The sequence below is a fragment of the Xiphophorus maculatus genome, chromosome 13 (genome assembly GCF_002775205.1).
Source record: "Xiphophorus maculatus strain JP 163 A chromosome 13, X_maculatus-5.0-male, whole genome shotgun sequence".
Taxonomy (NCBI): Eukaryota; Metazoa; Chordata; class Actinopteri; order Cyprinodontiformes; family Poeciliidae; genus Xiphophorus; species Xiphophorus maculatus.
In genome coordinates, this window is record NC_036455.1 from 23,417,377 (window position 1) to 23,530,690 (window position 113,314).

Consider the following 113,314-nt stretch of genomic DNA (forward strand, 5'->3'; position numbering starts at 1 on the left):
TAGATCTGATTAAAAGTGTGCCTCCATGAGAGTTTGACTCACACAGAAAGTACACACTGGAGATTGACGCGAGGCGATGAGATGGTTGCGAGCCAAGAAGAGACGCTGACCAGTGTGGACGCCTCGCTGCTGCCAGCACCTCACAGCTTGGGCAGCAAGGACAGATGAATGGTAAGCAGAAACAGATAAGCCATGCGAGCCGCTGAAGACGGACAAAGACAGGTGGTGTGCAGAGGCTTGAAGAGCAGAGCGAGTCACGGTGAACAGTGAGATGGGAAGGGGAAACAAAGTGCGGGAGCAGAGTTAGGTGAAGGTGGAGGGCTTTTTCTGGGATTCAAAAGACGGATGAGTGGGAAACAAGAGAGGTGGAGTGATGGATGCAGGCAGGAGACCAGCAGCTTATTGCCAACATCTCCATGCATCCTTCCAGACATCACACTGCGCCGCCATCTGCCTCCCAACCACACACACACACACACAGAAATACACAGGCACCGAGCACACACACACACACGCCCACACACACACACACAGAGGGAGGACATATGTGAAATCATTAGTGTCTCATGACACTGAATAAATATCCAGGGATGAGAACTGTCTTTAAAGAAATCACCTGCAGGGAAAATGTGATTGGATAAGATCGCGACCTCACTGCAACGTAATTTGCATGTCATCTAAATGGGATCTGACCTCGATGCTGAGAGGGGGTCAAAAGGCCTCCGATTAGGTTGAACGGGACGACTCGCGCTCTGATTGGCTGAAAGAAGCAGTAACAACAACTGCAGGTGAAGCTCCGCTTTCCCCTGTGAGCTGCAGGACTGCCCTCTACTGGCGGCCGGTCAGAAGTTCACAAACTCCAATCACATGCAGTTCTTTTTGGACTTTTATGAATGCTTCTTTTTTCAACGTGGGCTGATATTACAAAATCCATCTCAAGCGGTTTTTGTAAGCAAAAGTTTACATTTTGAAATCCACAGTGTCAAAATTACCCATACAGGCTCAAATATACACAAAGAAATTCACTATTTGGATATGTGTCGATTCAGAAGCTGCATAACAAGCTTTTGACTTGATTCTGATGTCTTATCAGCATTATTAGTCATTTAAATCATTTGATCTCCAGGCACAGATGTTGCCTTTTAAAGGCTGTACATCCCTCAACAGCGTTTCAGTTTGAGGCCCAATGTTTTCAAGGTTCAACCATCCAGATGTTGACTTGGGATGCTTCTTTTTTCTAATTCCAACAGCGATACAACCCCACAGCATAATGCTGCCACCACTGTTACTGACAGTTGTTAGGTTTCTCAAATCCTCTAAACATACGTCTTTAAATGGCCAAACAGCTCAGTCTTTTTCAAATCTTAGAAAAACTTTCTGCAGAAACCATTTAGCTTGTTCATGTTGGAAGCTGGAGATTGCAATCAAGAGCGAAGGCTTAAGTTCTGGGATTCGTGCTGCTTTGTTTGCCGTTTCTAACCTCACTTCTCAGTGGACAGTGATAAAACTTCCAAGTTCATGTCTAGAGATTCAGTGGCGCCTGGGTAATTCCTCAACATCCTCGTCAATTTCCTTTCATACGAAGTTTGGGTCAGATGGTTGAAGTCTTGGATGCCACTGAGTGAACAGGACAATGACCCCAAACACATCTAAATTTGTTGTGAAAAAGATAAAGCAGATCAATATACCTGTCAAACTACTGCACATCTACCTTTTGTTTTAGTGGAAGACACAATGGCACCGGAACATCACGGATTAGTGTTATAACAAAATATTACATTAAGATGAGATCTCCAGCATAAACCCCATTTTGTCAACCGGAGCACATCAAAAGTCGGTTTAGACCCAGATAACAGGTGTTTTTCAAAACGCCAACATTGGAAACGGCAGCAAAATCTTCTGGGACAGCCACAAACGAAATGAAAGTAAAATGAATGGACTGTGGTTAAAAATCAGTCATGAAAGATGATCAATTTAAATGACCTCTACCAATCCTGTCAAATAATAAGCCCCAATTATGCCAGAGGAAAGATTTCACTATAGATATAATGGGGCTGAATGCAAATATTTGAAGATATAGCTGCTGACAGAAGCGTTGCACCTAATTGCAAAAACTGTAGATTAAATTCTGGAGTCTTTTTAAAAATATTTTCACTGGAAATGCATCATCCAAAACACTGACAGATGTACGTTGATCAATCTACCTGTACCTCTAAACAGCTATTGATTCTTAAACATTTTGAACCCATTGGAATAAGAGAAATCTACAGGGCGCTGCGGTGGTGTAGGGGCAGAGCAGGCGACCCATTTACAGAGGACGTGGTCCTTGAAATGGGCATCATAACTTCAGACTCCTGGCCCGATGACCTTTGTCTTATGTTGTCCCCCTTCTTTCACAACCCGCTTTCCTGTCAAATAAAGGCCATTAGTCTTTATTAAACCTTTTTAAAAAAATAAATCCACAATAATTCTAACCTTGTACAGTCAATTCCTGCTTCTAAAAAGTGAATTGATGATATGCTTTATCACTGCACCATGAGCTACGAATGTTTAAAATAATTCAAATTAGCGATGAAAATTTGGGCCAATATCGATATCTGATATCAATATTGCTGTTAAGGTCAATAACTGATGCATATACTTCACTAACCTTTCTACACATTGAAAAAAAACAAAAAACGACCACACCGCTGACTTCATACTGATTTGTTGCTTCAGTTAAATGTCCCACAGTCCTTTGCTGCATCACAATCACATGACCAAACAAACACCATATGACCGATCTCCTCGCCTCCTCCTCCAGAAACAAACAGGACGGAAATAAATAAATAAATACTTTCTATTTCTATTAACATCGGCTCAAATGTATTTATCGAAATGAGGCCGATATGCTAAAAAATGACCAATACCGATATTGGCGCCAATATTTTTTGCATCCCTACTATAAAATGAATGAGATTCCCAGCAACAACGAGCGAAGTTAAAATTCAGACCAGCCTTGTTCCTCATCAAAAACACATAAATCATGTAAAGATACACAAACCTCCGACTGGTTGTTGTCTTTTTTAATCACATTAGAGCTGAAGAATAAAAATAAAAACATAGGATGAGAGGGCAGCACACAGATATTTTTAGTTAACCACATACAGAGTTTTATTTATACATATATTTATATAATAATCATCATCTCTCCCACTTGTACAGCCTCTGATTGTAACACAGAAATAAACCCACATTCCCTGGGCAAAAGAAAATAAACAGAAAGGTCATCCGTCATCACCTACAGTAGAAAAACCTTCAGGGCCATCTGCTTTTATACATGAGTGAGGCATCAGTATTCATTACAAAAATAGGATTATAGTTGATAGAGAAGCAGTGAAGTTTGCTTAACTGAGCGAGGGAGTGACTTGAAATGACCACTCACCCAGACAATAAAGACAACCCTCCAAACCAGGAGCCTATCAGATTCGTCCATGAGTGTTTGTACAGCAGTCCAGCTCATTCAAGGAGTCAGTATCGGCGGGAACGAGTTAGAGTTTAAATTAATCAACTAAACCGCTAGAAAAGAGAACAGAAGAAAACCTCAGTAGGAAAGTGGCTGGGATTAGTGGAGTGGAGAAAGACGGACTAGTTTAGAAAAAGTGCTGTTCAAAGACTGGGGAAAAAAAAAAGGAAAGGCAAAATTAAATAAAAAGGGGATTTGAAATTACTGAAGTTAATCATTTTATTTGGAAAAAAGTGCAAAGCAGCTCTGAGGTCCCCTGTCCTGCAGCTGCTGTTGGTGAGAAAAAACAAACTAAAGTTTAAGATGAAGAGGGGATGATTGAAATGAAGTGTTATTGCTGAGGATATTTTTTATTTGGTGTTAACATGTGAGAAGATGAATGAGGGGGATGAAGAGCAGAGTTATTGTTGGGGGTAGTAGGGCTGCTGCTGGGGGGGCTGCTGTGGGTAGCCAGGGTAGGGCTGTCCTGCAGGGGGCGCTCCGGGGAATCCGCCCTGCCCCGGGGCGGCCTGGTAGGGCATGTAGGGCATGTTGTACTGGCCATAAGCGTAGGGGTTGTAGCCCATGGGCATCTGGTAGAATCTGCAGCGACAAAACACAAGACAAGGTGAGATGTGTTTGAGAAACATCAACAATAATTCAGAACCAAAATATGTTTAAAATGAAGAAAAGTCATCAATAGCACCTGAAACATGCGTTTCATTACATCTTTTTTCTTAACATTATTAAAAAAATTGCTGGAAATGAAGTTTATTACTTCTAAGAGTTGAGAATATTGTTAAAGGTGATGCATTATGCTTTCTTGAACAGGTTAGGGTAGGTCTATGGGCTATAAAAAACAAGAACACAAAAACATGTTCATCACATTTCTGCAAAAAAAAAAAAAAGTTAGATAATGAAGTTTTAGTCTGCCCATTTTGAGCTCTTCTAAGAATGAGCAGCTCAACGTTTACGCTCGCACATGAAAATAGCTGCAAACAGATGCACGTTTATACAACCATACATTTTTGAAAAGCAGAAGTGGAGCCTCCTGCACAAACAACAAGAATGCAGCAAGTGGTTTCTGAATGGTGAGTCAACAACAAAACACAATGGCTGCTTTATGAGCACCAAAACCAGCTGACCACTTCTGCTCGAATCCCATTTGGGTTGCTAAGTAACAGGTTGCTAGGTAACAATGCAGATTTTTGAAATGGCAAATTTTTCACACACCAAAAAGCATTAACTTATTGCCAGAAACAGGTGGATAGTGTTTTTAAGGGCTTTGCCTGTTTTTAACAGAAGTTGAGACCCAACTGGAAGTAAAAAAAAAATGTAACAAAATGTATTTAGCATAACAGGCTCCCTTTAAAATAAGTAAACTCCAACATCTGGTTCAATTTTCCAGCTAATTTTGATTATTTCCATGTTGGAAATAAAAAAAACTCACCCTTGGTAGCCTTGGTAAGTGGGATAAGGTGGTCCTTGTGCCTGTGAGGGAGGTGCCGCAGGTGGAGGGTTACTGGTAGGAGGCCCAGTGGGTGTTGGGGCAGCTGCGGAGGCTGCCTGAGGAGTGAAGCTGGGTGGAGGTGGCCTAGAGGGAGGCTGAGGTTTTTGCTGGGGCTGCTGCTGGACTTGCTGAGGTTGCTGGGCCTAAAGTAAGAAACAAACAGAGGAATTAGAACGTCAGGGCGAGGATACGTCAAAGATGGATTTAGCTGTTATTAGCTTGTGATTGCTTACAAAGACGGTTCTGGGAGCAGGGGTCGGACCCGGGGCGAGAGCTGGGGCTGCCGGGGTGGACTGGTAGGCGGGGACGTTGAAGGATGGAGCACTGGGCTCTCGGGCGATGCTCTGCTGCAACTCCCTGAAACAGGAAGTAAAGCGTTACAAGCCTCTGGTGGGACGTCTCCAACAAGGCTCTTACTGAGTTGGGCCGTCATAAACAAAACATGTAAAAACGCCATAATTCTCCACCATATTTAGACAATTATGAAAATAGAAAGTTTAGCATGAGAGTTATCTCTACATCAGGAAGAAAGGATGGATATAACTTGTAGAGAATGTCTGGAAATATAAACTTTTTCTAAATTCACTACAGACGTTTTCCACACTTATCAAGACCTAGAAAATAGTTCCAGGATTAGGCCTGTTGAAATAAGTAATAGATCAATTAATCAATTAACTGCATGATAAAGTCAAACAAGCTCAATAATTTCCATTCACAGGATTTAAAATTTTTCTTTCCTTCTCTCCTTCTACCAAAAACTGGATGACAAAAGTCTTCAGTCTGGTGAATTTGGTCTCTTTATTTGAAGCCCAACTGTTTTATTTAGAGACTTCATAGTTAATTTTATTCGTTTTTTCAGCTGTGCTGTTTATTTATTTTGGACCTTCATTAGAATTAAAAAAGAATTGTTTTTTGGGCACGTGTTATTATACCATTACTATTATGTTACTTGAAAACAGGTTGAAAACAACAATATTATCGTTTATTTCAATAACCTCTGGGACAATTTCATTTATGAAATATTTGTTACAATAACAGGTAACAAATATCGTCATCCAGTGCATTTCACAGAAGACAAAGTCTCTCACTTTGTCAAAATTAAGATGGTTTTTGCTTCAAGTTAAAAAGTACAAATCTGACAGCCAGAATACAAGGAGCTTCGTGTTCCTGTTCACGCTCTGCTTTCTCTGCCAGCAGTCATGAAATGCTCCAGTGAGTACGTACTTGAGCAGCTCATCGCGCTCTGTCTTGCGAGCGAAAACGATGTCGCTGCATTTGTTCTGGAACTTGAGCAGGATTTCTGTCAAGTCGTTGTAGAACTGAGGAGAGACAAAGAAGGAGACAAAAATAAACGACCTGGTTTGAAGAGAATGAGAAATAATGGGCAAAGTTTCTGACACGACGAGCGTCGCTACAGTCGGCGTGTGCAGATGCTGCAGAGCGGGCACCTTGGTGCCTTCGCGCAGGTTGTTGCAGATCTCGACGTAGCTGTCGTGTGCGGAAGCCAGTTTCTTCAGGACCTCCTCCCTCTGGTTGGCCTCGTTGTTGGACTGCTTCAGGCTGCTGAACTCCTGGTGGGACGTCTGGGGAAAGCAGCCAGATACAATCAGAACCATCAATCTGGAGGTGAGCACCTCTCACCACAGCTATTTATACAGATCCCTGCAGATTATACTGCCGGAAACATTTTTAAAGTTTCTGCACCTGTTCTTTAAAATGCTTACATGTATTTTTTTTGTTTGTTTTACGGATTCCAGCAGGAAAATAAGCTTTTTAAACTGTTAGTTTTAGCAACAGAGAACAATGCAGACATGTGGCAAGGAAGCAAAAGCAACATCAACCTGATTGTACAGCTGCAACTAGCAATTATTTTAGTAATCAGTTAATCTATTGCTTATTTTGACAATTGGATGAAAAAAATGGACACATTCTGCAGATTTTTACACAATATTAGAAATACCTAAAAACTGAAAAATAAATTCAATTTCTTTTTGAAATAAGAAAAACATTTTACTGTCTAAAATGCAATACCATATGCATTACTTTATTGTAAGCTTGATTGTTTGTTGCAAAGGATACATGAAAAGCCAAAAAAAAAGCTTCCAACATCAACTGGTAAAAATCTCAGGCTTTTCTGCTCGACTTGTCGGTGCAGCGGAGGGCTGATATGCTGATACGTTTGTTGATTAACCAATTAATAACTGGAAAGCAAAAGAGGATTACAAGGTGGGTTTTTTGTTGGTTTTTTTTGCTCAGTTTGAACCAGTTACAACTTGAGTTTTTGGTAGCTTTTAATTTAATCTTAAAGCAATAATGCATGTATTTTTCTTTACATTTTTGGCTTAATTACTGCTGTGGATATGTTGTTCTCTCAGAAAATGGCCTCTTTTTTTGAGTTCGTGTACTCCAGCTAATCGATTACTAAATTAGTTGACGATTATTTAAATAATCGATTGATCCGATTAATCGCTTCAGCCCTATTAGAGCGTACCTGAACTTGCCCCAGCAGCTCTTCCTGCTTGGAGAGGCTGGCCGACACTTTGTGGTTGTAGCTCCCATACGACTGGTCGAGCTGGGAGAGCGACAGCTGCTCCTCGTTTATGGCTCCGTCCTGGGCGAGCGCCTTCAGGAAGGCGGTCGACATATCAAAGGTCACGGCTTTGATTTCCCCCTCCAGCGTCTCCCTCTCTTTTTTCACCTCGTCCAGCTGGGCCAGCAGGGAGCGCAGCACGTTCACAACCTGCAGGGGGAGACGGACAGGAAGACATTTTTATCAATCCAACCACCCAGCTCTATCAGGACGACTGCAGACCGCAGCACATCAACACCTTGTCTTTCCCCCCCTAAGAAGGCAACATTGTAGCTGGAGAGATGTGCACTTCTTCCCTTTGCTCTTTCTCAGTTCTGCTTGCTAAGTTGTTTAAGCTCCCCAGCGACACACAATGCCAAGTCAGCAAACAATATGAAAAATGGGTCGGAAAAGGCCATAAAGCACACAATGTCCTCGGGGTTTACGCAGAATCTGCCTGACAGTCCTTAAAAACTAACCAGAATTCTAAAAACGAAAGTTTAGCATCATGTGTAAAGAGGACAGACAGACCTCGCTGCCCTGTAGAGTCCTGGTGGGGTTGGCCGAGGGGATGGCGGCGTTGAGCTCGTTCTCGGGTTTACACAGCAGGGCGATCATGTCGCACTGGGCGTTGTAGCGGTCCCTTACCACCTGGTCGGCCTGCACTGCCTTGTCCAGGACGTTGCGGAAGTTGGTGCCCTCTGGGAGATGGGAGAGAGTTGGGGAAGGAAAAGGAGACAAGAGAAGAGAAGCACGAGTGAATAAGAGGTCACAAAGACAAGAAGAGAAGTTTGGAGAGCGTTGAGCGAAGGTGATGGAGGCGAACCTGCACGAAGCGGCTTGTACAGATCTCCAGACGGGGTTCTGTTCCAGCGCTGGTTGAACTTGCTTCTCAGCTCGTTGTCTGTTGTCTCCTCATCGTCCAGCATTTTCAAAGACTGAAACATAAAAGCAGAGTTTACCATCATAAAAATAAAAAAAATAAATATAACATTCCTCCATATACAGTATCTTGCTAAAACATTTCAAGGTTCCTGCAGGTTTTACCAACTTAAATGTAAGACTTTCAAGGAAGTGAAGTAAATTAAAGACAGAAATGTTTGAAGTTTAATCTGCCCACTTTATTCCTGACCTGTCTGCTGCAATCATTCATTTTTATAAAGCTCATGTTCTCTAATGTTCTCCAACAAACCTCTGAAGCCTTTGCATTTATACTGGTACACTGGTGGAATATTAGCTACCCATGTTTTTCACAAGGTAAAGCACTAGAGCTCTGAATATGAATGCAAATCAAAACTTCCCAGATTTAATTTGCAGAAAGTTTTAAAAACCATCCATTCCTTTTCAACCACTTTATAATTGTGCACTACTTTGTATTGATCTATTGCATAAAATCAGAAAAAAATACACTGATTTTGTGGTTGTAACCTGATGTAATGTAATGTTTTTCCCAAGGCAGTGCAGTCCCAACTGCTTTTGAAGGAAACTTGTTTCTTGCAAATTGATTGAAATTTGCTTGAGCAATTTATAATAGAAATTTAAATTTCTGAGACTCTCAAAGATGCAAAGTAATATCTTTAGCATTAAAATTTGTAAAAGTTGTGTGTTACTTTCTTTGTGTAAATATTCAATTATTTGCAGAATGGCATTTGTCTGTTAAAAAAGCTACAGATTTCTCATATACAAATCTAAAAACATTTTTAAAAATTATTGTATTTTTAATTTATACTCCTTGTACTTTAAAACCCATTAAGGGAATTTTTTTTTTTTTTTTTTTGCTTGTACTTTTCAACTTCAACTGAATGTGTTTTATGTTTTCCTCCCATCTGTTTAATTGTTTGTGAGCAAGATGTTAAAAACACGCTGGCTGGAGATGATAAGACTGATAGTCCTTGGCCCAGAGATCAGTGGATTAAATTCTGTGATGATTCTAATCTGGGATTCACGCCATTCGGAATGATTCTGAGTTTTTGGTATTAATTTGCTTTTCTGGTAGCCTTGGCAGAGACCGGCAGCACTGATGCCGTCCAAGCCAGCTATTAAAGAGAATTACATTCACACGGTGCTTTCAAGAAAGCAAAGCCATATGGCAAACATGCTGTCTGAAGCCTGCAGTTCTAAAAGTCTCTTTACTTTCAGAAACAGATCTGGGACTTGAATGAAAGGTTAGACGAGTGCCGTGAAACTGGCTGAGTGTTTTCCACCGACCTCGTCCAGGATCTCTCTGTTGCGAGTCAGCAGCTCAGGCAGGTCTCTGATGAGCTTCTCGATGTTCTGCAGTCCTCCTTGCCCCACGATTGATCTGGACTTCTCAGCGATGGATTGTGGGATAGAGTCTCCAGACAGATCCTCCAGGGCAGCAGGCAGGTTCAGAGAGGCCAACACCCTGACAGAGTTAAAGACGATCTGTTACCACAGGTTTTTAGTTATTCATTTTTTAAGTTGAAGGCCACAAAGACGTTGTATTTTGTTATAACATTTTTAAAACACACTTTTGTGCATTTTTTCTTTTAATTTATCTACTCAATAATAAACTCTTTTTTTTTTTTTTACAATCTTATTAAGATCAATAAAATAGTCACTATTTTGTAGAAAACAGATCAGTACAAAATATAAAAAAGATACTGCAAGATTGCATTAGCAGCAGGGCCGGTCCAAACCATTTTGGGGCCCTAAGGAGATTTTAATTTGGGGCCCCCAGTAGCAAAATAGTAACATACCTGCTATTATTAGTGCCAATTGTAATTAGCTTACATCATACTGGTGGTCTTATGGCTTTTGTTTTTAGGAGTAGCAAACAAGCAAAGATGCTCTATTTGTATTGTGAAATTCACAGATGTATTTAAATGTTGCATATTAATTTTGCTATGTGACAGTAACATCTGCTGACAAACATTGAATTTACAGCAAACAACTTAGCAAGTTTAATATCTTTTGTTTTAAAAACCTGGAACAAGGTGTATAAAATATGCCATACATGCAATCTGTCACTGCAAAATAAAATCAAACAATGCTCTTCTGGGCCCCTTGATGGTGTTGGGTCTCTAAGCAGCTCCTTAACTCCCATATACCTTGGGCCGGCTCTCAGGTTAAGACAACTTCACAGTTTAAATGTTTTTGGGGGATTGATTGTTTTCTCATTTGGACTGGGTGATTTGCTTTTTAGTAAAACCGGAGTGAATAATTTCGGTTCTAATTGCTCCAAAATGAATATGAAGGCAAAAACTTAGTTAGTAAATGGGAATATAGTTTCTGCACAAATTTTTTAGGAGGATATAAGGTATATGTAAACATCAAAAATCTATGCTTGCAGGCTAGTTTTTCTCAATTCTTGAATTGAGTTCAAGAGGCCGTAAAAAGTTCTCCAGAGGGCCACAAATGGCCCCAAGGCCGTACATTGGACACCTCCTGGTTTAGAGCTTCTAAGAAACATCTCAGAGAAGTGAACTAATAAACAAAAAAGCTTTTATCCGCAGCGCAACAGTACCTACTGGCCCATTAGGGCGTGAATTATTAATATGCTTACAAACAGTGGCGCGTGATGCTCTGCACAAGTGAATGCAGAACATCTTAGGGAAACAACCTTCATCGTACCCGTTGCAGAGATTGGTGGCCTCCCTCATCATTCCCACCAGTCTGTTCACAGTGTCGGCCTTCCTCTGACCGTAGATGCCCATGGACTGCTGAACGGCCATGGGAACCATCTTCTCAAATAGATCTGACGAGAAAAGACAAACAGGTTTAGGCAAATATATAGTTAAACACATTGCAAAAAAGATTTTAAAATAGTCCACATGCACGTTTTACAGCTATTCAATATGTTGAACTGGAAAGGCAGCAAAGTTATACAGAAATAAGTGCTTCTAGCAGATAAATCTCTAATTGTGACATTTTAACACTTATATAACAGAAGTAAAACCATAAATAAAGGGAAACGTAGTGAGAAACCGAAAAGATGCCACAATAAACACATTTTACAGAAAGTAGCCAACTAGTTTCTGTGAAATCTGATTATTCTTGAACCTTTGGTCAATCCACATTGGGGGTAGTCACAAACTTGTAACCTCTGTGAACTGTGAGGAGTAATATGGGAAAGCAAAGACAGCAGAAAGTCTGCAGGTGAACAGAGCAGAAACACAAATTGGTGAATATACTGAATTATCAGCCAATCTGGTGCAGGCAACTGAGGATGGAGGATGGTGCACAACTACTTTGCTTATATTCAAAGCAATAAATGGATTTAGACGGCAACACGGAGCTGAGCCAGATGGAGGGAAAATCCTAAACATGTTGTGCAGGTTTCTTTCAGTTAAATGCTGAAGGTTGTATCTCTAACACTTTTTGGTTTTGCAATCCCAGCTCAGTGATTTTAAGGCATCACACAGAACCAGTGATCTCTTCATTATTATGAAGGAAGAAAATAATGTCTAAAGTTCTAAGTTTGGTTTCAAACTCATGTTCTTTATTATTAAATATTTATAGATCCAGTTGTGAAGATGTCTACTGAAATTATGAAGCGGTTTCTACATTTCGTCCCTTCCTAAAAAAATTGCCCAACTTTTTTTTTTTTTTGCCTAAAACATCTTTTGGGAAGAAAAATTTGGTGATTTTCTAAAAAGGACTCAGGGCCATTATTTTAGAAAGGTGACAATATAAATTAGGACTGACACAATGAATTGGTGTCAATTAATTAATCCCAATTAATTGGGATTAATTGATTATTGAAATAGTAAAAGTCGATTAATCATTAACTAGAGTATACAGACTCAAAAAAGATCAGTTGTTGAAAAAACAACAGGGTCAGAGAAGAAATTAAGCCAAAACTATACAAAGGAGATGTACATTTTGAATTTAAGATAACAAAAACCTTAATCTTTAATTATGATCAACACAAAAGTCCTCAAGGAGCATAGCTTAAGCTTCACCTGGTTCAAATTCATCAAGCACCTTTTGCTATTCAATTATTAATCGGTAATGCAAAAAAGAAAAAAAGAAAGATTAGTCCTACACACAACTGATGTTAAATCAAGCAGAAAAGGATGATCTCAGATGAATCCGTTGCTACAAATAATCATGTGTTCTCTAAAGGAAACTTGTTATTACATTGTAAACAATAAAATGTTTATTTTCTTAATTATTTTCATTTTTTATGTATTCCTAGTATTGTATAAAAAGATTTAAATGAAAAATCTACAGAATGCACCAATGTTTTCATCCGATTAATCGACTGATTGTCTTGAGTAATCGCTAACTAAAATAATCGTTATTCCCCCAATACGGATACATAATCATACCTGTGAATTTCTGGCTGAGTGGAGGTGTGATAGCAGTAGCTTTGACCAGCGCCGCCTTGCCGATGTGCTCCAGGTCTTTGACTTCGGGAACGCGGTCATGGTAGATGAAGTCGTTGTCTTTCTTGGCCGCAGTGAGCGCTCGGTTGATCTTATCAGTCAAGTCCTTCACGCTCACGTATTCATCGTAGCGAGATGCGACGGTCTTCACCAGCTCTGCTGCGTGCTACAGGGTTAGACAATTTGATTCATAAATATAAAGTTAAATTTGTTTCTCATATTTTCTTCAATGCTTAACTGCTTACACCATACTGACAAAAGCAAGCTTTGGGAAATTTTGTTTACCTGCAGACGAGCAATTTCCTCCCCAAAACGCTTCTTCTGCTTGGCAAGGATGCTCTGATGCAGCTCGGCGTTGGCCTGCATGATGCAGTGCTTGGCTGCCAGCACAGGCAGCACTTCCTGAAAATAAAAATACTGACCAGGGAGAGGCAACCACAGAGCAGCACGCAGGCACACAAACATGAATATGCACACACACGTGCGTGACAGCAAGGCCAACCAAAAGGAGAGAAACCCACACCAGCAAGGTCAAATCACAATTGGCATCATGACAGCCAAATCACAAGTAGGCACGAGCAGCGAGGGGCGTGCAAACATGGCAGAGCACGACACAAGCACACGGACATACAGACAACAAGAGCCGCCACCAACACGAGGGATGCAGGAGAAAAGAAAAAAAAAAAAGAAAGACAACGGGAGAGAGAAACAGAAGAGGCCATGAGTGTTTAACCTTTCAGCAGAAGCTGCTACACCTCACAGAAACACCCAACAACTCTTCATGTTTGTGTGTTACTGAGACTTTCAGCCACAACACAGACAACACAGTCTGGGTATGGCTTTACAGACTAGCTTCTAGTAATAAAACTCAGGACAGAGAGAGGAGGATTTCATCTTCACTTAAAAAACTATTACAAACAGAAACACCATAATCTATTTTTGGCATAAAAAAAATGAGAAGAAAATGTATTTATCATCCATCCATCCATTTTCTGTACACCCTCGTCCCTAGAGGGGTTGAGAGGGGTGCTGGTGCAGCTTTCATACTAAGAATTTCATCAAGGCCCATGTCTAGTTCTAATAAAAATTAATTCTCTAAACATCTTCCAGTAGAAACTAGAGCTCACAAAGTTAAAGACGACCAACTTTCTGACAATAAATACGCCATTAAAATATGACACGCAATTAAAATGCATCATTTTGTGCCACTAGTTAATTTAATTAGTTACTCTATTTAAGTAGAATAATACAGATTGGTATGTAGATATACATAACAATCTGTGATTAAAACTGACTATTTTTAAAATATTAAGCAACTTTTTTCATTTCAATTCACTTGACCTTCAAAATAAAAGCTTTCAGCATGAAGCTTTGCATATTCTTTTTAAGCTGCTCGTGATTTGATGGTGAGAAATCAGAAAGAAAACAGCTCAGCTTTGGTTTAGTTAAAACCGACCAATAACAGTGAAAATAGGATGAAAAAGGACCAATGAGACCAGAGAGTCTAGAACAGTCCCGCAACCCGTCTCACATGTACAAGAACAATCTGACACACAAAACCCATCACACACAGTCCAACGTCTGCATGTCTTCATCAGCAGTCTAATGGTTACACTGTGACTCTGGTCGATCTGGCAGCTTACCTTTGGAAGGTTGTCTTTGTATTGACACTGCTTGAAGGCTTCGCCGTAAAAATCTGCGGCCTGATTGGCCAGCTTTGCAATCACAGCATCTTTCATCCGGTCTGTTGGGCAAGCAAAACATTTTACAGTCAAAGAAAAAAAACAGACATTAGGATTCTAGGGAGGAGCTGCACTTAAAAGCAAAAATATATATATATAGTAGAGCTGAAACAATCAGATTAATTGATTAAGATAATTTTCAACTAGTTTAGTAATCGAACAATCGCTACCTGGAGTAAAAAAAGACTAACATATGCCATATAGGAGCAGTAATTAAGCCAAGATTTAAGATGGATAAAAAAACCTCTCTCCATAAACATGTTCTACCAGGAACTTCTCAAATTTTAACTTCACCTGGTTCACATGTAAATTTTAAAAGTATTTAATTAACTGCAGGTGAAGCCTTTGCAACAAATGAACTCCCATATCTAAAGGAATACCTTTGCTTTTCTTATTGTATTTCAGGCAACAAAATGTTTATTTTCTCATTTCACAAAGGAACTGATTAATTTGTTGTTGGGGGTTTTTGCCAAATTTTATGCATTTACAAAGACCTGCAGAATGTGCCAATTACTTTTTAATCCAATTACTCAATAAACTGCGAGAATAATCAATAGAATACTCGATTACTTAAATAATTGCTTTTGATCAGCCATATTGTAAAATGGCTACAATTCTCTGCCCGTCTAAACTAATACATGCATTGTCTCACCACAGAGCAAGAACTCATTTACGAGTAAAACGTGAACTCGGCAGATGACATATCTATTTTTAAAAAGAGGGCTGAATTCCTGGTGTAACGTAAAAAAACCTTTATATAAACTCTGCAGACAGAATCGGGGCAGAAGCTGTGTGCAGCCTGGATCAAAACAGCCCCCGTCATCCTTAGAAATTAATCAAGACAATAAAAATGCAGAGCTTTGTAATTACAGAATTGCAAAGTTTGCTGTACTTGGTAAAAAAATAAATAAATAAATAAAATGAGTGCAAGTTATTTTGTGATGCACATTTAACACAAGTTAAAATGTGCTGGGACATCTAAAAACATAAAGGAAGAAAAATAATAAATGAACAGCAGTAGGAAAGCAGTGCGGTGTCAGTCCTGGCCTTCAGTACCTGAAGTGGCTTTGAGGAAGAAAACCTCCTGGGCTTGGGCCAGCATGATGGTGCTCAGAGTTCCTACGGTCTCAGGACAGATGTCCATGGTCGGCTCTCTGCTCAGCGCAGACAGCACTGTGTCCTTGATGTGACTAAACGCTCCACTGGCCAACTGGATGAACACATCGAGATCAAGTTCAGATTTTAAAATTACAACTATCAGTTCAAGCTACTCATTTCAGGATGAGTATAGCAACTAGAAATCAGATGCCGATTGCTGTCAGTACATTTTCAGCTTGATCCAACACATCTCGCGTCAAATCTAGTCAAAAACTTAAAAATCCAATCCTTCTCCTCCCATTAGTGAATGCATCTTCCATAAATGTCACTGGGTGGCAACACTCCTGCTTTTACAGAGGGAGGTAGAGTCAAAGACTCAAACAACAAGAGTCTTATTTGAAGTTTTTTCAGTAAAATGGTGAAACATGGCTGTGAGAATGAGAGAGACTTTTTAACCTGAATCAAGAGGATGAATTTCTTCAGCGCTGAGCGTTTCATCTTACAGTAGTGAGCTATTCATTTAACTGAGGTGTGTTGGAGAAGGTCTGCATCAAAATGTTTCAGGACATATTAGCTTTTGGAAACCCCTGACTAAGGTAAATTAGTAGGACTGTGTAGAACTGCATGCAGGAGGGAAAAAGCAGCCATTTGAGTCAGATGTGTTGGACTGGGGACAGATCTAGAAGTTGCAGGCTGTGGCCTCGGGGACTGGAGTTTGACACTCCTGCTGCAGGGAATACACACCAAAACTGTTTTAATCACTCTAAGCGTTAACACCAAACCAAAAGTTTAAAACGTCAAGTTCATAGTTAGTCTTTGTTTTAAAATAAAAATGGTGGCACATGGTGTGTGACATTACATCTGCTCCTAAATATTTATTGTTAACTCAAGGAAGGAATGCAAAATAATATTCTTAAAAGCTGTTCTTGTATCTTTGTACCTTGCGGTTCCTAAAGCAAAGCTGGCATCAACAGTAAAGCTACATTATTTTGGAGTGGAATAATAATTGGCAAATATTTTCCAAGTGTTATGAACTTGCTTCGTTTTTTTTTTTTTTGCCAATGCAATATTTAGCCAGTTGGACAGAGTCTCGTGGCAGCAGATGCTCACATCACAAATAAATGGCACTGCCCAAAATACTGAAGGTCACAGTAATGAAATCACAGATGAAAAAGAGAAGAAAGAAGAAAACAGGCAGATATCACAACTGAAATCACCACTGAAACATTTGCAGTTATCACCAACGTAAGATTTTCAAATATTATGCAATCTTTGTGAACAGCTCAAAGCTTTTCAAAGATTTTTTGTAAAAATCAGCCATTAAATTGCAATCAGTGCATCTCCAAGTTTCCAACTTCTGGGACAAATAGAAAGACCACCCACTGACAAGGTGCGACTCCCTGCAGCAGTAACTTACCTGGACGACCTTTGGTGAAACTAAACAAAAATAAAAAACAGCTGTTGCCAAAATAAGTGAAGTTGTAGAAAGCTATCTCTGATCTTTATAATTTATTTATATTTTTTTTCCAGAACAAAATTAATGAAATCCTCCTCAGTTAAAGAAAAAAATGAGTTGCCTTACCAAATGGGATTTTATTGATCGCCGGACATCTTTGATGATTTCTTTTAAAAACTAATATAGCTGATTGAACCCACAGTATCCACGTTATAATAAATAACTCAGGGTTGATTAACTCCAGTCCTCACGAGTTTGGGCCCTGGCATGTTTTAGATGTTTCCCTGGTCCAACACCCCTGAATCATATGAACGGTTCTTTAGCACTCTCTGAGAACCTGGTGAAGTGCTGAGAAGGTAATTCAGCCGTACGAATCATCTGCATTGCAGCAGGGATAAAAATAAGGATGCTGGTTCTTGTGGGCTGGAGTTAGCCACTGCTGAAAAACTATGAAAGTTGTGCAACATCAGCAGTTCTGCTGTTGTGTTTCTTTATGGGTTAAAACCTCTGTCTCCTGAGGCTGGGTTATGAAAAGATTCAACAATATTTCTTTACTCTAATATATTTAAGTATGAGCTTCCAAAAATGTGAAATTACATACAAAAAACAAATACTACTACACAGATCTAAACACACCTGATAGTATTTAGCGGCAGCTTTGAGACACTCGTCGTTGTCAATGTTCTGCTCTGTGGCGATCTGACTGGCCAGAGCTGCACAGTTGAACAACACGCATGTCTTCTCATAACCCAGACTGGCCAGTGCTGCAAAACAAACAACTGTTACAGCAAAATCATCTCTTTACTTAAACGTATTACATTTATTTTCCGTAACCTTTTATTTGATGTCAAAAATCATTAACTTGCTTATTTGACACAACAAAGATTTGTGTGGAGTGGAACAGTGTCAAAGCCTTGATAAATATTTAGAAAGTGTCTCTGCCAAAACATTTGAAGCCCATAATTAGGTCATTAGCAGGACTCTGTTGAGCTTGATTGCTTGCTGAGGAGGAAACTCGGTCTTTGAGCCCTTAAGGATTGGATTTTGACACCACTCTGTGGGCCAAAGTTCACTGAAAAGATTCATGACACAGTCATGAACTAATCTTTAATAATTCCCCAACAGGAACAAAAGGTTCAAATGATGAGAAAGTTGGGACATCAGAGATAAACAATGTTTAAAACAAAAGATTTAATGCATTATATGCAGGTTTCTTAAGAACACAAACTACTCAGATAAAGTGCAAGACATCTTTGCTTATTGTTAGGCTAACTATGACATCTGATTTAGAGGACAAAGTCAGTGCTGTAAAGCTTTGTTTCTCACAGCATGAAAGAAGCAAAAGGGGTAACGAAATACAGAAAACCAAGTGCCACAAGGGCTGAAACTGAACGCTAATGGACTGCCTGTTATTTTCTCGACACAATTATGTTTATTGCAGCATTACTCACAGAGCTTGACGGAGCCACCGAACAGAGATCCTTTATCAAAGGCATCCTTCCATGTAAAGGTTAGGCAGAGCTGCAGAAACAAAAGCATGCTTTGTTTTCAAGTTCCTTTCCATTTAATGAAGCGCTCAATCCAGAGTCATATGCGCTGCTCAATCAATTACCTGGTTTTCACAGAAGGGAAACTTGGGCTCAATAGAACACAGTTGATCGTAGTATCTGCGGACAAAAAGAGAAAGCAGAATCAAGACAATGCTCGGTTTCACACTGTGTTTTACCAAAAAACAAGTCTCTACATTGTTCAAAAATAAATAAGCTGTAACTTATAAAACAGCCATGGGCTGATATGTGAGCATCAGGTTTTGTGACTGATAGATGTGACGTAACAGTGGAGTGGTTTGAGGAACTGCTGCAGTTAGGAATCTGACAATGACTCAGGGAAAAATGACAAAGGAAAAGCTTTTGACCTCAGTACATCTATGAGGTGATGTCAACAGTCTATTTTTAACTTTGAGATAAAGACAGTCAGGGAATCCCCTATCACTGGGCCACCAACCCTTCTTTTCTTAAAGAGCTAGCTTTCTATTGAGATCCCACACACAGTGCGTTTCCAGCACAAACACACACGGAGTGAGCTGTGCGTTCACACAGGAAAACTGAGACGAGGCGTGCCTTGTGGCGGAACTAAAGGGAGAGAGAGAGGGGGGGGGAAATGTCCCAGCAAACACTGGTCACCAGAGTAACACTAAGCCGTCTGTGAAAAGACCCGTCGCTGTGACTACGAACGCTGAGGACCGAGGAGCGACAACAGGAACAGCCGATTCGTCGCAGACATGTTAGTCTCAAGAGAACTGCTCATATAAGCATATATTTACAAAAAACAAATGTAATTTAGACAAAAGTAACACTTAAATAAAAAAAAAACTTTATTTAGTTACTGTTCTAAGTTATTTTGACATAGTCAGTTTGCCCTGGATTGGCTCTGAACTGTGATTTTCTTTTCTTTATTCACAAATGGGGATAATCTTGTAATTCTTATATTTTATATGGATTAAAGTAGTACCTCTGTCAACTACCTGAGGTACATTTTTAATATGGTATAGTTTAATAAGTTTTTCATTAAAAAAAATAAAAAATTGTCAGACCATGAAGTAAACAGGAAGTCTGTGTTAATCAGGAAAAGCTCAATCTGTGCATCTATGATTCTACCTCTTAATCCAATTCATAGAAAAACATCAGTGAAGTTGTTTCTGATTTAAAAAATAAAATTCAGAGCCAAGATATTGGGCACAAATGTCCATCTTTAATTTAACCTGACTGAAATGGATCTAAAGTCTTGGCCACAATGTCAAATCATAGATAGTGTGACAGAAGTCATGTGACCAAAAGGTGAGTAATTGCTCTGCACTGCTTCCTGTTTGGGGCCTCCCAGATGTTAACTATAAATGATGGTGAGAAAAATTATGGTTCCAAAAAATAATAATTAAAAAAAAAAATGTTGGTGGTAAAACAGTAGTACATTTGTCTAGAGTAAAATAAAATGATCACAAAGTGAAAAACTGAAAGACAATTTGAAATGTAAATACCAACATATTGATACAGCCTGGGCTTTATGTTCAGACTGTGAGTCACAACAATGGCTAAAATAAAAAGGGCAAAGTTTCTTTGTATTATAGAGGTCTGTTAATATTTAGAAAAGGTTTTCTGACATGAGCAGAGCATCCAGTCACTAATATGAGGCGTCAGTCATTGGGAAAAAAAGGTCTGCTACGCTAACTAACAGAGCAGCTAATAAAAATCTGGCTGCAAACATGGAGAGGACAGAGAAACCTTGTTAAAGCCCAGGTGAAGCTTCTGTACTGTAAATTTCCTTTATGCAAAGAGGCTGGAATGGGGACATTTTGTTAGCCATATCTGGTTGATAAGACAGTGAAGGGACTTTCTTTTTGCTGCTTCAAATCCACAGTCAGACAGCAACACATCTCTCAGTATTGCTTTAGATGAATTTTTATGGCTAGGTTTTCCACTGACTTACTAAAGATTATTTTGTATTACATATTTTAATATTTTTCCTAATTTTTCCCCCCCACAAATATTTATAGTCTTCTTGCACATCTAATGTAACATTATTTTTACAGCACTATTTTATTGTTATTTTGCTCTTGTTTAATTAAATGTAAATGCTAGTTTTCTTTCTTTGTTCCTCTTTTCCTCCTTTATTATTTCCTAGCTGTGGCACTTTTATCATAATATAAGAATCTATGGTTCAAGGTATTTCTACCTTGTGTCCCATCATCGTTAGGAGAACTGTATTTCCAGAGTCCTTCAAAGCAACATTTTTTCTGTTGACTAAATATTTCTTTACGTTTATATGTATTTAGTTTTTCCTTTAATGTTTACCATTTTTATATCTCATTGTCTGTTTATTTTTTATAAAATAGTGACCTGTTTTTAATCTTACAGAAAACATTTTGTGTATGAAAAGATCTGTATAAGTTTCAATGAGTGAATGTCAAATTTCTGTCCCCACGTTTCAACTTGAATGGCATTTTCTTGGTTTGTTTGTTGTGGGGTTTGTTTTTTTTTACAATTTATTTTTTTACTAGTTAAATCTTAATGTTTCCATTGTAATGTTGACAGTAAAACATTACTACTGTAAGAGTAAACTGTTTTCCTTTTAATAATTCATTGACCGCCTGGCTGTTGATGTTGACCAGGAATGACTAAGCTTAATAATGAAGGCTGAGGTTTGTATAATGCTTACACTCACTGTATGTTTATTTTGATTTATGTTGTTATTTCGGAGCATTGTGTTATAGCTTATGTGTTTTGTGTTTCATGTGGGAGAAGCAGTTCAACTGAAATGAGCTGTATATGACTTATTTTAACAGAGCATCTGGAACAACGAACACCTGAAATGACACGGATAATTAAACTTGTTAAAAGTCAACTAGCTTAATTAACCGATATATATTTACTAATCAGTCAGCCACGTTTTACCAGTGTCAATAAATCTGCAGTTGTGGCTTTTTAGCTGCCCTGTTAGCAGCTAAAAGCTAACCTCTGGGTGCGGCAACTGAGCCAATTCAAGAAGCCAATAGCTAAATTATGTGTCCATTCATTTTGACTTTTATCGTAGTTAATTTTTCTGTTTCTACGTGGGTTTTTACCTCAGTAGGATTTCCAGGGAGCTCTCGTGTTTGTCGAGCGGCCTTCCCAGCGCGCTCTTGCGGAGCTTGTTCAACTCCTCCACGGCTCGAAGGTACTCTGACTGCTCGTCCCCCGCTGGATACGAGGCTGTAACAAACTTCGACAGCGGCTTCACCAGATCAACCTCGGAGGACTTCTTCAGCGGGACTGAAATAAACGTTGCCATTTCGGCCCGTGGACGCTTTAAACGAGAAAAGAAACAGGCACCGAGATCTTGAGCGAGGAACACAAACAACGGCCACCGACCCACTTCCTGGATTCTGACAGAGAACGTCAATTACGTCATGGACAACGGCGAGACCTACTGCGCAGACTCAGTAACGTTTTACTAACGCCTGTTTCAGCACACACACAGGAAAGGTACAATAGGACTGTAAATATACTATAAATTTGGTATTTCATATGTCAGTGTAAAATATTTGCTTATTTTTTAAAGTAAAAAATAACTAAAAGAGGACAATGGGTGTATAAAATGACGAATTAAGACAAATGGCCTAAATCCAATATTTAAAGAAAGAAAAAAAGAAATAAAGTAATTAAATGCATTTTTTTTAAAAAGAAATAGTCAGTGTTGTTCTCATTCCAGCCACTGACTCATTTATTTATATTTTAGTTATTTTAGGTTTATGTCTATAGAAATGACATGAACAAGTTCTACTATTCTAACTACCAAAGTGTTTTAAAATAAAATAAAACGGGCAACAAATACACAGAGCACTCATGTTGTATTACTGGCACTATCGTTATGTAATTGGGTGTTTTTCAGTCAAGCATAACAATAGAATGGCTTCTTAAAAACGGGTCTTATCGTAGCTAAGCAACAGGATGGTGACCCTAAAATTACAGTCAAAGCTACAATGCAATGGTTCTGATTGAAGCTAAAACATGTTATAGGGGTCTAGTCAAAGTCCTGTGTAAAATTCCATTGAGAATCTTTGGAATGGTTTGAAAATTTATGTTAATGGGCATTTTCCACCTAATCTCAACAAGCATAAGCTATTATACAAACAAGAATGAACTAAAATATTAGAGTGGATTTGGAAAACTGGTGTAGACAGAACTTGTAGCTTTAAACAAAAAGCTTCTAGAAAGTATTTGGGGTCTGAACTCAAATTCACTACACATTTTTTGTTTTTTTTATTGTAGAAATTGTTCAAAACAGTACATCAAAGTCCTTCCTTTTCTACTTCATAGTTGCTTCCTTTGCAACTTCACGAGTTGCACCACTTACCATCATATTAAAGACCGTGAAGTTCATGGTTGCAATGTTGAAAAATCTCGTTGATACTGTAAAAAAGCCTCTCATGTCATTCCAATTCATGTATTGGAACCTATTCCAGATTATCTGATATCCAAATGCAATTAAGTGTTTACATTATCTGCTAGGGGGGTTCTTAATCTATGCTTTAAATTTATTTGACAGAGTCTGCCACTTGCTCAGTGACAAACTGGGCACATATATTTGTTGTATTTTTTTCCTAATGTTCATTCAGTGGGTGAAACATAATTACATAAAACAGTAATCTTAGATACTATGAGAAAAGAGAGCAGTCATCCTGAGTGCCAATCTATGAATGAGTTTTTTTTAACATCAGATAAAACTCAGCTTAAAGAGTATGCTCTTCATGTCATTTTCTTCTTGAATAAATATGCAGAACACAGGAGAAAGTTATGAAATTATTTATTCCCAGCACATGTGGTTGTGTACATCTCCAGCATATGATACTGTGCACATGAGAAGCATCAGGTTAACAGTGGTCACCTCTTTCCGGCTCGTGCTCACACAGATAGGCCTTTAGCAGACTTAAACTTTTTTCGTTTTTTATTTTTACATCCACTCTATTCTTATAAACGCTAGAGTTGATGAACACAGGTTTCTCTGTTGTAGCACTCGCATCCGCGCAAACGCCTCAAGAGCTACAGTCCTGGCTCTGGTGCATGTCGAGACACAAACAGCTGCTTTCATAGCCTTGAGAGTTTTATTTGTCGAACTCCTTCTGATCTAGTAAGAAAAGGATGTTGGGGGTGTAGGACTAATGACTACACATCGAGCTAGAAGTTTGTGAATTTCTTCAGTGCAGGCTTGGTCTCTAACGTATGGAAAAAGTAACGGGGGAGAAAAGTTCGGGGGATACACTCACTGACAAATTTATCTGTCTCCCAAATATCCACATGCTCTTTACTAAGTAGCAAGCTAAACACGACTTCTTTTACCAGCAGAAGAAAAAAAAAAAAACAACCAAACAAACAAACGTTTGACATAAACAAGATGATACACATGCACACAAATTCTGACACCTTGACAATGTAAACCTCTTCAAAAATGCCAAAACGGAACAACTTGAACCAAAGCAGAGGCCTCAAGCGTCGTGAGGTTTCCTGTCGCTCTTTGATAAGGCCACTCAGAACGCGACCTGTACGTTCTGCGCTAGGCTACGACACAAAGTTTCCAAGAATGATGTGGCGTTTTGGTGCATTACCACTGCATACAGGAGCATCCCAATTATTTAGAATACCATGGAAAACCTCATTGGTTATTAATTAAATTCAAAAAGTGAAACACATAAATTAAACAGAGGGAGGTCTTTAAAGCATTTATTGCTGTTAATTTTGATGGGCTAACGAAACCAGAGAATTCAAATCCTCAACATTATAATACAATAAAAGACCAAGTAAATAAAAAAAAACAAAACTTTAATGCAGAAGTGTAATGTTATGGCCATTTTATGGTCCACGCAACCATTTATTTGAGACCCTCATCAGGTCATTGGTAAAGAAGCTGGCTGTTCACAGACTGCTGTATCCAACTGTATTAATGGAAAGTTGGGTGGAAGGAAAAAATATGGTACAGGCTCATAGAATCACCACACAGATATACTCAGGATATGAAGCACAATGGTCCAATTCCTCGTGTTAAACCACTCGAAAGCTAGAGACAATGGCAGAAACAGGAGTGTTGCTCAATGGTCCAATGTCCTCCATCCATATTGAAAACTAAATTTAGCATTTAATTTTAAAAAAAGGTCCCAAAATGATCCTAAGGGATCTTAAGGAAGAGTGGAGAGGCACATAAACTAAGCTGCTTGAGGTTCTTTGGGAAGTTTGCAGTCTGATCATTTGGGGCAAACTCACCTGACCTTAACCCCACCACAACCTTTTTTCCTCCTTCCACTAAACTTTCCATTAATATGCCTGGATACAGCCCTTTGTACAGACTCCTTGAGGTTGATAACTTTCTGCTGCATAACCATCAAACTAGCACCTTCTACAACCTGATTCTAAAGGCCTTTACATTTCTTAATGATAATAAAAAAATTAACTTTTTTGATCTCATGTAATAAGCCAGTTTTTGGAAAAACAACATTTTTGGTTTTCACGGATCATCAAAACGAACAAACTTGAAACAAATCACTCCGTGTGTAATGATCTAGTTGAGCTTCACTTTTTCAATTAAGTTACTTAAAACAATTTGGTGATTTCTAATTTATTGAGATGCCACCGTATGCCTCACCTGCTGCATAATGTTTACAGTAAAAATGGATCTGGAATCAAGGCTTCGGCACCCGGTACAAAATTTGCAGTATTTAGTCCCCCTCCCCCAACTTTTAAACCAGCTTTAGTGCTTTAAATTTGCACAAATTCAAGACCCACTGCGGTTTATTCCCTCTCAGATCACACCAGTCAGTCAGTTTCCCGTTTGGTCCACTATAAAGTATGTTTCGTTTAAATAGGCACTAATGCTCCACTGGATAGCATCGTCGAGGGGTTTTATCAACTAATTTCCAAAGTCCTCTCGCCATAATTCTGTAAACCAGTGTTTTAATAAAGCAGAGAAGTCAAATAATGATGCGTATGTACGCCGTGTATATACTTGAATTAAAAAAAAACACAAAAAAAGCCAAGCTAATGAGCTGTTATGGCACCAGAAAGAGAGTAAATTCATTAAGAGCAACAGAAAGAGCCGACTCATAATTAGGCATCAACTAAAAAAAACCCAGTAAAAGCGCAGGCCATACTGGACACACGTTAGCTGAGCGAGACGCAATGTCGACAGAGATATGGCTGTAAGTTTAAATCACATAGTGAGACAATGTGATAAGGACTGATAATGTCATTTTAAAATAGCAAAAAAACAACAAAAAAAGCCAAAAATGAGAGCATTTCCACTCATTTACCCTGAATATTTGCTCAGCCAATTAGAGAAAGTTAATTAAGACATCCCCGTCAAAGAATGTTAAGTAAGCAGAGTAAGCAGAGTTTGTTGTTCAAGCAACTTGGTATGGATTGCATGCTGTTCAGCAGTACAGTTTCATCAAATACTGGCCTAACGCTGGTTGTTTTAGGAAGGGCAACAAGCAATAAGGTGACTTTTTCTTCCTGTCTCTTGCATGCCAGAGCACCATCCACCCCTCTAACTTGGAGCCTCCAACCTCCACACAGAAACCATAAAAAAAAAGACAAAAAAAACAATTAAAATTAAATCAAAATACATTGAACAATGTCAACTACCCCCTGATCCCAAATCCTCCCCGATCTCTTCTTCTAACCGATCTCCTTCATCTTAATAATGTTTTCAATATGAAACAGTGGACACACCCATGTCAGATTCTAACATTTACATGGCTTCGGCGCAGTCACTCTGCTTTCCATCGAGCGATCGCTAAACAGAGACGGGGAGGATGCAGAGCGACAGAAGGAGGCTTCTGCTCCAAAGCAGAGGGTGGAGTATTAGTGACGCCATCTGTGCTCCTCACTACTTCAAGATTAGATGAAGTCCTTCGCCCAACTCATCTGGAAAGAGAACAGTAGAGAGGAAAGGGACAGTAAATCCTAAAATACGGAGAATATGGATCATTACCAGCACTTCCTTCATTTTGGAATCATGTGCTTACCTTTGACAGTGCTGATCAAAAAACAGCTCTCGTCAGACAAGTTGTAAACCATCTAAGAGAACAAATGAGGATAAATGTTGAATTTTGTTCAATATATCTGCCAAGATTCTCAAAATATGATTTCCTGGTGTTGTAGAAGTAACATCAGAGTCAATCTGGTAATGCAAAAACAGTAGAGTATAAATAAGATTCAAATCAGAGAGATTTGTTGTTCAAAAAGCAGCAGCGTTTATTTCTCTCTTCAGTTTACACATTCAAATCAGCACAACATGAACCTAGCTTAAGAAAATCTGTCATTTGTGAAATATTTAATATTTAACATACATAATTAAATGTATGTCATTTAAGTTTATATTTAATTTTTTTTTAATCTGTAATCCTCACAGTAAAATAATCCTTCAGCTGTTTTAGTTTACAGGCGAAGTGAAGCATTCAGGCAAAAACTGTCTCAGTTTTATAGTCAAATCTTTCTCTGGGTAACAAAAAAGAAACGTAAATTTTTTTGTTGTAAGAAAATTTGTAATTCATTGTCTACATCACCTAATCCAATCAATTCCTGCTCTACTGCAGCTCACTTTAACGTTGATGTCAGGTTTGGGCAAAACTGGACAAAATCCAACTTTTTTCATCCATCTTTAATTAGTTTAGTCACAGTTAATCATTTACAACCCATGAATATCTCCTCCTTTTCTTTGTAGAGAATTTCCTGTTTTTTAAAAAAAAAATAAAATCACTTTCAGTTTCAACATGTTTACTTCTACTTTATGTTTCTCCTTTGCAATCATCACTACAGACTCGTTTGCCTTTTCAGACTTCCACGCTGGTAAAACAATTCCTTCCGGTAGAAAGCTGAAGGTACATTTTTGAAACATACTTTTTAAATAGTCAACTTGATTAGGAGATTGTGCCAATGATGAGATTATAAGTGGAACTGCGTCAACTGCTCTTTACATGGGAAACAAAAACAGATTAGAGGGATATAGATGAGTATTTTGAGGCTGGGAATGATGTTGCACCTGAGTTGAGCGCATTCCTGTTGCAAGTTAAAAGATGGATAAAATGCAGCGCAACAGATTTCCAAACAACAGATTCTCTTGACTCAGTGACTTCAGGTGATTTGACATGTCTTGATAGGTTTTCATTATGGTGCACGAGATTGTATTTAGAGGTATTGGCATAAAAGGGAACAATTTTCATATTTTTAATGGGAAACACTGATTAAAAAAAAGAATGCATCATTTTCTCATTTGTGAACAAGGGATGTGAATATTTTTGCAAAAATAGTTCACAACCTGATCAGTGAAACAGATGTAGTTTTCCACTATAATTAAATTGCCTGTTTTTAGATGATGATGTGGTTAAAGGGAGTGGTGTGTGCATGCCGATACCTGGTCGCTTAGTAGGATGTGTATGCCTGTCGGACCCTGCCTGTACACCTGGTGGATCCTTCCCAAAGGAATGTCGCACACGGATGCAATCTTACGGATGAGTTCTGCAGCTGTGAGCTCCTCTAAGTACAGAGCATGGTATACTAACGGGACACAGAACAGTGATGGTGTTAAAGACTTGTGCAAACACGTTTCAGTACTCCACTAGTATCAAGGAACCTTTTGTTCACCATGTAAACTAGCAGAGCTCCGGTGTTCTCCATTTTCTATTGTGCAGTGTCTCTCCAGCAGGGGGCTCCCTTGTGGAGACTCCTGACAGACATACACCGTCATTCTGGGACGCACTGACCTGCAACAAGAGGGGACAGTTTACTCACACAGCCACATAGACAGGCTCTCGCTCAGTGTTTTTCTTCTTACACCAGACACTTTTCGCACCTGGATTTGAGAGCATTGAAGAGTCTGATCCCATCTGCCGGCCCACAAATCTGGACCAGGTCGTCCCGGGTTAACTTCAATAAATCAGAACCTGTGACAGGACAAAGTAAGAGACTTGTTGAGGTCTTGCTCCAATGGTTCTAGTGGCTCTAATATTTACACGGCAGGGCATCTGATTACAGAAATAAAACTTATAAGACTTTTATTCTGGATCCTTTAGGTGGAAACTCAAATAATATGTACACTCTTAAAGTGAAATTCAAGAACTGTAACAATTTGAAGGTATGTTTTCAAACTTTTCCAGCACCACACCTCGTCTTTTTTTAGTTCATTTGTGTTGTTTTATTTTTATTTCCAGTTTCAATTCACCCTTATATCATCAGTTACTATTATTAATGTCTTGTGATAGTATTCTGCATTTTACAGCAGGAACAAGGCAAACTAAAATCTAACAACATTTTATATTTAGAAATGTTTCTCTCACACACACCGTGAACACCTGACTGGTCCGACTACAAAACACTAATTTCACAAAAAAAATTCACCCAATTTCAATAACTAACATATAAAATATAAGCCAACTTTTATTTCAATCAAATAGCTCAATGTTGTTTTCTTGAGTCAAGTCCTGGTGGACTGGAAATACCTCCAAAACATGACCAAGGAGCCCATCGCCAAAAACTTCTAATCCACCAAATCTAATGTGTATGAGGGGTGCTGTGGTGGTGCAGTGGTTAAGCACAATCCACATACGCGGCCGTCGCAGGTTCGAATCCCAGCCTGGTGACCTTTGCTGGATGTCTTCCCCCTTCTCTCACTATCCACTTTCCGGTCAATTCACAATCAAATAAAGGCCACTAGAACCAACAAAAGATTAAAAAAAAATGTGTACCTACCTGAGAAATGAGAGAAGAGTCTAGTGTAGGAACTGAAGCGGTTCTTCAACAGCCACTTCTGAGCATCCTGTATGGAGGCAGCAGGGCTCAGCTGCTGCACAGACGAGACAACGACTTCAGTCGCGACAACATTGAGTTCAACTTTCTGTCAAAGCAATCATAATGCCAAATTTATTCATCAACATTTGACTAAATAAAGCAATAATAATCTGACCACTTGCATTATCCTTTATGCTCATAACCCATAAAAATCAAATTAATTGTCAGAATAATCAATAGAATAATTGATTGCTAAAATAATGGTTAGTTTTAGGACTAATTGTGACCAAATCAGCCAGGACAGGCCCCAGCTCATCCACTTGGAGCAGAAACACAACTAGATACTAACCTCTGAGTTGACTTGGCCACCAGTATCTGCTTGGTGATTGGGTGAGGACGAGTCACTGGAAAACAAAAAAGTAATTAAAAGATCAACATGAAGGACTTTTCAATGCGACCATGAAAATGAATGAATTCACTAAATAATAAACTAAAGTACCTGTCCAGCACAGAAGAGGTTGTGTAGGTGGAAAGTGGGGTGGAGGTGAAGGAGGGGGTAGCTGCCTGGCTGGTGCTGGTGTAGGCGGCGTCTGGCCACGGGGAGCACTGAGCAGAGACACACACGTGTTAATACTGCAGTGATTACACACTAATAACAGTAATAAAATAAGTGAAACTATAAGTACATCTAAGAAAAGTGTGTGGAAAAGTAAGTGTATATACTGGGAATTTAGCTTTGCACCATCCCCACTCCTCCGAATTACAAACAAGTAGCATTGCACTATCCCAATCACACCAGTTGAATGTTTACTGGTTTGAAATGGAGACAGAGAATAGGTAGCAGGACGAGGAAGGAGCGGGAGTGGAGAGCAGGGTGCTTACACTGCCTCTCTTGGCCAAGGAGTCGCCACAATCAGCGGGAAGTGTCCGCTTGCTGGACTTTTTCAGCTCATGGTCACCCGAATCTTCTATGATGGGTTCAAGCCTCGTCTGCATTCAGACACACAGCAGAGGTTAGCCAGCCTGTGACTCACACCAACACACACAGACAGATCGGGGACTTCTCACTTATTACCAAAAGAAAAGTCCAAAAAACCCTAAAAGATTTTTGGCTCCATATTCTTAGGTTTCCTACACATTATTCATGTAAAAACTCCAGACTTTTCTTCAAAGTTGTGAGTTCTTTATGCCCAGGTTAAAATAGAAAATTTTATGGAAGGAAGGACAAGCAAGAAAGGAAAGAAACGAGGAAGAAAAAGAAACAAAGAGAGGAAGGACTGAAGGAAAGACAAGAAAGGAAGGAAACTAGGATACAAGCAAGTGAGAAAAAGGATAAGCAAGAATGGAAGGAGACTGAAGAGAAAAAAATTTCGGAAGAAATTTAGCCGGGGCCTGCCAAGGCGCGGCCGTGGAGTTCGGGCCCGGCATCGTCGCGCCACAAATCGGCGTCGACGCCAAAGAACGCCGCGACGTAAGCAGTGGCACGCGGAGAACCGCAAGAACGTTAAGCGAGGCGGACGTGCACCGTTCGGTACGATTTAAAATGTTGTCAAGGCTTTTATTTTGGAAGTTTTGTTAAACTTCATTTCAAAGGGCCAAACTAATCCCATGCGTAATAGTCCTTGGGTTAAAATAGTTATATAATGCTCAAAACACAAGTAGCTGATGTAAAAAATATTCAAGGCTTTTATTTTGAAATTTTCAGTATGCTTCATTTCAAAGGGCCAAACTAATACCACGTGTAACAGTGCTTTGGATGAAAAAGTCAAATAAAGCCAAAAAGAGCAATTACGTCATGTAAAATTATTCAAGGCTTTTATTTTGAAATTTTCAGAATGCTTCATTTCAAAGGGCCAAACTAATACCACGTGTAACAGTGCTTTGGATGAAAAAGTCAAATAAAGCCAAAAAGAGCAATTACCTGATGTAAAAATATTCAAGGCTTTTATTTTGAAATTATTATTATGCTCCATTTTAAAGTTCCAAACTAATCCCATGTGTAACAGTGCTTTGGATGAAAAAGTCATATAAAGCCAAAAACAGCAATTACCTGATGTAAAAATATTCAAGGCTTTTATTTTGAAATTATTATTATGCTCCATTTTAAAGTTCCAAACTAATCCCATGTGTAACAGTGCTTTGGATGAAAAAGTCATATAAAGCCAAAAACAGCAATTACCTGATGTAAAAATATTCAAGGCTTTTATTTTGAAATTATTATTATTCTCCATTTTAAAGTTCCAAAGTAATCCCATGTGTAACAGTGCTTTGGATGAAAACGTCAAATAAAGCCAAAAACAGCAATTACCTGATGTAAAACTATTCAAGGCTTTTATTTTGAAATTATTATTCTCCATTTTAAAGTTCCAAACTAATCCCATGTGTAACATTGCTTTGGATGAAAAAGTCATATACGGCCAAAAAAAGCAATTACCTGATGTAAAATTATTCAAGGCTTTTATTTTGAAATTATTATTATTCTCCATTTTAAAGTTCCAAAGTAATCCCATGTGTAACAGTGCTTTGGATGAAAACGTCAAATAAAGCCAAAAACAGCAATTACCTGATGTAAAAATATTCAAGGCTTTTATTTTGAAATTATTATTATGCTCCATTTTAAAGTTCCAAACTAATCCCATGTGTAACAGTTACTGAGTTAAATCAGTTATATACAGCCCATAGCAGCAGTAGTTCTAAAGGCCAGTTCTCAGTCCTGATCTGTTTCAACTGAGGATAGATAGAACTACAGTGATGCGTATTCGTAGTCCTAACCAGCAGCCAATAGCCTCTTGAGTTCCGTTGCTATGGCAAATAATGGTCTCAGCAGGTGTGAGCTCTGAGCTGTGAGCTCTCAAACACACAAGTGTGTTTGAGCAAACACACTTTACTGAAAAAAAGCATTGGAAACAAATCCTTCTTGTTCGGGAACCGTAATACATATTCGAAAAGCGTTTTAAGCGTATGACAGTTCAATGTGTCTTCTGCGATAGTCCCGAGATTCATATCTGTACCTCACTCAGAGCATTTACAGTGATGAGAGAAAGAAATGTTGTGCCCATATCTGATCCGAGGTCGGCTGTCACTCTAATATGAGCAAAAATGAGAAACTTTGGGTCGCTTAGAGGCAAATTGTGGACAAACCATAACTGGTATCGACGAGCCGTCTTCACTTTCGAAGAGATCACAGACGTATCTACAAAATGAAATTTGAATGGCATTTCTAGGTGAATTTGTGACGACACAGCAAATCCTCAAAAATAGGGTATTTCTAGGATTTTTCCCATTGAGTTATAATGGGGTTTTTTTCGTAGTTTTTTGCGAATTATGTCGCCACGTTTACCCCAAATCCCACCAGAAGTAATAGCTCCAATGGCGTGAATTTTCTGCACGATTTGATACCTCATTTGTAGGTGTGCACCCAGCGGTACGAGCCGCATTAACGGTTACGGAAGAAAAATAAAGTTCTATAATAATAATAATAACTAGAAAATTTCGGAAGAAATTTAGCCGGGGCCTGCCAAGGCGCGCCCGTGGGGTTTTGGGCCCGGCGTCGTCACGCCACAAATCGGCGTCGACGCCAAAGAACGCCGCGACGTGATCAGTGGCACGCGGAGAACCGCAAGAACGTTAAGCGAGGCGGACGTGCACCATTCGGTACGATTTAAAATTTTCTCAAGGCTTTTATTTTGGAAGTTTTGTTAAACTTCATTTCAAAGGGCCAAACTAATCCCATGCGTAATAGTCCTTGGGTTAAAATAGTTATATAATGCTGAAAACAGCAATTACATGATGTAAAAATATTCAAGGCTTTTATTTTGAAATTATTATTATGCTCCATTTCAAAGTTCCAAACTAATCCCATGTGTAACAGTGCTTTGGATGAAAAAGTCATATACGGCCAAAAAGAGCAATTACATGATGTAAAAATATTCAAGGCTTTTATTTTGAAATTTTCAGTATGCTTCATTTCAGAGGGCCAAACTATTCCATTGTGTAACAGTGCTTTGGATAAAAATGTCACATAAAGCCAAAAACCGCAATTACATGATGTAAAAATATTCAAGGCTTTTATTTTGAAATTATTATTATGCTCCATTTTAAAGTTCCGAACGAATCCCATGTGTAACAGTGCTTTGGATGAAAAAGTCATACAAAGCCAAAAAGAGCAATGACCTGATGTAAAAATATTCAAGGTTTTTATTTTGAAATTATTATTATGCTTAATTTTAAAGTTCCGAACTAATCACATGTGTAACAGTGCTTTGGATGAAAAAGTCATACAAAGACAAAAACAGCAATTGCATGATGTAAAAATATTCAAGGCTTTTATTTTGAAATTATTATTATGCTCCATTTTAAAGTTCCGAACTAATACCACGTGTAACATTGCTTTGGATGAAAAAGTCACATAAAGCCAAAAACAGCAATTACCTGATGTAACAACATTCAAGGCTTTTATTTTGAAATTATTATTATGCTCCATTTTAAAGTTCCGAACTAATCCCATGTGTAACATTGCTTTGGATGAAAAAGTCATATACGGCCAAAAAGAGCAATTACTTCATGTAAAATATTCAAGGCTTTTATTTTGAAATTTTCAGTATGCTTCATTTTAAAGTTCTGAACTAATACCACGTGTAAGAGTGCTTTGGATGAAAAAGTCAAATAAAGCCAAAAAGAGCAATTACGTCATGTAAAAATATTCAAGGCTTTTATTTTGAAATTTTTGTTAAGCTTCATTTTAAAGGGCCAAACTAATACCACGTGTAACAGTGCTTTGGATGAAAAAGTCACATAAAGCCAAAAACAGCAATTACCTGATGTAAAAATATTCAAGGCTTTTATTTTGAAATTATTATTATGCTCCATTTTAAAGTTCCGAACTAATCCCATGTGTAACATTGCTTCGGATGAAAAAGTCATATACGGCCAAAAAAAGCAATTACCTGATGTAAAAATATTCAAGGCTTTTATTTTGAAATTATTATTATTCTCCATTTTAAAGTTCCAAAGTAATCCCATGTGTAACAGTGCTTTGGATGAAAACGTCAAATAAAGCCAAAAACAGCAATTACCTGATGTAAAACTATTCAAGGCTTTTATTTTGAAATTATTATTATGCTCCATTTTAAAGTTCCAAACTAATCCCATGTGTAACAGTTACTGAGTTAAATCAGTTATATACAGCCCATAGCAGCAGTAGTTCTAAAGGCCAGTTCTCAGTCCTGATCTGTTTCAACTGAGGATAGATAGAACTACAGTGATGCGTATTCGTAGTCCAAATCAGCAGCCAATAGCCTCTTGAGTTCCGTTGCTATGGCAAATAATGGTCTCAGCAGGTGTGAGCTCTGAGCTGTGAGCTCTCAAACACACAAGTGTGTTTGAGCAAACACACTTTACTGAAAAAAAGCATTGGAAACAAATCCTTCTTGTTCGGGAACCGTAATACATATTCGAAAAGCGTTTCGAGCGTATGACAGTTCAATGTGTCTTCTGCGATAGTCCCGAGATTCATATCTGTACCTCACTCAGAGCATTTACAGCGATGAGAGAAAGAAATGTTGTGCCCAGATATGAACCGAGATGGGCTGTCACTGTAATTTCAGCAAAAATGAGAAAGTTTGGGTCGCTTAGAGGCAAATTGTGGACAAACCGTAACTGGTATCGACGAGCCGTCTTCACTTTCGAAGAGATCACAGACGTATCTACAAAATGAAATTTGAATGGCATTTCTAGGTGAATTTGTGACGACACAGCAAATCCTCAAAAATAGGGTATTTCTAGGATTTTTCCCATTGAGTTATAATGGGGTTTTTTTCGTAGTTTTTTGCGAATTATGTCGCCACGTTAAGCCCAAATCCCACCAGAAGTAATAGCTCCAATGGCGTGAATTTTCTGCACGTTTTGATACCTCATTTGTAGGTGTGCACCCAGCGGTATGAGCCGCATTAACGGTTACGGAAGAAAAATAAAGAATAACTAGAAAATTTCGGAAGAAATTTAGCCGGGGCCTGCCAAGGCGCGCCCGTGGGGTTCGGGCCCGGCGTCGTCGCGCCACAAATCGGCGTCGACGCCAAAGAACGCCGCGACGTCACCAGTGGCACGCGGAGAACCGCAAGAACGTTAAGCGAGGCGGACGTGCACCTTTCGGTACGATTTAAAATGTTGTCAAGGCTTTTATTTTGGAAGTTTCAGTATGCTTCATTTCAAAGGGCCAAACTAATCCCATGCGTAATAGTCCTTGGGTTAAAATAGTTATATAATGCTCAAAACACAAGTAGCTGATGTAAAAGTATTCAAGGCTTTTATTTTGAAATTTTCAGTATGCTTCATTTCAAAGGGCCAAACTAATACCACGTGTAACAGTGCTTTGGATGAAAAAGTCAAATAAAGCCAAAAAGAGCAATTACGTCATGTAAAATTATTCAAGGCTTTTATTTTGAAATTTTCAGAATGCTTCATTTCAAAGGGCCAAACTAATACCACGTGTAACAGTGCTTTGGATGAAAAAGTCAAATAAAGCCAAAAAGAGCAATTACCTGATGTAAAAATATTCAAGGCTTTTATTTTGAAATTATTATTATGCTCCATTTTAAAGTTCCAAACTAATCCCATGTGTAACAGTGCTTTGGATGAAAAAGTCATATAAAGCCAAAAACAGCAATTACCTGATGTAAAAATATTCAAGGCTTTTATTTTGAAATTATTATTATGCTCCATTTTAAAGTTCCAAACTAATCCCATGTGTAACAGTGCTTTGGATGAAAAAGTCATATAAAGCCAAAAACAGCAATTACCTGATGTAAAAATATTCAAGGCTTTTATTTTGAAATTATTATTATTCTCCATTTTAAAGTTCCAAAGTAATCCCATGTGTAACAGTGCTTTGGATGAAAACGTCAAATAAAGCCAAAAACAGCAATTACCTGATGTAAAACTATTCAAGGCTTTTATTTTGAAATTATTATTCTCCATTTTAAAGTTCCAAACTAATCCCATGTGTAACATTGCTTTGGATGAAAAAGTCATATACGGCCAAAAAAAGCAATTACCTGATGTAAAAATATTCAAGGCTTTTATTTTGAAATTATTATTATTCTCCATTTTAAAGTTCCAAAGTAATCCCATGTGTAACAGTGCTTTGGATGAAAACGTCAAATAAAGCCAAAAACAGCAATTACCTGATGTAAAAATATTCAAGGCTTTTATTTTGAAATTATTATTATGCTCCATTTTAAAGTTCCAAACTAATCCCATGTGTAACAGTTACTGAGTTAAATCAGTTATATACAGCCCATAGCAGCAGTAGTTCTAAAGGCCAGTTCTCAGTCCTGATCTGTTTCAACTGAGGATAGATAGAACTACAGTGATGCGTATTCGTAGTCCTAACCAGCAGCCAATAGCCTCTTGAGTTCCGTTGCTATGGCAAATAATGGTCTCAGCAGGTGTGAGCTCTGAGCTGTGAGCTCTCAAACACACAAGTGTGTTTGAGCAAACACACTTTACTGAAAAAAAGCATTGGAAACAAATCCTTCTTGTTCGGGAACCGTAATACATATTCGAAAAGCGTTTCGAGCGTATGACAGTTCAATGTGTCTTCTGCGATAGTCCCGAGATTCATATCTGTACCTCACTCAGAGCATTTACAGCGATGAGAGAAAGAAATGTTGTGCCCAGATATGAACCGAGATGGGCTGTCACTGTAATTTCAGCAAAAATGAGAAAGTTTGGGTCGCTTAGAGGCAAATTGTGGACAAACCGTAACTGGTATCGATGAGCCGTCTTCACTTTCGAAGAGATCACAGACGTATCTACAAAATGAAATTTGAATGGCATTTCTAGGTGAATTTGTGACGACACAGCAAATCCTCAAAAATAGGGTATTTCTAGGATTTTTCCCATTGAGTTATAATGGGGTTTTTTTCGTAGTTTTTTGCGAATTATGTCGCCACGTTAAGCCCAAATCCCACCAGAAGTAATAGCTCCAATGGCGTGAATTTTCTGCACGTTTTGATACCTCATTTGTAGGTGTGCACCCAGCGGTATGAGCCGCATTAACGGTTACGGAAGAAAAATAAAGTTCTATAATAATAATAATAATAATAATATTAAAGAGACGCTTCTCTCCGACAATAGTAATAGGTTCCTGCCATTGCTTTGCATGGCAGGCCCCAATACTTAAAGAGACGCTTCTCTCCGACAATAGTAATAGGTTCCTGCCATTGCTTTGCATGGCAGGCCCCAATAATATTAAAGAGACGCTTCTCTCCGACAATAGTAATAGGTTCCTGCCATTGCTTTGCATGGCAGGCCCCAACAATAATAAAGAAACTTTTCTTGGGAGAATAGCAATAGGTTCCTGCCATTGCTTTGCATGGCAGGCCCCAATTATTATTATTCTCCATTTTAAAGTTCCAAAGTAATCCCATGTGTAACAGTGCTTTGGATGAAAACGTCAAATAAAGCCAAAAACAGCAATTACCTGATGTAAAACTATTCAAGGCTTTTATTTTGAAATTATTATTATGCTCCATTTTAAAGTTCCAAACTAATCCCATGTGTAACAGTTACTGAGTTAAATCAGTTATATACAGCCCATAGCAACAGTACTTCTAAAGGCCAGTTCTCAGTCCTGATCTGTTTCAACTGAGGATAGATAGAACTACAGCGATGCGTATTCGTAGTCCAAATCAGCAGCCAATAGCCTCTTGAGTTCCGTTGCTATGGCAAATAATGGTCTCAGCAGGTGTGAGCTCTGAGCTGTGAGCTCTCAAACACACAAGTGTGTTTGAGCAAACACACTTTACTGAAAAAAAGCATTGGAAACAAATCCTTCTTGTTCGGGAACCGTAATACATATTCGAAAAGCGTTTCGAGCGTATGACAGTTCAATGTGTCTTCTGCGATAGTCCCGAGATTCATATCTGTACCTCACTCAGAGCATTTACAGTGATGAGAGAAAGAAATGTTGTGCCCAGATCTGAAATTCTATTCAAATACATGGGAGAGAGCCTCAGACAGCCTCAGAAAATCCTGTCGCATGACTTTGCTCTGAAGCACCGTGACAGAAAACCGTACGGTCTAGATAAATTTCGAAAACATTTTACCGGAGCAGACAGGCGTATCAATGTCAGGACCGATTTTGATACTAATCGTGCGATATTTGTGGGCGTGATGGCGATTTCAAAAATGATTTGGGCTGAAAAAGTTGTCTTGATCTCTCACTCTAATCAGCGAGAGAAGCACTCTAACTTTAGGAAAAATGAGAAACTTTGGGTCGCTTAGAGGCAAATTGTGGACAAACCGTAACTGTTATCGACGAGCCGTCTTCACTTTCGAAGAGATCACAGACGTATCTACAAAATGAAATTTGAATGGCATTTCTACGTGAATTAGTGACGACACAGAAAATCCTCAAAAATAGGGTATTTCCAGGATTTTTCCCATTGACTTATAATGGGGTTTTTTTCGTAGTTTTTTGCGAATTATGTCGCCACGTTAAGCCCAAATCCCACCAAAAGTAATAGCAACAATGGCGTGAATTTTCTGCACGTTTTGATACCTCATTTGTAGGTGTGCACCCAGCGGTATGAGCCGCATTAACGGTTACGGAAGAAAAATAAAGAACTATAATAATAAAGAGACGCTTGTTGGGTGTAGAGTAATAGGTTCCTGCCATTGCTTTGCATGGCAGGCCCCAATAAAGAAGTTTATAAGATACAAAAGGATATTAGGAAGAAAGGAAGGAGGAGCAAAGGGGGAGAGTCAAAGAGAGGGAAAAAGAAAGACAGGTGGACAAGGGATGACCAAAAAAAGAAGGGAATGAAGGAAAGCAAAGAAGACAACACAGAGGACAAAGGCATGAGGAAGGAAGGAAATCATTTATGGCATAGGGAATAGAGTGAAAATATAAATATTTTGCTACATTTTATCCTCCATTCTTGTCCAGACTTGGTAATACTAAAATTTACTACAACTGTGCTTTGAAGGTTTTAGCAATCTACAGTCCCAACTTGTTGCTGATGGTGTGTATTTACATTTTTGTTTCTTGTCTGAAACATGCGTATCAATTTCTAACAAAAAAGTTAAAAAAGCAACACGTCAAATACAAATGACAAGTCGTCGTGTTTCTGTCTGATGAATCTGTACTGAGAGACTTTGGAAGCCAATCACACGAGTCCATTTCGACTCCCGTTGCATTACAGCGGTGCAGAGCCAGCAAGCAGTTTGCTGTTTTAGAAATAAGTAAAATATTAAATATTTCTACTGATGTTGGACTCTGTTAAGTCATGTGATTTTCTTCCCCCCTCCTTCTCTCATGTCACATCTGTAAAGCTACATTATTTGTCTCTTATTTAGTGGATTATTAAGATAATCTGTAGAAAATAATCAGTGATCTGCAGATGTCCTGCTTGTTGCTCAGTTCACCGTTCACTCTGCGATGCAACTAGGTGTTTATTTAAACATGAAGCAGGTAACTGCTAAGATTTAAGGGTAAATCTTTTTTATTGAGATTATCCTTAGTGTCCCAGTGTGTTTGTGTAGGTTTATAACTCAGGCTGTTGTTTCTATAGTAAAAGTTGTGAATAACAAGAGGCGGTGCACCACAGCTTTACTTCAGAAAGCCGTTTTTGCGTCATTGCAAACCGTCTTCAAACGCAAATAACACACTGCTTTCTTTTAGAGGCAGGAAGTGGTTTTCGCAACTATAGCAGCAGCCTAAACATTATATATATAAGAAGAGGCCGCTGACCCGCTGCTCAGGAAAAACTGCAGTGTTATTCTTTGAAGTATCACCAGTGGATTGAAGCTTTATGCAGCAACAGGTCAAGATGGGGTTGTTGTCACTAACCGTAGCAACTTTAAAGGTTTGTTTTAATCTATTATTTTAAGAAGCCAGTTTTCCTAATCCAATGCAGCTGGATTAAGCATGTGAGCCAAGATAATTAATAAGCTTAAGAATCAAACTGTGCTTCAATTTGTTAGTCTGGTGGATTATTAATGAAATATCAATCAGGAAGGGTAGAAGTGAATGCTCTGTATAAAGATAACATCGCTTCGCTCTGTGTTTCCTCCCTGGCGCTTTTACCAAAGAGGTTTTAACAACACCTTTGTTACCAGAGACAAACAGTGATGTAATGATATGAATCCTCAGTGACTCTCTGGAGTAAAATCCAGGCTCTTAAAAGGACAGAACAAAACGAATGGCAGTTCTGCCCATTAACACATAATTGGTTCAGATTATTGCTAGGAGTGATTCTGCTGGAGTTAATGCAGTGGAAAAAGCTCTGGTACCATCAATAAACTGTGTTGTAAACTACATTGCTACATTTCCTTTGTGTAAAAGCAAAAATAAGCCTTTAAAGGAAATCATTCTAACCTCTGATAGGATAGTGGTATCATAGGAGGGTTGGTACTTCTCCTTCTCCTGAGGGGTGCGCTTCTCCATCTTCTCCCTGTCAGTCTTCTGCTTACGGTCCGCCCCCTTTGGCTGAACATTAAGAAGACAAGGAGAAACATTGATATAAAAAAGCAACTAAATGTATCTCTTTACCACAGGGGTGCTCAATACGTCGATCGCAGAAGGTTTTCAGTCGATCTCGGCAGTAAGAGACAAACTGAACGCCGCCAAGAGGCTGAAACCAGCGAGTCCTCTTCTGATGCGCTTATCAAAATATTCAAAGATCCAAAACGCTTGTAACTTTATTGAAGAATAAAAAAAATAAATCAACAAAACGTGTTCAAATTAATTATTGTTTCAACAAGGTGTTGCGCAATTCAGTGCGATATGGTTCAATTAACAAAAAAAAAGAAGGCGACTCAAAGACCGACTGACTAGCAGAGCAGGAGTTTAAATTAGTCAATCAACCACCGCTGTGTTCATGAGAGGCTTATTAATAATCGAGAAATAAAAATCAAGCCTGAAAACTTGATATCGTAACGGACTGAATGTTATGTTTTTAATATAATCTCTGCTCGTCTTGAGGGACGCAGCCGGTTGCCACGGCAACGGGTGTGCTTACACGACAAAGAGAGAGAGAGAGTAAAAAGTTACGAGTGGTTTTGAGTTGATCACCTGTTCGGGTTATTTTACCTTTGTTTACCTTTGCTGTGGCGCATTACAGCCGCTGTAGTTTCTGAACATTCAATAAACGACAAACTTGGACTTTAATATTTCTGCTATAACTGACATATATTTGCATATAAAATAAGTCAATAGAGTTTCATTTACAATTTTTATATCTTTTTGTTAAGAGGTAGATCTCAAGACAGCTGGTGATAGAAAAAGTAGATCTTGGTCTCAAAACGTTTGGGCACCCCTGCTTTACCATGGGTAAAGGGGCACTTTACGGAGTGTGTACCTTAAAAACTTTAATCTGACAGGAAGCAGAGTGGAGGTGCTCTGTGTACTCTCCACCGTCTCCCTGGGTAAACGTGTCGATCTGGATCCTAAACGGGACGCCCTTCTCGCCGCCATGCTTCCTGGGAGTGAACTCCGTGCTGATGCAGTGCACCTGCAGACACAACCAAGGCGACATCATCAAGAGACGCCGTTTGATGTGGAAATTCAGCAGTACAGGTGGCAGCAGGCGAAAGGAGAGCGAGTGTGGTTAGAGAATGCGAGGATGTTTTTTTTTTTTGTTACCTGAACGAAAACAGACGTTCTTTTGTTCATGTCCCACAGAAACTCTGCAGCATTGAGCTGGGAGGGGTGAGTCTTGGGCTCAACAATGCCCACTGACATGGGAATATCTGTTTCAGACAGAGATATTTGAGCTGCACGTCACACACAAACGGGACGGTAGAGAGTAAACATTTCTCTGCAGGCTTCTTTACCGATGTCAAGAAGACGGTCCCCAGGACGATTCCACTTCCAGCCCTCCAGCTGCTGGTGCTCCGTGTACTGCAGCCGCCGGTCATGAAACACTACCCGTACTGTGCTCTACAGACACACACACCCCCACACACACACACATACACATGTTAGATATGTAGATATGAAGAGCACAAGATGTAAGAAGCAGATGTTTCTCCTCTAGCTGCAGCGGCTCTCTCACCTTCACCATCTTGTTGTTGAGCTCTGGCAACTCCCCTGCTTTCCTGTTGTCCAACATGCGGATCTCATAAGATTGGCCTGAACAGAAAAAAGGAGAGAAACCTGATGCGTGTGCTTCAAAGATAAAAAAATAAAAAAATAAATAGCATCCTGGTTTTGGAATAATCCTGGTTTTGTAACAATCTTATACATACTATATATATGTACATGTATATGTACATTTCTTCCATACAGTTCCCAGCAGCGATAAAAACACTTAATAATTCATGAAACTTTTTATTTATCCAGCAATGCGCTGCAACGTAATAAAATGAAGAAATCACTCAGGTTTAACAATGAGATGGAAAAGAGGCAACACGAGAAACGCAACATGAGAAAAACTTACATGGCCGAATTTACAAACAAATTTACATTCCAAATAAGACTCCTTCCTGCACTCCTAGGTAAACGATCAGCTGAATAATGGCTGCCATTAAATTCGTTGTTTACATCATTCATCATATAAAAAACACCCTGATGAAGTGATTATGAAGCTACATGCAGTTTATTTTTGCTGTATGTGACACATGTTGTTTGTGTTATCAGTCTATATTACAAAAACAATAAACTGGCCATTAATGTACAGATAAATATTTTCTAATTATTTAAATGGGGGAAATTTTCATTAAATTCAATTAACCCGATTCTGGTCAAGTTAGAAGTTTTTGTTTCTTAACGCATAAAACAATCTAAAAGCAAAATTTTAAAAATGCTTATAAAATGCATATTGAATACAAAAGGATTTCTTAAAATAAATATAACGTTTATTGTAATTTCCCTTCTCCACACTTGAAAGTGTTTAATGCCCGAGCGTCATGATGTGTCACTCATGATGAATCACCTGCAACATGCAGACTTACAACTTCTCTACCTTTGAAAACAACAAATGTCACCAAATGTACTACAGACAATGAGAGCCTGCACAGTGCTTAAATATTTAGCTGACATTTATTACAGCAGGTCACCATTGCTATCTGTTTATCAAATGCAACAATAAACTAGGATGAAGCTAGTCATACATCCTGAATGTTTTGGGCATATCCTTCCCTCCAGACACCTGACTCGGGTGGGTGGGTAGGTACTTTATTTATCCTGAGGGAAATCCCATGTAACCAAGTAGCTCCTAACAAGCCTCTGGTGCTAAAGCAGAGAAACATCTAAAACATGAAGGACTGTGCTTCTGAGGACCAGAACTGAACATTACTAACTTAGAGTAACCAGTCAACCCTACAGTCACATTTTTAAACTGTGGGAGAAAGCCAGAGTACCTGGAGAGAATCCACTAATGCATGAGGAGAGCCATAAAAGTCCATGCAGAAAAACACCAGGTTGGGAGTTGATCCTAGCGCCTTCTTGCTGCAAGGCTACAGTGCTTCCCCTGTGCTGCCCCATTTATTATCCAGTGCATAAATTTTTATATGCGACCGTTCATGCTAAATGTCCAGAACTCTCCATTTTACAAAAACAGTTTTCTCCTCTGTCGGAATTAATTCAAGTGCTGAATTTTGCGTGTAAGAACTACAGGCAATATGCATAAAATTTACAGATATTAAAAAGTCTATGTAGCTCAATGTTGCACCATATTCTTAGCTGCAATCATACTGACAGCAAACAAACAGCGAAGTAGGTCTTTACATTTTGACTGTCATGCCCAAATCTCCTATAGTTTGTTAAAACTCAAAAAAAAGAAGAAGAAGAAAAAAAAAAGAGTTTAACATTACGATGGAAGAACAGAAAGTAAAAGGAAAATTGGGTGTAATTTCTATCAATGCAGCTGTCTTGATATTCAACAGTTTATCACAGTTGCATGTTTTCTTAAAATTGAGCAACATTACTTGGAGTTTAAGTAGTTTAAGTGAATTAAATATCCTGTTACCTTGGTTTAGGTATGTGAGTGTCTCGTCGTGCAGCTTGACAGCAGGCGAGGTGGCGGCGCACAGCACATACTGGAATGGGGGATTTTTGGTCTTGCTTTCAGGTGGAAGGTTGGAGTCCTCCTGCTTAAAGATGGGCAGAGCCAGCACATCGCTGAAAGACAGAGACAGATGAATCAGGAAGGCGGCAGGATGCAGAAAAGATCAAACAAAATGACATCTGGAGAGCTGAAGCACAGCTTAATAAAATCCAATATAAAGCTCAACTCAAGTCTTAATGCTGCAGAGTTTTTATCTCCTCTCTAGTGTTTATCTTTATTGCCTCATAAGCGCTATAATATTTGGAAAGCATAAACGATTTCTGCCTCAATTTGTCAAAACTGGATTCTCTTGATTCTTATCTCAAATACATTTGCCACACATAAAACTCCAAGATTAAATTATTAAACAAATCTGCCTATTTTAGGGGTGATAAAGGCGCTTCATTGATCAAACTGGTCTCTTATTATAGATGCATGAGGCTTCAGCATGACACATGATTAGAAACACCCGCAGACCGCTCAAGATGCTGACGTATTATTTCTCACACTTCCCAGCTAATCCAGACAGTCGACCTGTCCTCAGTTAACCCAGACAAACACTAATATTAGCTGAATCGAGCGTGTGTGTGTGTGTGTGTGTGTGGATCTGTGTCCAAATCAGGAAAAATACAGAAAAATTAACTCCATCACTGCAAAGCATTCCATGTATAGGAATGTTTCACAGAGTCATGAGCGAAGCAGGAATGCCTAAACTTTCTGTTTCCTTGGTGTAAATATATGGCAGACCGTTCTATTGTAACCCTACTGAGCCGTCCAAACCGCCACCCTTTGACCTATACTGGCCACCTGAAACCTGAAGAGTGGCTTCCACTGAAACATTTTGTACCCACCAGCTGCTGACTTCCAACCCAGCCCGGGTATCACACATAGCGCACTCTCTATTTTCACTAATTCACTTTGATGCATGCCATGAATTCAGCACTGGTGAACTCGCTCGCCCTCAGGGGCGACTGGCACCCACACCAACGTCACACACAGATAAACAGGCAGGAGGAGGAGGAGGAGGAGAGGGGCGTCTGATAAACACACGCTCATCCCTGGAGGTCTTGCCCCCTGAACGCAGAAATATCAACACCTCCCAGTGACCTCAGAGCATAGTGAAAACCCAGTAAAGGAACAGGTGCTTCACCGCAATACCACTTGCAACTTCTGGAGAGTTTAAAATAAAAATAAAATTAAAAAAAAACATGGGAAAAATGCATGGATTGACTGTAAATGCTGACTTTGCCGCGCAATGTTTCCGCAGACAGGATTCACTCCAGCACACGTGTTAATCATTTCAGGTTGACACTAAGAAGACAAACCTGGCTGCACAAATTAACCAGGATTTCAACAAAGTGACCGAAGTTTGTGTGATGATGCTGCAGCCAGAGGAACTTTAGTTTGTGATTTGATTGTAATAAGTAAGTAGTAATTTCCGTCCCCCTTGTGTTGCTGAACAGTCAGTCAGCTGGCTGAAAGAAGGATACAAAAACTATCCCCAAATCCTCTACCCCGCCAAATTTGCTTAAAAATATTTCTGGTTGAGAACAACAACAAAACAGAAAATACAGAGAAACTAAAGCAGTATCACCTGCATCAGAGGTCTGCACCTCTCAACAGGTACTATCCTGCAACTTAGATAAATCTCTGCTCAAACACACCTAAATCAGATGAATGGCTCATTACCGGGGCTCTGCAGAACTTGTTGTGTGCTGAAGAGGAAAATCAGCCCCTGCACTCCCTGTGCTGGAGCAGAGATGAGTCTAAACGTAGCAGGACAGTGACTCAACAACTGGAGCTGGAGATGCTACAGTGTATTAAGGCAGCTGTTTTTAAAGCTACTGTTTGCTAAACTAATGGCATTAGCAAATGCTAATAAAACATTTTATACCTGGCTAATAGTTAGAAGTAACACCAGTGACCGTTTTACTAATCGGAAAATTGGAAGAAATAGAAAGGTTTGATGAACAGCTGGAGATTGTTGACAAAATGTTCCTTTTTTTTTTTTTTTTACATAAAACAATCAGAAAAGAAAAGTTTGTAGTTAAGAGAAGATCAACTCGGTGAACTCGACAATGTTCTGTAATTCTGGTTTGTCACATCAGTTTGTTATTAATTTCAAATCAATCCAATTTCTTAAAGTGTGTGCAAAACATCAAAAAAAGTAAATTATTTATGTAAATGAGATCATGCATCCGATATATTCATGAATTACTGTGAAAATTTAGCAGGTTAATTTTCTGCAAACTACAGAAAATTGTTCATTTAGCTTCCAAAGTTTTTTAAGTCAAGTTTCTGTACTGAATATTAATGCCCGTCCAACATTTTATTCTCAAGAAATACTTATATTCTTATTCTGAACCATAATGGCTAAACATTACAAAAGAAACTATAACTTCTTCCTCCCTCCAAGCATTAATCATTACTCCACGGATCGATAAATAGGTAAAGTTCACAATAAGCACCTCCCTTATTTACACAAACTTGTGCACAGCATGTTCCATACCGTCACATGCGGGCCCAGAAACATTTAAACAGAGTGAGGCCGCTGGCTCAGACCCAGAGAAAACCCTTTGCTTTCCACATACCATCAGAAACAAAGCTACTACCGTCTCCCCACGCACTTCCTAGTTGAAACTAAGTCTGTATATGTTGTAGCAACAAGCCCATTGTGCGTGGGGGAACAGGATCAGCTGATCCGACGTGTTTACCGCCCCCTCTTCACAACATGAAACGGGATCTTTTCCGTCTACGGTTTTGTGAATTTGTGTAATCTAATGTTTGACCTCGATCGTGGCACCCCGCAGTGACTGCTGTGCTGCAGTTCTCAAAACAAAGAGAAACCATTACACCCAATGCAACAGGGAACAACAACACCTCCCCAGCCAAACATCTTTATCGGTTCACCATCCAGACAGTGTGTGTGCGCATATGTGTGTTTTTGTCCTGCATGTCTCTAACCTCATGCTGTAAGCTCCAGCCCCGAGCTCCTGTCCGATGCCAGACAGGCTAGCATCGAAGTCATGCACCAGCCCCGACTCGATGGTGGCATCGTCCATCTTCAGCACCCAGGCCATGGACCCCAGCTCCTTGTCCTCGGCTTCTACCCGGAGGGCCGCCAGCTTGATTCAGGTAAAGGCTCGGCTAGCGAGCGAGAGAGAGGGCTCTGCAGCTTGTGAGAGACACCCGTCGGAGCAAAGTTCTGCTGCTAAGCCCGTTAGCTGCTCATCGGCAGGCTGGGAAGGCGAACAGGTAGTTTTGCCCGGAGACTGAATTCACCACCATAATTATGTTTGGCTTATTGAAGCTGTTTTCCCTCCAAACTAGTGGCAAACTGCCCCAGAGAAAGAATAAGTCAGAACCCCATCAGCTAGCAAACAGTCGTGACGAAAGATGCGGACTGATCGTCAGCATGCTAACGTTAGCTAGCTTTACAGAGCCATCTTTAATAAAGCCTGAGCTAACCCAGCAGTCTCGTCGTCGCTTCGTCGGATGTTTCCCCAACAGCCTGGCGAGCGCCCGTTCAGCAGAATGCAACAAGCTGAGAAACTGTATTGCAAGAGTCCAAAAGCCGCATCCCACGCAGCGTCCGCACAGCTGTTGCTACCTGGCTACCAAGCTAACTAGCATCAACTTCATTTGCTTTGAATCAGCTGCTCGGTGACCTAAACCCAGCGCTCTTCTAGCACGCTCTGTACCGTTCCGGCCAGGTCCTCTCTTCTCATAGCGGTTGGGAAATCACCGCTCGGGCTTCCCGTCTTTCGGACGTAGTCCTTTAACCATCGAAAATGTACCGTTTGATACAAAAACAGACATCAACATGGCTCCCTCGACGTTCAGACTGACTCTAGCTTCTTGCTGGGTCGCCACCGCCAGCCTCAGGAACGATACCAGGACGAAAACCACCCAATCACAAGCCGTCTTCTGTGCCCACTGCAGACGCATTAGCCAATCAGAGGCTTCCCAGCTTCCGTCATTGTGTTTCACTAGCAATGGGAATTCCGAATATTTTCAAGAGATCCGAACGATTTGGATCATTTTATAAACAAGAGTTGGCTGTTTTGCTGTTACGGAACTATTTATTATAGTCAGTCCAGGTTTTGGTATTACTTGTATGAGTGATTTTCACACACAAATATATAAAACAATATCTCACATTTGATGTGTAATATTCACCGTCTCACACGCTGCACCCACTCTCCCCATGAAAAATAATCGGTCTGTGTTTGTTTTATCTGCCATTACAACTTTTAGTTTTTCTTTCATTTTTTGACAAGGTGTTACGATTCGTCTTTGCATCAAAGTTCATGCTTGAAATTCGCTGGGTCAGTGATTCTAGCCAGTTCATAAAGTATGCACAAGTAGAATTACGATTCATCTCTGCGTCACCTATAAACATGCATCAAGATTTTAAACATCGTTTAAATGAAGAAACAAATGCAACGAATCCCAAACTGTGCAAGAATCAATGTCGCATTCAAGCAGAATGTACACGTATGTTCGGAACCGTATAAAATACACACCGACTCTCAGTTCACATAAGTGAACCGATCACTTGAATCGGTTCCTTCTCGACTAACGCACACCACCGTGTGTTTAGCTCTCAAGAGAAACTGTATATTTACAAAGTAATAACTGTCAACAAAATATGAGCAGTGCAGACTCGGCTCGGTACCGTGCGTAGCTGCTGCTGTCTCCATGTCTCTGCACCGGAGCCCGGAAGTTTTCGGTGTAGGACTGCCAGAACAACATTTGTGCGTCCCAACAGCTGCTGTCGCCCCGGTGCGATTCAGTTCTGCAGTAAATCAACGCGATTCAGCCCTCGGCACCACGAAGATCCAAACGAAACCGAAGCGCTTCATTTTCATGTCAGTAAGAGGAGAAGTGGGGGGGAAAACACGACGTCTCTGCCACAGACTTCTAGTGTTTATCTCTGTTTGCTTTTCTCCGCTCCGCCTGGTTAGTGATTATCAGCCGGAGCCTGACTGTGTCGCAAGTGTTGCGGGGTGTAAAGGTTTTTTTTTTTTTCCAAGCAGGCTGTAGGCGCTATTTTGGACCGAGGGGCCCGACCCGCCTCACCCCTTAATTAGCGTCTCTTCTTAGGAGATCCAGCAGAAGTGATTTATATCGAGAACCCAAATCCTTCAATTCAATAAACAAGTGATAATTGAACACAAATGAATCAATATTTTAATTAGTAGAAATACATAATTAATTGAAGGTGTAAAATCATATGTTAAAAGCGTCGGAAATTATTTATTAGGTAATATAAGTAAGAGCGCTAACTAACTGAGCTATAAATAAGGTGATTGGTCTGGAAATAAACTGCTGTGCTGATTTACCAATCAGGTGTTAGGTTCTATGCAAGGTGCCAAATAGTGACATTTAAATCGTTACATAATGGAAAATAGTACAAGAGAACATAAAAAATGAAACTGATAGGCCTTAAAGTTGTGTTAATCTAAATATTAAATGGTTTTACAAAAATGTTTCTGAAATACTTATACATCTTAACTTATTTTAAATATTTCTTAATCTATCAATTATCAAAGCGTAAAAACACACTGTAAACAAGGCAACAAAGGCATTTTTTTCTTGTAGATATCTGATGCTTTTTTTGTACTGAAACCTAAAATTAGGGATAAAGCAAAGTTTCTTTAACAATAAATAAACAGACTTTATAAAGTAAATGTTCAAAAATGGAAAAGTAAAGCTTTTGCTGATGCAGCACATCTTTAGTAAGAAAGAATAAGAGGCTGTTTGATTCATAAAAAAAAGCTGGGATATGTGGACTGCATTTTATGTCTATTTCTGTATTTTTAATAAAATAAATGCATCAAATAATTTTGATTACATTAAAAAAAATCAACAAGTACATAAAGGTGGAAATACTATCTTAGTTAATTTGTAGTTAAATTATAAACCAGTAAAGTTGTGGGTTAAGCTCATTGGTGCAGTCAGTGTCTTAGAAATGTTTTCATTTTCAAACTTTTTTACTTCTTATGCAACCACAAGCTTGAATGTATTTTACTGGAATTTTATGATGCACAAAGCTGTGCATAATTGTGGAGTGAAAGGAGTGTTATTTCCTTCTGAGGACAATTACTACACAGATTTGAAGAACATTAGTTCACCAACAGCATCATTAAAACAAAGCAACACATGAGAAATTAGAAAGTCGCTGGTTTTAATGACAAAATGTGAAAGACATAATGGGTGGGAATACTTTTGAGAGTCATAATGATTGATTTGAGGGATGCGTTCACTGACTTGGCCGTTTGGAAGCAGCTCCCTGGGAGTCCAGCAGATTTACGGGTCAGACCCGAGTCTGGTGCTCTCTTCAGCGGCTCCTAAATATACAGCCCAGAGAACGAACCAGATGCATACCTGAAATTCAGTACCACCTACTCAAATAGCCATATTGCAGGAGGATTAAATGTTATCTTTTACATGATACCTGGACAAGGCTACTTCATATTTAACGGCTGCATGTTGTCCACATTTCCTTCTGCCTTGCACAGCTTTCAGCAGGATTTGCTGCTCTCTTTGTTTTCTACACAGGAGTAAATTAAAGCCAGGTTATTGTTCTCCATCAACTATAATCACATGAACCTCGCTGGTTATTCTGTTCACAATCAAAGTGATTCATTTGAGAAAGTCTAGGTCCATTCCTGACATAATATTGAAATCTTTAATTCAATAATATGTATTTGAGCAGTCACATAATAAATTAACAATACTATTCAAAAAGAAACTTCTCTCCTCCTTTTTGTTCTTTTCTTTTCATATTTTTGCAAACTAATTGCTAATGGCTATTAAATATATAACAGTCCAACATCCAGTTTACCATTGTGTATCAAAAGCGGGAAAATGTGATTTAACTTTAATTTGATCTTTTATTAAGTTTTTTTTTTAAATAAGGCTTTCCCACCTTATGATTTTTTTTCATTAAGTGCAGATCTCTGTTGTGGACTTTGGTTGTTGGGAATAATTTTGAGAAAAAAAATATTTGTATGAAAAAAAAAACAGTTTAAAATTAAGTATATGTCTTACATTTTACAAAACAGGCAAAGAAATAGTCATTTTTCTCATAACTGGTTTGAAAAGTGGCTTTAAATGTGAAAGAGTCCAAGGGTAAAATTTGTTGTTGGCATGTATAAATGTGTTTTTAAGAGGATGTTAAGTACTGCAACGTTTGCTGTTATAAAAGTAATTTAAGACTCAGTTTAAATATTTTTTTTCTTCTACTTCAACTAGTGACCCATTAAAGAAGCCTGAAATTATTGAACTGAGCTGGAAAGGGGGTAAAAACGCGAAGAAAATATGAAGCGTTAAACCACTGATATCTATCATCATGATCTGTACAAGTTCTTTACTTTATTTTGAGCACAGCTTTTGTAAATGCACAAAGAAAACTAGAAAGTTGTAAGACAGAGGGAAAAAAAACAATGGAGAGGAAAGAGAAAAGTGAAGAAGACGGGACGTTTTCTTTCCAGATCTGTAAATAATACATTTCTACAAATTTCTTCTCAGCAGAGAAAAACAAAACAAAAAAACAGTGAGTCAGTAAGACTACGGCACGCGCAACAGAGAAAAGGAAATAAAACGTGGATGGGTGAAGGTGCGTGCCTGCACCCCCCCCGGGGGGAAACTCCTCCTACCTGACACCGTTCTTGAATAATCAATCTTAATATCATATATAGATACATGTCCACTATATGATAATTAGCCAGGTCCGGTCATACTTCATGTGTAAAGCAGCATCTTCCTCAGAAGCGGGCTGATCGAACGTGAGCTTGGAAAAATGGAAAACCATCAGGGGTTCGTGTGAAAGGGCCGGACATCGTTAAAATTAATTTAAAACCGCAGTCGGTTTTATTCTCGACTGCAAACCTGACCGCAATAAAATGTTATTTCTTTATCTTTAGTTTCATGCATAGCCAAACACCCCCTCCCGTGGTCTGGATTTTATTGGTACTGTGGTGTGTGTTAGTGCGCTGCGGGGGTGGGTCGTACCTCTGAGGTTTGTCAGCACCTTTCTGGAAAGAAAAAAAAAAAAAAAAAGTAGATTCTTGGTGTGAGAAACTATAACGTATTTTAAAAAAAACAAAAAAAAACCCAACACTGCAGTAAAACATCATTTCTTAAAATAATCCAAACTATGACACCGTGTACGTTAACATTCCCTGGACCTGGACCCAGTTACTGACTGTCCAAGAACGAAACAGGAAAGAGCACAGTTTGTTTATCTCAATGTTTTATGAATATTAAACCCCCGGAAAAATGAAACCATGCAGATGCATCACTCCCTACTGACGTTAAGCTGTTTCTGAGAGCGGACATTGTTGGACAGGACGGACAAGCGACATCTTCATCCTGGGGTGAGTGAGTGAGTGAGTGAGTGGTGAGAAACCCGGGTGGAACATGAGAGCGGAAGTCGGCTGCTGTTTTTATTTATTCCAGATTTAAGGGTTCAGTCCAGTCTGAGGCCAGGGTGGGCGACACTCAGTGAGAACTCCTGCACGCGCTCTCTCTTGCAGTGAAGCTGGAAACATGAGCACTCTGTGTACTTATTTTGTGTGTATACACCATGTCTTGTTGTGGATGTAAGCAGTCTGCCCCCGTTGGTCTCCGTCTGTGTGGGTGTGATCTGAGGAGCAGATGTTTTTTGTTTGCTGTGGACAGTTGCACTTCTGCAGTCACACTCTGAGACTGAGCGACTTCTATAGACCATCGCCTGAAGGTTCGCCGCCACTGGTGCCAGACTGGGCACGTTTGATGTACAGATTCAACAGCTTCAGCTGCAAACAGAAAAAAAAAAAACAACGGTGAAAATCACCTTTTTTACTTCTTACATCTGTTTAAATAATGAGCTAAACTGAAGTAAAATCTTATCACTCCAAAGTTGTTAAAGTATGACGTCTTCATGAGGTTTATGTCGGGAAGAAAGCTAAAACAGCTGCTACTGATGAGCAAGAGAGGTGGACCGATCTCTGACAGCCTCACATAAACCGGTTGTCAAGTTCTGCATTAAAGGGGCGGCATTATGTGTTTTCTAGGCACATGGTGCCATTTTATGGCACAATCAAGTAACTACGTTACCATCAGTTACTATAAAAATTATATACATATATATAAATATATAAATAAATCGGCAACGTGCTGTGAGGTTCATAGCTGGTGAGGCACTGACTTAATCATAATCATATTTACAAATATAGACCCCCTGCATGTTACTGTTTACATAAAGAAATTTCGCACATGCGGACAACGCTGGTGGCCAAAAGACTTTTCTTCTACATGTGATGCATAGCCGTGCTGCCGCCGTAGAATAATCCCGTTAAACAAAAATCCAGCGATTTTGAAGAAAAAATAATCAGAATTGGTTAAGCTAAATGAAATATATATACATATATATAAAATATAAAAAAAGAAAATTTACTTTGCAATTTAGCGCCTCTGTCTCTTTAAGAAGCTCCTATTCTTTCCTGCACTCTGTTCTCAACACGTCATCACAACAAGGCCCCCCCTTTATGTCGTAAACAACCGTTCTTAGGAGTGTTGGGACTGAGGAGTAGTTTGTGTGATAAGCTTAGCAGATATCAGTTGCTGTTTGCTAATTGCTGCTGCCGCTAGTCTGGAGGAGCTGAGGAGACCTTTGTGGAAATAGGCGGTGCTTTGTAAGAGCAAGCGTCTAGGCTACCCTGAACGGTGGTCACTGGATAGTCAAGGATTTCTCAAACATGCATAAAAGAATCAAAGTTACATTCCAGGAATATTTTCAATTAGGAAATAACATTTTAACATCATATGATCAAAATTTTTTTTTACATATTACCAGCCCCTCCCTGTAAAAGCTGACCAGTAGTTATTTCTCTGTTTAATAAAACTATTTTATTAAAATTTTATAAAATCCATAGTTTTAGTAAAACTGTGGATTTGAGGCATCTCATCTCAAATCCATATTCTTTGAGAGTTTGCCTGATAAACAGCATTCCAGTCATGATCCAATGAATAATGTCTTGAAAGAATGTTCATTCTTCAAGACACTCATATTTCTACTCATATTTTGTAGAGTTCCAAACACAAACTAACATTTTATTGGGATTTTAAGTCATAAACAAACTTAAAGTACTGCTTTATGGTTAAATGCAATGAAAATGGTTTTCAGAAATCTTTTATAAAGCTAAATTATGACGTGCATTTGCAGTTCTAAGGGGCAAAGAAAACACAGATTACCAGTTAAACACATGGAAAATGGAGTTCTAGTCAGTTGAGAGAAAAAAAAAGCATAATTTTCCTTCATCTTCACAATTAATCTCTACTTTATGTTGATATAAATTTTTCATTCAGGTTTCTGAAGCTTGTGGCCACAATCCGGTTTATATTCCTAAAAGCAAGGTTTTTCATGAACTGGATTTTAAAATGCCGGTGACCCGCTCACCTTGCTACTGGAGAGTTGGCTGAGGTGCGGTTTGAGGTCGTCTCCGATCACTGCATGGATGGCCACCAGGCAAAACACACAGGCTTTCCTCACACTGCTTTCAGAGTTGTCGTAACCCTGTTGGACAAACACACAACTTACCCTGTGACTGTCAAAATAAATAATCATCCCAGATTACCAGTTGATGTCCCAGAGGCGAGTCACCTGTATGAGTCCTGGGACGATCTCAGGCAGCATGCTGGCCAGGCCCTCTCGGGGAACTCTCTCCATCACCTTCGTCTGCATCTTGATAGCAGCCAGGTTGATGGGGTAATCAGCTGACTGAATAATTGGACACAACACTTTGATGCACTGGTCTGGACTGATGGACAATGCCAACATGGCAGCCGTCTCCTCCGCAGCGCGGACCACCTTCAGAAAAAACAAAGAAAGCAAGCTTTGTTTACTTTAACTTGTGGTGTTCTGTGAATAACATAGCTATTATCTACTTGGAAGAAGCTAATTTGTGGGTGGATTAAGGCTGAAATGATTAATTGGATAAATTGTCAACTAATTTAGTAATTGATTAATTGTTAGCTGGAGTATCCAGACTCAAAACCAGGCTATTTGCTGGAAGAACAACACACTCGTAAACAAGAGACATTTAAGACAAAAAAAATAAAATCTTTGTGAAGTTGCATAGCTTTAGCTTCAACCAGTTGAAAAAACACCATTAAGCACTTTTCACTATCCAGTTATTAATAATTATTCAAAAAATTAAACGCTGTTGTATTTACGTTAAGTCAATCAGAAAGAGATGAGATTTTCACAGGCTGATTTTAGAAGTATTTTTTTAGCTCCAGATTCATCCTTTGCTACAAATAATCAAGAATTAACCAAAAGGAATGGTATTGCATTTTAAGCAATACAAAGATTATTTTCTTTTTATAAAAAAGGAATTGGATCATTGGTTTATTTGAATGTTTGAAGGTATTTCCAATATTGTATAAAAGGGTTAAAATGGTTAACAGAAAAACAGGCAGGATGTAGCAATTTTTTAAAAATCCAATTAATAAGCGTTAGCTGCAGGTAGCCCTGGTGTGGATGACAGTACCTCTTTGTGTGGATCTTTGTGAGCCTCCAAGGCCTTCATGATGGTGAGCTCTGCATAGTTCTTGAACCTCCAAGGCTGCTTACCAAGAATCTCCCTCAGCACCCTCAGAGCCAGCGTTCGGATCACGTGCTGAAGAGATTCAAGAAGAGAGGAAATTCAGCTCTGATCTTTTTCACTGAGTAGACGCAGGTCCTGTGTGTGTGTGTGTGTGTGTGTGTGTACCTCTCTGTCACCCATCGTCTCCAGCAGAAGCAGCAGGATGGTCTTGAAGTGTTCGTCCCACACCTGCAGGGTGTTTTCGCGGATCAGCTTGAGCAGCTCGTACAGAGCCGCCTTTCTTTCTTCTACACGCTCATTGTGATTGGACAGCTCCTTGAGGAGCTCGGCCACTCGCTCCGACTGATCGAGCCCGCTGTCTGTTTTACGGAAGCAAACAGAGTTGACGTCATTTGGTCCACGCAGCGTGCGTGTTTGCTTTGTGGTTCCAGTACCGTCGGTGAGTTGGCCCGAGTCCTCCAGGCTGATGTCTTTCCGGCTCTGTTTCAGGGGCGAGTCGTAGAAGTGATCGTGGCCGACTCGGGGGCTGGAGGTGAGGAGGGGCGTGTTGAGGAGGGAAGTCTTGTTGTCGAGAGCCATTCGACCGCCGTCCATCAAGTCTGACACGTTTCCCCCCTGGTCAAAAAAAACAAAGATGGAGGAATAAAGGCATCTTGTGTTTTGTACGTAGTGTCACAACCTGACTCAAAGGCCACAACAAAATACAGTTTGCCCAGCTCTAGCAAGGGTTGAGCAATAAATCAATAACAATAAATATCGCTATAGACACGTGATCAATACCAAAAGATAATATATTCAATGATTTCACTAAACTCTGATCCAGAACTGCACAGCATTCTGGGAAATGTAGGCAAAGCAAATGCTTTTGCTGCTACACTTTTCATGCCCAGCTAAGAAAGGTTTGTCAGAGGAATCGACTCTTTCACTCACTGGTTCTTTGGTTGTCAAGCAACAACCTGTTAAGTAACATATTGTTACCTAGCAACAACCTGTTAAGTAACATATTGTTACCTAGCAACAACCTGTTGAGTAACTTGGACAGCAACAGTTTAAGGTTTCCCCACAACTGTTTAAAAATAATAAAAAAAACAACAGCCTGGGACAAAAATGAATACAACAGCTTGAGAGGAAACTGGATACAACAGGAAAGGTCCTGCCAACAGTTAGGAAGTATTTCTGATATTTAAAAGAAATAGACAATCCATTACCAATATCAATTGATACGATACAGAGATACAAATGTTGGCTGGACTGTAGCACAATTACACACAACTTTTGTTGGACTTAAATGTGGAGGGCAAGGCTGACCTTTTGATGACCTTATTGTAAACTTTTGTTACTTTCTTAAAAATGACAGCAGCACAAACAGGAAAGCCTTGGCTTCACAAACCAGAACTAAAAGCAAATGTTTGACATAATTTGTGCAAAATTTAATAAAGTGGAGGTGGCAGCTTGGGCTCCAGGTTGACCTGGAATTTTAAAATGTCGAGAAAATAATTTAGCAGTGTGGTATATGATAATGGAAATGGCTCAAGAGCATCAAATGCTGTATAAATAAGAGTACCATGTCACAAAATGCTCTGCATAGCTAAACTCCCGGCCCCCCAAAAAAACAACAACTTTACTTCTCATTTAAAAAAATTGCAAACAAATTGACTGTTGTTTTGAATCCAGAAATTTTTAAAAACCTCCGTACATCTTCAGTTTGTTAATGGACTCTTGGCGTTGCAGCTGTGCCCTTATTTATTGACTCAAAGAAATCTGGAGTCAGTTTACAGCAATGAACAGAAACGGTCAAATTAATCACTTTCCTAGTGTTGCTACAGCTCTGCATGTCTCTAACTTGTCATAAATCTGATAAAATGAGGTAGAAAACCTTTTACAACCAGAGATGCATACAGTTTTTGCACCAGAGCCAAGTTCACGTTTAAAGTTGCAGCGTAAGGTGCAGGTCTTTTATGTCTCTAGCCTGAAAATACCAGGATTTTTTTCTCGTCGACGTTGTTTATCAGAGACTTTGTGAAGTTCGACAAGTGATCCATCAGGTGAGAAGCAGAGCAGGGCGCAGGGTGGTCCTGTTTGTGTGTATGTTTACACTCAAAGCATTAAAAGGTCACTATGTATGGGCTGGTTTGACGAGTCAGGTGTGCTGATGAAATGTGGGCTGGTTAGATTTCAGATGCATGTCATGGAGAAAATGTCAGGAGGTCACACCTCTGTACTGGAGAACACTGTGTCCTTAAAAGGGGGCCGTGTTCCTGGGAAGGGCTGCGGGACGTCTCGAGTCATAAATTTACCCTCAACATGAACCCCGACGGGAGGAGCGGCTGAAAATAGCAAATTATTATTGAATTTAGGAGGCAAAGCTGGCAGAACATTACTGACATGCTAAGACTGTTTGCAGAGGATTATCTTTACAGTCACCCTTCCCATAAACAGCAACTGTACGTCCCTCGGTTCCCACGAAGAGAGAGGGATCACATGTCAGAATCTCACACACACACGGTACATGAGTGTGTGGTAAATCTAGGAAAAGACTGTTTCATTGCTGCCTGCCTGTCAGGCCTTCAAAGAACATCAGAGTTATGATCTACTTCGATATGCTAACCCGGTAACCCCGGGTTATTTTAGCCCGACTGGCACTGAAGATGTTTATGCCACACAAACCAGCGGTCAGACCTGTCAAGATAAATTGTGCTGGCTAACAAATTGGCTCTGTCATTTTTGTGATACTGTTGTTTTGAGACATTTTTCAAGTAATATATTACTTGAAAATGTAAACAGTCCTCTCCAGCATCCCATCAGATTGATTTTGAAGCAAAAATTAACCGCCAGTGGGCAAAGAGAAGGAGCTTTGTTGCCCATTGCTGTTGTTTAAAACGTCTGCACCAGAATTAAAGACATACCAAAAACGTGCAAATTTAAAGGTTCTTGCCTGAACCTTTATATTTTAGAAAACTAACAACATTAAAAGTCTGTGTAATGAATCAAAATGTTGAAGTCAGGGCCCTCATATATACAGCTCTTTCAGACCTCAAATAATGCAAAGAAAACAAGTTCATATTCATTTAGAAACAACAATACTAATGTTTTAACTCAGGAAGAGTTCAGAAATCGATATTTGGTGGAATAACCAGGAGGTTTTCAATGGGCTTCAGTGTAGCGGACTCTTATTTTTTCCATGGCTGTAGATGCATCTACAGCAGAAATGTCTTAACACATGTCCATTAGGCGACGCTTAGAGGCTACAAACATGCATCGGTCATCAGAGCCTGCATGTCAACTCACGTCGTCTCCTTCTCGCCGTTGGACGGGTTCGTTCATGTCCTCCTGGCTCCGGACGCTAAAGTTCTGGATCGCCTCTGTGACGCCTTTCAGGGAGCTGTAGATGTCCTCGGAATTCAGGTTCTCCGGGTCGTAGTCAAATGCACTGCAAAACACAGATATGCCTGGTTCTTTGTTGTTTTTTTTCTTCTTTAAAAACTCACATGGTATGAATAAATATAAAGGCATTTCAAATTTTTCATGAGTAGAGCTCCAATTTTATTAGTTTAACTTTATTTCATGCTTGAGATGAATGTACAGCCGAACATTTTCTGATCATTTTTTTTCTGATTCTTTAAAAAAAAAAAAAGAAAAAAAAGAGCCCCACTGTGTCACAGAGGACGTGTTACCTTGGTGACGGGGTGTTTTGTGAGGTGTTGATAGGTGAGGTGACGGGACTGGGCCAGCTGGCTGGCGATCGGGTGTTGTGGTGCGTCAAAGGGCTTCCCATTGGTGCCTGAAAACGTGACAAAAAGTACACAGAGTTGTCGCCGGTTGTTACATGATTTTGTAATGATTTACAAAGGATGTTTAAACATCTCCCTTCTTAACTCGTGTGGTCTGGCACTTTATGTTCCAGTCTACCCACCTGGGCCGTGTTGCCCGTGTTCTTCAGATGGTTCTGAAGCAGCTTGGTGGCTCCATCCTGGAAGGTTTTGGGAAGAGCTGCCAGCAGCATGGTGAACTCCGGAGTGTTGAGTTGGAACAGGGCAATCAGAACCGCCTGGGCTGCCTGTGGAGACGCAAAATAATTCATGAAAACATTTCATTTAGTAGCAAAAAATATGTGCTTTGTCATCCTACATCTGTGATCTGATCACACAGAGAGGAGTTGACTCTTACTCTTTGCATTCAAATGATAATTTTTTGTTCTGTTTAATTTCCCCACACAAAATTGTGAAAAAAGTAGCTTTATTTACTCGGCTCCGTCTACATCACGTGTCAAATACGAGGCCCGTGGGCCAAATCTGGCCTGCCGTAGCTTTTCATGTGGCCCTCTAGAGTCTAGACTAAACACGAAGTGTGATTAAATGTTATGTTATCAATCAAATCAATGCAGTTTTTATATGCTTACTGCCAAATTATATGAATCAGTCCCTCCAGGTTCTTGAGAATTATCGTGGAAATTCACACAAAATGGACAAATTCCCACGCCTTTTTGCGCTAATAATTGGGAGTTTATTGCAGATTTTTTCCAAAAATTGTCAAAAACTTTCTTATTTGTACTAAACAGCTGCCTCGGCCTAAATTGATGTCAGATTATCAATACAGCGAATCATAAAAAGTCACATATACCGTCATAAGTAAGGGAAAATATATATTAAATATATAATTAATATTTCCATATTAGTACCACAAACACTTTGATTTTTATTGCAAAAAAATCATAAAAAGAATCACTAAATCCTGGAGGGACTGAAAAGATGTGTAATAATATTATTTAACTTTAAGAATTCCTTGATATTTTAACAGTGTATTTTATCAATACATTCTGGCAGAACCGGCCCTTTAAGAGCATTTATTTATGATCTTGATTTGGCCCAAAACAAAAATGAATTAGACACCTCTGATCTACATGAACATGTTGCAAAAAGACTGGAAATTAACTGAACTAATTTCAGTCCACATTTTTAAAACCAGAAAGAGCAACAGAGATGACTTTGTTAAACTGTGACTGTTTTTAAATATTTTTATGGCACTTTAATTGTGTAAATTATTGTAACTGTGGTGTAATTTTTGATGCTTTTTGGTCTGGACTGTGATGAAAAGGAGGCTTTTAATCTCAATGGGACTTTCCTAGAAAAATAAAATCAAAAATATTGGGGCGGGCAGAAGATCCTGCCAAAGAAATATTCATACCTCAAGTTACAAACTTTAGTGCATCTTACTGGGATTTTGTGTGAAGAATCTACAGTTGCAATACGTCCTACTGGACAGCTGCTGCTACAACACACACCTGCAAGCCAGCAAAAAACTAAAACTTCTCTGGCAGAGAAAAACAAAAAGCTGTACTTCCAGACTTATGATAAACTAATCGGGTTCTCAGTCTGCTCATTAATTCTGCAGCACTCATGCTTAGAGTCACGATGGGGGTGAGAGCCGGTACCTTTCTGACATCGGAGCTCTTGGGTTCAATTGTCCAGGTGATGATGCGAGAAACCGCGAGTCGAGTCTCACTGGAGTTCACAAAGTCGGGGGCCTCCATCTGCATCGTCAGCGTCTCGATGTACTTCAGGATGGCCACTTTCACCTGCACCACAAACACACGTTTACACAGATCACCAACGTGGGATGGCTAAAGCTGACCTGAATACACATGGTAGAAACGATTCAAACACACATGGAAACAAGCACCAACGTTCACAGTGAGAGTGTAAAACCAGAGCGGGTCCCTTACAGATCTGGAAAATCAAACGTCTTGATGAATCGGTGAGAAGATCGTCAAACTAAACAGCATCAATGTTCATGCTTTGCAACAAATGGCAAAATAAAGGAAATAATAAATGCCAACATTCATCGCAGACTCCACAAGTGAATCCTGCCCTCATCTCACGCCTTTCTACATCTGCATCTCAAGGGGAGAACTTCCTCCAAATCACTTAGCAGCACCGTGCGCGCCATATAATTGCTCCCCCCGGAGCGCACTGACCTGGGAGGACTGGCTCCAGGCTGCGGCCTGCTCGTCTAGAGAGCAGGCGTGGCGCCGCGCTCTGGGGGGAAACAATTTTACCCCGGACCCTCCCCTGCCTCGCCCGCAACACGAGCTCCGAACAGGCTTCAGAGAGAGAGAGGAGAAGCACCGCGTCAATCAACGGGGAGACAGGGGACGAGGACAGGGGAGGGCAGAGGGAGGTGAGAGATGGAGAGGAGCATGGCGGGAGGAGGAGGGGGAAATCTAGAGGAGCAGGAGAGGAAGAGGAGGAGGCTTGGGCTGCTTTAAAATTTAGCTATTGCTTCGAAAAACCCAAACTGCTCGAATCACAGAAAACTAGGCTGTTTCTAAATCTACTAATGGATGGATGGATGAATGGAAGGATTAACCCAGTGATGGAGGATGGATGGATGATTTAACCAACAGATGGATGGATGGATGGATGGATGGATGGATGGATGGATGGATGGATGGATGGATGAACCCACTGATTGATGGATTTATGTTAGTGAATGATGTAGCTGTCTGGAAACACAAATATATTCTTTCCATTCTGAATTAACTTTCAAACTTAAATAAATTCTTCTTTCCCAGACAAAACCAAACGTGTCCAAGCTTCTTACTGTTTTATATGTTGGATAATTTTTAGTTCATTCTGTCTCACAGCTGAATTAATAACCATTCCTGCTTCAGTTTTCTAAGTTTTAAGAGAGAAGAGAATTACTTTGGAGTGACATGATTTGCAGTACATCGAGTAAATTGTTCTACTGGTTACATCATTTTATGCCCAAGCCTGGAGTCCAGGAAATGAAGCAGATCAGACAGGAAGCGGTGGAAACGAGGGTAAAAGTAACAAAGCAGAGAACAAGGCTGGAGCAGGTAGATGGATGGGTGACGTGGGGGCGGGGGTCAGGGACTCGGAGGTCAAACTTGATGGCGTTAGAAGGCGGCGGCGTCCAATCACAGCCCAGGACTCAGGGTTTTGGGACGCACAGCCAGAGTGATGGGCAGGTACTGATTTCTGTTAATCCAAGCAGTGACCATGGCCGTTCTTTTGCAGCGCCATGTGCATGCTTCCCGTCCACTCAAGCACTCAAACACACGGCATCATAAACAGTCAGTACCTTGAGGCTGGGCGTCTGCGTCTGGTCCACAGTGAACCTCATGAGAATAGTGAACTGAAGGTCATTTGGAAAAGACTCTCTGGAAGAGGAAAAACAAAGAGCCATACTGTAATCCACAGAGAAAATAAGCAACCATTTTCTCAGCCATAAATAATATCGCAGGGAGTATTAGCTTAAATGAGAATTATATGCAGGTAATTAAAACTAAGAAAAATTTAACTGTCAATCACGGTTGGTGAACAAAAACGATAAAATAAAAAGAATCATATGGCAAAGTTATGATTATTCATAGAGCTGGGAGACAGGGCTTAATAACAGCATCTCTAATGTTTTTCATACCAGATCTGATTTCTAAATTTAATTGATTTTTGTTCGGTTCAAAATTTCAAATGATAGAAAATATCTTCAACAAGTGGCTTTTCCTCCAATCAGCCCTGCAGTGAGTTGTATGATGGAGTATCAGGCCCACGATACTAGAATTTGTTTAATTCCAAGAATATAGTCAAAATATTAGGAGAAAACAGGCACAGTTTTACTGGAAGACCCTATTAAAATTATGAGAAAGGAAGTTGTTTTAATGAGAAAAAAAAATCAGCTCTTTAAAACATGCGCAATTGTTTGCATGATTGTTTCAAATTTATGCTGCTCATAATAATTTGATACTGATGAAGTACTTCTATTAAGTATTACTTGTAAAAGTAAAACTTCACAAGATGCTCAGCATTCCTCATTTAAAGTTTGTGTTATTTTGGAGTTCTCATAAGATTACTACTCTATTCTCCTAATATTAGGACTTTTTTCTTGTAACAAAAAATGTAGCCTGGCCCTAATATTCCATCTCAGAGTTGATCTGAATTCAAAGTCCAAATAAATAGAAGAAAAACTAAGACTTTTAAGTGTGGAAACTCATGGAATCAATTATGAAAATGAAATCTTCGAAAATCCAAAATTTTATTAATCCATTGCATTGATTTATTGCCCAGCCCTAATTATTCATAAAACATTTTTTACATTCTTTGGTCTTATCCTGATGTTTTTCACAATATCTTTGTGTACTTTTCAATTTAAAGTAACCTGCAAGGTGGTGATGTTATGATCCATGATTTAGTACTGAAAGTGCAGGAGGTAAAATGTCTCTGTAAAAAAAAGCAAACGCATCCAAATCTTTGTGATCTTGTCCTGAAATGCCAGCCTATGAGTGAGATGTCGGCGCTCACCGTGTGACGTCCAGAGCTTTCTGGACTTTGGCCTGGACAGAACCCAGCAGGTCGGCTCCCATCTTCTTCAGCAGCTGTGTAAGCAGGACAAACAACCAGTCCAGGAGGTCGTCCTTATGGACCAGGATGAAGTCCACCAGGGTCTCCAGGAACATGCTGAACACCTAGACACACACACACACACCACCCCGATAATGCCTTATTGTTAAGGTTGATCCAGCCGTACTACGGAGTTCTTCCTCAGACACACACGGATGCATGCACACAGGTTACCCTGAGCTGGGATGATGTAAGAAAAGAATTAGTTCCCATTATGGAGTTAGTAGGTATTTAGTGTGGCAGCAGACCATTTTAAGCCTAATCACCGATTCAACAAAATCACCCAAAACGACATAATAACAGATATAATCAGCCTTTTACTTGACGAATTAAAAGTCAGTCAGGTTACGGGGTAACCAGCGGTAACCATCTTTATGAGCAAGTAGTTGATTTCAGCAGGACGGCGAATGGTCAGGCAGGTTAGTGGATGTTAACGACCTCGATTACCGATTAACCAATCAGATTAATGAAGCAGATTTTCATTCAGTTAGATAAAAACAGTAACACCGATTGGCCAAACTTACTCTCTACAGAGAGTTCCAGGGTGGGGGTGGCATAAGGGAGACAGAAACACACATCTGTTAGCATCCTAACCAAACCTTTACTCTGCTTGTCAAACTAAGATCCATCTTTAAAGATTTCAAAATCTTCAAAGTGTTTTTAAATCGAACGAAATGCTGTGTGCACTTTAGCAAACAAAAAGAAACAAAATATATGAAGTGACAGGTAGAAAAATTAAATGTAGGAGCAGAGAGATGAAGGGAAGAGAGGCGTCCATGATGAGATGCGGTACCTTGAAGGAGGCTGAGCTTATACCGGATTCTGCCGAGCCGTACACCCTGCCGGAGTCTCGCTGAAATTCATCAAATCGTCACACGTCAAACGAGTGAGAAGGGAGAAAAGCTCGCGCGCCTCACACTGGTTGTGTGAGGCGACGGAGGAGTCATAGCGCCGAAAGAAAGGCGGCAGTGTTAGAAGGGGCGAACCACAGCTGATTAGTCAGAGAAGAAGAGCTGGCAGCCCAAACATTGGGGTGTGTGTGTCCATGTGATATTTTATTTAATTTTTTTTATTTATTTTTATGCAGTCAGGGTTGTTGGGAAGGGAAATGAGAGCAAAAAAAGTGAGTGGAAGTGAATGCAAAGAGCGCAGCCAGCTGGTTGACTGCTGAACGGTGACAGAGCAATCCCACAGGACGGCGGAGAGTTTCAGGTCACACGCAAAAAAGAACAGGCAGGGCATGCCGTTAGCATGTTGCACTCTGCATGCCAGTGTTCATGTTGGGAGGAGTGTATCCACATGTTTTTCTCCTGTTTATCCCATTTGTTGGCCCAGGTGTGCAGAAGGACTGCTGAAGTGAGTGTGTGCGCACTGAAAGACGGTAACACTGCTTGGGATTTGGCAGAATCCGGTACAGTGAGGGATGGTGGGATAAACAAAGTTAACGGAAACCAAAATTAAAGTGGATGAATAATGAGATTTGCGAGGCGATAAGTGTGTGCGTGCGTGTGTGTGTGTGTGCATTCATGCATTCATACCTTACTGTGAGGGTCTGCAAACATCCTGGTGAAGATTTCACACAACCTCTTCAACTCCACCCGACTGAGGGGGAGAGAAAAGATTCAGATGAAAACCCTCCATGAGTTTATCTTTCAAAACAAAACAACAAAAAAAAAAAACGTGTTTGTTCTGAGGCTGACCTGAGTGTGCGCTGGTTCCTCAGCAGAGCCTGCAGGCCCAAAAGTCCCTCCTTCTTCTCAGACCAGTTGGCACTGGCGCAGCGGTTGAGCACCTGGGAATCACAGCAAACACGAGGCAGGTTAAGATTCATCTCTCTCTGCAAGAAACAGCTGAAAGATTTGAAATTTTTTTGCTTTAGACTTTCTTTAATTCAAAATTCAACTTCCTACCTTTGTTTTTAATTAAAAAATACATACATGACAGAAAACATCTTAATATTTTTTTTTCTCATTTCAATCATTCCTTCTGTATGTAGACCTGAATACAAAGTTTATCGCTTGTCAAAAAAGACGGTACTTTTTAGGTGGGCTAAAATCACTCTGAACTATGGAAACCCATGGACAGAATTGGTGAAAAGAAATCCAGATTTTACAAAAAATGTAATATAAAAAAAAATTGATTATTGTTCAGCCCTACAGTGTATTTGTATTGTAAAAAATACACTGTATCCAAAAAGGTAACCTTAAAATTTTTCCCATTAGCAACGTAACAACCTCAAATTGCTGCCGCCACCACCAAGTTCCACAACGCAAATGGTTTATTAAGGATTTTATGTTAGTTTTCCACCATGCTGTTTGTGCAGAACAAAGTTTAGTTTTGGTTTTATGTGACCAGAGCGACTTTCACACATTAGCTGAGTCTCCTACTTGACTTGCAGCAAATTGAAAACAAAAATTACGCAAATCTTTGTGATGTCTGTCAAATTAAGTACAAATAAAATATTTCCCTCGGTGTCTACCTCAGCCACGTCTTCAGTTTGCCTCATGTAGGTGGGGATGACCCCTCCGTTCCTCGAGCTGCAGGATATCTCCGAACAGGCGCTGGATGCGTCGCTGTTGGCGTCGTCGTCAGAATACATGTTCTCGTACCGTCGCCGTGCCGGCTTCTTCTGCAAGACAGAAAGAACCAGTGAGCGTACAGGGAGGGGGAGAGGCAGAAAATAAACACGACACATTCTAAAGGAGCACATCTAAGCAACATCAACAACACACACACACACGACACACACAGGTATGATCCAGGAGAGGAACCTGACCTTAGATCTCATGTCTCTCAACAGCTGACAGCATTAAACAGAGGTAGAAGCCGGGATTAGAGAACACGCAGACATGCACCCGAGGAGATGTAAGCTGCACATTCTTTGCAGAGTACTGGAGTGTGTCTCCATGCGAGGTCTCAGAGTTTATTGTACGTACCAGCGCATCTGCGAGGGCCTCCTCTACGTCGGAGCCAGTGTTGAGGACCCTCATGGCACTGACCGAAGAAGAAAGACGACTGGACTGGCTGATGCCAAAACCCGATCCTGTGGGCCGAGACAGTCGCAAAGAGAGGGAGGAGGGAAAATATGGAAAACCGAGCTGTTAATAAACCTTCAGGATAAAAGGAAAACGCTCTCTGTCCTCCATTCAGCCGGATCCACAGATGATCCTCTTCCTCACCAACATTCACACAACATCACATCCCGATTGTCAACCCTGGAAGTTAATGTGATGACTTGTTAGACGACACTGAACTTGCCACTGGTGGAAGAAAGGATGGCTTAAGAACACAAAGAGAGCATGTTGGCAATCCTGCAGAGAAGGGTCGAAGCTAAATTAAGAAAACAAATGGATAAAAAAAACGAAAAACACAGAAAAATAGTTATCAACTGGCAACTGAACGGGCGGAAGCATGCAATTCCACTGGAGGGGGTTCAACATCCTAGAGCAGAACGTTAAAAACCAAATTAAAACAATGATCGATGAGGCACGAACAAGCAGGACAAGATGGGTGGCGCTGAAGAGGACATCAAAGAAAAACGGCGAGAGAAGTTTGGCCAAGAAGGTGGGGTGGATGGAAGGCAAAGAAATAGATGTACTCAGCCTTCACCTGCAGCCCCAAAAGCATCAGGTGTGTGGAGCGCTCCAGTGGAGCGGGAGTAGCTCCGAGTTGCTGCAACCAAGATTAAAACACACACACACAGAGTTTAACAGCTGCTCACGCAAACACAAGAATCACACGCAGGAATGTGACAGTGAGGGCAGCGTGTGAACACAGAAAGAAAGTCAGCTAAAGAGCAACACTTGCTGCAGCAGGCTCAGAGCAATGATTTATACTATAGTTATTCAATATGCCTCAACTGTTTCATATTATGAATGTATTTGATTTAGATATTAGATTTTATATGGAACACCAACAAAAAGTAGCTTAAAAAATAAGAAAAGTCTGAAAAAGTGTGTTGTGCATATGTCTTCAGCCAGTTGTCGGATAAGAAGTCATCTGATTTCCACATAAGAGTCATCCTGTAAATATTTTAATCTCAGTATAAATCCAGCTGCTCTGTGGAGGCGTCGGAGATTTTATAGAGAACATTAGTAAATAAACAGCAGAATGTGGTGAAATTTAAAGCAAGTTGGGTTATAAAACAAAATCCCAAGTTTTGACCGTCTCTCAGAGCTCTGTTCAGTTCACCATCTCAAACTGGGAAGATTTTGAGAGGGAGTACCAAGACATAGCAAGGAGAGCATTAATGAGAGAAGCAGCCAAGAGGCCCATAGTAATTCTGGAGGAGCTGCAGAGATCTGCAGCTCAGGTGGGAGGATCTGTTGAGGACTATTTAGTAGATAGAGCTACACAATGTGACAACACATTGTCCTGAGAGGTTGCAAAATACCTGGGAGGTTTATCTTCCAGTCTGATAATCTACGAGGAGCTGAGTCCAAATACATGCCACACTTTTCAGATATTATTAGTAAAAATGTTAAAAGCTAGTTTTTTCCACTTCTTAGTCATTCCAGCACTTTTTGTTGGTCTGTCACATAAAACCCCCATAAAATGCACTGAGGGTTTAGAGGTGGGTAATGCGAACTTCCAAGTTTTATCACAATATTTTATGGTACTATTACAATAAGTGACACTAAAAAAAAATATATTTTTATTTCTTTTATGTGTCTACATGGCTTTGGCTGCATGACACAGCACAAACACAAATATTACTCTTGAAAGACAAACCATTTAGGACACCAGTCACAAGGAAGTGTGATTTGTATCACTAAAATCCACACACTAATTGCATTTAATCATATATTCTAATTATAGATTGCTAGTGATACACCATTAATGAACAGTGGAGAAAAACAGTACAAATAACCCAGATAATACGGACAGTTCAGGGTTTCTTAAACATTAACTGGAATTTATTGTGGCAACAATAAATCGAAATCTTACGATAAGAGATTTATTGCGATAATACAATTAATGTCCACCTATGGACACCTAATAGACATCTATGTGTATTGAGGGTTTGAATGCAATGTAAAAAAAAAAAGTTAAAGAGGTGGGAAAATGTGTTGTAATGCGCATATATGCACAGCTTGAAACCTAAAGAACCTAAAGATGACGTCATGTCTGCAGACTCGCTCATCTTAATTCTCCCTGCACTTCGCCTCTTACTGCTACTCACCAAGAGGTGTGAAGGAGCGTACGGGGCTGGTGTCCCGGCTGCTCTCCCTGCTGGCCTCCCTGCTGCAGCCCTGACTCATACTGGGCCGAGGGATACGACTGCCTCGAGCTAACGCCACCCAAACGTACATCGCAGGACAGGAGAGGAGAAAGTGGAAGGAAAGTGGTTGTAAGAAGACAAAACGTACAGTGAAACGGATAACCAGAAGTCAGGAAATCCAAACACAAGACGTGAATAAGAGCAGAATAAGAAGAATGAAGACATGAGACAGAAAAGAGAAAAGGTGACAAACACATCAAACAAGAAAAAAACAATGAGCCAGGCTGACTGGTCCTTAGGAAGCATCTCAACACCAGCAGTCCTAACAGTTTAATACCTTCAAACTGTTAGATATGAAAAATATAATGCAGACCTATTTTCTGTTAATTGAAGACCAATCAGGATAATGTGACTGCTAATGCGTCACATTATCCTGCACACACCAGCCTCATGATGAAACATGGGTGTGGAGGCATCATGCTTTTTCTTAAGCAGGGAAGCTAATGGGAGGATCATGATGAGATGCATCTCTAAGGAGCAAAAAGCCTGCAGAACCCAGCAGCCTGACATTCTCAGAATTTATTCATTTTCCCTCACTAAACACAGATTAGAAAAAAGAAAAGAGGCATTCAAGGTGAATTTAGCAATTGAAGCAAGTGGGTGAGAGGATGAGCGATGCATGCTCATCTTTACTGTTCTGTTCATCTTCAGCAGCTACTCAGCCATCCCGGGGTAATCACCACCTAACATGATCCTTGTTGCACAGCCACTGCTGATTAGTATGGACAGGAGGAAACATGTCCATCTGAATATGGCCGCCCATCACCACAACAAGCACAGCCATGGAGTTTGACAAATTAGAGAGAGGAGATCTACGAAGCTGAGGCAGGTGAATGGGGCTGGGATGGTGGATTTGAAGGTGATGAAGGAGCAATAGGGGGTGATTGAGGATGAGGAGAGGTCGGAGCTGGAGCCTTACCTCCTCTGCTGGCACCGTTGTAGTTTGAGCTAAGGATAGAAGGAGCTAGAGGACGGAGGAAGCAACGGGAGGAGGAGAGAAGGAGACGGAAAATCAAGCAGAGTTGGTATTGATAAACAAAGAGTGTTTATTCATCTCCTTCATAAACATGACACAGGAACACCAGAGGTCGTGGGTTTTACGGGCTCAGTCCAGCGGAGTCGTACTCACCGACGGAGAGCCGAGTGGGCGAGGAGTCCCTGGAGCAGCCCTGGCTGCGGGGGATGCGGCTGCGCCTGTGTCCGTCCCCGGTGGCGCCGCCCAGCACCCGGTGAGCCCCAGAACCCATGGTGCTCAACGCCGTGGTGGTCAGCACGCGACCCGGAGAGCCGCTCCGACTGCCGGCTTCAGAGAGGGAGAAAGAGGAGGAGGAGGAGACACAAACAAGGAGAAGAAAGTCAGAGCGCTGTCCATCCAACAAGAGGAACGTAGTGATGCCGCTAAAGACGACACGACATTTATAGACACTATCGCACTTTCAGTCCTGTGTGCAAAAACATTTAATCACCCTGTGCACCTTTGGCCACTCCAGGTGAAAATGTGCAAAAATCCCTAAAAATAAGTTCTCCTTTTTTTGCAGTTGAAGAATTTGACACTTAAAATTTTAAAAAATTAAGCTCATGTTTAGAAATAAATGTTTTCTAACAGTAGTTCTTGTTGTTACATCCAACAATTTACAGAATTGAAACCATTTTTATTTTATTTTATTCATTTATTTCATTCATTTGCTGTTTTAAATGAACATGACACATGTTGATATAAACAAAAGTTTCAAATGAGAAAAAGTAGTTGGTTGGAAGAACAAAATCTCATATAGTCTACCCTTTGTCTCAAAAGTGAATTGGCTACACTATAAGCAACTAAGCAACCATCTATACAGATACATCTATAAACACAAAACAGGCAATGTGTATAAAAATAATATTAAGCAAATAAGATATGGGTCAATATTATAACTTGATAGAATATTATATTTTATTATTTTCTTAGAAGTAAAAATTGATCAAATCTCTTTGGTTTCTTTATACAAATTGTTCCACATATTTATTCCATGAACAGAAACCAAACTCTCAATTTGTTTAGTTGTGACTTTGTTTTATTGTTGGTTTTTTTTTTTTATCTCGGATCTTCTCAAATTCTAAATCCCATCTCCTTTACTACATCTTTTCACACTTCACTCCCGAGATAATCAATGTCCAGGAACTTTTATGTTTTATTTCCTGACTTCCAGGTTGTATAAATATAAAGGCAGCTAGTTTTCAAAATGAGAAAGACAAGAGAACATGCTGTTCAAGTAAAGCAGATGCCCATAACTGCAGTCAGGGCAATAATTCAAATACAGGAACAGGTCGATCTGGAGTGACTCTGACAGCGGGACAGTCAAAGATCCCTCTCTCTGTTTGTGCTTCAATCCAAATAAAATGTTATCAAGGACGACTGAAGACTTTTCTGATGTTTTCAGTGGGAGATTACTGCCGTAGAAGCTACATTTATCTTCAGGGTTTGTGTAAATCTTTACCACGGGAGCCAATAAATGCACAGAATGCTGTAAAGATGATAGCCAACAACTTAAAATATGCTGTGTGTGCAATTAGATAACACAGCAGTGTTCGGTGTGACTGGAAAGAGGATTCCTGGGGTTGGCATGACGACAACCTACATTAAGTTAATATTGGAAAGACACATTAGCACGGATTCATTCATATGGATAAATATATAACAGAGATTGGATAGTTTTTAAATCATGATATCAAATTTAGCTGAACTGTACTCCAAATATCTATTGAAATAGAAGATTTTTAACCATCATCAATACACTAATCTTACAATCTAATGTCCTCTTTCCCCTGGGGATCCTGTCTCCGAGTGCTAAGCCCACACAGTCTTTTACACTGCAAAAACAAAACTTGACCAAGTATTTTTAGTCTAGTTTCAATGGCAAATATCTTAGTTTTGTTTTATTTCAAGTTCAATAACTTACAAGTAACTTTTCAGCACAATATATTAGCTTGTTTTAAGTCAATAATTCCTTATTATTGATCAAAAATGTGCTAATTATAAATGAAATGACTGACCAGAGGAAAAACCATATTATATTATAACTACAAATGGCATTACTGTCATTTTCCTGTTGCATTTCTTAGGAAATTTTACTACCCATATTATGTTTTATAATACGGGAAAAACGCCTTATTCCATTAATTTTTTCTGCTGAAAAGTTACTTCTACGTTAGTTTTGTCTTATTTCCAATGTACTAAGATATTTTGTGTTTTTGCAGTGTACTCTAGTGATTTGTTCTACCACAATCCTCAGGACAACAGTTGAGGTGTGAGATGTGAGTTTGGATTAAAAAGCTCCAGCGCTCTACATTATGCTGGACTACCACAGCTCTTCACGTTTGAACACAGGAATGCAGATCACTCTACCTCTGTGTGACAGATAAAAACTGATCTAAATCCACACACACACACCGTCAACACTGAGCAACAAGCACCCAACTTAAACATATTAAAGACAAAACTATGCTTAAATAAGCTACAAAGTATCACACTGTCTGGTTCTAATCAGGCGCCTTGTTGCAAAAAGTGACCAGTTATGTTTTTACTGCTTCTTTTATTTGCTTATAGTTATTAGACACACAAATATAAGTGAAAATAAAAAAAAGCAACTGAATCTTTTGCAAATCCAAACACGGGAAGGTGCAAAAACTCAACGCTCCCAGAGCGAAGTGATTAGGATGAAAACTAAGCATCCGTAATCTGTAACTACAAATCCCAGCATGCCTTGGCCACAGTGCAGGGAGCTTTAAAGTGATCTGTCTAAGTGCAATATGGGTAAAAAGACAGAAGAGAGAAGTCAGGGGAACAAAGGAAACCAGACAGACTAGAATTAGGGAGTGAAGGGAGAAAAAAACAGTAGCGCTGTAGCCTTACCACCAACAGGGTTAGCAGACTGAGATCCTGAGACATTAAGCCCATTGGTTGAGAGAAGGGGGAGAGGGCAGAGGTAAGGAGGAAGGCGAAGGAAAAGCGGGTTAAATCAGATGAGTTATGGGTTAATGCAGAAGCGTCATGGGAGCGAGAAAGCAGAGTCAGATGGGAGCGCATCCTTGTGTTTCAAAGCAACAGTGAAGGTGACGCTTCGGCATGTTAGTCAAATCAAATTGCTAAAGAGAAAACAAGAGCACAGATGAACTGAACCAGCTGCAGATGGTTGACTGGGAAAAGCAGTGCATGTTTGGTCTACCTGTCACAATGAGGAAATAAAAATCTTTAAAAGAAAAGTAATAAACACAGCCTTTCTCTCTCACACACATGGGGAACATCTTTAATAGCCATAAAATGAATCCTGGAATTCAGGGTTTAAAAGTCTGATGAGAAAACCTGAAAGTGGCTCTCCGTCTAAATGTTCAGTGTTCGACTGGTTAACTCAGCTACGCCACACATATCTCTGCGTGATTTGTCCCTTAAGAAGCATTCACGCTGCTTGAACTATTCCATATAATTTATTGTATTGGGATTTTATGTGATTCACCAGAGGTCTGCAACCTTTAAGATCCAAAGAGACAGGTTTTCCCCTCAGTCTTCCTGTATAAAGCAGCTGCAAAATCTACCTGACCCTTCCCAAAATAAAACTCAAGTTTAAACTTACTTGCTAATTAGGGCTAAACAATATTCTGAAAACTTAATTCCATTTAGTGTTGTATTAACAACATTACGTGGGATAAGTAAACAAATACTTAACTAAACAGAGTCAATATCTCTCTACTTTATGTTGTGCAAACATAAAACCCAAATAGATCCAGCTCCTAGGAAATAAAATCATTTTATTGTTTCCATCTAATCGATATGGTTTTCTTGAAAGGTTTAAATGAGATTTAAAATTAGTCAAAAACGAGTCATTTTTGAAAATAATTTAAAAGATGAATAATTTTTAAAAAGCACACTAGATTCAGCCAAAATGTAATAATCTGAACATGAAAAATATTCTTATTGTCATTTTCCTGTTGCAATTCTTAGCAGATGTTACTTGAAAGCGTTTTCATTACCTTTAAAAATCAAAATATTGGTCAGTTCAAGAACTGACTTTAAAATTTTTTCACTTTTAATTGTGAAACAAAAGCAATTGTGGCCCACATGTACTTTTGACTTGTCAAAAAGTTTGGATACCACTGGTCCATCACTCCTAAATATATTGACGTTTGTGGTTGAAAGTGGATAAAATATGAAAAAAAGAGATATGAATACTTCTGTTGACATTAGCCAAAGCCTTGCTAAGGCTGCGTAAAGCAACATATTCACCAAACCAACCTCAGTGATGAGACACGGCATGCAGGGGGAAATACAAACAATACTCTTTTTAATGAAACACCTTGATCAGAATGAGAGCAGCAGCAGGTGAGCCACCAATCCCACTGTGGGACACAAAGACAAGCACACTCCGACAAACAGATAGGATACCTGGCGTGCAATCGGATTCGTCGGAACCTGAAGGCACAAAAACATTAACATGGAGCTTATTGTTACCGTGACGGCAACAAATTGTGAAACTCCACAATCAAATCCTGAGAAAACAAGAATCCTGGCAAACACCTTACGCACGCACACCCACATGTCTGCGACGCCGAAGGTCAAAGGGAAAAGTATCTTTTGCCCAGAGAGGATGGGGTGGAAAAGTTACTTACGTTGCGACTGGGAGACCATCTTGGTGCGGCTGCGCCCTCGAGAGTCCACCTGGCTCGACACAGTGCTGGCAGTCGACAAGGGCTGCTTGGTACGAACTCGGCCTGCGTGTGAAGGAGGACGACAAACATTGACTTCCTGCCTAAAGCACACCGTCTGCAGCAGAACAAAGCCCAAAAGCAAAGGAGCGCCAGCAGCTGATGGGAAAGCATCTAACACTGAAAGTTGCTCTGTAAACATTCACAATCAGCCAGCTCCAGATGCAAACAGCAGGGATGGTTCAGCGGCAAATAAGAAAATAATCTAAAGCCACCAAATATCGCAAAGTAATTGGGGGATTTAATCAAGCAGGAAGCCTTCGCGCTGTACAATAATCAGTGAATTATTATGATTATAGTACTGATTATTTTCTTTGTTAAAGCAGAAATTTAGTTGATTATTATTATTATTATTGAATTAATCTCACACTACTCTGTTAGTTTGCAATACTAAATGATAGAAGAGAAGAACTACAACATTAGCTTGAGCATTTGTATTTTTTTTATAATTATTTCAATCATTCTTCAACTATGGAAAACGCAGAAAAGAAAAAACAACTATATAATATTTCTGCAAATTACTGTTGGGATCTATAACTGGGTTTTCTAGCCTAGAACATTCCCAAACACCAACACAAACCTAACAGGAATCTTACCATTGTCTGATCTGGTCCCTACAGACAGACAAAAAGGGAGCAGGTTGTAAATACGTGGTTCCACCTTCTATAGTGTATCTCTATCATCACATGACCCAAAACACATCCTGTATGCCCTGACATAAAAATATCTGACTGAAGCAGATATGCAAAATGGTTAGATTGCTAGTTTAAGATTAAAATCATATAACCTCCATGTATACAAGATGGACAGCAGGGGGCGCTGTGGTCATAATAGTTTAAATAAGCTGGGATGAAGTGATTAAAGGAGAAAGCAAAGGGATGAAGCAGAGTGAGATGATCTTACCATCCGTTTTATCAGAGGCATCATCTTAAGTAGCAAAAAGAGCCGAAAAGCAGGAAAAGAAATAATAGCAGAAAAATATATAGACACAAACAAAAGAAATAAGGAACAAGAATTGGAAGAAAATTAGGATTTTAAACAAATGGTGTGGAAAGACAAGGAGCCAAAAATGACAAACACAGGAGGCAGAGAAGAGAAAGGCAGATAGAGGAAAAAGAAAGAAGAAAGGAGCACAAAGTGCATTAGTAAACATACCATTTGCTCAAAGAATCGTGCAGATGTTGGTTACAACAACAAGCTTCTCTTACGTGACAGAGCGACACAGAAAGTGCCGCATGAAGAAGAAAAAATTACGTTTTCCAAAAGTTTTCCTGCTTTAAAAAATAAAGCTGTGCATTTCTATTTGACTCACTGAAGTTAACATTTTCAAAGAAAACCTTAAACTCTAATTACAGAAGGCCAATCCCTGTCATCTTTGGATCTTGAGAGACTGAAAAGTATGTCCATTCCTCTTTTCTTAAAGCAGCTCAACCTCTGTCAGATTGGGTGGATGACGACAGAGAAGTGCAACTTTCAATTTTTCTAACATATTTTGACATGGATTTAGGTATTGACCTTGACTGGGCCATTCTAGCAGTATCATACTACGCTATTCCACTGTAGCTGTGGTTGTATTGAAGTATTTGTATTGTAGGGATGATGTGTTCAAGATAATGTACAATGTCAGTCTTTCGCCACACCGTTATTTTGCCTCACCCAACTGGAAAACTCTTGCGCAGGTTTGCTGCGTCCCCTACATGTCTTGTGGTAAACATGGCCTCCATTTCCAATGATAACTCTTCTTGCCACTTCTCCATTGAGTGAATGATTAACAGTTTATAGATTCTTTCACCTGAACTGTGGATCTCTGCAGCCATTGGTTGTACTAGATTAAAGGATGAATCCATATGCATGCCACACTTCTCAAACGCTTTAATTTCCCTTCCATTCCACAGCTGTGTGCTAGTTTGTGTCAGTCCATCACATAAAATCCCAATTAAAAAAAACCAAAAAACCCAGCAGATTGTTGTTGTAACGCAACAAAGTATGAACAAATTCAAAGAGCATGACTATTTCTGCAAAAATACTGCAGGTGTACAAATTGAAACAAAGTACGGAACATGCAGAACATCAACAGATCGACAGGTGGACGGGCAGGTGGGCAGGAGAGAAGAGGAGCAGAAGCGGTTCAAGCACCGAAGAGTGCGAGTCTGTGGCTTCATCCCTGAGAACTGATTTTATCTGAGCATCAACTTATCCCTGCACTGATCTGAAACGACTCCTTAGATGTCCGGCCATCTCGTTTCCTGATGACTGACGGCCTGCTTTGTTTGATCTGTCGTCTAACTTGCCTGTCAGGGCTCTTACCCAGAGAGGAGTAGGAGTTGGGGGGCAGGCGGTTCGCTCCCCTGGTTTGTCCGACGTGCCGGTATTTAGCAACTGCTGCTGCGTTCACATCCACATCGCTGCGGGAACGCTGCAGGGAGACTGAGGAAGCCCCGCCCCTTGAACCAGCAGGGACTGATGGGACAGCAGGAGCAGGGCAGGTGTGACGATGGGAAAGAAGGATGGAAGGTGACGGGACATACAGGAAAAAAAAAACAAAAAAAAAACAACAACAACATCACAAACACATGCTGGCACTGTACTACACAACACAGAAAACATCCATACACATACACCAACATGTATATGTGTAACAATACAAAAATCACATGAGGTGGTGACTGTTCAGATGATGTAAATGGGAATGATGGGAAAAGATTTTGAAGGAAACATCTGCCTCTCTCCGTGTGTGTGATCTGAACTTCAGATTACGTGTTGAAGGAGGGTGCGGTGTGTGTGTGTTATCGGCCGCTCTGTGTGGGTGCGCTTGACTCACCTCGCCCCGGAGCGGCCGACCACTTGGTAGTCAGAGGACGGCTGATAAAAGAGGGAGAAAACTGGGTCATGACACAAACGCTCAGATAACCAACGTAACAACCTGTCAGAGTTCGCATCGCCTCCGAGCAGACGGCGTGAAATCAACTTTTGTTCCCCATCATTCTAAATGAAACTTTAAAATATCCTGAACAATATCTGGAGAACCTTCTGAGCATCTAGATTTAGTATATCATCAAAAAGTTACTTTAAGTGGTTTGTAAATGTAAAAAAATAGCCCTACATACGTATTTAATTTACACATTTCTCTTCATTATTATCCCAAACTACACCTATTTAGAGCACATTAGTACAAACTAGAATATTTTATACAATCAATGAAAAAAGTTTTTAAGCAGAGAAATGCTGTGTTCTGGTCTAAACAAGAAAAGAAATAAAACTACAAAAGATTACTTTTTTTGTGCCAAATTTAAACATTTTAACGGAAAGTTGAGTGGAAGGATAAAATTCTGGTAAAACATGGATAATCGCAGCCTCTGTGAGATTGTGAAGGAAAAGCAGAATCAACAGTTTGGGGGAGATTCACAAGGTCTAAGCTGCCGCTGGAGTCAATGCCTTAAGAGTCACAACACATGACTGTGTCAGTCTTTGTGTTAAGCAACTTCTGCACCAGTGACAACGTCAGACATTTCTTGTCTGAGCCCAGCATAGAAGGACTGGACAAGCTATATCCAGATGCTGACAACATTTTCCAGCAGGCCTCCGAACCTGACCACACTCCTAAAAGTACTAACAATACTAACAACACCTGTAATGATCATCCCTGTTACTGACTGGCCAGCAAGTTCACCTGACCTTAATCCTATAGATTCTTTATGGGATATTGTCAGAAGGAGGATAGGATCCAACACTGCAGATGTTCTGAAGGCTGACATCAAATCAACCAAGGCTCACAGTTTCCATGATACACCGCACTGAGGCAGTAATTCATGCAAAAGGAGCCCCAACCAAGCATTAAGTGCACTTGCTGTACAGCACATGAACAAACATCTGAGTAAACTGACATTTCTGTGCTAAAAGTCATTTGACTGGATGACCGTGATCGTTTTATTTTACTGAAAAACTGAATGTGTGGGTTTAATTAGTAAGTATGTCGCAACTATCATAATAAACATGATTATATACAGCTCTGGAAAAAATTAAGAGACCACTTAAAATGATCAGTTACTCTGATTTTACTCTTTATAGAGGTAAATGTTTGAGTAAAACAAACATTGTTCTTTATTCTATGAACTACTGACATGTCTCCGAAGTTCTTAGCAAAAATGTAACATTTATTTGCAGAAAATGAGAAAACGATGCAGCGCTTTCAGACCTCAAATAATGCAAAGAAAACAAGTTCATATTCATTTAGAAACAACAATACTAATGTTTTAACTCAGAAATCATTTGGTGGAATAACTATGAGGTTTCCAGTGGGCTCTTCATTTTTTCCAGAGCTGAATATATAAAACATTTCGTTCTCTAATTGAATTAGTGAGGTAAATTACCTTAAGTCTAAAGTTAAATACTACTGTTGGACAGGAGATGCTCTATGTGGTTTTACAACCACAGGTAGATGATGACAATAATATGTTCTTTTTTTAAAAAATATTTATGTAATGGCATGCCCATTTAAATTCATTCACATATTCACGGGACAGAAAATCTCCCGAGCAGGGAGCGGATTAACAGGGAGGCTTTCCATAATGTTGGCTGAAAGATCAGAAATCGGATAAATCCCTTTCCTCCAAAATTACTTTAGTGCAAATGCTCGACTGCGGAGATTCAGCAAACTAAGAGCTCTAAAGTAAGAAACAGACGAGCAGCTCTCAACAGTCATTACTTAAGGCTCTCTTGGGAAGAAGATGAGGAGCGGTCGCTCTGGGGAAGAGAGGCCACGCTGCCGGAGCTCTTCAGACAGGACTGCAGCGTCTTCTGGTACGACGACTCCAAGGAGTTGTAAAGAGCGTCGGCTTCACCTGGGAAGTGGTTCCTCAGGCCCCAGTAGGTCCTTTAAGAGACAAAAGTCGGGTGAGGAGGCAGAAAAACACCAAACAACAGAAGAGAGTAAAGAAAAACAGATGGGAAGAGAGAGATAAACAATAGAGAGGCAGAGTGATTGTAATGGCATTTTCTGGAAAGCCTCTGCATCCAGGTGGCTTACTTCCGGGCCTCCACTCTGGCCTCCGAGTCGGCATCTCGAATTCCCTTTTTGATGCTTTCCACCAAAACTGCAATGTGTCTGGGGCAAAAGAAATGAAAAGCCATAAAAAAACAACAGAAGGAGCGTTAAGTGAGAAACAACATGTCTGCATTTGAAAAAACGTAAATGTAAATCTAGTAGTCCTCTTCCTGCATTTCAGACTAAACCGTTCTGATCTAGACCCCCAAACTGGAAATTGTAGGAACACTGCAGACATAGTTTGCGAGAAAGAATTTGGTATGTTTTTGCATGGTAACAAAAGAAGTCATCAAGTTAAATGGTTTTTACGGAAACAAAAAAATCGAATCGTTTCAAACAACTGAATAATTTTTGGGCTTTTTTAAGTTAAATAAGTTCAACGCACTTAAAAAAGGTGTGATGAACCTTTTTTAAGTGTCTTGGTCAATAGAGGGATATCCATTTACTAATTTTGTTACTTAACAGATCTTATTTAGGTTAGTCAGAGAAAAGGGACTGGAAAAATAAATATACACAAAACCATTTTCAGATTTTATTTGCTGAGCAGTTCATCACTGAATTTGTAAATCTGTGCAACTTTTACAGGAAACCACATCACACTGCATCTAGCGAGTCATAGAAAAGTCTCAGCAATAGCTCAATGGTTTTGTCACATTACAGCCATGATGACAGACTTATAGTTGGCACAATTTACAGTTAGTATTCCCATTTTTGTTGTTTCATAAGGTACAGGACATAAAAGCGCTGGGGAGACATTTCTAGTTGTAAATTTTTAATCACATCATCTGCCAAAATGGTTGCAGAAGAGAACTAAAAGCTCAGTTTGTCCTGATTTTTAAGACATAAACAGTGAACCGTTTTAATGTCCTCACTTTTCTAGAGAGTGGGTCTGCCATTCCTGTAGAAGATGATCCAGGAAATCATAACACCGCCTGGAAATTAGACATTTATTTTACTGTCCAATCACAAAAAAAACATCATCATCATTATAACCCTACAGTTGTAGCTCAATTGTGAGGTCATCAGCCCCACGCAAAGCTTTTGTCTTAGCGTACTTTCAGCATCAATGCAACTCATTTGTTTGCTTTACCTTCTTACAGCCACAGACTTGGACGTGCAGTTGCTGGTTATCAGAGGGATGAGGCGTGGAACGTGGGTGTGCTGCAGAAACAAAGGATATGAAACGAAAGATCTGACCTAAATACCAGATACTCTTACGACCAAGCAGGGGAATACTCACCCGTATAATGATGCGGATGGCGGAGACACCAGATGTGGCCATGACTTTGGCGCAGTTAGGAATGAGGTTAAACAGAACGGGGACGATGGCTTCGGCTCCATGGTCAAACTTATTGCCCAGGACTGACGAGAGATGGCTAAATAAGAAATAGATAGACAAAGGTTAGACATAGTTTAACATAAAATACTTTTAACCCTTTAACATTGAGCCCGAACAGCAGGGTTCAGCACAGCTTCCAGCTAATTTCACACATTGGATGTGCAAAAACAGTTACAGCTGATATACCAGCTGATCTGCAGAACCCAATTTTACTTGGTTTATTTTTAATTTAAGTTTTTTTGTTATATTTTTATCCTTACATCAAAGCAATTTCCTACTCTGTGAACGTGTTTAGTCGCAATAAAGTGATTCTGATTCTTTTCTGTTTTTTCTCCATTTGATCTGGACATTTGTAACAATAACCAATTAGTGCTCACACACATTTTTCACTTTTTATACATTTCCAGAATAAATTTCTACAGATTTGTCAGTTGTTTTAGTACATTTTCAATTTGAAATGGTAACAATTTTGTCTAAATTCACAGCAAAAATTTGTACAGAGGTCAGTTTTTAAGCATGGAGAATGGAAAGTCAGAAAGCAAAGGAAAACAAAAGGTTAAGGATGGACTAATAAAAGATGGATGGATGGACTGTAGAGGATGAAACATTGACTAAAGCGTGAGAAAGAGAAATATGTGACCAACACTCACGCCACAGTGATGCATGCCTCTCGGACCACTTGTGAGCGTAGATCTTTAGCAGACAGCTTGAAGGCTCCGTCTAGTAAGCGTAGGTGCTGGTAAAAACAGTCGTAGCTGGCTGCGCCCGCAACCAGCAGGGACCGGATTTTCTTCAGCTGCAAAAACAACCAAAATGTGTTTAAGAACAAGAACAGGATGTAACGTTAAGTAGCATAATTCAAAGACAACAGAAGGGGAATCAACACACAGCGTTGCATCTCTGGTCCCAGTCGTGTTTGTCGTCAGAGCAGATCTCACGGATCTTATTAAGGTTGTCCTCAAGGTCCCGTGTGGAGTAGATCTGGAAGCGAAAGCAGAGGGATGAATATTATTCATAAGGGCCTTATCATCACTAATAATAAGCTGCTAAAATGGATAAACGTTTAGAAACGTCCATGTTTTAGGTTCTGGGCGTATTGTACCTGAACAGTAGGGACATCTGTGAAGGCTCTGATGAAATCTTCTTCATCAACTGCTCCAGCACTTTCCTTAGACACTGGAAAAAAAATGGATGGGAGACAGTCAGTCCATCTAAAATAAAATAAATAAATAAATAAAATAAAAGTCAAATGGAGAGTGAATAAAGCCGTGATAATAAATCTCTAGAGGTCTGCTGAAACCCATAAATCAGAAGTAGCTGACTGTGCTTTAATGGGCTACCAGCGGTAATGAGTATGCCAATCAGGATGCTCCAGGGCCTGAGTGGCTTGTTGGCCACACATCCTACAACTCCTAACTGGAGAAATGAAGACGGAGACAAGAAAGGAAACAAGAGTTCAAAAAATTTCAAGATGATCCAATTATGAAAACGGTGAGACCAGCTGGAAACAGGATGTTCACAGGGAAGGAGGCAAATCAACCATGACGGGACAGTAGAGGATACAAACAGGGAGCAAACATTACGCTACATGACTAAGAATAACACGATACAAATCTTCCTATTTCTGCCTGGTAATATACAAATACCAGCGGTTATTTTCACTCTGATCTGTCCAACTATTGTGACATTTGGGCAAGCTAGAGTGTGTGGGTGTACCTTCATTTGCATACAGACAGAGTAAAGAGAATCACATTCAAGGCAATGTCCTGACAGAGCACCAATTCAAATTTGAAAACCATCATTTTCATGTTTTTATCTACGTGAAAAAATATAATATGCCTTTTCTTTTTATATTTTAGTTAATTTTAATTGCCTAGATTAACACAGGTTGGTCTTTAAATACAGGGTTTATGACCCTTTTTCTATTACATTTTTCCTTACACTTAACTTTCCAACAACATGTTAGGTTACAACACCTTTGTTAGTAAACGTTGTGTTAATTGTCTGAGAGTGAATATCGAGTCAGCATGATTGCAGAAGTCATTATGAGACTTAAGTATTGAAATTACTTTTAATTGGTCTCGTGTAACAATCCAGTTTGAAGTTCCAATTAGCTGGAAGCCATAATCATCATATTGAAGAGAAAAACAGGAAATTATATCACTTTGTACGCAAACTCTGGAGAAGGAAGTGTTTCCCTTTTTTTTTAATTAATTTGATGGAATAAACTTACTTTTGCTAATAAAAAAATTATTTTGAAAATAAAAGCTATCTATTAATTATCTGTAACAGTCAATTTTAAGAACTGAAGCCAGAAAGGCTCAACCTTAAACACAATAAGGACGTTACAATACATTTACTCATTGGAGAAACACATAATCATCCTGACGTAGAAACGAGCACAGTGGTAAACTCAGATTAAATAAATATAAATAAAATCATCATCGAGCTTTTGCTCATTTTGCGTTTGGTATGTGAGAGTAGACGTATATAAAATACCTAGCTTGCTGCTGGTGGCGCTGGGCCTGCGAGAAGCAGAAGACTCTGCAGGTTTCTTGGGAACTTTGGGAATCTTGAAAGCAGCCTGAGCTGAAGAGGAGCGCCCGTCCACGCTGTCGTCATCGTCGAAACTACGATCTGTAAAGGGAAGGCGGAAAGAAGCGTCACGACACATGCCAAAATCCTCCAAAGGAAGAGAAGAGGAACATAAATGCAATAAGATGAAACGGAAGAGAAAAACTCCATTTGGGTTTTCAGGATGCAGTCAAAATCTTTCTTAAGCTTCCAAATTACAGAAGGGAAACCTTATAAATGCCAAGTCATTTTCCTGAGTAAGGGAAGAGACGCAAGGCATTTTTTAAATAGCTGCATTTAACCTGTATTACATACAGTTTAACCTTTAATTTATTTTTAGTTTGCCCTATTGTTACAATATGGATCTTGTCTGAAATAAAGGTAAATTAAACTATACTGAGGAGAACACCGCTGTTCTGCAAGATTCCAGCTGAAAATAGTGCAACAACTTCTCATCAAAAATGAGTCACTGGCTGTAGCTTTTGGACAGTTCATTCAGGAATGACTGAATCGATACTAATTATAACCACTCCACTTGCTGGGAAGAAGAGAAGAAGAGAAAAAAAAAACATTCGCTCGAGGTATCCAACTATTCAACCAGTGAGTGACAGACCTCCTCTGGGGGAAAATCCTTTTTTGTGAATGCTAGCAGAAATAAAGCAAGGCAGGGATCTTGGACTGAAACCTGAGACCTGTCTGCAACAACGATGTGCAGAATAACATGTGGACGCACATAAACACATACACACAAACGTCCACCCAGGCGATCAAACTGTTGGCCCGGGAATGCAGTCGAGCTCCGGTTGCTTTGACAACCAGCCATGGAGAAATGCGCTAAAGCCACCACCCTGCACGTTGACACATACGTCGGCTCATCTACAAACGACCAGAGATTTTCTCTATCAAAGAGACGCGAGCTTGAATGTAAACAGGAGACCGACTGTCCAATCAAACCGAGGCTCTATTGTGTGTTTCAAAGCAAAAGTAGAGACAGGTACAAACACTCGGTCTGCCGTGGGTTAGCATCCACACACACACGGCCAAGTCCATCCCTGCACTCACAGTCACAGATCCGCTGGCAGATAAGTCGTCTCATGCTTCTAGGAGGGCGTGGTGTGCTGGGGTCTCCTCTCTTCTCCAAGCCGTACCCCCAAATCAGACACACACACACACTCTCCTCACACACACTTCATGGTGAAGGCTAATGCTGTGCGTCCAAAATCAAGATTAAAAAAAAGAAAAAGAAAAAAAAAAGTCCCTCTCCACCCAGACAAGTGCCGGCATTTTCCTTCATTTCTCTCTCCTCTCCATCCCTCCCTCTCCCTTTTCCTCAGCCTCTCTCCTCCTTCCCTCGGCAGCCTGGCGGCCAATCAGATGAGAGGTGACATCATGGTGCTCCAGCCAGTGCGGAGGCAGGCCTCTCGGTTTGTGGTGGGAGGGAGGGAGAGAGAGAGAGAGAAAAAGGGAGACACACACAAAATCAGACAACCCAGGAATATTAACGGGGCTGCTTGGTGTGTTCATGCCAGACCGCCTAACCTGAACTCATTACCCCTGACAACGCAGCCTCTCACTGCCGCCCCCACCCTCTGCTGCGTGTCCACTTATTAACAACACAGTCATTGTTTGAGCAAAAATGTTAGAGAGAAAGAAAAAAAAAACCACACTTTTATATCTAGACTCTCATAAAAAGAACAAAAGGTGAGCAAACAATCATCAAAAGAGGTGATGATTAGGATGGTAGGACCACGCCCATCATAGACCTCAATCGTCTTGCCGTCTCACCATCCTGACTTGATTTAGCACTCTTTTTTTTTTTTATTCAGTTAGCCATAAAACTAAAAACATAATACAACATCTGTGAAGTTTTATTTGACTACTTTAAACCTCACATACGCACGGGGAGACTATTTTTTTTAGAGTATTAAACCACTATAGTTACTTCTGAGAAGAAAGAAGAACTATACTAAAATTATGCAAGTAAAGAATTCAACTGGTCTCTAACAAATTGTAGCTGCAATTAAAGATTTGTCTGCTTGTTTCAAGTTAGCAAATAAAACTGTCAATTTTCTGTCACTTTAACTCGTATGACAAATATTCTTTTTCTTTTTAAGTTCATTTTTAAACAGTAAAATGTAGAGTTTTCCCACAAAACTCTAGGGTCATAATTGGCAATATGCAATAACCTTTTGACCATTGATTATGAATCACTGGTTATCACAGGGTTAGCATCCTTTGCTTTTGTCTAGTCAGACCCCAGGGGTGTACATGTGTCAGGGTGAAGGGCGGAACAAAGACAACAGAGAAGAGACCAAACGAACACACGTCATTAATCTAATTGTTGATTCACAAACTTTATGATAGTTCACCAAACCAAAATTTTATTCTGGATCCCGAGATTCAGTAATAATGATGAGAGACTGACAATAAAGCAGGTCCGCACACACCAACACACACCCACAAACAGGGATAACAGCTCCCCATGCACTAGACATTGTTGCCATGGAAACTCCAGGCCGAGATTCCCTCCTCTCTCCGTTTCAGGAGAGCAGTCAAAGACAGGAATAAGGGAGGGGGAAAAAAAAGATTGTTTAAAATGCTTTGATTTGACAATATTCCCAAATTCATTTCAGCACGCTTGTGCACAAAGTCAGCAAACTCCAGCTCTTCTAAAACTGCAAATTCAATAAAACAACCAAAAATAAGCTGATGGATGACAGAAAAAAAGAAAGAGGAGAAGAGGACTTCGATCTTTCATCAGGATATCTGTTACAAGCTGACTGAAAGAAATGGGAAATCTATGCGAAAAGAGGAAAAGCTGATGAAAGACGCATTTAAAGATCTGCACAAGCAAATCTTTTATTAATGTTCTGACCACAAGGGGGCAGCACAGATGCTGTTCTCAAGGCGAATCGTGTCGGTTTAAAGGCCCTGCAATTATTGCCTGGGTAATAATGTGTTGATGTAAAGAGGAGGAGCTATATTTATGCCATGTAATCAAAGGTTAACTCAAAATCTTTAGTAATTCAACTCGGGTTCAAGCGAGCTACGGTTTCCTTTTTTAGGTAGAACATTGGTGCGTATTATAATGATAAAGAATATCCACTTCAAATATTAAATAAACATGTCGTATACAAAGATGTCCCCCACACCAGGTCAAATCTTGCACAACCATTAAGAAAAAAGAAAACAACAAGCCTGGATCCATCTTACCAGCCGAGGAACTACAAATTACATCAGCTGTAGCGTTTTAAAAAGTATAACCAGACATCTTCAGGGGGAAAAACACTCACTACACTGACCGTCTGCGCCAGTGCTGGTCTGATGTAAGCTGCAGGGATACAAGCATCTTACAAACTCCAGTTCAAGACCATGCGACAGTGAGCAGCTTCAAAAGACGGGAGAGAAAATAACCCTCATGGGGGAACAACAATAGTATGGAAAAATATTTTTGTTCTGTAGAGATTTACAGTCAAGTGCTTAATTACAAAACACAGCAGCAGTTTTGCAATTGCTGCTGTGTAAATAAATAAAATGTATTTTATTAAAATAAATCTGCTTAGGCAATTTCTGCTCATCTGCGGCAAATATTTATTCATTATTCAAAATATCAAAAGAGATAGAAATAAAGGCAAAATATTTACATTTGATACGTTAACAAAACAATATATGAATCTTTAAAATGGCACTTTTGTTCTACTAATGACACCAGGAGTTTTGGTGAAACTGCGAGTATCTAATACGAAGGCGCACTGAGAAACGAGAAATCCAGTTGGAAAATACAATTCAGTCCTCTTTTTGAACACTGAACGCACTACAGAAAAAAATAAAATAAATCACACTAGCAACACCTTCCATTGCGGTGTGGAAATCATTCCTGCAGGATAAAAACTCGGCTGTTTACGTTATTAATGAGGTGCTTAAAATACAGTCAGAAACAGAACAAAAGTCATAAGAAGCTTGCAAAAAGAAAACGGTTTTCTACTGAGGAATATCAGCCGTTTCTAGAGCAAGGAGTTCAAAGTAGGTAGTGGCAGGAAGCTAAACATTTCACAGAGAAGTTACTCTGTTTTATTCCTCTGGAGAGTCAAACTGCTTCATCGGATCTTACACTTGAGGAATTACTGCAAGTGTGGAAATCTCTGTTAATGTAAGGATTTACTAAACCTGCAGGAAACACAGGCTGGCGTTTACAGCCAGCAATGCCAAGTGTGGAAATCGTCATCACACTTATGAATACTAGAGACGTAAAACCAATTATTTTGGATTTGTTTTGAAACAAAACTGTTTAACTGCAGAGCTGTGGGCCGTTGACTGCTGTCTCTCTCTCACACACACACCATGTAACATCACCTCTGCTTCTATTATAATGACAAAATGCTGCCAAAGGATTATTTACTGTTGTAATAAATGAATTGATGATTTAACCCCGCATTAAAAAGTTGGACATCTCTCTGCTGTTTATTTGGAATCGAGCTTATGATCGTATTTGAGAAAGCTGTCACAATTGCACTTTATGCAGAAAGTAAAACCATTGTTTAATTGATGCAGGATTCAATAAAAGTGGTATAAAACTTGCAAGAAATTGGCTAATTTGTGCATCGCTAACCAAACTATATGGAAGAGATGTAATATGGGACAAAAAAAGAGCAAGACAGACATGAGTCTTTAAATAAAAGACAGACAGACTACTCTATTTCTAGAACAGCTTAGAGAAAAAGATCTCATCAAAAGCAGACAAATACACACACACACACTCCCAGCTCCAAGTCGGGCAAAAAAAAAAAAAAAAAAAAAGGCCCATAATATTCAGAGGAAAGCTTTGCTATGGCAACCAATCTAGCCTGGAAACAGGGTCACAGCTCTCTTTGCAGAGCTGGCGATGCACTGAAGCAGAATGGGCATGTCTGGAAGAGAGGGTGAGTGAGATTAGTGTGCATGTCAAACCCTGTCAAAACTTAAGTACTACACAAGACATGAAGGCTCTTACTGCTGGTCAGGATGCAGCGCAATAAATACCTTTCATATCTCTCTCTCTGAGACGGGAACAAATAACGTGACGTAATGGCTGGCCATACAACCAGCCGCTATGTCATGGTTCACGTTCTCACATCAGAACTATGTTTAGTTAACATAGCTGGAAAAAAATTATGATAAAATTAGATTGTTTCATTTGTTTTGACAGTCGTACCTTAAGGTACCAGTATTTATTTTCACTTTCAATTTTGGAAGAACTTAAGCTGTGATAAAATGGAATAACTGATCTGTCAGGTTTCACTCATGCGTCTGGCTAAACGTCCCGAGTCTTTCTGTAATATTTCTTATGTTATTTTTAAATTTATAAAATAATTTTTTTTAAAAACTGGACACAACCATGCAAACGTCTGTGTCTACAAACCGATCCAGTTCAGCATAACAGAGACAACCGAGGACACCCCAGTTTTCCTCCACATGGGCAGATGTTGTCCATCTGTGCCAAAGCACACGAGGGAAAGTACATAAGGTTTAAGCTGATTTCAATTTAAAACCATATGCTGACAGCATTTAGTCTGGGTGCCAAAATCCACAACCAGATGAGATTAAAAAACAGATCCAGTTACCAACTCATCATCCTCAACTATCACAATGTTACAGATACAATACTCCCGTCATCTGTCTATTCACTTCTGTCCCTTTGGTGTCTAGTTTCTCCTCATTTGTTTCCCCCTCTGCCTCCTTCGCTCTTTTGTTTGCAGAGTATTGCTCTCTGTTCCTGTCATGATGAATCAGGGCGAGGCAGTGATAGGCGCGGCGTTGTGATTCGGCCTCTGGCACAGATCTCGGTCAGCTTCCTCTCCCCGTTCTCAAAGCAAATGCCAGGAGTTGGCCTAAAAGCAATGTGGGGCAAGGACGAGAGGGAACGCGTCCGTGTGCCTGGATTTTAACAGAGTGCAAGTTTGTCCTGAAGTGAGAGGTTGAGAGGTGCGTAAAAAAAATAAATAAACAGACATCAGATATCACTCATAATGTTGTTTAAATCAAAGTTTTGGATGTATTTTTACTGTAATAAGCAGATTAAACTTCACTGGTGACATCTGTGAGGAGGCAACCAGAAACTGACAATGCAAGGAGGTTGAAGAGTTTAATAAAGTCAAGTTTAGTTTTCATTAGACTGTAGCAGATGTGTCAAAGTTTGAAATGCTACTACAGCAGCCTGACTCAAGACATTTCTATACTAGAAGCCAAGTTTAAAGGTGACCTGCTGCAGAATTGAATGGGCCAAGCTAGACAAAATTCTCATTTTTATAGTAATTAAATCTAGCCAAGCAACAGTAAACATGAAGCCAATAAGACACAGATCAGCAGCCTCTCATTCAGTTCAGAAAAGACCTGGTCAAAACACGTCCTAGTAGGTAACTTGGAATAATCTGTTTTAAGAATATGTGAGTAGTTATGTAATGGACAATGTTTGATTACTGCATATTGATGAATCTGGAAAAACAATGCTTTTAAAATGACTCATCTCTTTAAAATATATCTCACTGCAACTAAAAGCAACTTAAACAGTCTCACTTTGGCGTTCAATTCTTAAGGGAAGAGCTTACACTTTATAATAATTTAAATATTAAGTTGTCCATTAAAACTAGATTCGCTACATCTCTAATCATAACTTAAAATTTTTAAAAAATAAAACTTTTCTGCTTTAAAAATAAATTTGTTTTACCTTGTTGTAATTAATTTATGTTGAAATTAACTCTCACATTACCACCCTGCTGCGTAGGACCGAATATCTTTTAAGAGATAAAACAAAAACACCAACATTTTTCTACTTTTTGGCATGACAAAAAGTTGAACACATGGAAAACAAGACAACATTCTGTTTTAGCTTCCAAATTTGTTTTGTAAAATTGAGATAACTTGACATTTTTCCAACTGTGATGAAATATTGAAAAGCACAAATACAAACCTCAACTAACTACCTAGTTCACAAAGACACAAAAAAAAACTATATGCACCAGAAAGCATCAAGTTTCCACTCATTCCTTCAAATAATTTTCAAGAAAAAATCTTTAGCTTAGCTGAAAAAATGGTAAAAATAAATAAATACAAAAAACCTCACCAGATTTACTGCCTGGAACTGTGCTTGTTCTCCATATTCTATCTGATGACAGCTACACTTAAGTTCTGAGTTGACTACAAAAATGTTGAAAACAAGAGAAATAACTCAATCAATCTTCCACCATCTCCACATAAACCAGGGATTACAAAGAGTCACATGTTTAACCTAAAATGCACCTTGTGAGCTGTTATTTCTTACAATTTCCCAATGCACCTTATTGCACTTTTTCACCAGTTCAAGAGTTTATCAGCATTTCCACTTCCACTCTAAAGAAACAGATTTATACAGCTACTCGGAGAGGGGACAAAAGTTATTTCAGATAAAATATTTATGAATATGGAGTATCCTATTAAAATGGCAGCACATTTGCCACACTGATCAGTGGATAGTTTTGCTTTCCTGGCTCGCTCCACTGTGACTGACTTCTTATAAAGACATCAGGTAAAATAAACAATGTAGGAGAAAGAAATCATTTTCCTATAATTTAGGTGAAGCTCTATGTTTGATCAATCCAGCAGACATTATTTGAATCTTTCATTCTGCAGTTTTAGGATCAGTGAAAAACAGAGACACACTAAAAGAATCGATTTGTCATCAGTTGGTCGGAAACTAAAAATTATGTATCTTTCTAATCGGAGAACAAGTCATACAGTTGAATCTAAAATTATTCATTCTCCTTGCAAATTTAACTTGCGTTACTGTCATTGAACCAAGAACAGGCATCTAACAAAAGACAATATAGATGTAATATAATCATTTAAAAAAAGGTTTGGATTTATTTACATCTTATTATGCCGTGTTAAACATTTTTTTAATTCTGTTCTCAATTATCACTGAAAAAATATTTATTGGCATTCAAATCTCTTTTACAATAGCTGACCAGCTTTTTGAATCTTCCCACTGACATTTTAACAATTTATCTTTGGTGAAGAGCTTAAAGTTTTTGAGGTTAGAAGGCCTCTTGGCCATCACCCTCATCTTTAACTCCCTCCACAGATTCTCTGTCAGAATAAAGCCAATAAAAAACGATCAAACTACTTTAAATCAGAAACATATTAGTAAAATTAATACTACTTTAAACCCAAATCTGCCAGATGCATCAACAGTTTGATGGCTAGAAGGTTACGCTAAAAACACTAGGTAACGTATATAATAGTTACTGGCAATTTTTAGTATCAGTGAGAAATTTAAAAGTGAAGGGAGATAAAAACTTCTAGAAAGAAAATTATTTTCTTCTTTAGAGGTATATCAGCTCTCCATGTCAGCAGATAGAAGGAAGCCGATTGTTTTACAAAAATGTGTCCCATTCTATCATTTTTTAACAGGGTTTCCCCCAGTATATTATAAGCCTGGCGGGTCACCAGGCTTTACTTGTGCCCCCACCAGGCTAAGCATTGAATATTTAAGTTTTTTTATTTTTAATGTTTGCATTTTTGAAGACTATATAGTTGGTGTTCAGATATTAATCTTCCAATTTTTTTTAACACATAATTATCAAGTGATATTTTCAAATTTCCCTGTCAACTTTAAACATTTCACTCTAAAACATGACGGGCCGCTGAATGAATGACTGCCCTAACGTCCGACCACCGGGCTTAGCAAGTTTTCTGGGAGAAACCTTGTTCAGAGTACAATTCTGTCACTCATGAAAATACAACAGTACCAAATGTTATTAGTGTTTTGCTAATCTCATGGTTGAGGTAAGGAAAATACACAGGACTGTAGTAAGTAATACTAAGTGCTATAATGAGGCACTAAAGATGGCTTAAAAACTCTACTCTGCAGTTACAGCTTTTATCTAAAAGATTAAACACCGACTGCGGAGCTGTGCAACAGTGACTGCTCTCCCACACACACAGTGTGACATCCTCATCCAAAGCAGCAAATCAGAGCTTTATTTCCATAAATACCAAGTTGGACACCATTGCTTATTTTAAATAGAGCATGAAGATTTATAGTGATGCAGATAAAAGCAAGTTTGTAACTGTTGGGTTGTCAAACAATCTCAGAAAAATTATAATTTAGAGCCATTAAAGAGAAATTGAAAGAGTCGAAAAGTGGGGTTGGCAGGTAAGAGCTTTACAACATTTGTGATCAAAATCTAACAGGTTCGTCTCCAGCAGAAATCTAAGTGATGCAGAAGTTTCTGTTGCTGTAAACTAAATTTCCAACACAAAGACAATTCTACTGAGACAGATGTATAACAAACAGATTTTTTTTATTCTAGCCTTCCAAACACCATCAGTTTTATCACCTCACAATAAAAGACCTACATTACAATAAAGTTCAAGTCCAGATCAAATGAATCACTCAATAATTAAGTAATAAAGTTAAGTATGTGTCAGCATAATTGACATTTCTCTGAAGTCAAACACTGCTTTAGAGCAAAAACCAACCCAGCAGCAAAAGCAAACCTCAGTTCGGGTCTGGCTCTGTCAGAAAACCCTCACACAAACACACTAAACCATTAATCCTGTTATGTCCTCTTACAAGAGCTCATAGCAACAAACAGACGCAACCGCGAGAGCATCTGCTGATTTAGACACGCACAAGACTCCCTCCATCCAACACAGGCACACACAACGTGCTTCTGTATTTCTTATTTTATAAGCTCACCTACTACTTGACAAGAGTGAAACTATCTTCAAAATTAATCACATGACTTGGCTGCTCTTCAATATAACAATGGCAGAAGGAATGAGAAAAGGTACTGACCGTGACTTGGGCTCAGAGCCATGTTGCCAGAATTCAAGGCGTCATCAAAACGAGCAAATATCGTCTGTAGCCTGGAAAAAAAGGAGACGAAAAGAAGGTTAAAAACAAAACGCAGCCGCATGCCAAACAGATCGCCGAAGAGCATCGGTGAGTAAAATATGTGAAATGACCAGCCAGACGGTCATCATTGGCCTAGAAACAAACAAAGGTGCCATGGATCAGAAGTGAGAGCATCATCAGCTGGCAACATGTGGAGCTCCCGCTCATCCATCTTTCAATATGTGGGTGTGTCTCACTCCGGGCGCCACAACTCTAGCATGATCAGAGTCCCCAAAAAAACCATGCTGCTCAGATCCAGACACACAATCAGAACCGGACTGTTGTCAAGAGAAACCTCGCCCCTGTTTTACAAGGTACAGATAAAATATACGAACTAACAAAAATAGAACTGACTTGCAATGAGAAAACAAGGAAAATGAGGCATGTTCACTTACATCCATTATTGTGTCATTTCCACAAATTTAAATATGAATTCATTAAAGGTGTTGCTCAGCCCTCTACCTGTCTTTATGCCGCTTGGCGTCTAGTTGCAGATCGACGGCCACCAGATTGCAAAGCAGCTCCCGATGACAATAATTAGCCGTGCATCTGGCTCCTTGGCCGTGCAGCGTTTTCAAGCGGCTCTCTTCCTTTCAGAAGCATCTCGCTCGTCTGTTTGGTTAAATATATCCTTGCGTTTTGTCTTCAGCAGTCATTTGTCTTCGAATCTCTCCTGGAGGACTGATTAATAGGTTGCTGTGCGACGTTGCGTTACCCCCCCCATGCTAGTGACACGCTCAGGTCCTTAGCTCCCCTCGGCTCTTTGTATCCAACATGGTGCAGTGGCTCCGAGAGGGAGGGAGGCAAGGAGACGAAAAGAGGGAGTGGGGAGGGTGAAAGAGAAAGGGAGGGAGAGCCAAACAGCAAGAGACCGGAGCATGCCAGAGACATGCGACAAAGCTCCACCTACAGCTGCGTGGACACACCGCGTCCTGGCGATACACACCGAGAAATATCTTAAGATCCGACTCTCAGATACTTTAAAAATCTGTCTTTGTGACAGAGAGAGAAAGAGTCATGTGGGTCAGTCTGTGTGACGGGCAGCAAAGAGATTCAGTTACCCTTTATATAACCTCCCTTCCAAACTCAGCTACACTCATTATCATCTGAGGGGGAGGGGCTACATGGCCGACAGGAGAAAGAACAACGCTGCTCCTCCCCCCATACAACATCTCTCTACTTTTCCTTCGTTGCACATTTCTTCTCCAAGGGGAAAATGTGTACATTAAGGCTGAACACTGAACTCCACCTGTATTCAGCCTAATTATAGGCTAATGGTAATCCCATCCTGTTGAGAGTCGAGTTACGACTGTGCAAAGTTCAGTTCCAGTTCTACAAGAAAATCAAGGATTTATGAACTATTACTTCATTGACTCCTAATCGTATCTCCATTTAACAAGTTTGGGTCATGTCTGACTTGTTCTCTGCATTAAACAGTTTGACCTCAACCAGATTTCAACAGCTGTTTTCACTCAGATACAGCAAACCCTTCGCAGGATATTTACGTTGCCACAAAGATAATCATTGCTGATCCATCTTTGATCCGGCAGCTGAGACGGTCAACAAACCCAAACAAAGTCAAAATAATATAAGAGTGGTATGTTGAAAGGAATCAGGTTAAACACAATTAGTGTTGCCGGCCAGCTGACTTGCTGATTAAAGACATCCAATTATGTGGCACTAGGTCTTTCTGCAGACTTTCAGCAAGTCCAATTTATTCATAAAGCACATATAAAAATTTCTCCAAAGTGTTGCACAAAATTAAGATAAATAAGCATAAAACAGACATCTTTGATATTTCAAAAGCTGTGGAGAAAAGATGTGCTTTTAGAAAGAGACCTAAAAACACAAAGAGTGAAGATACCCGTCTTACATTTAAAAGCAACTTTATCCAAAGTTTGAGAGCCGCAAGTGAAAAATCCTGATCTCCTTTAAGTTTATGTCTAGTTGTCAACTAAAAGCAGCTAGCTGGGTGATCCAAGCACCCACGCAGGGTCGTAAGGCATACATACATAAAGAGAACAGCAGTGTCAAAGTTAAGGCAATGATCTACATTCTCTACAGTATTCACATCCAGAGAACCCTTTTGCTAACGTTAGTCATGCTGACCTCTAATATATGATGCAACAGATGATTTAAAAGCACCAACTTTGCAATCATTTTGTTTTATTTTAGAATATTAGTCAACCGGTATCCAATGTTAGTTAGTTACTAACATAAAAATGAGAGTCACATAGTCACTCGTTAATTTATTATGTAGAAAGAATAGACAATTTTGTAAGATTCATAGTAATTCTCCAGTCATTCTTTCAACATTTTATTGAAAATGTTCTACTGCTTAACTCCAGTGAGTTATTTTCTGTGGACAGACTTGCCAAAGTTGTTTTAAAGCTGACATTAAATAAGACAAAAATTTTACTTTAGAGAGTACGAAACGTGACGACTGAATTATAATTGTTTTTACAGATCAAAAGTAAACAAACTAAGATTGGAAGACGATACAGTATAGTATGCTAGCTCTGCAGAGATGAAATGTGATCCAGTCACAGAGACCCTGACTGCAGTCATGCATTCCAGCCAGCAGCCATACACTAACACCCCACCGCCCCCACACACACACACACACACTCATCGTCAGACACACAGAATTGTGTCAGATTTATTCCTGGCACCTACAGAAAAAATGCAAATATGCTCAAACTTCCCTAAATCAATTTAAAGATGTAAAACCTTTATCCTGGCAGTAGATTACCAATGTTATTAATCAGTACTATTGAATTAATGTGCTTATTGTTAAAGCATGGCCTTCCTCTGTATTTTAATAATCACAAAAAATGTAAATATGTATAAGAAAATAGAATCCTTTAAGTGAATAAATCATTGCAAATGTCTGATTTCTACATAATACCAAACACAAACAAACGCAGCAGCGCCGATAAACCCTACATACACAGACCGTGTGTTTACACAGGAGACAGACTGGCTTAATATGCACAACACATGACACATGGTCGCAGCCAGCATTCACAGACACACGACTCATGCTGAGGAGTCAGCATACAGGGCTGACTGCTGCTCAGATCTCACACATGGGAGCGGGGAGAAAGACGGGATCGACGCTGCTCATGTTAAAGTTTCAAAAACAAAAAACAAAAACCTTTTTTCAGATGATTGAATGCTGTAATTTTCACCCAATTCTGTTTCTCTCTCCCCAAGCCCTTTGTGCCCCGGCTGTCCCCTCCCGCCCGCCCCCCTCAGTCAAACGGCATTGTGCTCTGAATGAAAGTGCTTCTGTGTGCGATGCAGAACAGAGTGGTACATGGTGTGGCCTGGGACAGACTGAGTGCCAAAGCCCTGGGACCCACAGACCCATCGCCGAAACACACACACGCCCACCCACGCACACAAACCAGAAAACCTCCCATCAGTGAGTTCAGGACAAGAGACGAGAGCGAAAAAAAAAAAACTAAAAAAAAACTCACCGAGCAGCTTGAAGTCCTCTCTTTCCCAGGTCTGCTCTAACTTTTTCTCCGACGTGACGATAAACATCCACTAGTGCTGTTATAGAAGCCTCTCGGACCTACAGAAAGCAGACATCACCACGTTAATAACACACACACACACACACACACACAAGCTGGGAGTTCACCTAGTATCTAAAGTAATTAGTCGTGCAGTTTGTAACACTTTAGTCACTTTCTTACCTAATAAATATTACACAAAATGCTGTAAACACTCATTAAAATCCAATCCCTACTGTACCTCCACTAGGAGACATCCGATTTGCTAATTCAACTGAAAAGTGTTGTGATTGGGTAGCTGGATTTTTGCTGAAGGAATTTGCTGTAAGTGAGACAGAGACAGCTTGTCAAGGCCGTTGATTGGTCGAGGTGAAATGTGGGTAGCTAATGATTGGGCACAATACAGAAGAAGCAGAGCTCAGCTTTCCAATTTCCCCTCTGCACATTTACTCTCAAACCCTCACTCTGGGCTGTTGTGGGTGTTTAACAACTAGATGTTGGTGCAATGAAGCTCAGTGGGAGGTGAGGGCGCACAGCTAAGCTCATCCTCTCAGTAATGCAGAATGATGCAACAAAAAGCAATGCACTTTCAAGAAAATAAAGTGCTAGAAACATTAAATGTAACAAACGATGCTAAATTCTCTGTTTAGTTAACAACATTAGCATTCTTGTGAATCCTCTGATGTCTGCTATTGTTAATAAAGAGAAGGATGGACACAGAAAGTAGAGTTTTCACCACTAGACTTCTGAGTAACTGATGCACAATATACTATTATTACAATATCAGGGTGCACATTAACAATATCACAATGGACTGTATGAAAAGTGATATTTGTGTGGTTTTATTTGCAATCTTAATGAATCACACACTCTGTATGCTATTAAGTGTTCAGCCGACTGGATGATGCTTCACTTTATAACCCCATTTCTTAATCTTGTACAGTCCTACACTTTAGTATTTACTTACTAGAAATGAATAAAAATAAAACTGTGCTTCAGACTTATCAAACATATTTCTGGAATAATGGCGTTCAGCCAATGACCTGGCCTTCAACAACGACTATAGTCACTCCTACGGTCCTTTGGGAAATCTAATTGCTAACTGCTGAAGCATTTCCACTTAACATGCGTCATGTTAAGTTTGCAGCTTGGGGTCACCCTCATCTAAAATTTCAGCAGTCTGAGTATTTCACATATATTTCACATGTAACCTCAACTATAGCAGCTCTCAGCAGAACAGATTGCTGGTCATTTTATCACTATGCTTTGGCACTAATATTAAAATAGCTAACTGTCCACTAAGGATTCTTTTAGTTTCTGGAGCTCTGACTGATTTCAGATTACAGCTGGCAAACTCTCTTCTTTCTGAGTCATATCAATGATTCTTGCCACATAAATCTGTTTATGGCTGCCAACAATCCTTTAGCTGTGCGATCGGTATCAGCTTCGAACGGTATCTGCTGCCAAAACAACAAGCTCAGCACTGTGAGCACTTACACTAGTCGACTAACAAAGAAAACGATTTTCATTTGATGTCATTTTTTAAAGCATTTTTTTTGCTGTTCAACACTCATTTTAGATACATTATGCAGCCATTTTCTTATTATCATTCTACGTGAACCGATGCAAACATACTAAAATTTGTTTTCTTTGTTTATTACAATTTAGCTGATACACAACGAGAGCGAGAGAGAGACAGAGAGAGAAAAAATCTTGTAAGGTATTTCTTTCACAAACGTCTGGCACTGCACATTAATTTAGACATTGGATTTTAGTAAGCTTGAATTGTTGAGTGGCAACTTATATGGACTGAATAAAGGTAAAAAAAAATACAAATAAAACAAATCTAAATCTTTATCTGACTGAACCTGGAATAGAATCCAAAAAAATTAATCTATTTTTACTTTAAAGTCAAATTGAATTCAACAAATTTCAAAGGACACATGACTGTTTAACAACTCATCTCAGTGATTTAGGTACCAGTATTTACACACTAGTCTGTTCCGGTCTCAACATGTTTTTGCCTGCATAAATAAAGGAAACAAAAGCCAGAGCATAATTCAAACTAAATGATGCTGCTCGTCTTACCTGTGGGTTCTGATCTCCAGTCAGAGAGCAGAGATGTGGAACTAATTTGCTGAGGCTGAGAGGCTGGGCTCCATACCTGAGAGAGGCGGACAAAAGAAGAAGACAAAGTAAATACAGGGATATTATCAGCTTTACAATAAATACCCCTTAGTACGCTTTTAAAAATTTAAGTGGAAAACTAAAAAAAAAAACAAATAAAATCCTCTGTTAATGATCATTCCACTCAGTTTCAAAGCAGAAATGCATAACATCTTCTGCATTATCATCAGGCGGCAGCTTAAAACATCAACACAGAAATGCCACCAACTAGTATTAGTAAAAAGATGCTAAAATTAGCAGAAAAATTCAGATTAGTTGGTTGGCTGTGCAAACTTAAAGCAGAGACCACCATTGTCCAACACGCTGTGACAAATAAACATATATTTATTATTATTCCTGTAAAGACGTTTTATGCAATGACATGTTGACCCTGTTGAGCCCCGGATTACCAACGCTAAAATGTTCCTGCAATTCTCGGCATCCGACAGGAGAACAAATCTTCTTAGAATTACGGGAGGAAGTGAGATCAAACTAATTCATAAAAACAAGCGTTCGCGTCTGTGACGCCGTATAACCGAGGATCCGTTGGGTTTGCTTTGCCTCTACGGAGGTGGAAACAGTTAAGAGGATTAATCCTAGACACAGGGAACCTGTGTGTTTCTTCGACAAAGTGGGTCAAGAAAGGTTGTAGAAACGCCACTGGTTGCCCCTTCTGGAGAAAGTTTAGCCAATTTCTCCAACTTTTCAGGACATAAAGTCATTCTATATGTAGGAACATGTTGAGGATACAGAAGGTAAACCGACTTAAAACATGTTTTCAACTCTATCTAAACGTCATCCTGACCGCACAGAAAAAGAAGAAGTTACTCACGTGCCAAGTGTGGCGCTGAGACAGAGGCAGATTCCTTCTCTGCTGCGGACGTTTTTGTGTTTAAAGCCAGGAGTGAGCCTTTCCCACACGTTCTTGATAAGAAATAATGTTAAGAGAGGGAGAAAGGACGTCAGGAGGAACAAGAAGAAAAACGTCCAGGTTATAAACTTTGCTAAGCGGCGCACGAAGCACAGGGACGGTATCTGCAAGAAATGTTTGTGTGTCAACATAAAAGACAATGAGGTTGTAGCAGCGGTAATTTTTTTATTACCCAGAGGAGGGAGCCAAAACCAACAGATTCTAGTACCGAGAGTAAAAAGCATGGATATGATGTTAGGTTGATGCATCTGTATGAGGCTTAAGCATGTACTTTTACAACAGGTAAGACAAGCAGGATAATACAACAATTAACACAAATTGCTTGCTGCCAGATGTCTTTAAAGTTAACAAAAATATATGCATAATAAGTCCTAACTGGAATTTTTCTTGTTTTTGTTATTGTAGCTTATCCAAAGTTTCCTCCAAGGTGGCTTTATACGCAGCTATACCTTTAATCTGAAGACGCATGCAGGATTTATCTGCTCATGTCAGCATGTGTCTCACCATGGGTGACGCGGTCTGATCCATGAGGCGGAGGATGAGAGCTTGGCTGTTCTCCCTGACCTGATCCTTACTGTCACCCAGCCGGTCCACCAGAGCTGGCAAGACTACAAACAGAGTAAAAAAAAAGAGAAAAGACATGAGGGAAGGAACGCTGATGAGAGACAAGATGGGAATAAATCTGCTCAAGATTAAATGCAAGAAAATCAAACCACAAATGATGCTGAATTCAACAGTGTTTGGACATCAGAGGTAATAAAGACTGCCCCCAAGTGGAATGATTTCAAAACACAATAATAAACAAAAATAAAAGCTTAAATTTAGTAACACATGTAGGTTTTATCAGACTAAGAGACTCAATAACTTATAGAACATTTAACAACACAATCATAAACATGAGGCTTTGAAAGGTCGTGGAGAAAGAAAGAAAGGAAATGAGTAATGGACCGTGACTAAAATAACACCAAGGTCATCAAACGCTCACATATCAGCAAGCTCTATGTAATCCAGTGAGATAATGGAGAACAGAAAAGAGAGAGTCTTTAAATGCACAGCTGAAAAAATATGACAGCATTTTAAAGTTTAAATATCATTTGAAGCAGCATATTGGAGAGTCAAAGAAATTACTTACAAAATCTAATAATCCTCAACAATAATGTCTTCCCCTCACCCCATCTGCATCAGTAGTAAGGGCTAAAAAATGAAATAAACTTTCACTCTTGATGCTTCAAACCTGGACATGAATTGACATAGCGCTGACTTCATTAGAGTTCTACAGTAGATGTTATAAAGATGATAAATATTTAAATAAAGTAGGGGTGTCCGATTACCAATCTTTTAAAAAGCTTTAAAAACCTGCCGATTCCGATTTTGGCCAATACCAATTTTTTTGTCTGAAATGTTGCTCAATATAGTAAGAAAGTTGTTGTGTTGTCAACAGCGGGGTCACCATTGTTTATTGTAAATGTGCAGACATGACTTGGTGGGCCAGTCTGTCAGTCAAACCTTTCCCACCGGAGAACAAAAGAAGACAGTGGTTGATTCTTAGACCTTTGCCAAACTAGATAAGATCGGTGGATAAGATCGGCTTCACATGTAAAAATTGGCAGATCACCAATCTCCCAAAATGAAGGAAATCGACACGGATAAATCGGTGCACCCCTAAAATAAAGTATTTTTATATTTCTAAAGCATTCAAATGTGATCAGAATCAGTCAATGTCGGCCCTTTTTCTGGTTAAGTGAACACACCCTTACTTAACGCTGTGTCCAGTTTGTCTCAGAGGTCAAAGCTCAGATCTGAATGATTATGTCACATGCAGCTAGAGCGGGTTCCAGCTGCACGTCTGGATTATTTATGGTATGGCGTAAATAAAGCAGACACCATACAATAAATAATCCAAGTTTATGTCTTATTTCTCTCCATTCCATGCAAACAAACAGTAAAGGGGAATACTGATAGAGATTGTGACTTAGAATGTCAGCCATTAACAGCAACATGTTCTGTGTTTACTGAAAGTCACTTATTTCCATCATCAGTGAGGTTCTTATGGATGAAGTCACATGAAACCCAAATGGGGTAAAACTATTTAAAAAGACAAGCCTGCTGTTTACTGAGGCTGCAACTTAAACAAGGAGTAAAAATTCCAGAACTAAGCGAAAGGATGAGATTTAATGGTACATGCTATGTTTAGAATATTAGCTGTCTTTTTGAAATCACAAAGTTAAGGTAAGAGTATCTACTGTATATTAAATGAAAGGCAGAGAGAATCTGAGCTACAGTTATGGTAGCCGTGCTAACCGCTAATACGAAATGCTAAAAGCTGATTTTAGACCCGACGCTGCAATCACTTTGCATTTTATTTAATTAATAACAAACCACTTACAGAAAAAAAGGCTAGAGAAAGAACAGGAAAAGCAGACTCTTTATCAAAGATCCTAAAAAGAAAATGAAAACTGCTTCAAACTGGTATCAGCAAGTCAAAACTGAGATTGGAAATTGGCCGTGAAAGTGGAATCAGTGCATATCAATACTACATAGTTCTAATTGTTGTTTATAGAAAAAATATAGTTATAGTTTTGACATCAGAAACAAATCTAGTACGTTTTTTTTAATGTCCTATAATTAAAACAGAATGTTCTAAATTTAAATGAAACAAAAATAGAATATAAACCTCATAAAACTGTTGTTTTGCAACTTTATCTGGTTTGGTCCGACCCAATAATGACCTCTAACATTCATTCAATTAGATACACTGTCAATAGACAGAGCGGCTCATGTACACACCAACACACACACACTCCTACCCACATTCCCTGAATGAGACATCAGCAGAGGGAGTGATGTAATCTGTCCTTTAACTCAGTGTGGAAGTTATGCTACCACAACAGCTGGTTGCCTCGGCAACATGGACAATGTCCTCAAACATAAAACACGACAAGGGGGGGGGGGGGGGTGACTGTTGGACACGTCACTCAATGGAGTAAAAATGAAAACGTACACAAATCTCCCTTCAACAGCACAATCTCATTGATAGGTGACAGGAATGCTGGCCAATCACAGCCCGGCTTACCCGTCAATCTGCACACACCGACACGTAATGAAATCAGAGTGCAGCACAAAACGAGGTCTGCATGTTTCACCTCGGCTTCCACTTAGGATAACTTGGCCGGATGGCACGCAGCACTTTGTCAGAGTGCATGCACGCACATACGCTGTAAATTCAGCAGCGCTGTGCAATATGTCAGCCCTGTAAATCAATACAATCACTCAGTCTGAATGATCTCATCTTCCTCCTCCTCGTGTGCTGGTGGGTGGATGAAGAAAGGGAGCGTTGCAGGGGAAAGATGAAGTCACATTGAGGAGGGGATATTCCACAGTCAGCTTAGAAAACAAAAAAAAATTTAAAAAAAGCTTTTCAAACCAATCTGAAACGCACAGTTTCATAATAATAGCAGCTTAGTTTAGCAGCGTCCTTGACCACGACTGGATTGAAAATACGTCTGGTGGTGAACTGCACAGTGTGCTGATGAGGCCTGTAATCCTGGAGTGGCACTGCAGGGTTCAGCATGTTTGCTGGTGACAAGATGCAGTCTGGCTTTGCAGTGACACACACACGGCTGGCACTCACAGAACACACACATACACTCCCAATGAGTGTGAAATCTGATATAGGATTTAGCCACTAAGGTCATTAACACAAGGCGCGGTTATGGGGTGTAACAGGGTGACCTACAGCGCGGCCTAAGCATAGAGAAGTATACAAGATGAGGAATAGAAAAAGGGGACGGAGCCAGGAAGCAAAAAAGTGGAAGCGGGAGACAAAACAAAAACACACACACAGATGCTGAAAGGACAGTGACTATTTAACAAACTGCACCACTCATAAGAAAATAAACACAAAACTGATTTGCTTTTGTCCGTTAATACAAACAAGACTTTGGTATGAAAACAAGAAGGCAAATTTATGCGCGACTAACTCTATACCAGTAGATAAAGAGTTTGAGCCACGGGAAGAGAGAAAAGAAAGAGATCTTTATAATCACTTTTACAAAAATCTGAATAAGAAGTTTGTGTTGGCTTAAAAAAAAAAAAAGGGTTCAAACTGGTTTGTTGGTACATGTGCAACGAAGCTCCCGCTAAACTTGTTTTCACTTGTTTTGGGCGCTAAATGAAAACAAAGCCTGCCCAGCGGATGCAAGCTAACCTTTGGATTCAAGAAGAAAACACAATTTTTTAAAAAGTAAGTGAAATCTTACCTGTGCCCAAGTATCCTTTGAAGCGCTCTCCCATGCGGTCCACGAATGCCCCGCAGATGTCTATCCCTAACAAAGCCACCTGCAAAAGCACAGAGAGAAAGAAAAACAATGCTTATAACTGGCCGTTTCACCTTCATTTTTCCCACATCAAACCAACCAAACCAATTCATGTAAACCCGCAGAAACTAAAACTGAAATTTAATCATTCACACTGAATGAATTTAAATTTGCTCCTTCAGATAGCTCGCATATTACAGAAAAAATGCCCCAACTAAAAGACCTGGTTGAGTTTCTAAACATACTGACCATAGATCAAAAGCTAGCACGGATTTGGACAGATTAAAAACCTCAACATTATTACAACAGACAGCAACTGACGTGCTAAAAGACAAAACACACAGAAAAGTAGCTCACCGTACAAATAATGTCAATGCAAATGCTGCAAATTACTACACTGTTACAAATAGTACCGTCACATTTTAGCAGTACCAAACACGGCCCAGTCTCCGTCGGTCAGCGTTTACACCAATATTAGTTCATCAAATGGCAGAGCACCAAATTTAACCCGCCTATCCAGCGTAGGACTGCACACAAGTTCAGGCACCTAATTATCGCCCACACTTTCCAGAGTTCTCCCAGTCGATCCAAGGCGGACCCATCTTCCCCTTAGGATCTTTAATATGTGGATCTTTAATCTCCCACTGAAAGACTTTGCTTGCCAAAAATCCCAATGTAGAGAGCAGCTGTTCTGGTGCAGATCTGGAGAGCCAGGTTTGCCTCCCCATGTGTGGTTCCAGATTTTTGGAATAACTCCATATTAACACGCCCTGGTAGACGACACTGAATTGGTAGAAAAACATCACCCCTGTGTGTAAGTTTGCTCAAAAGATCTTTACTGATGTTTAAATCTCCTTGCATACTTGTCAGATTTAAAGTTTAGTGCAAGAGGCCAGTAGTTAATCCCACACAAAGAAAAAAAAAATGCAGCCAACTTTCTTAAAGTTAAAAATTCAGTTAAGACACTATTTAAATAACCCCTTGCACCATAAATATTAGCTTTTGACAACGCTAATATTCAGTGGGCAGACACATATTTGTGTCTGGAAGTGGAGTTTTTCCACTTTTCCTCTGATTAAGATCACATCCCGATGCTGCTGCGCTCCTGGAATGCTTTTTGTTGGCAGCGTTCCGGTAAAACTGCAACAGCCAAAAAGAAAATCCATTTAAAGAATATTTGCCAGACGGTCCAGCAATAAGATCAGAGCTGGACCGCAGTTTTTCCCCTATTTTGGTCAAAGGAAGACTGAAGCCAGGTGACTGTGTTTAAGGAGTGAGGAAAAGATGGAGACGAAGGACAAACAACATAACAGAAAACAAAAACTGATCAAACTGATGACTGACATATCAATGTTATTCAGGGGGAAAATTAGGGAAAAAAAGGGGGGAAAGCAACATGATTCATGATGGAAACATCCCTCAGGCTTCTTCTGCCCCTCCTCCACCCAACAAGCACCCACAACCATCTGGTATCATCCTCACAAGGAGGAACGGAGGAGAAGAAATGGAAAGGGCTACGCTTGTTATCAACCCTGACATTAGAATATCGAGGGAATAGGAGGTATGCGGAAGTGCTTTGCCAAAGTATTCATCTCTCTGCAATTTTTACACATTTTAAGTTACAACCACAAATTTGAATGTATGTTACAGAGATTTTTTTTTTTTTAGAAAACAAACCAACTTAATGGCAAGTAATTAGTTAAGTAAGGAACCAAGTGAGTGAAGTCTTTTTACAAATAGTCATTGAGAAAAACTGGCCACGGCCTGTCACAATGACAAATAACTTGTCCCAGAAATTATTGCAATAAATTATAATATTGCAGCAACACAATAAAATAATGGCATAATAATGCATGCTTGCTCTTTCAATGACTAATAAACTTTACCTTTGCACAGAGCACACGACACTGGAAGAGGAAGGCATTTTAATACAAAATTATTAAATAATTTAAAACAAAACAACTAAAAAATACATAAAAACTAAATAAAAACCACACACAACCTAAACCATGAATAAAACGGATTATGAAGTCTCTGTAAACCAAACTGCCCTTCAAAAAATATGAATCAGAAATTTGATTTATTACTTGTTGAGGCAGGCTTTGTAGGTTGCACATTTGTTTTTATTCTACTTGAATAAAATCAAGTATGGTTAACATAACATCTGAACAAAAGAAAACAGTTTCACACCATCAGTGTCATAAAGACAGTCTGTGTAGATGTGGCAGAAATGAAAAGAGGAAGTCCTAAAACTAGTCTTTCCTATTGCATTTCTATTTATGAACTGTACATATATATTTGTGTACATAAATAGATATGCACATTTATGGAATAGTGGTATGAAGTAACTGTTCATAGAAGCCATAACAAGTCCCATTTCAAAAAAGAAAAAGTTATGTGGTCCTAAAGTGACATTGTAAACACATCAAATCCTCAGTAAAGCACAGCGGTGGCAGCATAATGGTTTGGGGTTGCTACTGCAGCAATGGGAACAGCTCAGAGTCGATGGGAAGGAAATATAAAAAAAATCTCCAAAATATGTGACGTTTGTTGCTAAAACCTGACAGAAGCAGAGAAAGTTTACAGGTATAGGTGACAGGAGCAATGAGAGGGCAAAAAATAATGTTTTATTTACAAAACTAAAACATCTGAATATTGTACTAAGAAATGAAAAGGGGCTCGCAAACACATGATACCTTCCAGACTCTTAACCAGGGAGCTGGAGGAATATGAGACATTAAGACACTGTGCATAGTCAGCTCTATCTGAAAGGCTCTTTGTAAAGGCTCGGGTTCGTAGGTGTGGTGGCTTACCCAGCTAATTCGCATACCATGTAAATGGTGTACAGGGAGGCTTAAATTGATTTTGAGATAAGAAACAAATGTTTAAATACCTAAAGATGTCCATTTAGTTATTTCAACAGGACATTTAACTCCTGCTAAAGCTGAAGAAATATTCCAGTCTTAATGGGGGGAAAAAAGCAGATCATTCGATCATTCCAGCTTCCACTTATTCTCACTAAATTAAATCATTACTGAACCCTCCTCATTGGACAAAACTGCAAATGAGAGTGTTGTTGTTCCAAAGTGACAGAAAACATTAATTTTGATCTCAGAGTTTCACTCTAGATGCAATAAGCACATGTAGCTTTACCTCTAATCACCAATACACAGCAGAGAAATTAAATAACAATAAAAAAAATTGGAACCATTGTCTGTACCCACCAACCAATAATGACTGTGTCACAACAGTTCCTGCAGCTGCTTCCCACAAAGCTGCATTGAATTCTCTGCGCTGGAAGGTTTGGGTTTTTTTTTTTTCCTATTAAGCACCTGCAGGAAGAGCTAGCCTTGCCGAGCAGCAGGCTAAGTCCCAACATTTGACATGGCTTGAGTGGAAGATATTCTTTTTTTAGATATTATCTCACTTTGAGATTTCCAGGTTTTTGAAAACAATGAAAAACACTGGCGGAACATTTTTAAATGAAGGACTTGCCTAATAAAATATCTGGCTCTTTGGGTCCATCTGTTTCCTATTAAACGGCGATTGCGCGCCAGGAGTAGCGTTGCTGCGTTTTTGGGGCTCTGACAAACAAGGCATGACCGTTTAAGCAGAAACGCACAAATCACAACATCCGGGCTTCACTGTCTGGTAATCTAATCTGTCCCCGATCACTGCCAGAAGTGTTCAGTCATCTTAACTTGACCTGCACATATGCAGCGTCGTGCATTATTAATGCTTCCTGTTTGCATTTTACAGATACGGCCACTTGTGATGATGAGATCAGGGTTCATGAAGTGAATCTGCTGTTCGGCAGAGAAGAATACAAAGAATGCCAACCCAAGGAACAGTTTTCACTTTAATTCCTTACAGGTGCTTGAGCGTAAAAGCTTCACTTTCAACACACTGAAACATGTCTGTGGGTCTTGACTTGCACCTTTTGTTTTTTGACAGTGTCATTTTTCAGTTTTTGCTCTCCATTAAACGCCTTCTCTGTTCACCCCCCCCCCTCACATCAACTTTGTTTTTCCTCCATCAGGTCTCCTCTATTCGCCATCACCTTGCTGACTCAGTGTCTTCTTGAAACTCATCCAGCTTTCTGTTCGACAGCGACAGAAAAGATAAAAGCCTGTTGGTAAGATGACCTTTCCGGGGGACGCAAACCCTACCCATTAGCAGCACATGTCAATATAAAAACAGCCAGAATAAAAGGAAAATGCTGGCTTGTGCATAGGACGCTGCACATAAAGCAGAAACATTACACTGCAGCACATCAAGAAGCAACAGTCATGTAAATTTATGTTACGATTCTGCAATGTCTTTAGTTAATCGTTGCTTTTTATCTACTTTGATTTACGTTATTATGATGCTGAGGCTCTACTTTTATTGTTTTACAGTACTTTGGTCAACACCTATTGGTTTTAAATATGTTCATAAATACATTCCACTTCCGTTTCTAAGACTAATTTGAAATTTTGCATACAAAAATGTACTTAAATGTATCACAACATGAATGCACACTTGTATAAATACATGGGTACTGATATAAATTCAGTATTATTTGACAATTGAGATTCGCACAGAGTAGCAGTGACAACTTGATGCAAGCCAAGGCAGACGAAATGTGCTTTTAGGAGGCTTTGTTATGCTGAACACACCATCACCGTGTTCACATCTTGCTGAGTAATACATCTATTAACTCCAAATGCAACTTGTGAATTAAATTTTAGCCTAACTACAACAAATGCGTTGAGCTGCTTTGAGTAGCACGCAGAGAAAAGTGCAAAAATATCACTTCTGTTTTTTCTGGAATCAAATTACTACTGAGAGTACACTGAGGGACACAAAGGAAAAAGTGAGAAATGTTTTTTTTTAAAAAGGAACAAAAGACACCCAAATAAACTGAGGTTACAGGAAAAAAGGGACAAAAATTAAAGGTCATAACAATGAGCCTCCTAACCCCTCCCCCATTCCATCTATAATTCCCCCTGTAGTCCACAGTCCTGACAAAGAGTCTATCGCAGACACAGACAAGCTCAACCAAAACGATAACAGAAAGCCCAAGAAACCACAGGAATGCGCAGGAAAAGTACCTAGTCAGTGGGAAATTTAAAAATGCCTGCCTCCAACGTAGCAGGATTAGACTGCTGGCCTGCCACAGACAAAAGCTCTCTGCTTCTCACTAATTCCTGGGAGCACATTCACATTAAAAGTGCCTACAAAGCTTTAATGAGTTTACATGTTTCTAGTCTGAATCATAGTTTTCTAATAAGATTTTCATCTTAATGTTAGTCAATCAGGTCTGTTTTAGTTTCAGTGAAAGCAGCATCTTTGTACACAACGAGGCATTTACCGATCCACTGTTTTTACGCTCAGAAGGCAAATTAGTTAAAAAAAATAATACACGAAGAGGCCAGCAGGATGCTCGTCTAGCACCACGACACCCTCACACGATGACTGGGCTGGTTTTTACCCCCCGTACCTTGAAATTGCTGGAGTTGATCCATCCCGTTAACTCGTCTATGGTCTTGTCAAGCCGAGGCTTGTCCTGCTCCACGTCCGGGGAGCGATCTGGGTCGTTCAGGTAGTCTATGAGGTTCTGGCCGACCTGCAGTCTGCGTGTAACGTCCTTCTGCAGTACCTGCTGGTAAAAATAGTCCATGTTGTCATGATCCTCCATTGGGCACCCAGTGCCGAGCGGCCAGCTAGTGAAGCCGGGCCAAAGATCGAAGACAACGGTCCAGTCGACGGGGTGTAGAGAGGCTGAAATGCGAACTGTAGTCCAGTCAAGGAGCAAGGGGGGAGTGCAGTCCAGATAGTTTTCGACTCAAATTTGATCATCAATGTCTGTTCGATTAAAGATACTTATTACTTTGGTACACACATCATCCCCCAAAATAAACCAAAAAACTCCACTTGATTCGTTGCGTTAAAGTTGTTGTTTCTTTTTTTGTTACTTTCCTCAACAAAAAAAAGACCTCAAAACTCAGCGAAACTTAATTAAACGTACAACTGCACTGAACCACGCTAAGGTTTCTCTGTAAATCTGCCAAATAACGACAAGCCAAAAGTCGTTATTTACTATCTGTTATGCTAACAGAAATAGCACTTGGCTAGTTAGCGCCCATACAAATAGCTTCACGTAGGCTAGCTCAGCTTAGCTAACGGCCTATCGCCGGACTCCGCTCTGCTCTCCTACTTCATGGCCACCGGCGCAAAAGTCTGTTAGGCTGCGATGCGGTCTGCGGGAAAGTTGTACCAAACTCCCGCAACTAAAATAATAACTCCAGTCCTGCGTTAACCGATCCCGTTTTAGTCCAGAAGTATAGTAATCGTTGCTTGAAGTGAACCCGCTCAGAGCTGCTGGGAGGCTGCGCGTTGCCGGGGACTGCAGTTAATCAGGGGGTGCGACCACCAATCCTTGATCACCGCACAGCTAGCCAACACGATGCCTGATGTAAAATAACAACAAAAAGGACTTTGACTGACTACTTACTTAATTTTATTTACAGAATAAAGGTAATAATAATTTTTAAAACACGTATAATTTTTAAAAAATAAATTCTTCGGGATAATTTTCTTCCCAAATTCAGAAATTACACCTTATTTATGTGGGCGTGTCTTCTCTCAGCATGGCCCTTTGGTGACATCTAGATGCCGAACTGCCGCAGTTTTCTTCAGAACGGCCCCTCAGATGTAGAGATAAAATCCACTGAGAACTTACCAATGTTTTGGCAAAAATACATTATTTTCTCCTAACTCAGATTGTCGCCACTTCGGGTCTTTTTTTTTTTTTTTTTTAAAGCCATTTTAAATAAAAATACAGAACTTTACCATAGAGGAGATTTGCATACAGTGAAACATTTACAGAATCAAAATGGGTATGGATTCTGGAAATAAGTATTTTCCATGCACAATATTTTTACTTGAATTAGAAATTTTGAAAACAAATTCTATAATTTTCCAGATTGTGGTGGAACATTGGTTTCATTAAAGAGACATGAATGGTTTACTATTAGTCATCTTTATTTGTTCATTTGTCTATTTTTTCATGTATTTCTTTATTTTTCTTAAACATAAAACTGTTAAAACTGTCAGAGGACATTAGTATAACAACCAGTCATGCCAGCTATGTATCCATCTAAATCTTAATCTTCCTTTTTCTTAATCTTTGATCCTTCCCACTGCCCTGCCTCTCTCCAAAGCCTTTAAGCACTTGGCACTAGATAGCATTTACCAGTTTTTAGTGTAGCATTATCTCACAAGCTGGTTTCATTTTGTTGGAAACATTTTTAAGGGGCTCCATTTCCATCATGGCAAGACAAAGGAGAGATCCTGTTGATCTTAAGGCATACTAAGCAAATTAAACCAGCAATTTTAGGACTTTCCAGCAATCACATTTAACTTTGCTAGGTTTTGCATCTTCTGTAGTGACAACAGGGACTCTGTTAAATCTAATAAATTATTCTGATAAATTTCCTCAGAAGTATAGGATTATATTCTTAATAAATATTAATGCACTGCTTAGCAACAGTAAACAGCTGAAATGGAAAGATATAAGCCAATTTATAACATCTTAGAACAAAGGTAAAGTGACAGTTACATAGAACTATACTAGAGAGACTTCCAAATAAATAAATTTATGTGATTGTCAAAAAACTTGAGGTGCCTTTGCTGAGTCTTGAAGCCAATCCTTTAGCTCTCTTCGTATTCCGTTTTGAAGCAGTTCCACCTACCAAAGCCTTGATTGATATCCAGATACACACAGCAATAAATCTGAATACTGGATGTCACAGTCCCCTTAACTGTGTGCCGCAGTCATATATGTGTAATATAACTACTCAGACTCACTCTGAACAGTAATGGGGACAGGAAACCTTCCAATGTAAACAGGTTAGCCTCTGC

At 39.5% G+C, this 113,314-nt stretch overlaps 3 protein-coding genes across 30 annotated transcripts; all 3 read right to left on the bottom strand.

Annotated features, from left to right (window-relative positions):
• Positions 1-3,050: 3,050 nt before the first annotated feature.
• On the bottom strand, positions 3,051-22,149 carry pdcd6ip (programmed cell death 6 interacting protein). Of its 2 annotated transcripts, none has more exons than XM_014476116.2 (18): positions 21,829-22,149; positions 18,823-18,877; positions 18,662-18,731; positions 17,847-17,974; positions 15,713-15,866; positions 14,558-14,658; positions 13,200-13,331; positions 12,858-13,080; positions 11,158-11,281; positions 9,772-9,949; positions 8,390-8,501; positions 8,095-8,264; positions 7,486-7,734; positions 6,443-6,577; positions 6,219-6,313; positions 5,228-5,351; positions 4,935-5,137; positions 3,051-4,087 (listed from the first exon to the last, which is right to left on the bottom strand). In XM_014476116.2, the coding sequence occupies exons 1-18, from the start codon at positions 22,032-22,034 to the stop codon at positions 3,907-3,909; spliced, it is 2,640 nt and encodes an 879-aa protein (XP_014331602.1). In that variant the 5' UTR covers positions 22,035-22,149; the 3' UTR covers positions 3,051-3,906. The 2 variants fall into 2 exon arrangements, with proteins under 2 accessions (XP_014331602.1, XP_005797382.1); XM_005797325.3 differs by having other exon boundaries at positions 13,200-13,316; positions 21,829-22,148.
• A 1,384-nt stretch (positions 22,150-23,533) lies between these two features.
• Positions 23,534-51,674, bottom strand: ubp1 (upstream binding protein 1). Of its 5 annotated transcripts, none has more exons than XM_023344762.1 (16): positions 49,250-51,674; positions 44,494-44,645; positions 42,580-42,656; positions 42,359-42,464; positions 42,168-42,274; positions 41,884-42,036; positions 40,902-41,012; positions 30,404-30,511; positions 30,021-30,127; positions 29,871-29,925; positions 29,483-29,627; positions 28,587-28,677; positions 28,379-28,497; positions 28,149-28,291; positions 26,761-26,812; positions 23,534-26,659 (listed from the first exon to the last, which is right to left on the bottom strand). In XM_023344762.1, exons 1-16 carry the CDS (start codon positions 49,324-49,326, stop codon positions 26,622-26,624), a joined length of 1,641 nt encoding a protein of 546 aa, XP_023200530.1. In that variant the 5' UTR covers positions 49,327-51,674; the 3' UTR covers positions 23,534-26,621. The 5 variants fall into 5 exon arrangements, with proteins under 5 accessions (XP_023200530.1, XP_023200529.1, XP_005797386.1 ...); XM_023344761.1 differs by lacking the exon at positions 49,250-51,674 and adding an exon at positions 47,536-49,197; XM_005797329.3 differs by lacking the exon at positions 49,250-51,674 and adding an exon at positions 47,536-49,195 and having other exon boundaries at positions 29,483-29,576.
• Positions 51,675-51,919: 245 nt separating this feature from the next.
• clasp2 (cytoplasmic linker associated protein 2) lies at positions 51,920-111,807 on the bottom strand. 23 transcript variants are annotated; one of them, XM_023344737.1, is made up of 46 exons: positions 110,892-111,807; positions 105,353-105,431; positions 101,598-101,701; positions 100,995-101,086; positions 100,085-100,160; positions 97,958-98,055; positions 94,377-94,447; positions 84,488-84,625; positions 83,091-83,164; positions 82,877-82,969; positions 82,639-82,784; positions 81,890-82,025; positions 81,740-81,810; positions 81,522-81,581; positions 80,632-80,709; positions 80,311-80,478; positions 78,427-78,467; positions 77,913-78,065; positions 76,509-76,532; positions 76,202-76,219; positions 75,510-75,611; positions 75,286-75,312; positions 73,759-73,785; positions 70,996-71,169; positions 70,786-70,830; positions 69,768-69,875; positions 68,195-68,257; positions 67,522-67,628; positions 67,362-67,385; positions 67,065-67,214; positions 66,286-66,377; positions 66,124-66,187; positions 65,379-65,438; positions 65,110-65,112; positions 64,487-64,650; positions 63,270-63,348; positions 61,600-61,743; positions 60,082-60,225; positions 59,843-59,949; positions 59,457-59,598; positions 56,603-56,783; positions 56,334-56,527; positions 56,112-56,240; positions 55,223-55,429; positions 55,019-55,135; positions 51,920-53,375 (listed from the first exon to the last, which is right to left on the bottom strand). In XM_023344737.1, the coding sequence occupies exons 1-46, from the start codon at positions 111,087-111,089 to the stop codon at positions 53,298-53,300; spliced, it is 4,650 nt and encodes a 1,549-aa protein (XP_023200505.1). In that variant the 5' UTR covers positions 111,090-111,807; the 3' UTR covers positions 51,920-53,297. The 23 variants fall into 23 exon arrangements, with proteins under 23 accessions (XP_023200505.1, XP_023200519.1, XP_023200507.1 ...); XM_023344751.1 differs by lacking the exon at positions 77,913-78,065; XM_023344739.1 differs by lacking the exon at positions 76,509-76,532.
• Between the last annotated feature and the right edge of the window lie 1,507 nt (positions 111,808-113,314).

Coding starts and splice junctions, on each gene's coding strand:
- pdcd6ip (XM_014476116.2), bottom strand. CDS start 22,034: ATGGCAACGTTTATTTCAGTCCCGCTGAAGAAGTCCTCCGAGGTTGAT. Junction 17,975..18,661: donor CGGTGGCTCCGTCAAGCTCT/GTGAGTAATGCT, acceptor TTTGTTTTGCAG/CACTGGCCAGTCTGGGTTAT. Junction 5,138..5,227: donor CTGCTCCCAGAACCGTCTTT/GTAAGCAATCAC, acceptor TTCTTACTTTAG/GCCCAGCAACCTCAGCAAGT.
- ubp1 (XM_023344761.1), bottom strand. CDS start 47,651: ATGGCCTGGGTGCTGAAGATGGACGATGCCACCATCGAGTCGGGGCTG. Junction 42,037..42,167: donor GAACGTCTGTTTTCGTTCAG/GTAACAAAAAAA, acceptor TTGTGTCTGCAG/GTGCACTGCATCAGCACGGA. Junction 28,498..28,586: donor TTCAATGCTCTCAAATCCAG/GTGCGAAAAGTG, acceptor CTCTTGTTGCAG/GTCAGTGCGTCCCAGAATGA.
- clasp2 (XM_023344737.1), bottom strand. CDS start 111,089: ATGGAGGATCATGACAACATGGACTATTTTTACCAGCAGGTACTGCAG. Junction 98,056..100,084: donor CTGGAGATCAGAACCCACAG/GTAAGACGAGCA, acceptor TGCTTTCTGTAG/GTCCGAGAGGCTTCTATAAC. Junction 56,784..59,456: donor AACGGCGAGAAGGAGACGAC/GTGAGTTGACAT, acceptor TTTTTTGACCAG/GGGGGAAACGTGTCAGACTT.